The following is a 144,179-nucleotide window of genomic DNA, read 5'->3' as shown; positions in this document are numbered from 1 at the left end:
ACAGTTGATTTACAATGTTGTGTTAATTTCTGCTTTACAGCAAAGTGACTAACTTATACACATATATACATTATTTTTTATATTCTTTTCCATTGTTTTGTCCCAGGATATCGAATATAGTTCCCTGTGCTATACAGTAGGACCTTGTTGTTTATCCATTCTCTATATAATAGTTTGCATCTACTAACCCCAAACTCCCAATCCATCCCTCCCCTATTCCCCTCCCCCTTGGTAACCACAAGTCTGTTCTCTATGTCTGTAAGTCTGTTTCTGTTTTGTAGATAAGTTCATTTGTGCCATATTTAAATTCCACATGTAAGTGATGTCATATGGTATTTGGCTTTCTTTTTCTGACTTACTTCACTTAGTATGATAATCTCTAGTTGCATCCATGTTGCTGCAAATGGCATTAGTTCATTCATTTTTGTGGCTGAGTAGTATTCCACTGTATATATGTACCACATCTTCTCTATCCATTCATCTGTCGATAGACATTTAGGCTGTTTCCGTGTCTTGGCTGTTGTGAGTAGTGCTGCTATGAACAGTGGGATGCAGGTATCTTTTCGAATTACAGTTTTGTCTGGATATATGCCCAGGAATTGGGATTGGTGGATGATATGGTAATTCTATTTTTAGCTTTCTGAAGAACCTCCATACTGTTTTCCACAGTGGCTGCACCAACTTACATTCCCACCAACAGTGTAGGAGGGTTTGCTTTTCTCCACACCCTCTCCAGCATTTGTTACTTGTAGACTTTTTAATGATGCCCATTCTGACCAGTGTGAAGTGGTGCCTCATTGTATAAATTTTCCTTCCTTTTTTTCTTTTTTTAAATTTTTTTCTGGCCATGCTGTGCAACATGTGGGATTATAGTTCCCTGACCAGGGATTGAACCCACGCCACCTGCAGTGGAAGCTCGGCGTCTTAACCACTGGGCCGCCAGGGAAGTCCCAAACTTTCTTTTCTTTTAAAGGTCCTTCTTTTCATAAGTAGAATTTCTCCAGGGTTTTGCGTTCCAGGTGTGATCTAGACTGGATTTTTTTTCTCCCAAGTCCCTAAAGATCGTATAATCATATTCACTCATATCTATCTCACTAATAGACATAAAAACAAAATCAGGCACAGGTCTGCATAGTTGCTTGTCCTCCCTGCAAATCTTGAAATCTAGAGTATTTGAGGAAGTGAGAGCTCTGTGTAAGTCATGTCTAATATCTCATCCAAAGGGAGCTTTGGGGGGTGGTTGGTTCCACAAACTCTTTTAGTCACAATGTATACCCTTCTCAGTATGTCCTGTCCACCCCCTCCTCCATCTTTAATATACACTGGGAGCCAGTTTTTCAAACACATGCTTTCTTCAGATGTGGTACTATTACTGTCCACATCAAAAACCTCTATTCCTACATAAAAGGAGGTCAGATGGGGGCTTCCCTGGTGGCGCAGTGGTTGAGAGTCCGCCTGCCGATGCAGGGGACACGGGTTCATGCCCCGGTCCGGGAGGATGCCGCGGAGCGGCTGGGCCTGTGAGCCATGGCCGCTGAGCCTGCGCGTCCGGAGCCTGTGCTCCACAACGGTGAGAGGCCCGCATACCGCAAAAAAAAAAAAAAAAAAAAAAAGAGAAAACCCTTGAGTTGCACAAAAGAGGAGAGAGCGGGCAGCTCATGGTGGCTCCTCGGGCCTCTTCCTTATGAAGAGAGATCTCTGGGCTACAGATGAAACCCTGCCTTCTTCTGATGGCCCTATTTCTCTGAAAACCCTCTGTAATAGGATTGAAACACAGAAAGGATAGTTTCTCCCCTTCGTGGGGAAAGAAGGAACATTGTTGTCGTTCCCCCCATATATTTCTCCATTCTTTTATGCACGCAACAGACATTTGTGTGTATCAATTAAGTACGAGGCACTGTGCTAGATGCTAGGGATACAGAGAGACAAGAAACTTAGTCTAGTGAGAGAGACAAATGAGAGAATCAAAATGGCAGTCCGTCTATAAGAGCTCTAACAGGAAGTTTACTCAGGGGGACGAGGGGAGCAGTGATAGGGTGACCAACTATCCCAGTGTACCTGCTACTGTCCCCATATTGGCAATGAAAGGCCTACATCCTAAGAAACCACTCAGTCCTGCATGAACTGGGACAACTGGTCAAGCTCCTGGCCATGGAATAGGCCCCCTAATGCAGCCTGAGGTAGGGCTGGGATCATAGTCATGTTAGAATTGATGTCCGGCATAAACTTAATGAAATACTTGATGGATGAAGACATCGGGAACATTTGTGAAGTGAATGAATTTAGCACGTGGGAACTAGATGACATTGAATGCTTAGGAAAATCCCAGCAATGTGCCCACAGTTCATGTGGAACTATCCCCAGCCTGTTCATTAACCACAGAGATTATTTTTTAAGCTGAATCTGAGTAATTGATAGCAAAATCCAAGTTTCCTAATTTCTTTTTCCCAGTTGCTGGTGCTCTGAACTCCTTAAATTCAAACCCACTGTTTGTTTATCCTTGTTCCTCTCTCTGCGCCCCTCCTCCAGTTTTTGCTCCCATAAAAAGCAGTGTTCACATCTCATTTCTCAGCAAAATTATGAGATGTGTTGAGTGAATTCACATTAATAATATTTTAGCTAGCAACACTTCGAAGAGTCTACAGACCATTTACCAAGGAAACTAAATTATTTTGAATACTTGTGTCACAATAAATGAACCAAGGCTTTTCTGATGTAGTAGCCTAATGTTTTATTGTGGGTATAAACACAACTCCCCAGTCTCCAAAATTCAGCAATCCTTATTAGGTTCTTTCTTCATTAGTGAGAGTAAAGAATGTCTTCTTATTGATTTTTCCATAACTTTTTAGTGGTGGAATAGGACATCTCTTTCCTAAAATAATTTAAACTAATATGAAACTCTTTTCTAATATAAAAGTGTTTTTAGAATACCTTAGAATTATTGCAAACGATAAGCAGAATTTATTAAGGTTATGAATCAAAGAGAAATTTTGTGTGTTCTCGTTGTCATAAAACTTTTTTTTTAGAGATTAATCTTTTCCCCGTATCTTGGCTTAGCGATGAGTTTGGGGTTTTTTCTCTCCTAATAGGTTCTCTTTGGTTCCAAGGTTTTCCCAGCTGCTGAGAGTCACAAATTCTGCCTGAATAGCAGGGTGACCTTTTCAGAGAGGAGCCAGTGTTTGTAAGCTGAAGTATACAAAGGAAGAAAACCAAGTTTACGGGCTCTGTGCTAGAGGAAGAAAACTCATCAAAGCAGCCCTCCACCACCCTCACTCCCATCCCCACCCGAGTCTTCCAGCTCCTTCATCTCCATCCTCCCCGACCTTACTGGACCAGTAGAACTGACAGCTACAGGGATGTGTTTGTCCATTCAGGCTCTTTGATGTCTTTAAAATTCTCCCTCAGCGTCCACTTGACTTTTTCAGGGAAGGAAGCAGCATCTGGCACCTCCGCTCTGTGGAACGTGGCTGACTGCTCCTGGGAAGGAGAATCAAGAAGCAGCCAACCTGGGTTAGGAGGGCAGGTGACCTGGGTTATGCCCACCCACTGCCAGTCACGTAGATTACATTTGGTCTGGATATGACCAGATGTCCTCGATTCCCCAGGCCTGAATACATTTAACCTTGCTTCTCCAAACTGCTTTGCATTCCTTACCCACCCCTGCATCCCCTCCATTCTCGGTTCTTAAAAAAAAAAAAAAAAAAAAAAGAAATCACAGACACTGCAGTTATCACACATCTTCTGACTGTTCATCACAGCTTTGCATACTCCTTTCAAATCGTCTCTTCCTTTCGTCCCCTTTTTACCTCCCAATTTTGCTTTTTGGCAACCAACCAAAGATTTCTCTGTGTGACTTAAAAGAAATATTACAAGACAAACCCTCTCCTGGTAAAAGAGCTGCGGGATGATTTGCATATATAATCTCCTCCTGTGCCTCCTGCTAGCACGGGCCTTTTCGTCTCCAATCCCCATGGTGTAACAAAAGAATAAATTATGGTACTACTGATAGAACATTACACTGACAATCTTCTGAGGCACTGGAAGTTTTAATGGAAACCAAAGAAAATTCAACATCAGACATTTTCTTATAAATGCATTTCTTTTTCCTGTCTGCCCTCTCGCATATTATCAATTTTCTTGCCTTCTTATTCACTTTCCTGTCTGCCAAATAACAAATCTAAAGTGGCCTTTGAGCCAGTCTCTCATCAATGGAACTGTACCTGCTGATAGAGAATTAAGGTATTGGCAAGTCGGTTACAAGGTGTTTAGGCTTGTAATTTAAAGATTTAGTTAAATTAATAAACGATAGCAATTTCAAGGACTGAATGGATTCCCTTACCTAATGTTTTGCCGCCTTCCTATTTCTTTGGGAAGATGGGAAAAGTGAAAATAAAAGTGCTTATATAGTGCCATCTAGTGGCACAGATGTTTAAAAGCTCTGTTTCAATCTAGGGATTGTTTAAATGAACCTGGAAAACAACTGCTACTCTTAGGGTCTGGTTTGGAATCTCCAGGCTTAATTCTATTTTTGTTGTACCTCCTATGAGGATATCCAATCCTGGGGGCCCTTTTTGGTGTCACTGAGAATTTTAAGTTTTAATCTGCTTTGTGGAGAGCCAAAAGACATAACTGAAAATCCAGAGTAATTGATGCTGCAATTTTGCTATTTTAACTTCCGGCTTTCTTGCCACTCCTCTTCTGTCTCCCTAAAATAAAACACTGATTCTGCTCAGAAGAGAAAGATGTTAATCATCTGAGAAAACTGCAGTAATCATGCCACTTAAAGTACAAAGGCGCTCTCCTCTTCCAACTCTTCTCACTGAAATCTACTGTTTTAAATGTTAATATATGAATATGTACAAAGTTCCATCCGTTATATTTATTAAAGAGATATACTTCTATGTGGACAACACCAGAGTTTTAGAAGTTGGCCCCATGCTAGCAAAGTTCAAAATCAGTAAACAGCTGCCCCCCACACACATATAGAAAGAAAGCAACAATGAGAAAAATGATAGTCAAATCAGAAACTGTGGTCTAATCTATTTATTTCCCAGGATCAGCGCGCCCTTTCAAAGACTGATCTCTCACTTGGAACTGAGGCTGGCTTGGCTTTGTGAGATACTTCCAGGACCAGGAATCCATCTCGATCTGTAGGTATAAGCTGCTGTTTCGCAAGTACTTCTGCCTTTCATAGCCGGGTTCTTCTCTGGTAGCAGCACTGAGAAGCTGATCAAATCTGCATGTGTCAGTCATTACCTGCTTCCTGACTGGTGACAGAGGTGAGTCCTTAACTATGCTTATTACCTCAGAGACCTCGAATGCATTTCTCAGGACCTCTTCCAGTTGTGCGTTCTTTCATTCTGTCATGATCTTGTGGATAAACTGATAGACACGAAAGTGAATTGAAATATAAAACATGCTGGGCAAGTTTAAAATGCTTCAAATAATAGGAGCTGCTTGAATAGATGACTCTCAGACCTCATAGAGTGTCTGCTGAGATACGTATCTGTGGAGTCAGAGGGTGAAATCCCAAATTTCCCAATACAACCCCATCATCTGGAAATGTGTCCGTAAATAAATTTGGTCTTCCTCTCATGGTTCCCTGGTGCTTACAAAAGGATTTCTTTGGTCTTAATCTTTTCTTCTTAAGATATTCATAACTGTGAAAATGAATATGATGAAAATGAACGTTTCAGGAGAGCGGATTTTGGGGCCCAGTACTATCCTTTTACTGTGTTAATTACAATGAGTAACTGAATGAGGTACACCTGTCTAAAGCAGTTTCAATTAAAAAGGGCTCAAAACCTCTGTTCTTAATTTCGGCTAAACTATAGAATTTTCCTTTTCAGAAACAGGATAGTGGTCTCTTGATCTCTGTGGTTTTCGAATCCCCCTACTCCCCCAATTCAAAGCCTCCCAGTTGGCTGATGGCATTAGCAGCAATGTCATAATTGGTAGTTAGAATTGACATGCGGTGAAACAGGCCGGTGAATGATATTGATGATTGTTGTATTATTCTCTATCCTTTCTTAATGCTTGAAAATGGTTACAACTTTGGCTTAAATTCTTCATTATGAAAATAAAAATAATGTCAACAATCTTCATGAAAAATATAAAAGAATTGACATGCGGTGAAGTTGAAGTAGTTGTTTTTAAGATCTTTAAATTCAATACCAGTTTGGTCTTTTTCTTTTTGCGGTACGCGGGCCTCTCACTGCCGCGGCCTCTCCCGCTGCGGAGCACAGGCTCCGGACGCGCAGGCGCAGCAGCCATGGCTCACGGGCCCAGCCGCTCCGCGGCATGTGGGATCTTCCCGGACCGGGGCACGAACCCGTGTCCCCTGCATCAGCAGGTGGACTCTCAACCACTGCGCCACCAGGGAAGCCCTCTGGTGTTCTTTGAAAGGGCCACCCTTCCACAGCAGGAATTTTAGTGGAAGGATGCCAAGCCATGCTCACTTTTTGTCTCACTTCCAACCCTCTCCAGTGGTGCCAAGTTTATTATGGGTTAGGAACTGAGCAGGGTCAAGCGGTTCATTTCTCAAATGTAATCATTTAATATTTATATAATTTTATGAGGGCAGTTCAATTATTTCATAATTACATAACCGGAACATGGCACGATGCAAGGTTGTGATGAATGCACTGTATTGCAACCCTAAATATGCCTCGCCATCCCCCAGCCCCCCACCCCTGCTTCAAAATTCTTAATCAAGTCACATACAGAGATTCAATTAAAGTAATACATAGCCTGTCCTGGCATCTCTTTCTCTTCTCTCTGGGTGGGCATTAACTCAGAGTTTTCCTGGGCATACGGTACGAAAAGCCTGCCTTCTATGTCATTCTGGTTTCTCTTAGTGCTTGAACTTTCTGGTAACCTATTAGACACTATTTTATGCTGCTCTTAAGAGTAGAATCATGAGACTCAATAGTTAAGACCCTCCTCTCACAATCTCTCTCTTTCTGCTCCACCCTTGTCAATGACGTGTGAATAGAGGAGGCATAGATGCTGGGCCGTGGGCTTTGTGCCCTCACTACGAAATAACTTTTTCAGATCCCACTCCTGATGGAAAGCTGTTTGCAACACAGTACTGGGACACTGGTCAGTTTCTGGTATATGATTTTATTAATGAACAAAATAGCACCTAAAACAAATTCTTGCCTGCAGCAGTAGAAGACATCTACTGAAGAGAGTGGACTGACAGGTTGCTGACTTTAACCGGGAACTAGGGCCATTTTTATCACAATGAACTCAGGACTGGCAGCAACTATAAGGCTGTTTCATTTTCATAAAACTGGAAACAGTGTAATAATGGTTAATTATTTTTTAAAGCATGTCTGTGATTCCAAAAAATATTTCTAAATTATCTAGGTTTCTTATTAAAATTTCCTGGATTTTATGGACATAATTAGGAAGCAAAAGAACATTTCATCTTATGAGACAATTTCCTACTCCGAGAACTTGAAGGTACCAATGACCCCTGTGTAAGAGTTCTCATCCTCAGAGGGAATTTTATGCTTCAGGTACTAAAAGAAGGTGATGGATAGGGATGAACATAAGGAGATATTTGTATCTTCGTGGTCTAGAATCCAGTGTCTGTGGTTATATCTTCTTAAAGAGACAGTTTAACTTGTATATTCAAAAAAGGGACAGGGTGATTCCTGTGTGTTAGGGACACAGGAGTGAGAGGTTGGTGTGTGGGCAGGAACTTGGAAGGACAGATATTATGTGTTCCACAGGAAAAGCCATCCAAGCCTGCTTGGACATCAAGTTCTGCAACAAGAGACCTCAGTGAGAGGCAGTAGAAGTGCTTCTGACAACCTGGGCACTAGGACTCGGGCACCAGGAGTCTACTTGAGGTGCGTGCACCGAATGTATGTAGTAGAGAGGCACTAGGCTGCCCGCAGACAGATTGTCTTTCTATGAACAGGAGTTATCTGCATTGCTATCACCTATGTACAAATAATAGAGTTGTAAAATAGCTCACAGACAATGAAAGGCCCAGTAACCCAATATTATGAGCCAGTTCACCTAGTTTTTCCATTGAAGTCAGCCAGGTCTTTTGGGTACATTTCAAAGTCTTTCACAATTTTCCACAATGTTGGCAATCATGGAAATAAGAGATTGCTTTCAGATGCTCCCCCAAATCCTATTCATCCCTACATTCCTGTACAAATCACTCAGTTTAGAAGTTTACTCTGATCCTCTCAACTGATTGTGATCTCTTGCTTATAGCCCCACAATTCCCTTGTCTCTCTTCTATGGCAGTATTTCATTTTACCACCAATAAATGAAGAAATTGAACATTTAAAGTGCGGGGTCTACAATTATTTAAATGAACAGAAGTCCTTCCTGGTCATGCTTATGAGAAGACTTGGCTGTGATTTTCTCCAGTGAAATAAGAAGTTTAGAAAAGTATTCCCATGAAAAGTGTGAATAGAAAATTTTTTTTAAGATTTAAAACAAAAAAAGATTTTTAAGGATGCCTTTTATTTTTTGAGGTACAGGTTAGATCATGAACATCAGCTCATATTTTATGGATTGGTATTACAATGAAATCTTTTTTGTCATTGAGTATGTGAGTAAATCGAGGGACTTTAAAATACTGCTTTCAAAACTAGAAATAATTGCACTGGGACCCAGAAACAGTTGGCATCCTTGCATAAAAGACTCTTGGTACCCATTATTTATGCACTAAATGGGTCTAGAATCCCAGATTAAACTATACACAGTTTTGATTCAGTTAGCTTTTGATTCAGTGCCTATGTCTTTAATGACAAAGTTTTTCCAGAAAAAGTTTTACCTAGCTGAGATTCCCCTCAAGGGAGGATGTGAGTCACACAGTACTTACATTGGTAATAAAACCATAACGGCGTGTCTGCTCCCTGGGGATTTTAGTTTGTAGCAACAATAAGCTGCAAGTAATGGGTCTTAGGTTAAATGGTTGGATATAAAGTTTAAATCAGAATTAAGATGTCTTGTCTTGAAAAAGGTGAGGTAAATGTCAGAGGCGAAATAAATGATCCCTCCCCCACCAAGATAGCCTGGTTTTATCTCCCCCAACAGATATCTTCATATGAATCTATTCACTTTAATTAGTTCTTTCAATTAATTTTGCATCTTGCCCTCACAATCCCAGGGGGAAAGAGAAAGCAAATATGACCAGGGGAAATTTTTAAGTTGTCAAAGCATGAATTTGCCAATCGATACCTCCCCTTGGGGTACACTTGCATCTCCAAATACAGTGCCCCCTACTTTTCTCCCTCTTCATTTATTCATTAATTTATTCTTTCATTTTTACGTTACTTTACTTATTCATTCGTGTTTATTTATCATTCCTTCAACAAACAAATACCTATTGAGAACCTAGGGTGTTGCTTCCTTTTTTAAAAAACATTTTATTGGAGTATAGTTGCCTTACAATGTTGTATTAGTTTCTGCTGTACAGCAGAGTGAATCAGCTATATGTATACATATATCCCCTCGTTTTTGGATTTCCTTCCCATTTAGGTCACCGCAGAGCATTGAGTAGAGTTCCCTGTGCTATAATGGAGATGCTATTGGCATTTTGGGGGAGATAATTCTTTGTGCCAGATTGTCCCGTAAACTGCAAAACGTTTATCATCTCTGAGCCCCATCCACAAAGCTGTTCTCAATCCCTGAGCACCCTACCCCCATTCCCCACTTTCATTTTCAAACATTGCGGAAGAACCCTGGGTATGATCCCCTGTGGGAGGGTATCAGGAGGAATAAGACAAGGAATGGGCCTTGGGAAGTTGGCAGCCTCATAGAGAAAAGAGATGAGTAATTACAGTACATTCTATGAGAGAAATACACACAAACCAATGACTCCCAGAGGTATCCAAGAAGGCTTCTCAGGACAAAATGCTTGAGCCACGTCCTTTTTTTTTAAATAAATTTACTATATTATTTATTTATGGCTGAGTTGGGTCTTCGTTGCTGTGCATGGGCTTTCTCTAGTTGTGGTGAGCAGGGGCTGCTCTTCGTTGCGGTGCGCGGGCTTCATATTGTGGTGACTTCACTTGTTACAGACCATGGGCTCTAGGCGTGTGGGCTTCAGTAGTTGTGGCGCACGGGCTTAGTTACGCCGCAGCATGTGGCATCTTCCCAGACCAGGGCTCAAACCCGTGTCCCATGCATCGGCAGGCGGATTCTTAACCACTGCGCCACCAGGGAAGTCCTTGAGCCACGTCTTTAAGAAGTAAAAATTAAGTGAAAACTAGCTAGATTCTCTAGGCGTCAGAGAGGTCCAAAGGCCATGCCAGAGTTCAGAAAAATGCTTTGGAAGAGCTGTGAGCAAATTCGTCATGGCTGGTGCGTGGAATTGGAGTTGGAGAGATGGTGACTAATACGACAGGAGCTGTGATTGTAAGGAGGGTGTCACAGGCTAAGCTAAAATATTTAGACTTCATCCTTCATGGAGGTGACATGATTAGATCTGAGTTTCCGAATAGATTAGAGAAAATACGACTGAGAACAGGGAAAACCATTTTTTGAGGATGTTGGAGTAATTCAGAAGAGAACTGAAGGGTACTTAATGGATTTCAGTGACTACATCAATGGATACAGTAAGGGCTGCCAACACCCTCCAGCCAAAGACCACCAGGTACATACGTTTATTTAAACAAGTTGGGTTTATTACTCACTGCAAGAGGAATGAACACTCCCCATGAGGAACCAAGGGGTGTTTCTCTAAGGGGGCCTTAGAAAGAATCGATTTGTTGGATTTGAGCTGGATTTAATCCAGCTTTACTGGATTAGTTGGGTAACTTGGGAGAGAGTATAAGGAAATAGGGGTTTACTGACTACCAAAAAGGGAGAGCAATTCTATGATTGGATACCTCAATAAATCTTATCTGCAGGGAGGGCAGACTAGACGGAAGGTTGGTAAAGAAGTAGTAATCACTCGTGGTAGCTGGGAAAGTGGGATGATTGATATCTTATGGGTAGCAGGGATCTTGCTTTTGTCTCACTTTATTATGATTTACACTGTGTGAAGACTTCAAGTGCTTGGCTGCAGGGGAGATAAACAAGGTCATAGTTAAGTGGCACTGGTTCCAGTTAAGCTTTGTTTGTTTTTGTGAAGAGAGATACTTGATCACTAAGCCCAGGAAGAGCACTTAGTAGAGAGCCAACTATGAAGGAGGGGGAACGATTAATGTCACGAGAATCCTGCAGCCATTAGAGATCACAAATTTTCATTTGTGAATTACACAGTTGTTGGATTTCTTCTAGTAACACCCATCAGTTAAGATAAAGGAAAGTGGAGAACGCGTTAGTTATTTCTTTAGTATCTATTTCTCCCTTTCCAGTAGCTACTGATTTCTTTTTGGGATCCATGGGATTCCAGGGAAATTGATTCCGTTTCTAGCTCCAATATGGAAACACAGAAGAGAGCTTAAAATGATCAGTTTATCTGAATTACCTGCCCAGAGTGACTGGTTCAGTGGTGGGCACTCGACCTAGGACTTTTGCTGTGAATACTGGGACACATATTTGTTTTTCCCTGCTGGATATGAGGAAGAAAGATTATTTTGAAATTTTAGAACCCTAAGGCTTCCAATGGGGAGAAATAGGTCACATACCAAGGACCAGGAACAAGAATGGCCTCAGAATTCTCAGTAGCACTGCTGTACACTAGAAGGCAATGGAGCAATGCTTGGCCCGAGAATAGAGCCAGCCCTGAGGAGAGCAGAGTGAAAAGACAAAGAGAAGCTTGGTGTTGCTCCCATCATTTGAGCTGTAAGATCAAGCCGCATTTGAAGGCAGTTTTACCTTCGAGCTTTTCAGTCCAAATACCTTTCATTCTTTAAGCAAGTGTGTGTTCCTCTTTCTGTTGCTTGTTATCTTGTTTCTAGGCTAGCCAAGGTAAGGGGTGAAGAAGACTGATGGGTACGTGTAGGATGATCCAGTGTTATGATTGAATTGAGGTGGGCGTGTGCACTAAGAAGGTCAGGGAATTAAGTATCTTAGCAAAAGGATGATTTAAATGGTGGTAATAGACTCCATAGGCACAAAAGTACCTGGTATACCTTTATTAAAATTTTCCTTTTCTCTATTTTATCTTCTCAGGGCTAAAGTCTGTATTTTCCATGCTATTATCTAATTTAGTTAAATTCAAATAAAAATTATTTATAAGCATTGCACTGTGCTAAATTTTGTGAGAATACAGAAGTCTAGGTTCCTGTTTCTAATACTTGTACTATATAACGAGGGGGTTAAAGCATACGCGTACCCCATTCACCCATTCACCGATTCAACTCGTAAAAGAAAGACAAGGCAAAGTATGAGGAAGAGCTCAGGTGAATTTTACAGATGGTAAATGCGGTGGGATTTGAGAAGAAGTAGAAGGTAATCTGTGCTATTCAGCTAATGTGGGGTGATTAGAGGAAATTCCCCAGGGCTCTTTTCTCTCATTTAATCTGTTAGCATGAGAGAGGGCAGCAGGCTTACTCTGCTTCTGATCTGAGTGATGAGGGATCGTTTTACTAGCTCTGTGACCTTGAAAAATCTACTTAGCCCCTTTGGGCATCACCTTTTTAAAATGTTAAACCTTTTGATTATCATGTAAGCCCCTACTTCTTTCTCAAGATTGTTGCTAAGAAGCAAAATCATAATCGGAAACAAAGGGTGTTAAAGTAACTTCCAAACTGGAAAGCACCGACGAAAAGTAGGCAATGATACTGATAATTAATGGTGGACCTTGGCTGACCCAAAGCTACCCCCAACTTCCCTGTTTTTTGTTTTGTTTTGGTTTTGGTTTTTGTCAAAAATCTAAATATCTAATGGTGGAAGTTTTAGAAGATATAGAAGGAACAAAGCTGTGAAGAAGAAACTGCTATACACATCACAACGCGTACCTCTGTTGATCCTCTCTTGTCACCACCATTTGGGGGCAGGTCTATTGGGCAATTAAGTAAATTTTTAGAAAGTGCTTATTCAGCTACATTTTACCTCCAAACCTAAAACTGGGATCAAGAAACAAATGTATAATAAAAATGGCCTTTTCTGTTTTGGGACCAAAGAAAACTTTCATTCAAATGCAGTTGTCCATTGGTTCTGCTCTTGTAAACTTTGTAAATGAATTTCTTCACATTAAAAGCTGTACCTGGGCTTCCCTGGTGGCGCAGTGGTTGAGAGTCCACCTGCCGATGCAGGGGACGTGGGTTCGTGCCCCAGTCCGGGAAGATCCCACATGCCGTGGAGCGGCTGGGCCCATGAGCCATGGCCGCTGAGCCTGCGCGTCCGGAGCCTGTGCTCTGCAACGGGAGAGGCCACAACAGTGAGAGGCCCGCATACAGCAAAAAAAAAAAAAAAAAAAAAAAAAAGCTGTACCTAATTTGTAAATTAAGTGAAATGACCAACACCAGCAAGGATCCAAAACCACATACACATCAAATGCAAAGCAGTCATAAAGGTAACAGGGGAAATAATGAGGTCCTTAAAGATGCTGGCTCTCTTCTTCCTTCTTTGACGTAGGCCAAGATAAGTTCTCTAAGTCTTATTCCTTTTTTCTGAACTACATGTTTCAGTCTGTTCTCTTGCTTCTGTGGGCCTTTGCCCGTCCTCTTTTCCACTCCCGATCTGCTTACTGTATAGGGCAATGGTACAGCTCTGTTCAGCATCCCCCTTTCAGAGCCCTCACTTAAGCTCTGCTTAAAAGCAGGAAGGTTTCCCAGGCATAGTCTTCCTTTCATCTGGAAACCAGGATGAGCCACTCAGGGGGTTTAGGGAGGGCGGTGCTGCGTATCATGAGTAAGCTACAGAAGAAAAATCTATTTTCTGGACACAGAAGTACAGGCAAGAATTCTGGCTTCTTAGGGATTTCAGAATAACAAAAAACCTCAGAAAGGGAGGGCCACCAATCGTTGCAGGGCAGCCTAAGCTCCATCCAGTTCTCTCTGCTTCTAGAGGTAACCAAGCAGCTCTAATCAGGGTCAAAACAAAGAAATTCTTGAGGAATATTGCATATCCTTATTACTTTCTAGCATGATATCAATTTCTCAGTGGCTTCAGTGTGTAGAGATACACTTTAGCTTTGTTTATCACCCCTTCAAATCCCTCAGAAAATTAAGATATGCAGTTGAAACCATCAGAATAAAAACCAGCCAGCATTCAAAGCTGCAAAAAACAGAGCCTGCATTGTCTAGTTAAGCAGAAAAGGAATGTATTAAGATGTTGGGCACCTTACAGTTTCTGAGAGGGCCTTATAATCAGGTTTACACGCTACGGGGCCTGTACTAACTAGGCTACTGGGTTTTCCAGTGAAGACTGTATCCCTTCTGCTTCTGGATAGAGGAATGGAAGCTTGTTCTTTTGCACTGTCAACACTGGATATGGAACTTAAGTCCTAGGGCCTTCACCCTAACTACCTTTGAAATCTGGATGCCCTTTTTTTAAAACTTTATTTCCATTTCTTTACTTTTTAGAAAACCTTTTTTATCTTGCAATAATTATAGATTCCCAGGAAGCTGCAAAAGTAGTTCAGAGAGGTCCCTTATACACTTCACCCAGTTTCCCCCAATAGTTACATTTTATATAACTACAACACAAGCAAAACAAGGAGATTGACGTTGGTACCATCCATAGACCTTATTCGGATTTTGTCCCTTTTACATTAATTCATTTATGTGTATGTGTGTGAGTGAGTTTGAGTGTACAAATCTACGCAGATATATAGTTTCCCACTACCAAAAACAAGATACAAAACTGGTCCATCACTGTATAAAAATCTCGTTTGTGCTACCCTACCTACTGCGTATTGTCCTTAACCCCTGCAACCATTCATCTGTCTCTGTCTCTATGCTTTTATCATTTCAAGAATGTCATGTAAATGCGGTCATAAATGATCTTTTAAGATTGGCTTTTTTTCACTCAGCATATTACCCTTCAGATCCTAACTCTTCAGATCTAACTATTCAGATCTTCAGATGTAACTATTGTGTTAGTTAACAATAAAAAGTTAGTTACTTTTCATTGTCAACTAGTGTTCCAAGGTACAGATATCCCATAGCTTGTTTAAGTGTTCACCCACTGAAAGGCATTCTGGTTGTTTCTAGTTTGGAAGTATTACAAATAAATTTGCTCTGAATATTCATGTGCAGGTTCTCTGATCAACTTTTAAACCAATGTCTTTCTCAGGTGGGTCTGCTTGATAGAGCCCAGGCCAGAGTTTGTGCCCAAGGTTCTTAACAGACCTCCCTTTATCATCATTAGCCCCTACTGGTCATTTAGTACAATTTCTAACATATACAAGGTAGACAGAAATGTATAATGAACACCCATGTCCATCACTGAGCTTCAACAGTATCATGATTCTGCCATTTCTTTCATCCATAACTCCACCTGCTCTCCCTACAAACACTTGATTTTGAAACAGATCCCCAAAATATAATTTTATCTGTGAATATTTCAATATATATCTCCAAAAATGAAGAATTAAAAAAAATATAACTAAAATGCCATTATCCCAATGTCATACTTTGGGTGCCTCCAGAAACTAATAACAAAACAAAGACTTGAATGCAAATAGTCTATTTGAGAGGGGGACCCAAGAGGGAAGAGGGGGAAGTGAGACAAAGGGAAGGTTGTAAGTTAGACATTGGCAGAAAGCTGCTCTGGCAAGCATTAACTCCTCAGCATTTGCAGACACCCAAGGGCAGGCAAAAGTTCCAGCAGGCAGAGAAAGCCCTCAGCAAAGAGATGCAGATGCTGACAGCTGAATTCTGGGTAGCATGCCCTTAAGTAGTAAGGGTGTGTGACCATGGGACCTGGGAACTGACAGCATCTCCTACACAGGCATAAGAACAATTAACAAGTAACCAGCCAGCATTCACATTTCCCCTAGTGTCTCATCATTCTTTTTAACAGCTTATGTGTCCAAATTATGATCCAAATAAAGTCCATACATTGTAATTGATTTATATAATTTTTAAGTCTGTTTTCCTCCAACTTTTTATTTTGAAAATTTTAAACATACCACAAATTTGGAAGAATTTCATTGTGAACAACTATATATCCACCAAGATTATACAGTAAACATTTTTAATATACTTGTTTTATCACATATCTACCATCTATTCATCTTTTTATACAAATTGTATTTCTTGATGCATTACATAGTAAATTGCAGGTGTCAATTTACACCTAAATGTTTCAGCATAAAAATCATTGCTAAAGTTCACATTGTTTACTGTGTTTTTTTCTTCTGAAGTAAAATTTAAACAATGAAATTCACAAATTTTAAGTGTATATTTGTTGAGTTTTGACAATGCATGCACCTTTGTAACCCACACCCCTGTCAAGATACAAAGTGTTTCTACCACCTCAGAAAGTTTTCTCATACCCTATCCCCAACTCCTCAAAGGCAAACCACTCTTCTGATTTTTTAACGTAATGTTGTTTCTGATGTCTCTTATTTTTTCCTTCTAACATCTGTAGGATCTGTAGTGATGACTGCTCTTTCATTCCTGAACTGGTAATTGGGATTCTTATTGAGAGACTATTACCCATGGGTTTCTGGTACCTGAAAACTAGGTTTGCCTCTTGGTGGCTATTGAGTCAAAAGACACAACCAAGCCAAAGAACGGGAGAAAGAAGGATTTATTGCTTGCAGCAAGTAAGGAGAATACCAGGGATCTTTCCCAAAGCACTGTCTCCCTAAACAGCAAAATTGCTAAGGGTACATGCATATTCAATGAAGGGGTGGGGCAGTGTATTCATATTCATGAAGGGGCTTGAGCAGAGGAGAATTCAACATAGAATTGGGGCAAATATTAACAGAGTCCAAGCTTTAGTTGATTGAAGTCACAAGGATGAGAAAATGTCAACATCAACGTCTTCATTCCTTTAGTTCCAGTTGACCTGGTGGTTGAGCATGGGGGTGGGGGTGGGGGTGGGGGGAGTTTGAATTCTGCAAAAGAGCTCAAGAATGTGCCTCAGGCTAACCTTTATCACTGTAACAGAACTGGGAGTCTTTACAGCTGATTTATTATCTTTGTTATTTTCACTTGTCTTGCCTGATAACAGTTGTTTGTTCCTGCATTCTTTTGTTCCCTTAAAATCTCAATTACTGAGATCTGTTAGGGATAAGCATTGTGCAGGCTTAGATCACAAAATGGCTTAGGTCCAGAATGGCTTCTCTGTGTCAAGAAAGCCATGCCCGGTTCTCTTTCTCCAGGGAACCCCCCCACCCCCAACCCTATCTGCTTACATGTCTTCATGTTTCTGCACATCTTGTGAGGAGAGCACTTACCTTCTCAAGGATATTGTTGGTATAGCAAATAGCCTTGGTAAATAGTGATAGTGGCTTCCTCCAGACTAGAGGACAGGTTTATTTACTGTCCAGTATAATAAAGATAATTTCTACTTCAGGGGCAAAAAAACAGGCAGGTTTACTTGCAGTATATTTTAAAATATTAAGTTTCCCTAAGCTTGGAATTCCTTAGCTGGGATGCCAACTCACTACGTTTGCAACGTCTACTTGGGCAACATCTATATTATTCTTGAGGGATTTGGGGGCCTAAAGGAAGTGATGCAAACATAAAGCTCATTCTGCTTGCTGTGCCATGAGCAATAAAGTCCTATCTCTGGCCCAGGAATCTCATTTAGTCCGCCAGCAGCCATGAAACTGTGGCAGGCTAACCTGGTTAGCTTTCCAAGTAGGGTACGATCTCAAACCCTTGAAATTCTTGACAGTTCTCAATTTTTATTTCTTCTTAACAACTGACAAGGAGCTTATCAATTTTGTTGATCTTTTCAAAGAACAACTTCCAGTTTTGCTAATTTTCTCTATTTTTTTCTCTTCGATTTAATTGAATTCTGCTCTTATCATTATTTTCTTCCTTCTGCGCACTTTGAATTCACTTTTCTTTTTCTAGCTTCTTAATGTGGAACCTTAGGTGACTGATTTTTGATCGCTCTTCTTTACTAACATAATATTGAAAGCTATAAATTTCTGTATGTGCGCACTACTTTAGCTGCATCATACAAATGTTATGTTGTATTTTTTTTTTATTCAGTATGAAATACTATTCAACTTTCTTTAGATTCCAAGTGTTTTAACTCTATTAAGGCTTCTTTTAAGATCTAGTATATGGTCTATTTTGCTGAATGGACCATGTTCACTTGAAAAGAATATGTATTCTGCAGTCATTGAATGTGAGAACAGCTAAACATCAAGGAAGCTGTATTAGTCAGTGTTCTCTAGAGAAACAGAACCAACAGAACAGATTATGTATATGGAATTGGGTCAAGTGATCATTGAGGCTGACAAGTCACAACATCTGCAATTGGCAGGCAAGCTGGAGACCGAGGAGAGCCAATGGTGTAGTTCCAGTCCCAGTCTGAAGGCCAGAGATACAGGAAGAGCTGATGTTTCAGTTCAAATCCGAAGGAAGGGAAAAATGGATATCCCGGCTCTAAGGCAGCCAGGAAGGAGGAGCTCCATCTTTCTTCACCCTTTTTCTTCTATTCAGGCCTTGAAAGGTTTGGACGAGGCCCACCCACATTAGGGAGGGCAACCGGCTTTACTCAGTTTACCACTTCAGATGTTATTCTCATCCAGAAACACTTTCACAGACACAGCTACAATAATACTTGACCAAATATCTTGGCACCTCATGGCCCAGTCAAGCTGACACATAAAGTTAACCATCGTAGCGGTCACAACCATTACAGAGGTTGACAATCTTGTTCAAATTATCTATGGATCTCCTGATTTTTTTGTTCAATTGTTGTCTTTATCGCTGAGATTATAATTATGGAGCTATTCTTTTAGTTCTGTCAGTTTTTGCTTCATATATTTTGAAGTTCTGTTATCAGGCACATCCACATTCATGGTTAGGTACACACACATTATTTCTTCCAGAGAAATTGATCCTCTGATCATTATTAAATATCCCTCTTTAGCTCTGGTAATACTTTTTGTCTCAAAGTCTATTTTTCTGCTATTATAATAGCCATCCATAAGATATGCTTATGGTATCTTTTTTTTTTTAACATCTTTATTGGGGTATAATTGCTTTACAATGGTGTGTTAGTTTCTGCTTTATAACAAAGTGAATCAGTTATACATATACATATATTCCCATATCTCTTCCCGCTTGCGTCTCCCTCCCTCCCACCCTCCCTATCCCACCCCTCCAGGCGGTCACAAAGCACCAAGCCGATCTCCCTGTGCCATGCGGCTGCTTCCCACTAGCTATCTACCTTATGTTTGTTAGTGTATATATGTCCATGACTCTCTCTGGCCCTGTCACAGCTCACCCTTCCCCCTCCCCATATCCTCAAGTCCGTTCTCCAGTAGGTCTGTGTCTTTATTCTTGTCTTACCCCTAGGTTCTTCATGAAATTTTTTTTTCTTAAATTCCATATATATGTGTTAGCATACGGTATTTGTCTTTTTCTTTCTGACTTACTTCACTCTGTATGACAGACTCTAGGTCTATCCACCTCATTACAAATAGCTCAATTTCGTTTCTTTTTATGGCTGAGTAATATTCCATTGTATATATGTGCCACATCTTCTTTATCCATTCGTCCGATGATGGGCACTTAGGTTGTTTCCATCTCCGGGCTATTGTAAATAGAGCTGCAATGAACATTTTGGTACATGACTCTTTTTGAATTTTGGTTTTCTCAGGGTATATGCCCAGTAGTGGGATTGCTGGGTCATATGGTAGTTCTATTTGTAGTTTTTTAAAGAACCTCCATACTGTTCTCCATAGTGGCTGAACCAATTCACATTCCCACCACGGTGCAAGAGTGTTCCCTTTTCTCCACACCCTCTCCAGCATTTATTGCTTCTAGATATTTTGATGACGGCCATTCGGACTGGTGTGAGATGATATCTCATTGTAGTTTTGATTTGCATTTCTCTAATGATTAATGATGTTGAGCATTCTTTCATGTGTTTGTTGGCAGTCTGTATATCTTCTTTGGAGAAATGTCTATTTAGGTCTTCTGCCCATTTTTGGATTGGGTTGTTTGTTTTTTTGTTATTGAGCTGCATGAGCTGCTTGTAAATTTTGGAGATTAATCCTTTGTCAGTTGCTTCATTTGCAAATATTCTCTACCATTCTGAGGGTTGTCTTTTGGTCTTGTTTATGGTTTCCTTTGCTGTGCAAAAGCTTTGAGGTTTCATTAGGTCCCATTTGTTTATTTTTGTTTTTATTTCCATTTCTCTAGGAGGTGGGTCAGAAAGGATCTTGCTGTGATTTATGTCATAGAGTGTTCTGCCTATGTTTTCCTCTAAAAGTTTGATAGTTTCTGTCCTTACATTTAGGTTTTTAATCCATTTTGAGCTTATTTTTGTGTATGGTGTTAGGGAGTGATCTAATCTCATACTTTTACATGTACCTGTCCAGTTTTCCCAGCACCACTTATTGAAGAGGCTGTGCTTTCTCCACTGTACATTCCTGCCACCTTTATCAAAGATAAGGTGTCCATATGTGTGTGGATTTATCTCTGGGCTTTCTATCCTGTTCCATTGATCTATATTTCTGTTTTTGTGCCAGTACCATATTTTCTTGATTACTGTAGCTTTGTAGTATAGTCTGAAGTCAGGGAGCCTGATTCCTCCAGCTCCGTTTTTCGTTCTCAAGCTTGCTTTGGCTATTCGGGGTCTTTTGTGTTTCCATACAAATTGCAAAATTTTTTGTTCTAGTTCTGTGAAAAATGCCATTGGTAGTTTGATAGGGATTGCATTGAATCTGTAGATTGCTTTGGGTAGTAGAGTCATTTTCACAATGTTGATTCTTCCAATCCAAAAACATGGTATATCTCTCCATCTATTTGTATCATCTTTAATTTCTTTCATCAGTGTCTTATAATTTTCTGCATACAGGTCTTTTGTCTCCTTAGGTAGGTTTATTCCTAGATATTTTATTCTTTTTGTTGCAATGGTAAATGGGAGTGTTTTCTTGATTTCACTTTCAGATTTTTCATCATTAGTATATAGGAATGCCAGAGATTTCTGTGCATTAATTTTGTATCCTGCTCCTTTACCAAATTCATTGATTAGCTCTAGTAGTTTTCTGGTAGCATCTTTAGGATTCTCTATGTATAGTATCATGTTATCTGCAAACAGTGACAGCTTTACTTCTTCTTTTCCGATTTGGATTCCTTTTATTTCCTTTTCTGCTCTGATTGCTGTGGCTAAAACTTCCAAAACTATGTTGAATAAGAGTGGTGAGAGTGGGCAACCTTGTCTTGTTCCTGATCTTAGTGGAAATGCTTTCAGTTTTTCACCATTGAGGATGATGTTGGCTGTGGGCTTGTCATATATGGCCTTTATTATGTTGAGGAAAGTTCCCTCTATGCCTATTTTCTGGAGGGTTTTTATCATAAATGGGTGTTGAATTTTGTCAAAAGCTTTCTCTGCATCTATTGAGATGATCATATGGTTTTTCTCCTTCAATTTGTTAATGTGGTTTATCACATTGATTGATTTGCATATATTAAAGAATCCTTGCATTACTGGAATAAACCCCACTTGATTATGGTGTATGATCCTTTTAATGTGCTGCTGGATTCTGTTTGCTAGTATTTTGTTGAGGATTTTTGCATCTATGTTCGTCAGTGATATTGGCCTGTAGTTTTCTTTCTTTGTGACATCCTTGTCTGCTTTTGGTATCAAGGTGGTGGTGGCCTCGTAGAAGGAATTTGGGAGTGTTCCTCCCTCTGCTATATTTTGGAAGAGTTTGAGAAGGATAGGTGTTAGCTCTTCTCTAAATGTTTGATAGAATTCGCCTGTGAAGCCATCTGGTCCTGGGCTTTTGTTTGTTGGAAGATTTTTAATCACAGTTTCAATTTCAGTGCTTGTGATTGGTCTGTTCATACTTTCTATTTCTTCCTGATTCAGTCTTGGCAGGTTGTGCGCTTATGGTATCTTATGGGTTACTACTTTCTACTGTCCAATCCAGCCTCCTATCCATCTTTCAGGGAATCTTCCTAAGTTCTGGACCATCAATAGCTAAACTTTTGTTTTCCAGTGCTCTTATTTATGAATTTTAAAATTCAGTTGTAGGGCTTCCCTGGTGGCGCAGTGGTTGAGAGTCCGCCTGCTGATGCAGGGGACATGGGTTCGTGCCCCGGTCCTGGGGGATTCCATGTGCCGCAGAGCGGCTGGGCCCATGAGCCATGGCCGCTGGGCCTGCGCGTCTGGAGCCTGTGCTCCGTGATGGGAGAGGCCACAGCAGTGAGATGCCCGCATAACACACACACACACACACACACACACACACACACACACACAAATTCAGTTGTAAAGATGTCTTTCCCGCCAGGTCTAGGGATTTGTGGTATGTAGTATGTGGCATGTAGTATGTCGTTGTAGTATGTGTCCAGTCTGCCATTTTAAATCAAACTTGCTTTTCTCCTTAAATCTTTAAATCAAACTCCCTCTTCTTCTTCTTAAGGAAGCAGTGGTGACAACGACCTGATTTAATCATGTAGTTAGATAAAGAAGGAACACGATCAATTCTAAGTAAGATGGGCTGGGAAAAGAGCCCTACGAATTCTCATAGTAAAGGGGAGATAGAGTTTGTTTTGATTATAAAAAGAGTGCTAAGCTTGCCAGATTTATTGGTTTGATTTCTCACAATTTTTGCTTGTCTCATGTAGACTTTGAACTTGTCTTGAATTTCTCCAGTATTTGCCTAGAATTTTTAGATTTATTGGTGGATTCTGCTTTCAAGCTTATATAGTTCTAAAGTTATATTCAAACACTGCCATCTTGTGGGTCATTCCTTGGGTCTCCCAATCCCACCCCTCAAAACTCTCTCATGCAAATATATTCATCCAGAAGAGTTCAGGGATGTAAACTTTTATTAGGTGCTAACAGCTGCACTAAGAGCTCTACATATATCAAATCATTAAACTTCATAAGGCCTTTGTGAAGGAAGTACCGTTAATCCCATGTTAGAGGTGAGGCCTAGATGGGTTATATAACGTGCCTTAGGTCTCACAGCTAGTAAGAATGGGAGTAAACTTTTATACTCAGGCAGTTTGCCTTCAGAACCTTTGCTTTTACTGCACCCACATGTGAAATGAATAAATCTAAAAACAACACAGTGAGACACAGTAATATGAATAAGCTATAGAACTAGTAGAGAAGACGGGATAACTGTTGGGAAAGGGCATTCGGGAAGGCGTCACAGATTTGTGAGGAGGTGGCCTCCTCTAAGTGAGAATTGGAAGGATAATCATTACATAGGAAGAACGCAGCTGGGATCATAGCCCCTGGAGCTAATAGCATGGAAACACCCTTTAGCTGTCTACTTTTCATCTGCTGTGTACCCTGTCTTCTTTTGGGAAACTACTTGTCACTGTGCTTCAACCACAGGACTCTAATGAGGGTTGTCAATCATGATACCCTTGAGTCCTCACCTAATCTGAGCCAATATCAGGGTACATCGGGGCACCTGGGAATTTTGCGCTTGAGGCAGAGGGCTCAGTGCTATCTTCCCTAATGGTCACACTGAGGTGTGTGTCAGAAAGCTGCTTCCAGCCAAGTGTTCGCACGTGGAAGACAGTTTGAAGTAAAAGATAATTAGGCCAAACCACAAGGTTCTAGTCATCTGTAGGCCAGCTGCACTGCTGACCTTCCTGTATTGGTGACCATTCCTGCAGAACCTGAACAGGTCTGGGCTTTGGCCCATTGCAAACATACAAGTTCTGATATTCTTTCTTCTGTCACCAGCTGAAGCAGGCACAGCACTGGCATTCCTTATCTCTAAACAACTTCAGTGGTAGCACAATGCATTTTCATTATGAAGGACAGAACGATTAATTTATTTGGAAAAAATGGCATTTGGGGAGTGTGTTGGAAGTGGTGTGGCTTAAACACTTCTGCAGTGCTCTATCTTGGCCTCATCTCAAACTCCATTCCTGATGCCTGGCCTATTCCCCTACTTCTTCTCCTCTAAATCACTGCAGTCTTCTAAAACCGTCCTTAGATTTATTTCTTGCTTTAAGCCTACTTTAGAAACTCCAGTCAGTTATTTTTTCTTAACTTTGATTTTTTTAATTAATCAAGTAAGAAAAGTGCAAATAAGAATGACAAATTCAAAATGATAGAAATTAAGAATCACCCATAACCCACCACACAGATAATCATTGTTATTGGTATATTTCTATCTCTTCTTTCTTCTATGTGTAAACACAAACAGAATTATTTTTTAAATGGCTAATTTGGGGGCTTCCCTGGTGGTGCAGTGGTTGAGAGTCTGCCTGCCGATGCAGGGGGACACGGGTTTGTGCCCCGGTCCGGGAGGATCCCACATGCTGCGGAGCGGCTGGGCCCGTGAGCCATGGCCACTGAGCCTGCGCGTCCGGAGCCTGTGCTCTGCAACGGGAGAGGCTACAACAGTGAGAGGCCCGCGTACCACACAAAAAAATAAAAATAAAAAAAAAATGGCTAATTTTGATCTCTTCCTTCACCAAACACATCTACAATACGTCAAATGAAATGGAATTATACTTCATTTGTACTATTTCCTAATCATTTCAATATTCTGTCCTGCAAATTACCAGTGTCTTTGAAGGCACCTGATTTTCCAGGAAAATGGGGAGCAATTCCACATCCCTTGGCTTACAACGTTCTTTCTTTCCCACTTCATCTGGTTATCTCCTACTCATTCTTCCAGTCTTAGTTCAACTTCTTTGGGAAGTTAGATTAAATTTATCATAGTATTATTTGCAGTTCTTGTAAAAGTTGCAAATTCTTTTCTTTTTTATAGATTTATTTATTTTTATTTATCTTTGGCTGCGTTGGGTCTTCGTTGCTGCATGCAGGCTTTCTCTAGTTGCGGCAAGCAGGGGCTACTCTTCGTTGTGGTGCGGGGGCTTTTCATTGCGGTGGCTTCTCTTGTTGCGGAGCACGGGCTCTAGGTGCGCGGGCTTCAGTAGTTGTGGTACGCGGGCTCAGTAGTTATGGCTCGCGGTCTCTAGGCGCGTGGGCTTTAGTAGTTGTGGCGCCTGGACTTAGTTGCTCCGCGGCATGCGGGATCCTCCCAGACTAGGGCTCGAACCCTTGTTCCCTGCATTGGCAGGCGGATTCTTAACCACTGCGCCACCAGGGAAGTCCCGAAAATTATTATGTGGGGGATTATCTGGGTGTATAAGTGTTTTGTTCACTATTGGATCCCTATGGCTTACCACAAGTGCCTGACACTGGCTATTGTTAAAATGAATGGAATAATTGGAATGGAATTGGAATAATTCTGCTGCTAAGGAAATACTTATTTATAAAAAGTAACATCTACCATTTAGGAAGTGTTACTATGTGCTAGGCACTCTAAGTGTGATATATCTCTATATAATTACATTTTCACAACCATAAAATGCATTATTGCTCCTGTTTTACAAATGAGGAAACTGAGGCTTCAAAAAAGCAAATTAACTTGTCCAGACACTGATAAAAAGATTTGACCTTAGGTCAATGCATTCATTTACATTATTGACTTTGCCATTGCTAGCTTCTTTGTGCACGAATATAAAAGTCATCGTACACAGCTTATTTTCAAAATCACTCAATTTTAACATTACAAAATAGTTTTTGTTACACGTCAAAGAAGGAAGTAGGGCACTTAGAATAAGGGCCAAAGAGACAGAACACTGTACTGGGAGGGGCAGCAGCAGAGCTATTCTCCTTTCCCCTTCACTAACGAGCTGTGTGGCTTTGGGCTTCCGCAAGGCAGGCTCCAGAAAGAGTGAAGCTGAATGGGCAGCCCTTAAGACGACGTCTTATTGCTAACTCCGTCGCTCTATAGGTGGAGACTAAGTGACTTGCATAATTGACCACGTGGCAGAGCTGCACAGACACCTCCTGACTCCTAGTGTTGTTTGTTCTGAGTTACAGTAACCCTCCCTGAACAAACATTTACTGGGAGCCTACTGTTTCAGGCCTTACCAGGCAGGATGTTTCCCTTTCGCTATCCTAGTATCGATTATTGGCTACTTGCTGTCCTCCCTAATTTTTTTCACTCGACCATTTTTAAAACGGTCCTTGGAGGCAGAGTTAAGGGGTAAAAAGCGTAGTACGAGCCTGGCATCAGGCACTGAGTAGCGTGACCTGGTGAGTGGCTTGGCCCGGCTCGGCGGCTGGCCCCAAACAGTGATCTAAGAAGGTAGTGACGCCTTCTGACCCAGGGAATGACCCCGGAAAAACCGGGGGTGGGAGCGGCCGGGGAGAGGCGAGGCTGAGACTCTTTGAGACGACGCCCTGGGCTTTCCTTTGACCCCACTGGTAGGGCGACGGGAGGAAACTCTCTTAGGTGCAAGATGCCTACGCCTGTGGTTTCTGCTGCGTGGTGACCAAGGCATCCGTCCAGGTCCCCAGAACTCAGTCTCTCCACCCGGGTTTATCCAGGATTCCAAGTCTCTAGTTGCGGGGAGAGGGAGGTTTCTCCTTGGGCGACTGCTGACCCCGTGGTGGAGGGACATTTCCACCACCCCCCGTTGGCCTAGAGTCCTCGGCCGCGGCCTTTCCCTGCCCCCGGCTACTGCTGGCTGCCCTAAGGCCGGAGGAGTCAAGTTCCTTTAGGGTGCCAAGGAAAGACCATAATTTAGGCGCTGCCACGCGAGGCCTTTTGGGCAGACACCAGCCAATCCTCCACAGGCATACACGAGCCGCAGCCAATCAGCGCCCGCCTTATTCCTGGGTCCCGCCTGTGCCGGCCCTTCCTCCCTGCCCCTTCTCTAGACGTCTGTAGACGCGGCGGCTGTTGCTGCAGCCGCTTCCGGAGCTGACCCGGGCCTGGGGACCGGCCTCCACTGGCGCCCTTCGTTTTCTTCTGCTACCTTCACTGAGGATGAGTCCCTGCGCGACCGTGTGCCCACCCCGCGGAGACCACCGGAGCATTTTCATCTAGCGACTGGTGAGGGAGGGCTCGGCGCGGCCCGACCGTGCGGAACGGGCAGAGGCAACGGCGTCCCTTGAGTCGTGGGGCGACGGGACAGTGTTATCTTTCCGGAGGGTGCGGGTGACCGCGGGCCCCGGTGTCCCGGGTGGGCCGCGGGGAGGGGACGCAGCGGCGCCGAGGCTGTCGGGCTCAGCGAGAGGCGGCGCGGGGCCGGCCGCGGGGCCCGGGTTCCGGCGGCCGCCTCCCCGCTGCCGCCCGGAGCTAATGAATGGTCTGTGCGGGCGGCGCGCTACCTTGCGGTCCAGCCTGCCAAGCCCTCCAGCGACGTTGCGCTGCTAGTTTTTGATAGTTGTCTCGTGTCACTTCCCCTGGAGCCTTGAATTTGAAGCCATTCCTCGAGGCGCCCACGTCTCTTACCCCATTCGTGGCGTCACAGAAGTTTTAGTTAAGTCTGGGGAGGCTAACGATGAAGTACAGTGTGAATCTACCTGTTATGTGAAAAGGGACCTGTTCTTTCTTGGGGGGATGGGGGGACACAGGATAGAGGCCTTTTGTTCTTGTATCATGTTGCCGATTTCTAAAAAGTTTTAGTTCATCAGCGAAACAAGTAACCCAGGGTATCCGTGACTCTGGATTTCCAACGTAGGTGGTAAAACTTAAAGGGTGTTAGCCGGACAGGATATTTTTCAGGAAGCAGAGATTGATGTAGCATCTTTTTTTTTTTTTTTCTCATGCCTGGAAGTAGGGCGTTTGAAAGTCGAGATTTATCAAAAGTACTAAAAGAATGTGACTTTTATGAGTGGTAGTGTTTCTATGCCCATGTTGTGCGAATTCACGTCCTTCCATAGCTCCTTGATCTTTTCACTGCCCTTTTTATTTTAAATTCCTTGAATTTTTTTTATAGGTTTTAGAAACTAATATAGGGCAGATAAGGGCAGAAAGAGATGTTTTCTAAAAAGAATTAGAGTATAGATATTTGCTGAAAGTACAGATATTTAGTCAAAGCGGTTTACTTCAAGGAATTTAAAAAATGGTTTTCCATTTAAAAATTTTTAAAAAACTTGTGTCCAGGCAGACGTAGAGAATGGACTTGAGGACACGGGGAGGGGGAAAGGTAAGCTGGGACGAAGTGAGAGAGTGACATGGACATATATACACTACCAAATGTAAAATAGATAGCTAGTGGGAAGGAGTCACATAGCACAGTACTTTGCGACCACCTAGAGGGATGGGATAAGGAGGGTGGGAGGGAGATGCAAGAGGGAGGGCATATGGGGATATACGTATGCACATACGTGTGCATATAGCTGATTCACTTTGTTATACAGCAGAAACTAACACAACATTGTAACGCAATTATAGTCCAATAAAGATGTTAAAAAAAACAACTTTTGTCCAGGGCTTTCAGTATGCTAAATTCTACATTATGCTTCAGAACCATAAAGTTCAATAGACCATATTGCATAGGAGCTCAGTGTTACTTGGTTAATTATTATAAATGATGTCAAAGTTAGTTTATTATCTTCTTTCTTTCTTTTTTTTTTATCGTCTTTTGGCCGTGCCATGTGGCATGCGGTATCTTAGTTCCCCTACCAGGGATCGAACCCGCACCCCCTGCCGTGGAAGTGCAGAGTCTTAACCACTGGACTGCCAGGGAAGTCCCTTTATTATCATTAATAGGGCAGTAATTCTTTGCCACCTCCAGAGATGTGCTTGCCCCCTAGAATTTGGGGAATTGTTCAATTGTGAAGCTGGGTTTTGCACTAATAAAATATTGAAGTTTCTATCCTTTGTACCCAGAGAATAATTGAGAAAACAGAATAAAATAAAATACAGTATTGATAAAGCTAAATTATTAATTTCCTAAAGTAGTAAGTCTTGATGTTTTAAAATTATGTGAACTCTTTTCAGGGCTTACAGAAGGAATTAAAAATTTTTTTAATTCATCAATTATGAGTCGCTATAATTTGTAGCTTTGTGACAGTTAATATAGATACAAGTTTTTAAGGAAGGTATTTTGATTTTAGAGAGCTCTTTAAAAATTTAAGCCTACTTGTTGAATACATATTATATTTAGTGACAAATGTGAGTAAGTATGGCATTCTCTTCCCTGCCTTAAGGAGCTTTATGTGTAGTCAAGGTCCACACTTTTACAAGGCATGTTGTCATCACTTTGCAGATGAAGAAATTGAGGATTAGGAAGATTAAGCTACTTGACCAAGGTTTTAGATAATAGGAACCCAATTCCTAGTTAATACATACAGGGCAATACAGGGTGGAAAGAGGATTAAATTAGTTCATTTATGTACAGCACTACGCTTGTCCATGTGAAAGTTCAAAAGATGGTAGATGTAATGTTTGTAAGCCATGGATAAGTTGGCAGCCCTGTAAAGGTTTGGGTAAAAACATTCCAAGCAGAAAGGGCTTTGATATAGTTATTCTGTTTTTTTGATCAATATATTATATCACTATGTTCCTTTCCTTCGTAACATTTCTTGGGTGCTTACATGTGCATGAATTGTCTCATTTATTTTTCAGAACAACTCAGGAGATAAATAGTTTTTATTCCCTTTTTACAAGTGAGAGAATTGAAGCTTAGGCAGCTGTTATGTGCCCAGGGTCATTTAGTTAGTGGTTACTAGCTCAGTGTTCTGAATTCACAGTCTGAACTTTGTGTGCTACGTGGTTGCCAAGTCTAACTGGCATCCTCTTCCTGAGATCACAAGGCTATTAACACATGAAATATAGATATTGGTCCATTTTGGTCTTGGATATGTGAGAGAATAGCATGATCAGATTTGTGTTTTTGGAAGATAACTGAACTCTTCACCAAGGTTAAATAGGATTGTGAGCCATTGTTGAGGGCTCAACCTCTACTGGCTGGCACCTTTGTGGTGGACCGGCCTGCAAGGTTAACAATCACCTGTGTAGCTAGCTACACTCTTCCACCTCAATTTCTCATCAACACTTTGTATTCATCACATATAAAGCAAAAATTTTCTCCTTTAATTTCTATTTGTTCCTTTTGTTTTCAGTTTGTTTTATTTTTCTAATTTACGAAGTATTTACCCTTTACTCTTCTTCTTGGCTGCTCTATCTGTAGTCAAGCCAGAAACCTAGGAGTTGACCACATCTTGTCAACTCAAGGCCCTAAATATGTTTCTGAATTGCTCACTTTCATTATCCCTGAAGAAAGGCACATAAGGCTGTCTATAATCTAGTTCATCCCTGTGTATATATTAGGTCATATGCATTTCTGTCTTCTGAATTACTTAGAATTTTCAGAATGGATCAAGGTGATTTTAGTGCTTTTATATTTACTGTTACTTCTGCCTCAAATGCCCACTGGCCCTGAATTTATCAGGCAAACACATACTCATCTCCTTTGAGGAATCTTCCCTTTATCCCTCTTGTTGACTCCCCATTCCTATGAGTCACTTGTTATATCTTTATCATAGGTTTTAATCATGATATATTTTTAGTACTTGCTTAAATAAAAATCATTCTCCTCTACCAAACTGTGCCCCACTGATGGTGGAGACTGCGTAATAGATAATAAATCTCGTTCAGTCAATACAGTTGTCAAATGAGCTATATTTTCACTTAAATATTGTCCATGAGTCTGTACTAGAATATCTAGAATGTTTAAGTCCTACGTATTTTTGTTTTCGCAGTACCTTGTGACCTGCAGATGCACTGAAGAGGCAGCATAGTGTTGTAGAAATAGCTTGGACTTTACTGTGAGATAGATCTGTGTTTGAATTATAACTCCTCTTTTACTGATAATGTGATTTGGGTGGCTTACTTAACCTCTTTGATGTAAAATATCACATCATGTAAAATATCCCATGCTTAATAAGTATTTGCTTTCTTTGCCTTCAATAAGCATTTGTTGAAAGCATGAATAAGATTAACGCTAGGCATTGGGCCAGGAATTTAGGAAAGATGTGAGGGCAGGAGACAGATTTGAGGATTATGAGCACAGGTTAAAGTTAACATGAAGAGATTGAAATTACGCAGGGTGCGTATGAATTAGAGAGGAAAAGAAGACTGAAGGTGGAACATTGAGAGAAGCCTAATATTTGAAGGTCAGGGGAAGGGAAAATGCCCTTGGAAGAAGTGGTAGGAGAGAGATCCCATGCATAAATGCTTCAGTGGTTCCCTATGCTTTCAGTACTCCTTTCTAGATTCCTTACGAGAATGTCGTGGTCATGACTCGAAAGCAGAGAAGTCAAGTAACATTACCAAAAGTACTTGGCAGTTTGGAGGTCATTGGTAACCTTAGTATGTGTGGTTTCATAGGAGAAGAATGCTTGGAAACTAGTAGCAGAGACATTGAAGCCCAAACATGAACTTCGGAATAAAAATTTCTTATCTTTTTGTTACTGAAGAAATGATAGTAATAAAAGCTGCTATTTGTTTTTTTTTTTTGCGGTACGCGGGCCTCTCACTGTTGTGGCCTTTCCCGTTGCGGAGCATAGGCTCCGGACACACAGTCTCAGCGGCCGTGGCTCACGGGCCCAGCTGCTCCGCGGCATGTGGGATCTTCCTGGACCGGGGCACAAACCCGTGTCCCCTGCATCGGCAGGTGGACTCTCAACAGCTGCACCACCAGGGAAGCCCCAGAACTGCTATTTGTTGAATGTACATTTGGTAGCAGGTACCATGATAAGCAGCTTTATTTATCATTACGGTAACCCTTTGAGGTTGGTGGCATTGTCTCCATTTTCAGAAGAAGAAATGAAGCCTTGGAGACATTATGTAATTTGTAGAGTTATGTAATTGGTAACAGCTGGCATTGCTATATTTGAATCCAAGTATGTAGGATTCTAAGAAATGTTAGCTCTTAGTCACTTAGTCCCTTCATAATTTATGTTCATAGTACTCTGTGCCTCTCTCATTATATATTATAGTATAGTATCACTTTTGTTTATATTTAATATTCTTTTTTCCCTTTTAAGTGTTTAAATTATGTATAGTAACAAATTGGGGAATTCTTTTCTCTTGTATCTTAATTATATCCTGTAGGGTTTGAGTTATTCACATAAGTAGTTCCTTTCAGGTATTAGGAAGACACTGAAAACACAAAGATGGCAAAAGTTTAGAGCCTCAAAGGGATGAAATTAACTACACGTGACTATTTTGCCATCTGTCATGTTTTCCAGTTTAAACATTTTAAACTACTTGAGGCTTTGGTACTTTTTTCTTCGTGTCAACTAACTACCAAACACTTTGCTTATTTATGTATAGTCTAGTAGAAACAGAACTGGAGCTAGAAAGGACTAGGAGTTATCTGCGTCTGTGCTATCATTTCCAGATGGGGAAATCAGAATAGTTAAGAACTAGTTAGGTTTAGGATTTCTGACTTAGTGTGGTTTGAAATGGGAGTAGAAAATACAGATTTGGAATGTTTATGGCTGGTGCACAGAAATTTTTCCTATACATATATGTAAACTTACTTGTGTCGCTCTAAATAGTTTTATAACCGTTTTTCCTCTGTCATTCAGATAAATACAGTAGTCTCTTGGTATCACCAGGGCATTGGCTCTAGGACCCCAACGGATACCAAAATCTACAGATACTCAAGTCCCTTATATAAAATGGCATAGTATTTGTATATAACCTACATATATCCTCCAGTATACTTTAAATCATCTCTAGATTACTTAGACTATCTAAATACAATGTCAGTGCTATGTAAATATGGTTGAACCTTGAACAGCATGGGTCCACTTATACTCGGATTTTCATCAGTAAATGTGTACTGCAGTACTACATGATCTGCCTTTGGTTGAAGTTGCCCACGTTGAACCGCGAATACCAGGAACCTAGTATAGGGAAAGCCAGCTGTAAGAGGGTCATTGTGTTGTTCAAGGGTCAGCTATAGTTGAAAATGCTGTGTAAATAGTTGGCCAGCATGAGGCAAATTCAAGCTTTTCTTTTTGGAACTTTCTGGAATTTTAAAATGTTTTCAGTTGAAGCTTGGTTCAGTTCATGGTTGTGGAACGTGCAGATATGGAGGACCGACTGTGTTTTTTTAATAAATTAAAATGAAAAGAAGTATTTTGTGGAACTTAATTTGATACCTTGGAGAAGAGAATTTATGTAGAATTTCTACTATAAAAGCTTTAAAATCTAGGCATTATAGATGGGTTGACTACTAATTTAAAATCCAGAGCACAAAAATATTGAAAGAAGAAGATAATTAGGAGATTATAAATAAAAAGATGATGGAGAAATGCTTAGAGTAAAGTAGTCCACTCTAGATATAAAATTTCTAATATTTTATATTGGTGGTTAGTTTTCTAACAGGAAGTGAAGAAACTGAAGGCTAGTAGCTTTTCAGGTAGTTGACAATGATATTTCATTTCTCCAGATCTGAATGGGCAAAGCAGACACATTAGCATATTGGAAGAAAGCTAGAGGCTCATGTATGATGGTTGAGTTTTCTAGACTTTCCTGTGGCCTCCCTAATCAATATATTAGCATTTATTTATATTTTTAAGATGTTTATTTTAAAATAGGTATACATATACATGGTAAAGCATTCAGAAGAGGTTAGTAGTAGTAAAAAATAAGTCTGCCTTCCATATCTGTCTCCAACCATTGGTGGTCTTCCCTAGAGCAACCACTGTTAACCATTTTCTTGTGTATTCTTCTAAACATCTTTCATGCATATTCAAGCATAAACATATATTTATATGCACATTTTCTCATACGTGGCATTACAGATACATCTAGTTTTAAGAGACATTTCACAATATATCTTGCAGATTATTTCATGTTAGAAAATATATAGCTACTTTATTCTTTTTGATACATGAATAATCTTCTGTTGAATGGACCTGCCACAACTATCTTTTAACTATTTAGGTTTTTTCCATGCAGTGATGCAATGAATGTTCTTGTACTTATGCCACTTCACACATGGATATAGTTTTACAGGATAGATTCTTGGGAGTAAAACTGAGTCAGAAGGAATGTGCATTTTACATTTTAGTAAATATTACTGAATTGCTGTCCATTAACACTGTACTGATTTATACTCACCAACAATGGAGTAGAGTTTCTATTTCTTCACAACCTTGTCAATACATAGTAATATCAACCTTTTTGATCTTTGTCATTCTGATAGATAAAAATGGTGTCTCATTATAGTTTTAATTTACATTTCTTTTGAATGATGTGAGTCTCTTTTTAAAAATCCATTTAAATCCACCACCACCCCTTTTTTTTTTGAGAAATGTCATATTCTTTGACTTTTATTCTGTTGGTCTCTTAATGATTTGTAGAGGTGATATATTAAGGAAAAATTTTCTCCTTTTTTGTCTTTAAAATTTTTTATGTATGTTTTAAATACTTGTAGTGTTTGAATACATGTAGTCAAGCATACATCTTGGTAAAAGATTACTGCTAATCACAAAGAACAGATATCTCATGTTAATGATTTTAGTGTTTTCCTGTGTATGGGAAGGTGCAAGAATCTGGTCTTCTTACCTACCTAGGAGCCGGTAGATCCAAAGCATAGAATGCTTCATCCTGTTTTTCCCATCCTGAATTTCCCTCAGGATGTACTGTCAGTGGGCGTCTGCAGTGGGTTGCAACTTAGCCTTTTGTGTTACTGGATGATGAGCTACACTCTTCTTTAATGGTTAAAGCAGATGTACAATGTGTGTTTGACAGGCCATAAGACAGGCTGTTTTAGTTAGCATAAAGTTCAAGCCAAATCATGTATAAGCCAGAATGACTTCCCCATATCTCAGTATGTGAAAATTTTTTCTATCGGTGGAAAGTTTGTTTGTTTTTAACATGGTTAGTTAAATTTATTGATATTAGCAACAATAACAGAGCAGATAATGCAAAACTGCGGCCATCTGAAAAACAATATCAAGGTGGCTTTGAAGTGCATTTCTTTTAAAAGTTACCTTTGAAATGGACAGGCGACTACAATTCCAGGGCTTGAAAAGCACTTCAAACACAGGAACAAAGTAATCTCTCTCTCCTTTCCTCCCTTCCCCCACTCCTCCCTCTCTCTCTCCTGTCAAATGACAAAATTAAAACAATTTAGTAACGACTTGGATGTCCTTTGTTCAAGGGAAAACAACGCCTGGATTGTGGGGGGGGGGGGAGTCAGTGCTCACTGGCGGTGAAGCAATCTTCCAAGGAATTTTGGGCAAGAGAGACTTACAGAATGTTAGAAGAGGTAGCTCTGAAGCAGGGTGCGCTTGGCTAGGAGGTTGGGGATTTCCTAATAAGGCGTGCAGGTCCTGTTTTCTAGAGTGAGGTGAACTCGCTAAAGCGGAGTTGGAGGATTAATTGTTGTTAGGTTTCCTTGACAGGTGTGTCCTATAGGTGCAGACTGACAGGTTTAGATTTGTGCTGTGGGTGAGGCCACTGGGGTGGCCTCCATTTTGGGGGTCCTGATTAAATGCATTAACTTAATCACTCCACATGAACATGTCTACTTGTAATGTCTGGATTCTGAAATAAAGTGTGAGTGAAGTCAAATAACTTAGACATACCACGGATGTGAGAGTCCTTTGACCCTTCCAGTTACCTGTATGGTAACATTTGTAGAATCCGGGCAGACAGGCCGAGGGTTGCTGCCAAGTGGATCCACTTCCCTTTCTTCCTCAACTTACTCGTGTGGAGGTGGATGGAGCCACCTTTCAGTCAGGCTGTGGCCGAGCAGAACTAACCTCCCTTATCAGAACTGGGAGAGGAGGTCGAGCTTTTGTCAGTGAAGCTCTAACCTTGCCACACATTCCATAGGGAGAAAATATCACAGGAAGGAGGAGTGACTGTCCTATCCGTGAGAAGTTGGTAGGCTCATTTGTTTGCTTGTTTGTTTTTGAAATAGGAATTAGGGGCACTTAAATATGGAGGTAATTGTACTGTAAAATACTTGAGCAAGAGATAGATTGTGTAGTTTTTACTCTGTCTTTCTCCTTCTCTTCTAGGTCCCACTTGCAATCATGGATATTTGAAAGGAGTGGACAGTGTGGAGGGGGAGCTCCCCTCCTCCTCCCCGTGGTGCTTGACCCCAGGAATAATTTATAAACTGTGGAAAGCTTTTTTTTAAATAAAGAACTTGTGTTTGATATAAACTTGATAGGGCTATTTATAATTTTTGGATTTAAGTGCCAAAATACATTGTACAGATCTATATAGTTTTATACTGTTGCCATGAGGATTTAAATTATAATCCTAAACAGGCCATTTATTCTCTATAAATCTTTCTGAATAGCACCTTTGTGTCCTGGCTTTTTCATTTTTTAAAATCATCTGACTGTTCAGAAGAAGTAAGCTGCATTAAAACAATTAGGATGAATTCTTCCATCCCTGACTGCACATCAAAATGTCGATCCCTGAAGCATGCTTTGGATGTCCTTTCTGTGGTAACAAAGGGGAGTGAAAACCAGATTAAGGCCTTTCTCTCCAGTCATTGTTACAATGCTGCAACTATCAAGGATGCCTTTGGCAGAAATGCCCTCCACCTTGTTTCCTCCTGTGGAAAGAAAGGAGTGTTAGATTGGCTTATTGAGAAAGGAGTGGATCCATTGGTGAAAGACAAGGAGTCAGGATGGACAGCTTTGCATAGAAGCGTTTTTTATGGACATATTGATTGTGTTTGGTCTCTATTGAAGGTAAGTGTCATTTGTTTATTTAAAACTATTTGGTCTGGCATGTATTTTTCTTAATCTTTTTCATATATTCCATTTACTTTCCAAAAGAGATTTGAGTTCTTATCAGTTGTTTGATATCTTTTACTATTATAACTCATCTTTAGAATTCAAATCTCATATATCCTTTTAATTTAAACCTTTTATGATGTAAAATTTTAAACATATACCAAAGTTTACAATGTATCATGAACTGTTGGCCAATTTTGTGTTATGTATGTCTCCACTGACTTTCTCCACCCCATGTTATTTTGAAGTGAATCCCACTTTGTCATTTACTCAGTACTATGTATCTTTTAGTATTTTTAAGAAATACAGTTTCCTTTTGTATAACTATGTTATTATCTACTTTAAAAGGGCACTGGTTATTTAAATCACTTAGGGACTATGTTTTGAGTCGTGTGTTTATTTCTTGTTTGGCTAGGATAAAGTTTTTATAGTTCTTTAAAAAAATAATTAGAATCAGGGCTTCCCTGGTGGCACAGTGGTTAAGAATCTGCCTGCCAATGCAGGGGACACAAGTTCAATCCCTGGTCTGGGAAGATCCCACATGCCGCGGAGCATCTAGGCCCATGCGCCACAACTACTGAAGCCCGCGCGCCTAGAGCCCACATGCCACAACTACTGAAGCCCACACACCTAGAGCCAGCGCACCGCAACGAAGAGTAGCCCCCGCTCGCCGCAACTAGAGAATGCCCGCGCGCAGCAACGAAGACCCAGCACAGCCAAAAATAAAATAAATAAAATAAATTTATTAAAAAAAAACTACCTCTAAAAAAAATAATTCGAATCAGTTTATTTTAAATTTCCCATCAAGTAGATTAAGATTAAATCTAGGTTTGTTGTACTGTTTAGCCAAATAATATGAAGTGTTTTGGTATATACCCTGATGGATGTCATTTCACTAATGAATGCAAATTAAAAACTGTTAGAAGTCATGAGTTTTATATTGAACAATTAGCTTGTGTATAGGCATTTAGTCATGTTTGTGGAGGACCAGAGAAGAACAAAGCAGTTCCTGTCCTCAAGGCACTTGTGGTCACATTAGGGCATTAGGGTGCTTATCTTCAGTGTCTTTATCTCTGGTGTCTGTTTTTTGTTTTAAATTTTATTTATTGGTTGATTGATTGATTGGCTGCATTGGGTGCACGGGCTTTCTCTAGTTGCGGTGAGCGGGGACTACTCTTCATTGCGGTGCACGGGCTTCTCATTGCAGTGGCTTCTCGTTGTGGATCACAGGCTCTAGGTGTGTGGGCTTCAGTAGTTGTGGCTCACAGGCTCTAGAGTGCAGGCTCAGTAGCTGTGGCGCACGGGCCTAGTTCCTCCGTGGCGTGTGGGATCTTCCCAGACCAGGAGCGCAGGCTCAGTAACTGTGGCGCACGGGCCTAGTTACTCCCGTGGCATGTGGGATCTTCCTGGGCCAGGGCTCGAACCCGTGCCCCGTGCATTGGCAGGCAGATTCTTAACCACTGTGCCACCAGGGAAGTCCTGGTGTCTGTTTTTGACTTCAGAAAAATTGTTTACATAGTGGTCTTTAGGTGGTAACATTTACTGATCAAAATAATTTTCAGTATGTGTTAATAGCAAAATATCCTTTTTTGGAGCTAAACTATCTAGGTTTACTACTTACTGAGTCCTCTTGGATGAGTTACTAAATCTTGAACCTCAGTTTCATCTATAAAAAGAGGATAATAGTGGTACCTTCCTTATTTTTTTCCCCCCCAGGGAGTTTCAGTGAAGAAAATCTTTTCTTAAGTTTATTAATAGTACTGTTAATTCCTCTTATATGTAAAACCTTTGGGTATCAGTTTAATTTGCCTATTGTAATCTCTTTTACAGGAAGAGCTAGGTTAGTAAGAGTTAAAGCATCTATCAGCTCTACTTCTACCCTTTCCCACCAGTTTCTGCTGGAAAATTGGATGACTGCCAATCCTTTCAAGCCTGAGAGTGTCCTTGGATTTTCTGCCATCCTAGGGGTTGCCATTCTGGTGTTAGGATTGGGGGCTTCCGTTTGAAATAGGTTCTGGTCTGAATTTTGGACCTTCCCTCCCTTTGGGTTTCATTTCCCTTTAGAAATCCTCAATCATCCTCGCCACCTTGGCTAGAAGAAGCCAGGAAATGGTGCCTTGGGCCACCTTGCTCTTGGCTTGACTGTCATCATCATCAGAGTCCTTCTGATCCGTGATAGACACTTAACGGGGATGCTTCCCGCTGAAAAAAATATTCCCACAGAAACCTCTTTCATCCATTTAGTATTCGCATGTTGCTGTAAGCCATCTGCATTTTTTTAGCACAGACTTCTTTCCCCTTTTAACACTCCTTTAATTGGAAGGGCTGCAATGATGGGGTGTTCATGTCAGTTCCACTTCTGGTGATAGCTCTATAGCATTTAAGGTGTTACAGACTAGCAAGAAGAGACTATACAGAAAAACACATTTTAAATGAATTACATTTGATAAAAACTTTATAGGTATGAAATTTTAAAATTAAGTGCTAAAATTGTACAATAAATAAACACCCATGCTATCAGTTCCTGATTGCCAAAGATGAAAAACCTCAGCAGAAACTTCTTGTCTGCCAAAAGCCAGAGTAGAAACAGCATATCTTATGCAGCTTTTCATTACCTTCTTGATTCCGTGACAGGAGGCATGTTTATGTTTGTAGGGTCCTGCTGTGTCTGTTACCTCTATACCGGTTTTCTTTAATTTTGGTGGTTTATTTATATTACTAACCTGGAAGAACTTGCTTTAATTTTTTCCATTTGTAAATGGAAAAACTCACTGAATCATGAGATTGTGTGGATTAAGTGATAATACTGTTTGTAAAGTATTTGGAATACATTTTTTTCTTTTTTTTAGTGCCTAATGTGTATTAGGCAACGATCTAAGTGCTAGGAATATTGTAATGGGAAAAAAAAAGAATCCTTTGCTTGTTTGTTGATTTGTTTTTTGGTTATACTTAGGTGCTATTTAATAAGGTAGTGAATTTACCTACTATTTTGGGGATATGTAAAGAGTTGATCTTTTAATAAATGGGATAGACTAGACTACACACGGATGCTCCTACCTTTAGAGTTTAAGGTGAGCATATTAGAAAGTGTCAGAGACCACCATATGTAGGGAGCTGTAAAGGCAAAAAAGTGTGGCTAGTCCTTTATGCAGTTGGGGCTGCTTAGGATGATGCAACTGTATGTAGTCTTATTAGGGTCCAGTTGGTATATATATAATAAAGTTTAGGACAGATTTATAAAACTGATAAAGTAAACTGTCCAGGGATGCTATTTGTCAGATTCGTAGCTTGGAGCACTCTGCCCTGGAATGTACCCTTCTTACCCTTACGAAGGCGAAGCTCAGGTCTTCCCACATGGATTTATTATATCTAACTTTGAAAGTAGCAGGCAACATACACTTTTAAATTTGTTAAGATCTTAGATCACTTCTGGATTTTGTTTTATTTGTTAGCTCACTAACGAGTATTTTTGTTCATTGACAACCCTTGTGAAATCAAGTGTTATAACCATCTGGAACCATCTTGATTTTAATTTATTAAAATCCATTGTTACAAGGTAAGAGGAGATGCTCTTTCTTAAGTAACCCAAAAAGAGTATTCCAGCATGTTGTGGTTAGAGTTTAAAAACTTCATGGTTCATCTCAACCTGTAACTGCCCAGGTAAACTCTGGGTGTAGATGGATAGGCAGTGATCACTCACACGAGTTAAAATTATTGTTGAATGCCATATTAAATATCAGCAAATATTAAAAGTTATTTATGAGAAGGAGTACATTTTGTGTTTAAAAAACTGTATGTAGTAATAATATGAATTGAACATTGCTCTATTTCTCCCCTCCTCCAGTTATATTTTAAAAACAGTAAATAATGGTGCTAGGGATAGGGTGTGCTAACTGCCTTAAATAAATGGGACAGAGAATGTTCTGTTTCATGTTTGAATTCTGGAGATATAAAACTACAGATTACTTTAAATTCATTCTTAAAACACACACACACGTGCATTCTCAGGGTTTTTTTTCCGATACAATCTAACTATAAGTGGTAAGAGACAATGCTCTGAAAATTTAAGTAGAAAATTTTAAGTGGAAAAATATATATCACACAAGTAGAAATAAAAGAATATAATTGTCTTCATGTCAGTAATAGACGTAAATGGAATTCAAGGCAAAAAGGTGGAGCATAGGTGATCACATTATATACAGTAAATCCTAAAAAACATATATATAAAAAGTAAGAAGTATTCTTTGCCATTGTGTAGAAATCTTTACAGCCCTTAGCTGGATGTGGAGTTTGGCTCTTTAAATACGGGAAAAAAAGCACGTGTGTGTACATACACACATAGACCCAGACCAAAAGTTAGGGCCTTCTCAGTAACTGACCTGACTTACCACGGAAAACTTTCATATCTATTTCATTTTGATTTGTTTTTCATTTTGATTTTAAATGTTATTTTATTTGTTCACATTTTCTGGTTCTTCTTTATTTACCCAAGAATTGGATATTCGATTTCTCTTAGTTTTCTTTTATGTGAGAAATAAATGTGTATGAGCATAGGAGATAATTGTTATTAAATGTTTATTTTTAATGTATTTATGGGTTTGATCATCTGACTTTTTGATAAATAAATTACTGATTATAGGTAAATGATTAAAAATACATACATATATATCTGTATATACACACACATATTTTTTCCTTTTTTTTTAGCATGGTGTTAGTCTGTATATTCAAGATAAAGAAGGCTTGTCAGCTTTGGATCTTGTAATGAAGGATAGACCAGCTCACGTAGTATTCAGAAATACCGGTAAGAAAATTCCACAAATATATTCCATTAAGGTACAGCTTAGAAAATTTTATTGAAATTTTATTGTTATAGAAATACCTGAGGAAATTTGTGTGGATATCTGCAAAGAACTTTTACTCTGGTATATGTTGGTTGATAACCTTGGTTTTCGTTCAGAGCACTTTGGTTTATTTTACATTTTTCAGATTCAATGTTCATTTCTGTGTATAAGAGTAAAAATACAGCCTCAAAAGGGAAGGCAGCTAGAATTGTAACTACTGTAAAGCCATTGATGTGCATTCAGAAGGTAACAGCATTTGAGCTAGAGGGGGAAAGGAAGTGATTCTTCTACCCACATGTTCCTTCTTCTCATGGCACTTATCTCCAATTTTTTTGCCCTGTGAGCTTTGGTAATGGAAATTGACTGAAAAGGAGGAGAGGTTTAAATGGGGGCACTAGTTAATTTGCATTTTAACTAGTGAGCAAGCTACGTAAGGACATGTTCTTCATTTTTATTTCTGTCTTGGACACTATATTGCAAGTTACAGTTATAATTCCATTCAAGAACTTTATAAGCCTTCCAAAATAAAAATGAAGATTTATATCATAATTAGCTGTGATTAGGTTTTATCCCAGTTTAATGGATATTGGCCCAACCTCTAGTGTGATTTTGCATCTGTCAAGAGCAAACTATTGGAAGATGATGTTTCTCTAGAAATAGGAACTAATATCATGTTTGCTTCATTTAGAACCTTTATATATTAAATGTTTTAATAACATTTTACATTTAAATAATTACATGTATTATTTTCATGGAAACTAGGTGGATATGGCGGGTGGTATTTTAATCATTTGGCAGTTAAACTTCTAAAGAAACAAGGGTAAAGTGTTAGATTGCTTACATTGGGACAGGCCTGTGCTGAATTGGATTTTCTGATTTCTATTCTTAGAGTTATATAGTAAATTATTAGATTCATAATTTAAAAGAGAGGGTTGGTAGTATCTTTCTAAATATGGTAATAAAATTAGTTTTTGTGAAGAATCATGTTTGAGGTAAACTGATTAGTGGAGTATATCTATAATTAAACTACACTGATACTTGTTTAAAATGTAAAAGAGTATAAAAACTAATTTTCATTTTAGATCCTACAGATGTCTACACTTGGGGAGATAATACAAATTTCACCCTGGGTCATGGAAGCCAGAATAGCAAACATCATCCCGAGTTGGTGGATCTGTTCTCTAGGAGTGGGGTTTATATCAAGCAGGTATGTTGAAATACAATCTGAGCACTTTTAGAGATTAAAAAGAACTTTTGTATTTGATAGCTTATCTTTTCATTTGGATTATGTTAACTTTGGTGAAGGTGCAGTAACATATTTGAATGAAGAAATTGATCAACAGAACTTTACTAATTCTTTTTAGATTTTGTTAGTCTTAATCATATTTAGACTATGTAAAATATCATAAAACTATGAGATGTTTGTGTAAGGCATGTTTAAAGTTAGAAGGCATTATACAGATATTAATTTTTAAAAGGTAGAGCTTGTGTTGATTTTCTAGTTTTTCTTTCTACTTAATTAATTAGAGTTCTTCAGATTGTTTCTCAAGTGAATTTGTTGTTGATACTCAAATGAAGTTTGTTATTAGTTTTAGGTAAGTGAACCTGAGTTCTTAAATATAAGTAATTGTAAAATTTTAATTGATAATTCTAAAGGTTTGGTCTTTGGCCTTATATCATTATTCTGGATGATTCCACTTCAGTGGATTTTGCTACTGTTGGCATACTCATCTTTCTCTGTAACTCTGTGTGTGTGTGTGTGTGTGTGTGTGTGTGTGTGTGTGTATGTGTATGTGTGTAATTTATCTGTAGCCTCAGCTTTTCTTCCTCTTGAGTTTCATTTCAGTTGTACTCCAGACATTCTTTCAAAGTTTTTAAATTTAACTGTCTGAAGTGCTAATTTTGCCATTCCTAAACTTTCTCTACTTAATTTTTAAAGCTATAAATCTCAGTTTCTGAATCCTGAAAATTACACCTCAGAATATGTCTTTTGAGTTCATCTCTGCGTGATTTTTTTTCCTGATGTAATAGTTAATGTCATTCCCCTTTTATTCCCCCAAATATTTGGATTATATATTATATGGCCACCATATTTAGGGTTCTGTAGAACACTGATTTTCACACCAAAAGTCATTAATTAATGTATCACAATTAGCAGTTTAAAAAAAATGAAATAGAAGAGTTAAACTCGAGAGAATATTAAAATTTGAGAGGCCAAGAACAGGAGCCCACATGGGAATGAGGAGTGACTAGAGAAGTAGAGAGTAGAGTGGTGTCCTGAAAGCTAGGATTCTGACTGGCCATCTACATAGACCTCGAGGGAACTTAGGATATTGAAAGGACTTGGGATGGACCAGAGTCATAAGCCTGGGGTCAGAGTTTCTAGTGAGGGTGAGGAAAGCTGTTAGAGCAGGGCTGGTTGCTCTTCCTCACCTAGTTCAGAGCCTTAGGTAGACGTCGCTAATCAGTCACAGCATACTCTTGTTCTCCCTTCGTCCCTCCCTCCCTCCCTCCGTCTTCTCTCCCCTCTCTGTTTTAAACTGAACTTGAACAGGTCCTCAGAATTCACCCATCAACAGCCACTAATGATTGATCAGAGTTGAGGCACTTAGAAAGATACCTGTTTTCCTTTTCTGACTTAGTACATGATATAGTCAGATTTCATGAGGTGAGATTTTTCAGGAGCAGAGATTTTTACACAAAAGTGAAGGAATAATAAAGATGTTAAAAAAAAAAGTGAAGGAATAATGGTGACATTAGGAAACGGGCTGATTGTACCTTCTGATCCTAAGATATATGTGCTGTAGAAGAACTGAGCATATTCCACTTGGTAGGGTTAAGGATGAAACAGTATACCCAAAGAGAAAACTACATTTCAGTTAAGGCAAGGACATGAGAGTATTTTGTGAAGGAATTAAGGATGTAAGGGATTTTTTTTTTTTTTTTTAACTACGAAAAGGAGGATTGAAACACAAGCACAGTGGATAGGTTTGAGAGGAAGGAAAGCAGTGTAAATTTCAGTAAGAAAAATGGAAGCAAGTTAATGGGAATATTTACTGAGCACCATTGAGAGCCCTGTTACTCACTGAAAAAGGGCTGATTCTGTAGTGTAGTACCAGATGAATTAACTGCCATGGAACAGAGATGATTATTATTAGCATAATATATTCCTCAGAATTAAGATGAAAATGCATGTCAGTTACCTCCTTAAAAAATTCAGAGGTTTTAAAGTTGGAGGTCTTACACTCTGGTATTGGTTGTTTTGTAGAAGTCAGAGATTATAGAATGGCATCCTAATATTGAATATAGAATTGAACAAAATGTATTACTTGTGGTTTCATGAAATAATTTTTCCCTTACAGATTGTAACTTTGTATTACACATTTGAATACAATTTTGGGTTTTATTTTTAGACTTTTTAGGCATTTGTGGTACAGCTAATAAATAAGATAGTGATTTTTGCATTATCATAGGCACATGTATTTACAGAACTCGCCAAGTGGTTTAGGGATATGTGTAAACAGAGCTTGCAATTCAGCTTGTAACTTTTTTTTTTGGCTGCTTTGGGTCTTCGTTGCTGCGCACGGGCTTTCTCTAGTTACTGTGAACAGGGGCTACTCTTCACTGCGGTGCTCGGGCTTCTCATTGCGGTGGCTTCTCTTGTTGCGGAGCACAGGCTCTAGGCGTGCGGGCTTCAGTAGTTGTGGTGTGCAGGCTCAGTAGTTGTGGTACACGGGCTTAGTTGCTCTGTGGCATGTGGGATCTTCCTGGACCAGAGCTTGAACCCGTGTCCCTTGCATTGGCAGGCAGATTCTTAACCTGCGCCACCAGGGAAGTCCATGATTTTCTTATTTTTCCAAAGGGCCCTGACTTTCTGGAAAATAATTCTAGGATTTTTTATTTCTTAATCCTTTTTTTAATATCCTAAGTTAGAAATATTTATGGGTGGCATAAGAGATGTAAATGCAGATTATTTTTAAAAGTAAAAAAGGATTTTTAGATAGTATTAAGGTAAAATAAGTATACTGATGCATTGAAAAGTAGCAAAGTGTGGCCTGCAGGTTACGTATGTAAGTGCATGCATATTTAAAACTGCTCTTGGTTTCCTATTATTGCCTTCTGCTGATGCAGTTCAACCCTTTTATAGTAACCTTGTTTTCTGGTAAGAATGTATGAAAATGGAACTGTTTGTCAGAGGGCAAGGAGGGTTCTGGGAAGGAAGTGGGGAAAAGAGAAGAGCTTGAAAATTAGTGTAAAATTATTGAAAGCCATGTAATTATATTAAAGGTATATTAGACAAAATCAGAGGTATAAAAAGCATGTACTGTTTACCCCCCCCACTCCCTGTTTATAAGGTGATGTTGGAAAAAATACTCTTAAGGCACTTTTATTATTTTCTTTAGTAATAGTCACTATTTGGTAATCTTTATGCTTCATATTTTACTCTGTTCAATTCTTGCTGTTTGAGATTTTATGAAATTAGAAAACAACTGACTACTACTTTTTGTAGTTGAATACTTAAGATTTGCATTTTCCTTTGTTTAGTCTCTTGTGGGTAACACTTGCTTAATTCCTTCTAAATTTTTCTTCCCCCAGTGTCAGTGTTTTTAGACGTAGTTTTAAAATAGACCACCATATATTATAAATTTTTATTACAGAAAACTTTAAACATGTACAAAGTGGAGAGAACAGTAGAATGAATCCTAATGTACCCATTATCTAGCTTAAACAATTAGTAATATTCTGTTATTTCTTTTTTATAAAATAAAGGATGTTTTATTCACAGAAGTTTAATAATATTCTCTTGTTTTCCTGTAGGTGGTGCTTTGTAAATTTCACTCAGTGTTTCTGTCTCAGAAAGGGCAAGTTTATACCTGTGGTCATGGTCCTGGAGGACGATTAGGCCATGGAGATGAACAGACATGCTTGGTAATTGAAATGTCATTATACAGTTTAGGTAACTTTGGTAAAATTGTATAAACTGGAAACCTCAGTTAACTAAAAAATTTTTTTAACCAACTATAAGGAGAAAATAATATACCGACTGATAACAGAGTTTACAAGATCAGTTACTTTCCTGGTGTATTGTGTTCAAAATAAGGATTTAGATATGATGCAAAATTCTAAAGCATCAAAGAAAAATTATATTGTATAGCAAACATCGAGTCAGGAGAGTACATAAATAAGCTTTAAAATATTTCCATAGTTGAAATTTAAAAAATCAGACTAATTGTAAAACTCTTCCTGTAGTCCAGGATCTAAGTTTTTATTCATTTTTAACTTCTCATTAAGGTATTTGTGGTCTGAAAATTGGGCCAATATTTTCATTGTATAATCACAAAATTGACTCTTATGCTACTGAAACTTAGTGCTAATTGGAAGAAACCTAATAATCATTACATTCAGGAAAGTTATTTCCTCACTAGGTTACTTTTAAGGTAAGTTTTTTTTGAGGGGACTGCTGGCATGTTCATCAGTTAAGAGGTCTTTAAAAATGAGAGAGAGCTATGGTAGTCTCTTCCATTTTTTTCAAGGGTATATTATGTTCTAGGCATTGTTCATGCTTTCCATGCAATATCATTGCCTTGATTTAAGCCTGACAACAGCACTGTGAGGTTATAGGCCTTATTATCCTCATTTTATACACAATGACAATAATAATAGCACTCATTTATCAATTGTTTACTCTGAGCCAGAGAGTGTTGTGTTTTGTACTTACTAACTCATTTACTCCTTATGCTGATTTTTTATCATCCAAAATACTATTATTATTTTGTGTTCAGATGAAGAAAATGAGAAAAGATGAGGTTTGTTTGAGATCAAATAGCTGGTAAATGACAGAATTAAGATTTGAACCCAGAACAAATGACTTTAAAGGAATATGGTATCGTATGTTTGGTTATGCATTGAAGGGCTGCATTGATTCCTGTATTCTTATTTATTTCTTCACTACACCAATGAATACTTTGGCTGAAGAGCTCCCTTTATTCAAACCAGACACATTTGCACTTGGTGTATGATAAATGATAAGGGCTCAAAAATCATTTATTGAATCAAATTGTTTTATTGAAATGTCTCACTGGGATTTTGTATTTTACTTATAAAGCAATGTCCATTAAACTTATCTCCCCCTTGCTGAATTGTACAGTTTGCCTATGATAGGTACAGCCGTATAGCAGTCGTATCATTTGGGATGTGGTATCATAAGATTCTATTTGTATTTTGTACTTTATATAAACGGTTAATGTGATATACTGAAGTTAATTTTATTTTGTAGGTCCCTAGGCTTGTGGAAGGACTGAGTGGTCATAATTGTTCTCAAGTGGCAGCTGCTAAGGATCATACTGTTGTATTAACTGAAGATGGATGTGTTTATACGTTTGGTCTAAATATTTTTCATCAATTAGGAATCATTCCTCCACCTTCCAGTTGTAATGTACCTAGACAGGTAAACTTCTCTTTTTTATTTTTATTTTATTTATTTTATTTTTTATTTTTTTGCGGTACGCAGGCTTCTCACTGTTGTGGCCTCTCCCATTGCGGAGCACAGGCTCCGGATGTGCAGGCTCAGCAGCCATGGCTCACGGGCCCAGCCGCTCCGCGGCATGTGGGGTCTTCCTGGACCGGGGCACAAACCCGTGTCCCCTGCATCAGCAGGCGGACTCTCAACCACTGCGCCACCAGGGAAGCCCAAACTTAAATAATAAGGTGACCATTGGTGTAAAACCTATATGGACAAAAAAATGGAAGGCATTGACAGAGCAACTTATTTTACTTGTATTCAACAGTGTGTTTCTTCAGTGGTATATATTTTATTTTTCACAGGAGAAATTAAGCGTAGTAATGTACAGATTAACATTTGTTTGGAGTGAGAAAGAGCACTTGGGACATTAGGCAGCAAACTGCCTTAGATTCAACTTGTAAGTGTTCATAAGCATCAGGGAATCCAGATATTTTGGGTTTGAAATTTAAATAATTTTGAGGCCCTTCTTAAGAAAAAAAATAGAAATTTTATAAGTAAAAAGTGGGCCATGTAAATGAGGCATCCAGAAACTTAAGCTTATTGGCTTCATGGTAGATCTGTCTCTGCGCAGAAATCATACCTGGCAAGTTTACGTGAGGGAACATAGGTCTAAAAGCAACTGTTTTTGTTGTTTTCCCTTTCGCATTTGTACAACCACCACCAGAGGGTGGCCTTTCCTCAACTTCAGGGACCTGGTACGCAGGACAGGACTGGTGCTTTAAATTAATATGTTACTAGAATCATCACATATAGCAAATGTGTTTTCAACTCATAAGATTTTGCATTTTGGGTGTTAGACTTCTTCACTGGTTTAATCCTCTGGATTTAAAATGATTATTAGATATACATTTTTAGTAATAAGCTTTAAAATCCAGTGCTTTTCCATCCTGGATGGCTAATGAATCAACAGGAATTACTCCAAGATAATTAGAGGTAGTTTGCAATCTGTGGTACTTCTTAGGCCCATTTTCCCCAACCAACTGTGGAATTTGTAGATATTTAATCATTTTGCAGACTTTAGAAATGGTAGATTTTACTCCCATTTTTATTCTCATTGTGTGGCTACCGTGGAACTCTGGGTTGATACGGACATAGCCAGTATTAAGTGCGGACAGTTTTGTACCCCAGGAGCCATTCGGCAATGTCTAGAAACATTTTTAGTTGTCACAGCTGGGTGTAGGGGTGGGAGTAGTGCTACCGACATCTAGTGGGCAGAGTCCAGGGATGCTGCTAAACCTCCTACGATGCACAACACAATCCCCACAACGAAGAATGATCTGGTTCAAACTGTCAGTAGTGTCACTGTTGAGATACTCTGGATATGTCAAATTTAAAAGTATCATAGTTTTCAATAAGAATGAAAATGCCTGTTTTGCATATTGCTTGTTAACAAAAGTTTAATGATTTGGTTTTTATACTGTGTCAGTTTTTTTTTTTACATGTTTAAACTCCTCACTTAAGGTGGCTGCATCAAGATGTCTTGTATTCTGAGAAGAGTTGGGGTGTCAGTATTAGTGCTGAGATCTATTAGTGATGAATGCCATTAGCACTTGAGGGGGGTACTGGCAGCAAATATGCCATATATTTGCTACCCTGGTCTACTGGATCTTGTGCAAAATTCTGTTAGTTCATAGGTACATAATAAACTGAAGTCTTGTTTGTCTTTTGAATAGATGCAAGCAAAATATCTTAAAGGGAGGACAGTCACCGGAGTAGCAGCAGGCAGGTTTCATACAGTGCTATGGACTAGAGAAGCTGTTTACACCATGGGACTAAATGGTGGACAGCTGGGTAAGAAATCCATGATGACAATATCTGAAAAACAAATTGTATTCTTAAAACGGATATTTTGTGATTTGTTTATTTGTGTAATTTTTTAGGTTATTTACTAGATCCCAATGGAGAAAAGTGTGTAACTGCCCCTCGTCAAGTCTCTGCCCTTCACCATAAGGACATCACTGTGTCTTTGGTTGCTGCTAGTGATGGGGCAACTGTCTGTGTTACCACAAAGGGAGATATTTACTTACTTGCAGACTATCAGTGCAAGAAGATGGCTTCTAAGTATGTGTATTTTTGTGAAAGAAACATACTTTAATAATAATTCAGCTCTTCCAGCAAATATCTGAGTATCAGCTTTATGCATTCTCTGAAATGTCAAATGGAGAAAATTGAACGGTGGGAAAGTCAGGAGTTTTTGCCTTTGATAATCTTAGTCTTTTGGCAAACATCCAGTAAATATATATAAAAGTTCTTTGTAGGTTGTAAAATAGTATTTCTGAATTACGATAACATATGGTTAAATATGACCTATAAGTTTCCCTTTTTTTATGCTTCAGGTGCACAGAACTAGATGAATCATAATTCTTGGTTTGTGACACTATCATTGGTTCACGTGTAGCCTTTTATATATTATACACTTATTTATTTAAAAAAAATCATATTCTGTGGACCCTCTACTCAGTCCTTGTATTTATACCTAAGTGGTATATTTTCTTATCTTTGTATCTGTATAGGCAGTTGTTACCTGTTTTAGTAACATGCAGTAAACAAGCAGTTGGCTGTCTAACCAAAAAGTCAGTTTAAGCAGGGAATTATAAAACGTAGATGGGTCTACCAACTGGAGTTCTCTGTCTTTTGTGCATAAACCATACTTATAATACTTATAATGTGTTACCTGTTACTTCATTTTGAATGATTTAAGGAGCAAGTGCTTAAAAACAAGTGTGAAGTAAGTTAAAGGCAAAATCCTATATTTTTTATACATTTTCAGTATTTTATATAGTTGGTTAATCCATATCTAATTTGACAGCCGTTATTTTTTGTTGTTTTTTTTTCTTGCGGTACGCGGGCCTCTCACTGTTGTGGCTTCTCCCGTTGCGGAGCACAGGCTCCGGACACGCAGGCTCAGCGGCCATGGCTCACGGGCCCAGTCGCTCCACGGCATGTGGGATCTTCCCGGACTGGGGCACGAACCCGTGTCCCCTGCATCGGCAGGCGGACTCTCAACCACTGCGCCACCAGGGAAGCCCGACAGCCGTTTTTTGCTTGTCATATTTATTGTGTCTTTTTAAAGTATTCAGCTTTTATAGAAAGTGTTCTTTTCAGACTAATATTTCATTGGTTTACATGATGTTTCATTATATTATAACTGTAGTAATAAATACAAGTAGAGAAATAGATCTTTGAGCAGGTACAATAGCTCAGTTAGTAGAAGCAGGAATGTGTAGGAATTCTAGAGAGTAGCTATCCAACTTTTAAAGTAATCAGGGATTTGAATTGAAATTCAACAGAATGTGCTTTTGCTAATGTCAATGAGATGGTAACTTCATGAACAGACACCAACTATGAGGTTAGCTCATGAGCAGATGTCAACCATCAATACATACAACTTATCTTTTGTGTGTAACAACTGGAAGGTTATCAATTGTAGGTCATATTTCAGTTATAAAAACATGAAAATGTGAACATACATGTTTCTTAGAACTGACTGTGTAGGTTTCTTTCTGAGCATGAGATGATTTGTGAAATGTTAGGTTTTGTTTTTACTTTACATTTATAAAATCTGCCCTGATAACATTAAATTACATAAATATAAGTTACATCCAAGTTTTCACTAAGAAAATTCTTCTGTTACAGCTGGTTACAATGTAGTAATTTTGAGAAGAAAAACATTAAACAAAAAAAGAAAAACATTTTAAAACGTGGGTAAAATATCTGAAAGGGAGGATAATCATTGGAGTAATAGCAGGCAGGTTTCACACAATGCTATAGGCACATCACGTGTGTAGATGTAATGAAATGTATAATGAATTGGCTAGTGGATGAGTTATTAAATTAGCAATACTAATGATTTTTTTGGTAGGTATATCTAAAGTTGTCCATATTTGAAATTAAGGATTTTTGTTTTGATGTGAGGTTTAAATTTTTTCTGTTAAAATGCAGATATATTTAGGAGCTTTTAGCCTTATCAGTTATTTAATCTAGAGAGAATGTGTGTACATGAGCAAGTGAGGTTTTAGATATTTAATGTGTGTATCTGGGTAGGTAGAGACCTTTGGGGAGGGAAGGACTTGCCATAGAAAGAAATGGTCATTGTGTAGGGGAAACTCATAAAAGGAGGAACTAAGGATAACAAAGGTCAAATCATCTTACTCCACCTTTCACAATAATCACCCTAAATTAGTGTTTGAACAGTAATTTCTTTAAAATTGATTGTATGTTTTAGAGAACATGTTAATCTAGAATTTTTTTTTTCACCCAGACAACTAAATGTGAAAAAGGTTCTTGTATCTGGGGGGCATATGGAATACAAAGTTGATCCTGAACATTTGAAAGAAAATGGGGGTGAAAAAATTTGCATTCTTGCAATGGATGGAGCTGGAAGGGTGAGTATATATTTATAAAAAAGCATAGTAATCTTGTTCTTAGTTGATAGCTGTAGGAGACCTGATAATGTAAAACTGTATTGCTATGATAGTGATGATTCCTGTTGACTTTTGTTTCCCTACTTGTTTTTTTTTTGTTTGTTTGTTTGTTTTTTTTGCGGTATGCGGGCCTCTCACCTTTGTGGCTTCTCCCTTTGCAGAGCACAGGCTCCAGACGCGCAGGCCTAGCGGCCATGGCTCACGGGCCTAGCCGCTCTGCAGCATGTGGGATCTTCCCGGACCGGGGCACGAACCCATGTCCCCTGCATCGGCAGGCGGACTCTCAACCACTGCACCACCAGGGAAGCCTTCCCTACTTGTTTTTGATGTCCAGTACTAATTATTGAGAGTTGGGAGCTGGTATTTCAAAGAAAGTATGATGACATTTAACTGATGTTGCATAGTACTGCCTTGTTAAACTGTAGTTTAAATTTTCATTTATTGTGCTTAAAATGGAAGTAAGAGGTTTTGATAGCTTATTTGATATATACACTGAGTACTGAAAAATGGTTTTGAATTGCATACATATGAGATATGTAACTATTCTTAAAAAATAAAAAGCTAAGCTGGCAATATTAAAAATACATAATTGGAAATTTTCTCTCAAATTTGGTTTTAAACAAATGTACACATAATATATATGCAGAGATCATAACTATCATATAGAAAATGTAATGTATTTCTAGATCACTATATAAAGAATCTCTGGGACTTCCCTGGCGGTCCAGGGGTTAAGACTCCACACTCCCAGTGCAGGGGGCACTGGTTCAATCCCTGGTCAGGAAACTAAGATTCCGCATGCTGCATGGTGCAGCCAAAAAAAAAAAAAAAAAAAAAAAAGACTCTCTTACCTCTTTTCCTTTAAGTAAATAGAGTTCTAATTTTTATTCCTCTGATAAAATTGTCAATTAAAAATATGTATTATACATTAGAAACACTGAAAAAATTTTACACTGTGACTGGAAAAACACAGATTGCTTTCTGCTTTTTGTTTATAAAATAATAACATGCAAGTGTTTTCTGAGGTTTTATAAAGTGCTATACAAATTGGCATTTTAGAAATTGAAGAATTAATCATTAAGCTCCACCTGCTGGTACATTACAGGCATAAATCTACTGTGGTTGATGATTTTATTTGAGGGAACTATATTTAAGAATTAGAGATCTAATTTGTACTAAAAGCAGGAAGCAGAGGCATGGAATTGCATTTAAAAGGTTGAATATGTAAACACTTGACTTTGAGGGCTTCCCTGGTGGCGCAGTGGTTGAGAGTCCGCCTGCCAATGCAGGGGACACAGGTTCGTGCCCTGGTCCGGGAAGATCCCACATGCCGCGGAGCGGCTGGGCCCGTGAGCCATGGCCGCTGAGCCTGCGCGTCGGAGCCCGCAACGGGAGGGGCCACAACAGTGAGAGGCCCGTGTACTGCAAAAAAAACAAACAAACAAAATTTGACTTTGGGATTTATTTCATTTACATTAATAAGGATCTAGCTTGTTTATACACGTGGATATTTACTTCCTGTAAAATTAATTACTTTGCTGTAAAAATGACAACCAAGCTCTGACGGAATCAGGTAATCAATACAGTCTACTTTTTGTGTACGTAACTTTTGAGTGACCTTGGCAGATACCATTCTGTGCTTCAGGTTTCTTAATTATGAGGGGATTGAGCTTTTAAAGATCAGCAGTATTAATTGCTCAAATGAAATCATACTTGGAATACCAATCTGTGAAGCAGATAAAAGGGTTGCTGCTCTGGATAGAGCTGGATTGGGAAGCCCTCATCGCTCTCCATCCCTGAGCTATTTCTCAGGAACACTAAGGTTTGCAGAACCTGAGCTATTTCTCAGGAACACTAAGGTTTGCAGAACCACGTGGAAGCCATTGAATTCTATGATTTATTTCGTCTCTAAGACTTTGTTTTACCTGAGTTATGCAGACATCTCCTTTTTCTCCCCCTTGAGAGTAAAGTTTGGATTTTCATAGGGTGGCTTACATTCTTGTAAATACTACACCAAGTCTAATATTCCGAGTTTTAGCATTAAGATTTTTGTTTTTCTTTCCATTGTATCTGTTTGCCCCAAACAAGTAACAGTGAAAATTACTTCATAAGAGGAGTGTCTTTAAAGCATTTTTAATGCTTCATGTTAGCTTGATGTATTTTCTGAAAGACACACCATCTTGACTTTTGTAGTGTTTATCTTTTACTTTGAAAGAATGAACACTGAAAATACTAATCAGAGCTTTTATTTTTAGAGATAATATCTCTTGATTTCATTTTTTGGTTGTTCAGATGCTATATTGCTTTCTATTCCACTGAAATTTGGTTTTATCTTAGGTATTTTGCTGGAGATCAGTCAACAGTTCTCTGAAGCAGTGTCGATGGGCCTACCCACGCCAAGTCTTCATTTCTGATATTGCTTTAAGTAGAAATGAAATTCTTTTTGTCACAAGAGATGGAGAGGGATTTAGAGGGAGATGGTTTGAAGAAAAAAGAAAGAGTTCTGAAAAGAAAGGTTTGTTCATATATGTGAATGGCATACCTTTAGCTAACGTTTAATTTTGTAAGTATTTATCATTAGGTTTAACTGACAAGTGTTATTAGGTTTTATCCCTATATCGCTTCTTTTGATTTTGGTTGTGTGTTTGCAGGTAAACAAAGGGAATTCAATTCACTTAAATCCAGAGTTTTCAACCTTTTAGTATGCCCTGAGGTCATGGTACATTCCCATCAGTAACAGGGGCACATTAGTCTCTAGCCTTGGCTCTCGGGGCGGGGATGTATAAAGTTTAAAAAAAAAAAACTTCCCAGATGGATTTGAACCATCTTCCAAGCTCCTTTTTTTTTCTCTCCCCAAACTGAGAATTGAGTGGCTTATGCTATGGGTTTTTTTGTTTTTGTTTTTTTACATGTTTGAATATATAAAATTAAACTTTTATAAAGTATCTTAGGACTTAGAGGAAAATTACAGGAAGAATAAGGTTTTTATGTTCATTGAGAATTTTAAAAAGTACAGGTGGTTTTATTAAACAGTTGCTGAATAATTGGAGATAAGTTTTATTCATTCCTTGATGAATATAAAGGAGAGCTTTAATTAAATGCTACCATTGAAAATAGAAGTCATTCATTACATTATATAGTTCATTCTTAATTATCTGATTATAAATTTACAAACTTGTGGGTTATTTAACATTGGTTTTTAACTTAGGTTAGCAGCTTTTTTCTTTCATCCGTAACTAGTAATCTGTTTTTTTTTTCCTTCCAGAAAAATTTGAATTCATTTATCTCTTTACATCTCATTGCTCCCACCCTAGCCCAAGTCATCACATGACTGACTGCAAAAAATAAGTTTTCTTATTTCCACTCTTGCTTCTTTTTATTCTCTTACCAGAGTGAGCTTTTAAGCTCTGATCCTAATATTCCTGTGTTTAAAAACTCTGATGGTTTCCTCACTTCCTGTACATGGCCTACAAGGCTCCTGCTCTGACTCTTGTCTGCATCTCTGAACTCCTCTTGAATTCTCTCCCTCTCACTTACCACTCTTCAGACACACTGACCTTCAGGTATTCAGTCTTGTCCAGCTATGATTAGTCCCAGGGCCTTTCCTAATTTTTCACATCTCAGCTTAATTTTTACTTCATCAGAGATGTTTTCACTGATTCCTTAATCTAAACTTAGTAACCCTGTTTTACTTTTAATACTCTCTTTGTATTTTCATCATGCAGCTTATTTTACTTGTTTTTATGTATTTATCTTTGTGATTAATTTTTTTAATGCTGGTCTCCTATCAGATTATAAGATGGCAAGGACCATGATATAAGGTCTGTATATCCTTATAGAGGAATCAAAGGTTCCTCTATATTACTTAGCATTCAGCATATTTCCTGACACATAATAGTCCCTCATTAAGTCATCTGTTGAATAAATAAATCAAATTATTATATGCTAAAAGATATATAAAGAACATTTATAATTACTCAGGAAGTTATAAACATATTCTTCAAAACTATAAAGCTACAAAGGAATGATTTTTGGATAGTTTATTGAGTTGTCATATTTTATTTCTTTATAGATTACACAAGTCTGTAAACATTTAAGATATATTTACTATGTGCCGGATATAGGGCTAGGTTTTAATAATACAAAAATATATGACAGGTCCCTGTTCTCAGACACTTACGAGTTTGTAGGGGCAATAGACATGTATATAAATATTTGCAGTTCATGGAGACAAATACTAATGTGCACATAATAAGTTTTTTGAGAGCATAGAAATTAGAGTAACTGAGTGTCAGGGGAAGATTAGGAAAGCCCTGTGAGGCTGAAAAAGAGTGAATTTTTGAGAGAGTAACTAGAATGCACATTTGACTTGTAAGTGTTGGAAGTCCTCAGAATTGTGTCTTAGTCATATTTAGTGGTCTAAAACTGAATTCTGATCTCATGCTCATGCATCTGCTTTTCAGTGTTTCTAAGTAAATGGGTATCTTTCACACCCCATGTTCACTCACCCTCTACATCCCATTGGTCACCAAGTTTTGTCACTTCCATTTTAAATATTTTTGAAATCTTCACTTTCTCTAGTTTCATTGCTACAACTTCAGTCTATAGTGTTCATTCTTTTTCTGGACTCTCAGTTTCCTAAATGATCTCTCTTTCTTTATTTTTGTTTACTTTAAACATTTTTCATACTACAGTCAGAATCATTTCTTTGCATGCACATTTCATATTTTTTTTAAATAGGCTCGATCTGACTTTTAATGAAAAAATCATTTGTTTAATGTCTGCCTTCTCTGCTACATTGTGTACGTCAAGATGGTAGGGACATGCCTATCTTATAGGTTCACTACTGTATTACTAGGGATACACTGAAAAGCACTTTATCACAGTAGCACAGTGTGGTCACTCAGATATTTGCTGAATAAATGGAAGGAAGGGGGAGAAGAAGGGAGGGAGCAAATAAAATTTTTAATGGAAGCTAAGGAATTTTAAAAGGTAGTATAACATTGTATTTGCCTTTTAGATAGCTTTGGTTGCAATGTGGAGGATAATATCATGAATAATTGAGAATTGACCCACTAAAATTTCCTTTATATAAGCCAACCAATATATAGGGTGTAAATTATGTTGAAGAGAGAGAAGATGTAGTTCTTCAGAAGGACTTAACACAGACAAAAGATATTTCCATATTCTCCTAATTGTTTTTCTATTATTTACTCCTAAATCATTTTAAGTTTCAACAGAGCCTTGATTAATGGAAGTTTATTTTTTTCTTTTTAGCAGAGATTTTATCAAACCTTCATAATTCCTCACCAGATGTGTCTTGTGTCTCTGATATAAATAGTGCATATGAAAGAATTCGACTTGAGAAACTTACTTTTGCCCATAGAGCTGTTAGTGTCAGCACAGATCCAAGTGGATGCAACTTTGCAATCTTGCAATCAGATCCTAAAACAAGGTAGGTACTCTTGTATGTACTAACTTTCTTTTTTAGAAGGAACAATCACTGGGCTTTCTGTTTTCAATAGCTCTTGGAACAAATTTAATTGAAGAGCTGTTGTCAAGTCTTGTAGAGACTTCAGACATATTGATACAGTCATGTTACCAGGTTAACTCAGGGGTGGAATTTGTTACGTTGGAAATGTTGAATGTTCCTTTTAGTTTGTAAACTGATATTTATTGAAAATATTGAAGATAATATGTACATATACACACAAAATTTATTCATATCTTTAGTACTTTGTGATGTACTGTAGGTTCTCAGATTCTGAGAAACAGATCATAAATATTTGTTATGTAGTTCATAAAAATTTCTGACCCTTGAATACAATGAGAAATGACAAAGGAAGAGGTAGTATAGAGTCATCTGGAGGGCATTGTGAATCTCAGTGCAAATCTTCTGTCACATTAGTACAGAGATGACAGGTTAAGATAAATATCAAGGGTCTTATTGAAGAGGGAAAAAGTCCTAGAGACAGGGTTAACATTCCTCTTGCTTTGCCCAGGTCAGTCCCATATTTAGCACTGAAAGTCTGTTCTCCTGGGAAACACCCTCAGTCCCAGGCTGACCAGGGGGGTTGGTCACCCTACCTAGAAGGGCAAAATGTAGATTGGGAAGGTATGATTGCATGTTTACAGTACTAAAGAACCAGGGTTGTGGACTGATGTATGTCTGTGTGTGTATTTATCTTTACTTCCTTAAGTTTCTAACCTATTCTGGGATCTGGGACCTGAAGTATTTACTCGTTTCTGTATATGTTTTCTCCACTTGTGAAATAAAAGGATATAAAAGAGGAAAAAGTTGAAAACTGTACTCTTTTTGAATGTTTTTAGTGATACTTTTAATCATTTAAAAAATTTCTGTGAAACAGTCGTTCAAATTTATATTCTAGTGTTTCCTTGTAGAAAGAAAACAATGCTTTCAAAGGAACACTTAATTCTTGTCATTTTAGTTTAGGGGAAAAAATACGTAAAGGAATAGAAAATACTTAAAGGGTGATACAGTATCAAAGACTGTGAGCAATATTCTTATGTTATTGGAAGTGCTAAATTTAAAATTTTCTAAGTTTAATAAATAAAAAATTACACTTTAAAAGGAGAGTTGGCTAGGGATGCTTTCTTTTTTTCATTTTCTGGAAAGTAAAAATAATTTTTGTTTCATTTCTAGCCTTTATGAAATTCCAGCTGTGTCCTCATCATCCTTTTTCGAAGAGTTTGGCAAACTGTTGAGGGAAACGGATGAAATGGACAACATCCATGATGTGACATTTCAAGTTGGCAATAGAATCTTCCCTGCACATAAATATATTTTGGCAGTGCGTTCTGACTTTTTCCAGAAATTGTTTCTTTCAGACGGTACTACTTTAGACTTTATAGATGTTTACCGGAAAGATGAAGATTCTGCAGGGTGCCATCTCTTTGTGGTAGAGAAGGTTCATCCTGACTTGTTTGAATACCTTTTACAATTTATATACACAGATACTTGTGACTTTTTAACTCATGGCTTCAAACCAAGAATAAATTCAAACAAAAAACCAGAAGAATATCAGAGCACTCCGAATTGTCATTTGAATAAAATGAATTCCCATGAAGATAATCAGAAGTCAGCATTTGAAGTTTACAAAAGTAATCAAGCTCATACAATTAGTGAAAAGCAGAAAAGCAAAAACAAATCTTTCAAAAAAGTAAAAAGTGTTGGGGAAGATGATCCTGTAAAAATGTTGCAAAATGTTGCAAAGAAACTTGGTTTCAATAGTTTGAGTAGTAGGTATGACTCCTCCTTAATATCTGTTCATGTACCTCATATGTTCTTCTTTTAGAAATTCTTTGTTGTTTTTTTTGTTTTTGTTTTTGTTTTTTTTGCTTTGATTTACTGCTGCTACTGCTCTTGCTTCTGTTCTTGGACCTGCTTCTCCTCCTCCCCTCCCTTCCCCCCATTCCCTCCTCATCTTCCTTCTCTTATTTCTCTTTCCCTCAGTCTCTGTCTCCATCTCCTTTTCTCTCCACCTCCCCTTTATTTTTTGGATTTGTATCTTTCTTTTCATGGACTCCTTTCTCCATTTTCTGTGAAAGCTATCTCTGGGATTCCCTGGATTAAAACATTAAAGGATAGGAAGGCTGTTAGTCGGTTTGAACTCTCAATGGTGTTTGTATAACAGGGATCTGGAGTGGCAGACAGAGTGGTATTCTGGAAAGAGTACTGTCTTTGGAGTTATAAGGAACTATACATGCCTCTTAGCTCTACTGTGACTAGGTAGGGCAAATTTCTTATTTCCTTGAACCTCAGTTTCTCAGTATATAAAAGGGGACGGATAATATTGACCTAATATTGTTGGTGTAGTTTGGTCATATAGCATGTATGAAGTGCCTAATACAGTATTTGTCGTCTTATATTATATACCAGATTTTTTGGAATTCTCTGTTTTTAAGGTATTTATATTGCCGGTGGCAGTATAACCTTAGTTGTGGGGCAGGAGCAAGGGAGGGTAGTATATCATGTTTTCTAATTGCAAACAATGAAGGGCTTTATGCATACTGATGTTTAATATATTTTTAATATTAAGTATGATATTTCTTTATCACAGAATGGGGGTTAGTTGAGATACTCTTCCAGGTGATACAGATTATATAATTATGTTCAGGTGTGGGCCAATTTGTTGGATTTTTGTTGTTCGTTTTGGTAGGGGAATATATTCACCAGTTGTTAATTTTTATCCTTGATAGGTTAGATGGAGTCCGATTTGAGAATGAAGAAATTAATGTCATTGCCAAGAAAACTGGTAATAAACCAAAGCTAAGTCAGAGAAAATGGTAAGTTAGGAAATGAAGATAAACTTTTCATCCCTAGATTTTGAGACCTAAGTGTGGAAATAGAGCTCTTTTTACTCATATGTGAAGCAAAATGTGTATGTGAATACCCTCTTACCTTTATTAGTCTTCTTTATTTCTGGAAATGTTAGAGAGCTGTTGAGGCAAATGGATGAAAGTATTAACTGCTCAATAAGACACTGATACAGTTCATTTTTTTCTGATTACTTTCTAATAAAGAAAGGAATTAAAAAAATTTTTTGGCCTGAATTTTGTATTTTTTTATAAGTAGGTAATGATGTTAACCCAAAAACCAGTATAATTATGACTCGTCAGCATTATGAAGATTATTTCCTTTAGTATAATCTTTTTCCGTAATAGATATGCTATTCTAAATATGTTTATTATTAAAAGTTTTTGTTTTTAGGTATGTGTACTTGGTAGGTGAAAAGTCTTGGAGAAAAAAAAACTGTGGCGGTATCTAGACTGTGCTTAGCACAGAATAGGTTGTACAAATAAGTGAATTAAAGACCTTTGACTATGATGTTACTTATTACACCAGGCCTGTATTGAAAAAGGAAAATAAAAAGCAAGACTTTGAATATTTATCTGTATTCAGTTCCCTTTACAAATATTATCTTTATTGTAAGGCCTTATTATCTTCCCTAAAGTGGAAGGAGATAAAGTACTTTATATGTATACCCTCAAGTTGTATATTCTCTGCCACCTTTAATTAGGAGAAAATCAAATGTTAAATCCTATAATGGATTTTCTTATTTGCTGAATATGTAAAGAAATTGCTCTTCAATTAAACTTTTTTTTTTTTTTCCAGTTCTTATTTATGTGATGTGACCATGAAATCAGTGGATGGAAAGGAATTTCCTTGTCATAAATGCGTTCTTTGTGCTAGACTTGGTAGGTACACTTTTGTTAGTTGCTAATTTATTTGTTTTGGTATTGTTTCACTATTCTTACTCAATTGTTTTTCTTTCAGAATATTTTCATAGTATGCTGAGTAGCTCATGGATTGAGGTAAGATTTAAATAGAACACATAGACTGGTAGTTATACTTTTGGGAAATTATATGCTAAAGAAAGTAAAAAATATTTTAACTCAGTTTTTGCTTTGTATTCGACTTTATTTATGCATAAGTCTGCTGGAAAATAGCAACATTCCAAAATGAAAATTGTTGCAAAAAAGTTACTTAAGTTAAATTCTCCACTATTATTTGGACTTGTATTTGGAATACCAGTTTGTTTCTTTTTTTCTCAATTTTTCTTGATTCTTTTTCATGTTACAAGGCATTTAAAAATTAAATGTATCTCATTTTAGCTTTGCGTTTTATAAATGTTATGTTGTTTTGCATTTGATGTGATTCCTGTTAAAAGTTTTTCATACCAGTAACCTCAGTCAGATTGTAGTAGTATTTTGTAGTTTAATTATTTTATTTTATTTTATTTAGGCTTCCAGTTGTGCAGCTCTGGAAATGCCAATACATTCTGACATACTGAAAGTTATTTTGGACTACCTCTATACTGATGAAGCTGTGGTGATAAAAGGTATTAATAAGAGTTAAGACATTTCAGATATTTAAGATATAGTTAAAAATGATAAAGTCATGTGAATCTTAATTTCTACTCTAATTGAAATAAGCCATCAACAGAGGCTTAAATTTAAAATAAGCAAATAGGGATGATTACTAATAGTAAAGGAATGGAAAAGAAAATTTTCATTACCTATGTGAATATATAAGACTTATTAATATTGGTTGAGATTAGATTTAACATTTCCATACCCAGCTACTTATATGATTAAGATGAGGACTTGACAGCAGGGAGTAGAGTTTTGACAGTCTACAAAAGTTCTTTCTTGCCTGTTTTTCCCCTGTGTGAACATACCTGAAGTAAAATAAATAGACTAATAATTGAACCGAAATTTATAAAGACAGTTCATTTGTATACTTTGTCAGGCAACACACCCATGTTTTATTTACCAGGTGTCTTTAGTCATAGAGTGGTATGCTTTTGTGTTCTGTGTATGTCGATACCACATTTTCTTTATCCATTTGTCGATGGACATTTAGGCTGTTTCTATATTTTAACTATTGTGAATAATGCTGCAGTGAACTTGGAAATGCATGTATATCTTCAAAATCCTGATTTCAGTTCCTTTGGCTAAATACTCAGAAGTGGGATTGCTGTATCATATGGTAGTCCTATTTTTAATTTTTTGAGGAGCCTCCATACTGTTCTCCATAGTGGCTACACCAATTTACACTCCCACCAACACTGCACAAGGGTTCCCTTTTCTCCCCATCTTCATCAACACCTGTTATCTTGGGTTTTTTTGATAATAGCCTTCCTAACAGGTATAAGGTGACATCTCACTGTGGTTTTGATTTTCATTTCCTTGATAAATAATGACATTGAGCACCTTCTCATTTACCTGTTGGCCATTTGTATGTTTTATTTGGACAAATGTCTATTAAGGTCTTTTGCCCATTAAAAAAATTTTTTTTATGTTTTTAAAAAATTTTTGTTTTGTATTGGACTATAGTTTCAGGTGTACAGCAAAGTGAATCAGTTATACATATACATGTATCTATTCTTTTTCAAATTCTTTTCCCATTTAGGTTATTACAGAATATTGAGCAGAGTTCCCTGTGCTATATGTAGGTCCTTGTTTGTTATCTATGTTAAACATAGTAGTGTGTATATGTTAATCCTAAACTCCCAATTTATCCCTCCACACACCTTTCCCCTTTGGTAACCCTAAGTTTGTTTTCTAAGTCTGTAATTTTTTTTTTTTTTTTTTTGCTATTGTATTTTTAGGAGTTCCTTATATATTCTGGATGTTAATCTCTTATCAGTTATGGTTTGCAAATATTTTCTCCCATTCCAAAGTTGCCTTTTTATTTTGTTGACTGCTTTGCTGTGCTTTTGGTTTCATGTAATACCACTTGTTTATTTTGCTTTTTGTTTCATGTGGTTTGGTGTCACATCTAAAAAATCATTGCCAAGACCAATGTTTGGGAGCTTTTCCCCTTTTTTCTTCTAGGAGTTTTATAGTTTCAGGTCTTAGATTCAAGTCTTTAATCCACTTTGAGTTGATTTTTATGTTATGGTGTAAGATGTGGGTCCAGTTTCATTGTTTTGCATGTGGATATTAAGTTTTTCTAATACCCTTTAGTGAAGTGACTGTCCTTTCCCCATTTTATATTCTTGACACCCTTGTCAAAGATTAATTGGCTGTATATATGAGGGTTTATTTCTGGGCTCTGTATTATGTCTCATTGGTCTACATGTCTGTTTTAATGGCAGTACGTTATAGTGTTGATTACTGTAGCTTTGTAATAGAATTTGGAAATCAGGAAATGTGATGCCTCCAGCTTTGTTGTACTTTTTCAGTAGTGCTTTGGCTATTTACGGTCTTTATGGTTCCGTATGAATTTTAGGATTACTTTTTCTACTTCTGTGAAAGATGCCATTGGAATTTTTATGGGATTTCATTGAATATGTAGATTGCTTTGGGTAGAATGGGCATTTTAACAATATCAATTATTCCAGTCCATGAACATGGGATATCTTTCCATTTATTTGTACCTTCTTTAATTTCTTGTCTCAGTGTTTCATAGCTTTTGGTGTGCAGATCTTTCACCTCCTTGGTTCAGTTTATTCCTGAGTCTTTTATTCTTTGTGATGCGATTGTGCATGGCATTGTTTCCTTAATTTCTCTTTCTGTTAGCTCATTGTTAGCATATAGAAATGCAACAGGTTTTTGTGTATTGGTTTTGTACCCTGCAACTTTATTCTTTCTTTATTTTTAAGAGTATTTTGGTGGCGTCTTCAGGGTTTTCTATGTATACTGTCATGTCATCTGCAAACAATGGCAGTTTACTTCTTCTTATTCAATTTGGATTCCTTCTGTTTCTTGTCTCATTGCTGTGGCTAGGACTTCCAGTACTGTGTTGAATAAACATGGCGAGGGTGTGCATCCTTGTCTTGTTCCTGATCTTAGGTGAAAGCTTTCAGGTTTTTACTGTTGAATATGATGTTAGCTTTAGGCTTGTCATATATGGCCTTTATTGTGTTGAGGTACATTCCTTATATACCTAATTTCTTAAGAGTTTTTATTATGAATGCATGTTGAATTTTGTCATATTCGTTTTTTGCAGCTATTGAGATGATCGTATGATTTTTAGCCTATGTTCTGTTAACGTCGTGTATCGTGTTTATTGATTTGCACATGTTGAACTATCCTTGCATCACAGGTGTAAATCCCACTCGATCATGGTGTATGATTCTTTTAATATGTTGTTTAATTTGGTTTACTGGTATTTTATTGAGGATATTTATATGTATGTTAATCAGGGATATTCTGTAATTTTTATTGTAGTGAACTTGTCTGCCTTTGGTATCAGGATAATGCTGGCCTCATAAAATGAGTTTGGAAGTTTTCCCTCCTATTCAGTTTTTGGTATGAGTTTAAGAAGGATTGACGTGAATGTTTCTTTAAATATTTGGTAGAATTCACCTGTGAAGCTTTCTAGTTTTGGGCTTTACTTATTTTGGAGACTTCTAATTATTGATTCAATCTCCTTACTGTGTTATTGGTCTGTTCACATTTTCTATCTCTTCATGATTCAGTTTTGGTATGTTTCTAGGAACTGACCCATTTCTTCTAGATTATCCAGTTCATTAGCATATAGTTCATAGTAGTATCTTATGATTGTTTGTATTTCTGCGATATCACTGGTAATGTTTCCTCTTTCATTTACAATTATTTATTTGAGTCTTCTTTTTTCTTAGTCTACTTAAGGGTGTGTTAATTTTGTTTATCTTTTCAAATAACCAACTCTTAGTTTAATTGGTCCTTTCTATTGTTTTAGTAGTGTCTGGTTCATTGATTCCTGCTCTATCTATATTATTTCTTTTCTTCTCCTAACTTTGGGCTCTGTTTTTCTTTTTATAGTTCTTTGTTGTGTAAAAACCTTAAGGTTGTTCTTTTGCAATCTTTCTTTTTAAGGCATTTATCAGTATAAACGTGTTTCTTAGAACTTCTTTTGTTTAATCCTATAAATTTTGATACGTTGTGTTTCCCATTTTCCTTTGTCTCAAGATATTTTTTTGCTTTCTCTTTGATTTCTTCTTTGACATATTGGTTGTTCAGGACTGTATTGTTTAATTTCTACATATTTGTGAATTTTCCAGTTTTCCTCCTGTTTTTCTGATTTTATACCATTGTGGTTGGTAGAGAAGATACTTGGTGTGATTTCAGTCTTCTTAAATTGTTAAGACTTGTTCTGTGGCCTCACATATCGTCTGTTTTGTAGAATGTTTTGCGTACACTTGAGAAGAATGTGTATTTTGCTGTTGTTGGATGGAATGTTCTCTATATGTCTGTTAGGGCCATTTGGCGTATATTGTTGGGCAGGTCTGCTATTTCCTTATTGATTTTCTGTGTGGATTATCTATTCCTATTGAATATGGAGTATTGAAGTCCTCTATTGTTTTACTGATGTCTATTTCTGCCTTCAGCTCTTTTACTGTTTCCTTTGTATATTTAGGTGCTTCAACTGTATGCCTGTAACAATTGTTATATCTTATTGATGTATTGACCCCTTTGTCATTATATACTGACCTCTTTGTCTCATGTGACTGTTTTTGACTTGAAGCCTATTTTGTGTGATACAAGTATGCCTATCCCCCCCATTACCATTTGCATTGAGTATATGTTTTCATCCTGTCACTTTCAGCCTATGTGTGTCCTTAAAGGTAAAGTAATTTTTTTGTAGGCAGCATATAGTTGTACCTTGTTTTTTAATCTATTCAACTACTTTGCTTTTGACTGGAGAATTTAATCCATTTACATTTAAAGTAATTATTGGTAGGTAAGGATGTACTTCTGGAATTTTGTCAGTTGTCTTCTGACTGTTTTGCAGTTTCTTTGTTCCCTTCTTCCTCTTGTGTGTGCTGTCTTCCTTTGTAATTTAATGATTTTTTGGTAGCGGTATGCTTGTGTTTCTACTGTAGGTTTTCTACTGTAGGTTTGTGTTTCTACTGTAGGTTTTTGCTTTCTGGTTACCATGAGGCTTACATGTAATAATATTTTATAATTACAACAGTCTGTTTTAAACTAACCACAACTTTTTTTCTTTTTCTTTTTTTTTAAATTGATGTTTGGTTGATTTACAATATTAGTTTCAGGTGTATAGCATAGTGGCTGAATATTTTTATTGATTATACTCCACTTAAAGTTGTTACAAAATAATGTCGGTATTTCTGTGTGCTGTACACTACATATATCCTTGTTGCTTATTTATTTTATACATAGTAGTTTCTAACTCTTAATCCCATAAACCTATCTTGCCCCCTCCCCCTCCCCTCTCCCCACTGGTAACAACTGCTTTTGTTCTCTATATCTGTGCATCTGTTTTTGTTATATACATCTGTGTTATTTTTTTTTTAGATTCCAGGATTCCACATATAATAACATGAAGTATTTATCTCTCTCTGACTTATTTCATTAAGCACAATACTCTCTAGGTCCATTGATGCAAATGGCAGAATTTCATTCATTTTTTGTGGCTGAGTAATATTCCACTGTATGTGAGATATACACACACACACACACCCCACATCTTTATCCATTTGTCTATTGATGGGTACTGGGGTTGCTCCCTATCTTGGTTGTTATTCACAGCTGAACTTTGATTCCATACAAATCCTCTTCACTTTTACTTTTCTCCCCCTCTGCATTATTTCTTCAGATATTCTTTATGTCTGTTCTTTTTTCCTTCTGGGACTCCCATAAATATCTATCTAGGCTGGATAGTGTTCCATAGGTCTCTTATACTCAGTATATTTTTTATTCATTCTTGTTTTTCTTTCTGTTCCTCTGATTGGATAATCTCAATTGATGTACAGTTTCTGTCCTCATTGATAGTCTTAATTTCATGAGATATTATTCTTATACTTTCTTTTAGATTTTTAAGCATGATTTTTTTAGTTCTTTGAACATATTCAAAATAATTGATTTAAAGTCTGTAATATGTAATGGCTCAGCACCTTAGCATTCTCAGGGACAGATTCTCTTGGCCACTTTTTTTCTGTATATAGACCATATATTTACATCCCTCTTTTCATTTTTTCTTATTTTTTGTTGAGAACTGGACATATCTAAATAATATCATGTAGCAACTCTTGAAATCAGATTTTCCTCCTTCCCCAGGGATTGTTGTGTTTGCTGTTTGTTTAGTGACTTATTGGAACTAATTCTGTAAAATTGGTATTCTTCGTCATATATGACCACTGAGGTCTCTGCTTGGTCAGCTTAGTGGTCAGCTACTAATTAGACAGAATTTTCCTTAATTGCCTAAGCCAGTAAATCTCCCAGCCTGTGCCTAGGGGCTCTTTGTGTGTATGGCGGCCTGGCTTCAGTTCTTAGCTGGGCAGTTTACAACTGTGCCTTAGATTCATTTCCTGCCTTTGTGGTCTCAAGGTCATCCAGAAGTAAGAGTTTTGGGCCTTCTTAAATTTTTTCTGGGCATGTGCACAGCCCTTCACAGATGTATGACCTTCTAGGTTCATAGGAATATGTTAAAACTTTTCAAAACCCCTTATGGACACAGCTCATACTGCCATAACAGAATAACAGAGACTGAAATTTATTATTCACAGTTCTGGAGGCTAACGTCTCAGGTCAGGGTCCAGCAGGGTTGGTTTCTGGTGAGGATTCTCTTCCTGGCTTGTACATGGCTGCCTTCTTGTTATGTCCTTACTTGACCTTTCCTCAGTGCTTGTGTGTGAGTGTGAGTGTGAGTGGAGAAAGAGAGAGTGAGAGAGTACACACACGCGCACGTGGGCGCGCGAAGGGGATTAGTGGGGGGAGATGATGGATCTGTGATGTCTCTTCTTAGAAAGACACTAATCCTGTCAGATCAGGGCCCTACCTTATGACTGCATTTAACCTTAATTAGTTCCTTAGAGGCCCTGTCTCCAGATAAAACCACACTGGAAATTATACCTTCAACATATGAATTTTCAGGGGACATAAACATTCAGTCACAACAATATCTCTTTCCCTAGCTCTTCTTTTTAAGTTTTTTTAACCTGCTTCTTGTTTGCGCTATCCCTTATTTATTGTCTTGGGCAGCTTCAGTGTTAAGTAGTTGCTAATTGTTTTGAATAAATGCCCTCTTCTGAGGCTGTTCACACTGGGCAAGCTTTAAGGTCAAATAAACCCCTGCTAGCTGGGTTTCCAGGAAACTGCCAGACAGGTCAAATAATGACAGTTTCTTGATAATGTTGCTCCACAACTGTTCTGTCTCCTCCAGTGGATGTAGCTTCTCGTACCTGCCTGTGATTGCAGGATTGATGGTTTTCAAGACTACTGAGGAGGAGAGGCGAGGAGGAGAGGCGAGGAGAGGAGAGGAGGATCTAAGCAGGAGCAGCTAGTGTCCCAAAGCTTACTGTTCTTAAGATTCCGCAAAGTTCTTTGAGTCAGTGCTCCCTAGATTATTGCAAGCCTTTGGCTAATTTCTAGAACTCTAAAAAAGTTGATTTTTGATAATTTTTTGTAATATTCTCATTGCTTTTGTGGAGAAGAATTTTTGAAGTAGTTCTTAGCCTGCCATTTGCAATGACTTTACCTCTCCCTCATCTTTTAGAATGTTTTTTCTACTTTCATTTTTTCTTTTTTTTTTAAATGCATATATTTCATCTCTATTTTGAGGGCTTTTTGCTTTTTATTTATTTATTTATTTATTTTTGGCTGTGCCAGGTCTTAGCTGCAGCACGCAGGATCTTTTAGTTGTTGGCATGTGGACTTCTTAGTTGCGGCATGCAGACTTCTCAGTTGCGGTGTGTGGACTTTTAGTTGTGGCGTGTGAACTCTTAGTTGTGGCACGCATGTGGGATCTAGTTCCCCCACTGGGGATTGAACCTGGGCCCCCTGCATTGGGAGCACAGCGTCTTACCCACTGGACCACCAGGAAAGTCCCTCATTTTTTTCTTTTTAAACATTTTTTTTCTTCATATGGTGGTGGGATTGTTTTTTTTTTTTTTTCCTATTTATACTACTATTCTGGCAGTGATTCTAGCGTTGCTTAAGGTCATTAATAGTACACTGGATCAAGTTTATGTTAAATTAAGGAACTTCTATAATTTTTTTTAAAAGTACTCTTAGGTGACCAATTTTGTTTTAAATAAGGAAGCCTAAGAGCATTATTCACCTCTCCCTTCGTCCTTCCCTGCCCCCTCTACCCCCTGTATGTATATATATGTTTTAACATATGTGTATCTATTTAACATATACCTGTATATTACCTTTAAGGATGAGATTTGACTTTCCCCTCTATTAGTTTGAGAAATGTTTGTCCAACAGCAATGGGAGATTTTAAACAAGTCAGGCATTCTAGTGGTTCTTTAGACTAAAAAAGATCTACTCAAGTTGCCCATTTTATGGTCCTAGTGTGAACCAGGGCATTTTGGGTGTGTTTTATTTTACAGCTTTCTACTGAAAAGACAGAAATATTTTGATGTTACTACTGTTTATCATACTTACCATTTCAACATTTAGAAAATAATCATCATAATTCTCTTGTTTGTAGTGTCTTAATTACTTGAACTTTTTCCCCTTAGGTATAATGTTTACAAAATAATAATAAAGAGTGACGCTTCTTTTTCTTTTCTTTTTTTTTAGAATCTCAAAATTTGGATTTTGTTTGTAGTGTTCTTGTGGTGGCTGATCAGCTTCTCATATCTCGATTGAAAGAGATTTGTGAAGTGGCATTAAGTGAAAAACGTGAGTTTTTGAATTGGAATCTTAGTGTGTTTTCAGGTTGATCCAGGATTTACTGTATTTTATTGACTTTCTGATGTAGTTTATGATAAAATACATGTTTTTGTATCATTAAAAATTCAAGACATTTAAACTATTTAAATATTTGAACTATTTAAACTATTAAAAATTCAAGACATTTAAACATTTAAACTATTAAACACATCCTTATTTTAGAGATGTTAATATGTGAAAACATGAACATCTTAGAATTGAAATACGTTAATTTTTTGGAAATGCCATAAAAGCTTGAATAATAAGGATGGCATGAAACTTATTTTGGAATCTGAAAGATGAGAGTTTGAAAGCAGAAATTTTTTACCCTTGCCCTGGTCTGTAAGTCTACACTTAGCTACCCTGCTATTTGCTGGAATTTTTATGTAACCATCCCATTAATATATTTATCAAAAACTTCTTTTCTCTCAAACTCTTATTTTTCTCTTTCTGTTCATTATTTCTGTTAATTGCATGGCTGTCATCCTAACACTCAACTTTGGAACCCAAAGTTAGTTTTTGTTATTTTGTTTTTATACCCAAATTGCAGCTGTCAAAATTGATTAATCTTAACTGTGTTGATCACATTTCCCCTACTTTTTTTTTTTTTTTTTTTTTTTTTTTTGCGGTATGCGGGCCTCTCACTGTTGTGGCCTCTCCCGTTGCGGAGCACAGGCTCCGGACATGCATGCTCAGCGGCCATGGCTCACGGGCCCCGCTGCTCCACAGCATGTGGGATCTTCCCAGACTGGGGCATGAACCCGTGTCCCCTGCATCGGCAGGCGGACTCTCAACCACTGCGCCACCAGGGAAGCCCTCCACTACCTTTTTATTCTCACTGTCACTATACTAGTTGAGATCACTGTTATCCATCCCTTCTGTGTAGTGTCATAGTAGTCTTTTAAGTCCTGTTTCTCTTTTCTAACTTCTTCTTTAATCTTTCTGTAGGAAGGAGTTAATGTCTTCCCTCGTTCATATATTTTTAATCGCTTACTCTGGGATAAAGGTTAAATTTCCTCACCCTGATATAAAAGTTTCTTGGCTTTCTAATCTTATCTTTGTTCTTTTTCTTTGCCTCTTCAGGAAGTGTGAAGGGATTTCCTGTCAAATTTTTCTAATTTGTACTTCTAATAGTTTGTCTTAGCTCTAGAGTCTTATTTACTCACTTTTCTTGAGCTCTGTGGATTATCTTCTCCTTGAACAACTCTAAAGTTTTTGTATGATCCAGTTTTATTTCTGTGAAATGGGAGAATTTGGGTTCATCATTAGTTGAAACATTAGGTTAGTCAAGAGTGAGGCAGCGATCATTATTGTCTGCATATTGTCTGCATATAACTTTTGACTGAGTTATAAGGGAGAAAGAACAAAGAAGTGGAGGAAGCCAGGTGTAGAAAATAGTTGTGTTCCTCTGTTGGCTGGGACTCAGAGTAAGTAAGAAAAAGAATGGAGGGGTTTGGGAAGCCAAAGTTACATGCTAGGTAAATAGAATATTCTGGGACAGTCTCTAGCAAAACACACTTCATATATAAAGTTAACAAGGATTGTAACAAAATCTAGCATGTTTTGTACAGTATGCCAGATGCTGCACTGGCATGAACTATAATATGGTAAGATTTAAATGTACTTACTTTCTAAATATATAGTATTTGTGTGTGTTTATATATGTAAATATACCCAGGTAAAGTCTGATAGACGACTCAACATAAATATATTTTGTAGAATGATTTCATCAATTTCTCCTACTCCTAAGTATACTTTGTTAGTTTTATAGGAGAATGACTATTCTGTGCTATATAAATGAAAAGGAATGTTGTTTATCAGTGAAAGTTAAAAATATTCTGAAAAGGTTAGGTAGAAGATTGTCAATTCTTATATGTTTGCTTTTTAGATGACACTATAATGCACCTTCTGTATTTTCTTTTGCTTAAAATTTTACGTGTGCTTATAGTTCCTCTGAACAAGTCATTTAAAATTACTTTGGCATATTGGGATGGAAAATGAGTTGTATATTTGCCCTAGTATAACTTATTTTTGGCAAGACACTACTTTCAATTTTCCTTCTTCTAAATGTTCAAACCTGACAACTTGAGAAATAAGTATATTTCATTTGCTGTAGTAACATGCCTTTCATCTCATTTCGCATATCTTTTCCTTTGTAGTTACCCTTAAGAATGCTGCTATGCTACTGGAATTCGCAGCAATGTATAATGCTGAACAGTTGAAACTATCTTGTTTACAATTTATAGGACTGAATATGGCAGCTTTACTTGAAGCAAGGTAGGTTAGATATATACAGACTGTTGCAAAAGCGCTTATTTATATATAATAACAAATATATTAGTAATTTAAAAGTGAATAACGATAAATCCCAGCTTTGTAGAAAAAGTGAAAATGTAAGGGGATTTAATCATTCCATCAGTATTTGGATGCTTAATATATGCCAGCCATTGCTAAGATACTACCGGGAACAAATAAAGACAATATCCTTGCCCTCAGTGGTGCTTACATGCTGGTTGGAAGGTTGTGGGACAATATTATCACAAGTATATTTGTATATGTTTTCATATCTCTTTGCTTGTTTAGGCTAATTTGTAACTATGTAGTTTTTACCTTGGCTTTTAGAAAGTATCTGTAATACTAATTAAGCCAGCACTTAATTACTTCACATATCATGCAAACAGTTTGTTATTGGTTGATTTCTGTTTTTGTATTTATTCCCTTTTAAGATATTTCCTATACTACATATTGATTCTTTGGTCAAACTTAGGCTGCAGCAGATGGCCTGAAAAAATTTAGTTGGTCTAGTTTATGGCAAGCTGATTTGTGTGTTGAAGCTTTCATGGTAATGAAATTTTTCTTACGAAAAATGACACACTTTACATGAAAAAAATCAGCTAAGTATATGTATCCTGTTTTATAAGCTAATATTTCATGCTATATTGATGTTTACCTGGATGGAAAGAATTTGATAAATGCTAATGATTTAGGAGTCATAGACATTTTAGAATTAGAGGAATCTTGGGAAATTTAATCCCATTGTTTTCAACTATTTTAGCAGTGGAATTTTTTTTTTTTTTTTTTTTTTTTTGGTGGTATGCGGGCCTCTCACTGTTGTGGCCTCTCCTGTTGCGGAGCACCGGCTCCAGACGCGCAGGCTCAGCAGCCGTGGCTCACGGGCCTAGCCGCTTCGCGGCATGTGGGATCTTCCCGGACCGGGGCACGAACCCGTGTCCCCTGCATCGGCAGGCAGACTCTCAACCGCAGTGGAATTTTTTTAATGAAATAAATGTTACAGATTTATTTTTTAGCATAAAGTCACAATTTTACTATATTTACTCACTATAAAGTCAGTGATGAGAAAAGTAAGTCTTTTTGATCAGCACGGGAATTTCAGATTAGATTTCTTGGTGTCAGTTGCATTTTTAAAGTCGATGTCTAGTGTAATGCTGTATTTTGTTTTAACTGTAATAATAGCTAACACTGCCATAATAATAGTAATTAATAGTAATAACTAAAAATAGTACTACAATAATAGTTACATAGTAATAATGATAATTAATGGTATGTGCCAGGTGGCATTCTAAAAGTGTTGTATAGATTCACTTAATTTTCATGAAAACCTTACGAGGTAGATTCTGTTTATATCCTCAAATGAGGATGAGAAAACCCGTGAAACTTTTTTTGGCAAATAATCAAGAAAACCTTGATCCATATAATTAATTATAAATGGTAACAGTTTTTTGATAACTCACCTTTCAAAGTCAGGATGATGCTTAATGAAACTAATTCCAAAACATGTTTGAAATAAAAGTTTTCTACCATTTTTAAAAGGTGAATCACTAACAGATTCCTTAGTTGCCATTTAGGGTTCAATTTAGAGAAAATTCTTTTGGCTATTTAATGCTTTGTTATTTTGTGGAAAATGCTTTCCAAATGCAAATTAATATTATGGGATATTAGACAGTGTCATTTCAAAATGCCTCTGGTATTTCATTGTCAGAACCTGGCAGAGGTTTCAGAATACATTTATTTTTTTTGCTGACATTACATTAGTCATTCAAATCATAGTAATTTTTTCCCCTTGCATTGCCAAATTAACTCGTTTAATTTGTCAGAAAAGAATCAACCACAGTGTGAAACAAGCCAAATCTATCTAAAATACGATATTGGAGGATGATGTGTCACATTACTATTGTTCCATTATTATGTTGTGACAAGTTTGTCAGCTGAACTGTTAAGGGAGGCACATGTGCTGTGGTGAATCATTTTACATGAGTAGACATTATAACTTGCATTAAAGCAAAGATTTGTTTAAATGTAACCATTCCTAGTCAAATATGTGTTTGCCAGAAGTGTAAATAAATATGCACAGAGATGTTAAGAGAACAGCTGCATCAAAATTGACGTAGCATCACAAGTTAATTGTCTTCAAAATGTTAGAAAACCAGTATGGTACAGATTTGAATATGGTTGCTTTGTATTAGTTTTAAAAATAGTTTGAAGTACATTTTAGAATGTAAACTTTGATTTAAATTTTACTGATGCCTCAAAGTACCTCTCTGGAACCTGAGAGTTCCTTAAAATCTCCTTTGACTGCAATTGAACTAGTCCAAATGTCGTTTTATTTTTTTAATTTTTAAATTTATTTTTATTTTGGGCTGCGTTGGGTCTTTGTTGCTGTGTGCAGGCTTTCTCTAGTTGCGGCGAGCAGGGGCTACTCCTCGTTGCAGTGTGCGGGCTTCTCATTGCAGAGCATGGGCTCTAGGCTTGTGGGCTTCAGTAGTTGTGGCGTGTGGGCTCAGAAGTTGCAGCACGTGGGCCCTAGACTGTGCGGGCTTCAGTAGTTTTGGCTCGCAGGCTCTAGAGCGCAGGCTCAGTAGTTGTGGCGCACAGGCTTAGTTGCTCCGTGGCATGTGGGGTCTTCCCAGATCAGGGATCGAACCTGTGTCCCCTGCATTGGCAGGCGGATTCTTTACCACTGCGCCACCAGGGAAGTCCCCAAATGTCATTTTACACATGAAGATATTAAGGACTAGAGAGGGAAAGTGAGTTGCTCAAGGTCATGTAGGTAATTGGGAGCAGTGATAATCCTAGATAGAATTCAGGTACCTGATAGGCCATTGTTCTGTCAATATAGTACTCCTTCTGTAGTAAAGATTATATTTGTGGAAAATGAAAGTTGAATACTTGCTATTATGATAGAAAATATTTTTCTATCACCTATTTGTAAGGGTTACTTGAGTTTTATTCAGTATGTTTGTCTAATATGTTTGCTATTTATGTGAAATATATAACTATACGTACTTCCAAAAAGAATTTGTTGCAGCTGGCATATTAATTCTTTAAAAAAATATTCCTTACTAAACAATATAAAATGTCTCTGCATATTTGAAAGTCTTAATAGGTATTAAACTTGAGTGTTAAGATAGAATTTTATATCTTATTATTTAGGTCTCTTGATGTTTTAAGTGACGGTGTTTTGAAGGATCTTTCTGTGTTTTACCGAAAAATGGTAAGGTTTATGTTTTTGTCAATTACAATATCAACTAAAGCAGTATATTTGGTCAGACTTCTCAATGGAACAATTTCCTAATGAATTCTGATTCATCAGGATCTTTTAAAAATGAGGACATAAGATTTCTTTACAAGCTCTACAGGGAAACACGATAATAAAAATTGAAGATATTTAATGATAAAATTAATATCTATTTAAATTTCTTTATAAATGAAAGTTATTGAATGCTTTGTGGTCTTTCGTTATTTATTTACTAAAGATCAGGACAGTGTAAAAATATGGATTTTAATGATTTTATTATTTTTATTGAGGTAACATTGATTTATAACACTACGTAAGTTTCATGTGTACATTGTTATGTTTCTACTTCTGTATACCCTACAGCTTCCTCCCTACCAAAAATTTAACTTCCATCTGTCAGCATATAGTTGATCCCCTTTATCTATTTCACTCCCCCACTCCTCTTCTCCCTCTGGTAACTACTACTCTATTCTCTGTATCCATGTGTTTGGGTTTTTTTTTGTTTGTTCAGTAAATTTATTTTGTTTTTGTTTGTTTATTAGTGTTTTATGTTCCATCTATGAGTGAAATCATACAGTATTTGTCTTTCTCCATCTGACTTACTTCACTTAGCATAATATCCTCATGGTCCATCTGTGTTGTTGAAAATGGCAAAAAAGATTTCATCTTTTTTCATGGCTGAGTAGTATTCCATTTGTGTGTGTGTGTGTGTGTGTGTGTGTGTGTGTGTGTGTGCATTTATATACATACACATATACTACATTTTCTTTATCCATTCATCCCTTGATGGGCACTTAGGTGGTTTCCATATATTGGCATTGCAAATAATGCTGCAGTGAACATAGGGGAGCATATATCTTTTCAAATAAGTGTTTTTGTATTCTTTGGATGAGTACCCAGAAATGGGATAGCTGGTTATCTTATGGTAGTCTATTCTTAATTTTTTTAGGAATCTCCATACTGTCATTGGTGTACTGACTGCACCAATTCACAGTCTCACCAACAGTGTATGAGGGTTCTCTTTTCTCCACATCCTTGCCAACACATGGTATTTCTTGTCATTTTGACCCTAGCCATTCTGACAGGTGTACAGTGATATCTCAGTGTGGTTTTGATTTGCATTTCCCTGATAATTAGTGATGCTGAACATCTTTTCATCTGTCTGTTTGCCATCTATATGTCTTCTTTGAAAAAATATGTATTCAACTCCTCTGTCCGTTTTTTAATCAGGTAATTTTGTTGTTGTTGTTGAGTTGTATGAGTTATTTTAGGGCATATGATTTACAAATATCTCCTCCCATTTGGTAGGTTGTCTTTTTGTTTTATTGATGGTTTCCTGTGCTGTGCAGAAGCTTTTTAGTTTGGTGTAATCCCATTTATTTTTGCTTTTGTTTTCATTGACTGAGGAGGCATATTTTAAAAGATACTGCTATTATGACTGATATCAAAGAGTATACCACCTGTGTTTTCTTTCAGGAGTTTTATGGTTTCAGGTCTTACACTCAAGCCTTTAATCTACTTTGACTTAATTTTTGTGTATATTGTGAAATAATGGTCTAATTTAATTATTTGGCATGTGGCTGTCCAGTTTTCCCAGCACTATTTATTGAAGAGACTGTCCCTTCTCCATTGTGTATTCTTTGCTCCTTTGTTGTAAATTAATTGTCCGTGTGTGCAAGTGTTTATTCCTGGGCTTTCAATTCTGTTTAGAAATCTTTGCATCTGTTTTTCTGCCAATATCATGCCGTTTTGACTACAGTGGCTTTGTAATATAGTTTGAAATCAGGAAATATGATACCTCCAGCTTTGTTCTTTTTTCTCAGCATCGCTTTGACTATTCAGGGTCATTTGTGGTTCCATATAAATTTTAGAATTTTTTGTTCTATTTCTGTGAAAAATGTTTTTGGGATTTTGATAGGGATTGTATTGAATTAGATTGCTTTAGGTAATATGGACATTTTGATAATGTTAATTCTTCTAATCCTTGACCCTGGCACATCTTTCCATTTATTTGTGTCAGATTTCTGGTAGAATCTTTAGGGTTTTCTATGTATATAAAAATCATGCCATCTGCAGATAGTGACAGTTTTATGTCTTCTTTTCCAATTTGGATGTCTTTTATTTATTTTTTCTTGACTAATTGCTCTGGCTAACACTTCCAGTACTATGTTGAATAAGAGTGGTGAGATTGAGCATCCTTGTCTTATTCCTGATCTTAGAGGGATAGCTTTTACTACTTAACCATTGAGTATGTTAGCTGTGGGTTTGTCACATATCATCCCTTCTACACCATTCTCTTGAGAGTTTTTATCATAAATGGGTGTTGAATGTTGTCAAATGTTTTTTCTGCATCTTTTGAGATGATCGCATGATTTTTGTTCATTTTGTGGATGTGTTGTATCATGTTGATCAATTTGAGGATGTTGAACCATCCTTACATCCCTGGTATAAATCCCACTTGATCATGTTGTATGATCCTTTTGATGTATTTTTAAATTTGTTTTGCTAATATGTTGTTGAGGATTTTTGCAACTGGCAGCCATCAGAGATATTGGCCTGTGATTTTCTTTCTTTGTGTTGTCTTTGTCTGGTTTTGGTATCAGGGTGATATTGGCCTTGTAAAATGAGTTAGGAAGCATTCCCTCCTTTTCAGTTTTTTGGAATAGTTTTAGTATAGTTATTAAATCTTCTTTGAATATTGGTAGAATTCACCTGTGAAGCAATCTGGTCCTGGACCTATGTTTTTTGGGAGCTTTTTGATTACTGTTTCAATCTCTGTACTAGTGATTGGTCTATTCAGATTTTCTATTCATGATTCAGCCCTGGAAGGTTGTATGATTCTAAAAATTTGTCCATTTCTTCTAGATTGTCCAGTTTTTGTATTCTCTTATACTCCTTTATATTTCTGTATCTATTTTTTTTTCTCTTTCATTTTTTATTTTATTTATCAGGGCTTCTCTTTTTTTTCTTAGTGAATCTAGCTAATGGTTTGTCAGTTTTGTTTATCTTTTCAAAGAACTGACTCTTAGTTTAGTTTGTCTTTTCAAAAAACCAATTCTTAGTTTCATTCATCTTTTCTTCTGTCTTCTCTGATCTTTATATTTCCTTCTTTCTACTGACTTCGGGCTTTGTTCTTCTTTTTCTAGTACCTTTAGGTGTAAGTTTTTCTTGTTTCTTGAGGTAAGCCTTTATTGCTACAAACTCTTAATACTGCTTTTGCTGTTTCCCATAGATTTTGGTATATTGTATTTTCATTTCCATTTGTCTTCAGGTAATTTTTTGTTTCTCCTTTGATTTCTTCAGTGACCCAATTGTTGTTCTGTAGCATATTGTTCATCTTTACATATCTGTCATTTTTCTAGTGTTCTTGTTCTTGATTTCTAGTTTCTCATACCATTGTGATCGGAAAAGATGTTTGATAGAATTTCAGTCTTCTTAAATCTATATTGAGACTTCTTTTGTGTTCCGATTTATGGCCTATCCTTGAGAATGTTCCATGAGCATTTGAGAAGAATGTGTGTTTTGCTGCATTGTGCTGTTTAAATCTGTTAAATATATCTGATCTAACGTTTCAGTTAAGGCCACTGTTTCCTTGTTGACTTTCTGTCTGGGTAATCTATCTGTTGATGTAAGTGGGGTGTTAAATGTCCCCTACAATTATTTTGTTGCTGTCAGTTCTCTCGCTTTGGGAATGTTAGTAATTGTTGTATATATTTTGGTGCTCTTATGTTAGGTACATATACATTAGTCACTTTTATGTGTTCTTGCTGAGTTGTCCTCTTTATAATTATATGCTGACCATTTTTTGTCTCTTGTTATCTTTTGGCTTGAAGTCTAATTTGTCTGGTATAAGGATGGCTACACTTGCTTTCTTTTGGCAGCCATTTGCTTAGAGTATCATCTTCCATCTCTTCACATTTAGCCTGTGTTTGTCTTCAGAGCTGAGGTGTGTCTCCTGGAGCAGTATTTGGTTGAGTCTTATGTTTTAATGCATCCAGCCACTCTGTCTTTTGATTGATGAATTCAGTCCATTTACATTCAGGGGGATTAGTGACAGATGAGGATGTAGTCCTGAAATTTTGTGTTTTGTTTTTTGGTTGCTTGATACCTCTGTGGTTTCTTTTTCCTGTGTTTCTGTCTGTTATTTTGGTTTGGAGGTTTTCTGTGGTATTTTTCTTAGTTTCTTCTTTTATTATGTTTCATGTCTCTGCTCTGTAACAAAGTTTTGTGGTTGCCCTGAGCTTTGTATAAAACGTCTCACAGATAAAATAGTCTTTTTTCTGCTGATAGTATGTTATCTTCATTTACCTGTATGAATTTTTTCATCCCCTTTTATGTTTTTGTTTTTTCACATTATTCCTTTTTTGTTCCACTTTTTTTTTTAAACATCTTTATTGGGGTATAATTGCTTTACAATGGTGTGTTAGTTTCTGCTTTATAACAAAGTGAATCAGTTATACATGTACATACGTTCCCATATCTCTTCCCTCTTGCATCTCCCTCCCTCCCACCCTCCCTATCCCACCCCTCCAGGCGGTCACAAAGCACCAAGCTGATCTCCCTGTGCTATGCGGCTGCTTCCCACTAGCTATCTACCTTACGTTTGGTAGTGTATATATGTCCATGCCTCTCTCTCGCTTTGTCACAGCTCACCCTTCCCCCTCCCCATATCCTCAAGTCCGTTCTCTAGTAGGTCTGTGTGTTTATTCCTGTCTTACCCCTAGGTTCTTCATGACATTTTTTTTTCTTAAATTCCATATATAAAATGAATCTTTTTTGGGTTTTTTTTGCGGTACGCGGGCCTCTCACTGCTGTGGCCTCTCCCGCTGCGGAGCACAGGCTCCGGACGCGCAGGCTCAGCAGCCATGGCTCACGGGCCCAGCCGCTCCGCAGCATGTGGGATCTTCCCGGACCGGGGTACGAACCCGTGTCCCCTGCATCGGCAGGCAGACTCTCAACCACTGCACCACCAGGGAAGCCCTCACATTATCCCTTTTGATGTGAGTTTGCTACCAAACAGAAATAGCTTATAGTTATTTTCCTGCTTTCTTTTTTTCTCCTTTTAACCTTTATGCTCTCATAGAGTTGCAATTTTCTGGTTCTGTTTTATCATCTTGCTCAAAGTTTTGTATCCGTTTGTCTTTTTTGTTTCTGTTAGAAGTGCTGCTTTCAGCATGTCTTGTTAGGCAGGTCTTGTGTTGATGAACTCTCTCAGCTTCTGTTTGAGAAAGTCTTTATCTCTCCTTCATATTTGAACGATGTCTTTGCTGGATAGAGTAGTCTGACGGTTTTTATCTTTTAGTATTCTGAGATTGTCATTTCACTCTCTCCTGGCCTGTTGGGTTTCTGCTGAGACATCTGCTGCTAGCCTAGTGGAGGTTCCTTTGTAGGCCACCAGCCTTTTTTTTTTTTTAACTTTTTGGCCATGCCACGTGGCTTGCAGGATCTTAGTTCCCCGACCAGGAATCAAACCTGGGCCCTGGCAGTGAAAGCACTGAGTCCTAACCGCTGAACTACCAGGGAATTCCCAGCTACCATCCTTTTTCTTGGCTGCCTTTAAAAATCTTTGTCATTGACTTTTGACAATTTTAATATTTATTACACATCTTGGAGAAGGTTGTTCTGCATTGAGGTAATTAGGTATTCTTTTAATTTCATGGACTTGTGTATCCAGTTCCTTTTCCAGCTTTGGGATGTTCTCAGATATTATTTCTTTAAATAAACTCTCTTTTGCCTTCTCCCTCTCTTCTCCTTCTGGGTTACTCATTACCCTAATATTTTTCTTCCTAAATGAGTTGGATAGGTCTTGTGAAATTTCCTCACTTTTTTAATATTCTGTTTCTCTTCTTCTACTTGTATCATTTCAAGATTTCTACCTTTGAGCTTGCTAATTCTCTCTTTCATATGATCTGCTCTATTTCCATTTCTTTCTAATTCATTCTTCATCTCATTTATTGAGTTCTTCAACTCCAGCGTTTGTTTGGTTCTTTTTTAGAGTTTCAGTCTCTTTGGTAAAGTATTTCGTCTGTTCATTAATTTTATTCCTGAGCTCATTAAACCGCCTTTCTGACTTCTTACAGCTTATTGAGTTCCTTCATGACAGCTATTTTGAATTCTCTATCAGTTAGATTGAAATATTCCGTGACTTAGTTTGGTTTCTGGAGAACTGTTATTTTCTTTTTGTGGTCGAGTGTTATTGTGGTTGTATATGGTACTTGAATTAAATTGTTCCTCTGCAGGTGCATTTGAAGTTAATGACAGGTTAGAAGTTAGAGTCCTTTCTTTTGCTTTCCAGTAGGTGGCACTATAACACAGGTTTGTTTTCTCTTACCTGAGCTGGCTCTGATTATATTTGCTAGTTGACACTTTCCAGCCTCCACCGGCTCTGTAAGAGGTGTGCTTCTGTGCCTTCATTATTGCTTCTTGTGCCTCCCAGGTCCTTACTGCCTTTCTTCTGTCAGAGCTACTGTCATCATCGGAATGTTGGGCTCTTCCCCAGTTTGTGAGGTTCCTTGAGTAACAGTCTTTGCATGGGGGGAGGAGGATCATGGGGGTATTGGGAGCCAGGGTTGCACAGGTGCCTGTACTGTATCTGATACTGTATAAGGTTCGTGGGCTTCCGCCACTGTTGATGGTGGGCGATGGCGGCTGGGTTCCAGGGCCCACTTCCGTTGCTACCAAGCTACCTGTGGTTGTGAGCACCCCTCCATTCAGGATGCCATAGTTGTAAGTGCACCACCTCACATGCTGGTACTGGGTTCCCTGAAGCTGTGGGCTCAGCTTCCATGGTTAGAGGCCCAGGATTGCAGGCACAGACTCCACTCTTTCATCTGTTCTTCCTCTCTCCTGTATGTGTTCCAGCCTCCCCACCTTTAGATGTACAAATGTGTGGAATTCTCTGGTGACCTAGTGTGTTGGGCAGAGGCAACTTTGTTGAGCTCTGGATGTTTTACTGGTTGTAGACTGAAGGGGAGACAGAAAGGTAGCTGATGTCTTTCCTCTACAAATTTTGTATTTAAAAAGTGACATCTTTTTTTCTATAGATTCCAGCAATGGATAGAAGAGTCATTACACCATATCAAGATGGACCAGATATTAGCTATTTGGATGTAGAAGATGGAGATATCTTTTTGAAAGAAGAAATAAATATGGAACAAAATTATTCGTAAGCTCTGTTTTTTTTTTCCCCCTTCCTTTTCTCCTTCCCTCATCCCCAATCTTGGACACTGTTGACACCTTTATATTAATATGGAAAGAAAAATTGAGAAACCTAACATAAAAAATAGGTATTTATGTTCATTTTTAGCCTGATACAATACAAAGTAAATGCATAATTAATATTTGCAGATATAACAAAGTTAAGTATAAACACAAAAGGAATGTAGCCTTCTGGTTAAATATGTTGGGTTGAATAAGTGCAATTATCTTAACTACCTTTCCAAACCCTGCTGAGATTATAGTAAAGAAATAAAAAAGGCATATTGCACTAGATCAGAGAGAACAGGAAAGGAGTAAATGGCAGTCAGGAGATGTTAACAGTTTTGGAAGTTGGAAAGTGGTTGCCAAGCAGTAATGACTTAGAAAAAACTAAAACAGAATTCTGGAAAGGCTTAAGAATTACAGGTACTAGGTTTATGAAGACCAGTGTAAGTGGTTGGATTTGGAAAAGAGCTTTTTTTTTTTTGAAAATTTTTCAAAGAGCATTGATGTATTCCTGAACCAAGTGATTGATTGCCCCTCCTCCATCTTAGCAGAAGACGAGAGATTTGCCTTCTGGAGAGGGTGAACCAAGGGGAGTTCATCAGCCATTCTTCTAGATCCCTCTCTGTAGAGAACCCTACTCATTCAAGAGATATGACCCACAGTGACTGGCATTTGGGAGTCCTTCAATAAAATATCCCAGGTTCTACACAATCTCCCTGTTGACCATTTAATAAGTCCTGCTTAGAATTTCCAGTCGGCATTTTAGGCTAATTTATCAGCTGGTTATAGAATTACTTTTCCTTCTGCTTGGTAAATGACCTGTTAAAATAAAATCTTCGGACGTTCAAGTCATTTACTACATACATGTGTGAGTGTATATATATGTATGAGTATAATTGTAGCTCACTGAAAAGCTGCTCTTGGTTCCAGAAATCTTTTTTAACCTCTTTTCTAGAGTTTGGTGGTAGCCACTGGAATACTTGAGGTTTATAAATATCTGACTTGGATGTATGACATGTTATTACATTAAAAATTATAATAAAATGATTAACACTGACATAAATACATTATCCTTCACAAAATAATAGTATTCACAGCTGACCTGTGTTACTGTGGATGAATTATGTAATGAGATCTGTAATTTTTAGGTGAAATAAGACTGTTGTAGTCCTTATAGATAATGTTATTTTCTCTTTCCTGATTAATAATAATTCAAGGAATTAAGCAGCCCCTGAAATACTTTAAAAATTATCACCAAATATTTCTAGTTCCAGATCATAGATTATAATAGCTTGTGTGTGAACATGTACAGTATTTTACTTTTCAAAGTATTTTCTTATATACCATCTTGTTTCTAATTTTCACAGAAGTGCTAGGGTTAGAACAAGTGATAGTATCACACTGAAGTTTGGTGGAATTAACTAATGTGCTCTGGGCCACTTAGATAAATGGGACTAGAACATATATATTCTTTTGTGTTTTCTGTTTGACCAAAATGCTGTATTCCGTTGCTCAAAATGCATAGTTCTTCTCCTGTTTCATCTGTAATTTAAAAAAAATATATTTTAATTTATTTATTTTTGGCTGCGTTGGGTCTTTGTTGCTGCATGTGGGCTTTCTCTAGTTGCAGTGAGTGGGGGCTACTCTTCGTTGCAGTGCTCGGGCTTCTCATTGCAGTGGCTTCTCTTGTTGCGGAGCATGGGCTCTAGGCGCACAGGCTCAGTAGTTGTGGCTCGCGGGCTCTAGAGCGCAGGCTCAGTAGTTGTGGCGCACGCGCTTAGTTGCTCTGCGGCATGTGGGATCTTCCTGGACCAGGGATCGAACCCGTGTCCCATGCATTGGCAGGCGGATTCTTAACCACTGTGCCACAAGGGAAGCCCTGTAACTTTAATTTTTTTAAATGACTTTTATGTTTGCTTTTTTCCTAGGGAAAGTGTGTTCAAGAAGACAAAAACAAAAGCAAAAAAGAAGCCACGTAAGCGGTCTGATAGTTCTGGAGGGTATAACCTTTCAGATATTATTCAGAGTCCACCATCTACAGGTTAGTGGAAAATATTTTAGGGTATATTTTCTGATCTAATCTTTCTTGTCTCTGTTCCTTATCTAATTCATTTAACATGTATTAAATACTATTATATGCCATCTGCTGGGGTTACAGAAATAGAAAATAGAAAATAGTCCTTGTCTTAGGGAGGCCACAGAAAGTGGTAATGTATTGTGATAAGTACTCTGATTGACATTTGCTCTGTGATCACAGAAGGGGCACCCAAACTAGTCTGAGAAGATCGGGGCACATCTGTTAGAGGAAAGTGATACCTGAGCTGGATCTCGAAGAGTGAAGAGAATTTAGCCAAGAAAAGGAGGCAGATTGACGTGCTAAGAGAATGGGGCAGTGTGTTTCAAGCCTAGAGGCAGTAGAAAGACTGCACGTTTGTTGTGCATAGCTCGGCCATATCCGGTAGGTGCAGATAGGAGATAGGTTGGAGAGCGTCAGATTTTGGAGGGTGTTATATGCCAAACTAAGGAATTTGGACTTTAATCTGAAGGCTGCAGGTAGCTGTTGATGGATTTTTTAAGGCAGGGTGTGACTGGATAAGGTTTATGTTTTTAGAAAGACCACTCTGTCTAGTGGCATAGAGGGTTAGAGGTGGGCAAAACATGACAGAGATACTATTAACACGTGCATTCAGTTCATATATATCAGTGCTTCAAGTGAGATGCCACGTGGGATTCCATTCATGCGTGTTAAGGAGGTTATAATCCAGTAGTAAAATACAACACGTTTTATACCTAGGCATTATGTGAGCCTGTTTGAAAGTAAGGTTATATAGTTTTTCTAAAATTTTTTTTCCCAGTTTTTAATTTTGAAAATCTTTAAGTTACTAAAAAGGCGAAAGAAAAATACCATGAACATCTGTATACCCATTATCCAGATCTATTGTTCACCTCTTACCACATTTGCTTTTTCTTGCAGGCTTTGTCTTGCATGCTCTGTTCCCTCATCCTCCAAACATTCTACACACACACTTTTTTTTTTAACCTGATCCACTTGGAACTAAGCTGTAGACATGACATTTTCCCCCCAAGGTTAATATGAATCTCCTAAGCATAAGGGAGATACAACCCTTATCCTATACAACCACAATACCATTATCACATTGAAAGACAGTTAACATTAATTCATATTATGTAGTGCTGTAGTCTATGCCCATATTTCCCTAATTGTCCAAACATGTTTTTATAGCCTTTTCTGTTTTAACATTAAGGAAAAAAAAAAAAAATCTAATGTCGTATCAGGGTTGACATTGTCTTTGCTTATTAATGTCTTTTTAGTCTCTTAAGTAGAACAGCACCGCCACACCTTTCTGTTTTGTTTTGTTTTGTTTTGTTTTCAGAAGTTGAGGCCAGTGGTATTGTAGACTACCCCACATTCTGGATTCATCTGATTAGATCCAGATTAAATGACCTAAATTTTAACAGTTTCTTTAGATAAAAATTTGAAGTGTAACCAAAAAAGAATGGCAGCACAGCATGGCTTTCAGAAATAGTTGGTGTGTCTATAGCCATAAGACAAACTGGTGCAGTTTCTATCAGTGTTTTCACAGTCAATCAGCCTTATACAGGCAACTTTGAAAAGTACAAATGAGGTATTTGACATGTTTGATAAATAACGTGAAGAATAGTCGTTTTAGATAACACACAAGATATTAAAAAAGAAAGCTAATATACCTAAATTGATTGATGAAGTGTAGGTCTATAGGTCTTTCTCATTTGCTGCATCTCCTGATTCCTATTTTAGGACCTTTCTAAAGTTTAAATTCTGTGATTTTGCATCCTCTGTGTTATATGAATTACCCGTAGTACTTAGAAGGAGGCATAGGTGGATTGATGGCAGGATGAATAAATGGATAGACAGTCGTGGAGCTAGTGATTTTCCAAATACCTAAAAGATTTATGGAAAAAGCAGATATTTGGTTTGTTTTAAAGGATGTTATTGATAGCACATGTGTTAAGAGTCTTAGCATTTCAGAGCTGGAAGAGACCTTAATAATGAATTAATTTATACCCCTTCCTTTAAACTTGAGGAAACAAGCTCAGAAAACTTTGAAGTGATTTCAGGTCGTAGCAGCCAGAGGTAGAATTTATTTTCTTGATTCCTGTTCGGTGTTCTTCCTGCTATACTACTCCCTTCTGTGGCCAAAGCCAAAAATGATTGAAAGGTTAAATTTAACTGGGGGCCAAAGTAACCTATTCTGGGAGAAATTCTGAGTATGAAGCTAATTTCATCAAGGACAGTTATATGAAGGCTTAACGTTTGTTTGTGTTGGTCCTTAAAGTTAGAAGTCATTCTGTGAAAATATTTTTTTATCAAAGATAATTGTTGGCCACTTTAATCGTCTTCTTTATTAGATTTGTTTCCAATTGACTTTTGGGAGCATCCCAGTATTAAATATACTCTCTTATATAAAAATTTGCTACTCTTAAAAATATTTAAAACATTGTGGGGGAGAAAAGTTTGAATGTTCTTCCAAATTGTATTTTAGCAATAACAACAAAAAAGGCACGTATCTTGTCAGAGTGATTTACTTTTTTTTTTTTTAATTAATTAATATAATTTATTTATTTTTGGCTGCGTTGGGTCTTCATTGCTGCATGCAGGCTTTCTCTAGTTGCGGTGAGCGGGGGCTACTCTTCCTTGAAGTGCGCTGGCTTCTCACTGCGATGGCTTCTCGTTGCGGAGCACGGGTTCTAGGCGCCTGGGCTTCAGTAGTTGTGGCTCGCGGGCTCTAGAGCGCAGGCTCAGTAGTTGTGGCGCACGGGCTTAGTTGCTCCGCGGCATGTGGGATCTTCCCAGACCAGGGATTGAACTCGTGTCCCCTGCATTGGCAGGCGGATTCTTAACCAGCGCGCCACCAGGGAAGCCCAGGGTGATTTACTTTTAAAGAAAACAACACTTACTGAATTTATGAGATATGTTTTATAATGTATTTATTTTGCCACTTCATTTAGATTGTACTGCATTTTAAATATGTGGAAATAAACACATGAACCTAAGCAAAAGTTTTTTTTTTTTTTTACTCTGTACTTGAAATGACTGATTTGCTAATGAGCCAGGATACCAGATGTAGCAGGGACACAGGTATTGAGGTATTGAGCTTGCCTAAGAGAACAAATGGTATATGCATTTCATAACAACTTATGCTTTAGGTGATAAGCTAATTGAAAATAGCTCTCAATTCACAGATATTTTGCAGAAGGGAAAAACCCTCAAAACAGGCCACAGTAGGCTTCAGCAAAGCCTCTGCTACCTGGCCAGTCTGCTGGCTTAGATGAGTGGCAGAAAGGTTATAATGCTTCTACCACACAGACTAGGACTAATCCCCCTTTGCATAGGTGCAGAGACAGATGAGAAAGGGAAAGGGGAGGGGTCTAGAGTTTATTAATTTTGTCTTGCTCTCTTACCTTTATGGGGAAAAAAATGTTCTGAGTCACTTTTTAAATCAGATACCAAATAACTATCTTCCTCAGGTTTATTGCTTAATTGGTGTGTAATTAAAATGAATAAAACTGTTGTTTTAAAATTTTCCATTTCAGTTTTTCACTTCAACTGATTTCTTTCTTCAGTTAGCTTGAATTATTAAGACTTTAGTACAGTGACTATAATTTAAATGTTACTAAATCTGGATAAATGGACGCTTTTAGCTCTATTTGGTTCATCAAATGTAATACATATATGTTTATGTATATGTGTTTAAATATGAAAAAATTTTTACCTTTTAGGATTACTAAAGTCTGGTAAGACCAATTCTGTGGAATCTCTTCCAGAACTGTTGACATCAGACTCTGAAGGAAGCTATGCAGGAGTGGGTAGTCCTAGAGATTTACAGTCTCCTGATTTCACAACAGGATTTCATTCAGATAAGATTGAGGTTTGTCTTCGTTTATTAATGCACTATTTTCTTCACATTTTAATCTATAGACAGTTTAGTTTTTCATTATTTTTACTCTAACTTTAAAACATTCTTCTGGCTGGTTTATAAGAAAATACAATTAATGACATAATATATGTAGTGTTAGTTTTCTCAAATTTGCCTAATATTTCTAGTTTTAAAGATTTTAATTGCAGTTTTGAGCCCTTTATGATGTTGTATTTCTGCAATAAAAGTAATGTTGATGTAAAGTATAGCAATACTGTATAGGCATATTGAAATATATATTCATAGCTAAATTACTTAAAATATATTTTGTGAAATGTCAGTTAACACCAGCTAAAAATTGTCAAAGGAAAGTGATTTTGAAAGTAAGCCTAATACCAAAATCTGTTTAGTGTCTTTCTGCCACGGTGTGAACTGGAGCAATGCAATCTGGAATGGAGTTCTTCTCCTAGTCTAGCATAATTGACACTAAGCTGCTGAATTCCTAGGCTGGTCAGCTCTGGGGGAGGCCATGTTTCAGACATCTGTTAACATTTAATTCCATAGTTGTTAATCTACAGGGAAGGAGAATGTCAAACTTACCAGATAGAGTAATTTTTTTCTAACCTCTATACATCCACAAAATATATTAGAACATCTAGAAATTTGTGAGACAATAGAAAATTTACCCTTTATTAAGAGTCTTCTAGGCCTCAAGGATTGATATAAAACAAATTTTTATCATAAAAATTTTTTATGTAAGGTAGAAGTTTGGGGGAAATTCATATTACACTTAGGCTGGCCTGGAAGACAGTTGAGGTTTAAAAGAAGGTTGAAGGCATACTGAATTTTTGGCAATAGTAGAGAATCTATCCTGGCAGTGGAAATACCATTTCAATAACTTCCTTGACCTATTGTAATAGCAATAGTTTTAGGGTCCCTTTTGAAGTGTCAGTATTATTTGGCTTTAATTTTATTCAGAGTCCTTTAATTATATTCAGAGTAAATTGTATGAAATTTATACCAGACTTTCATTTTGTTTCATTTTAAAGTCATGGATGTTAATTTTAAAGTTACTGCTTCATATCTTATTTGAACAACTTATATTTATTAACATTTGTTTAATACTCAGGTAAATAAGAACTTGATATGCAAACTTATGTCCCTAAAAATTATTCCCAAAGCTTTTAATAATTGGGTTATAGCCACTGATATGGTTTGAGAATTGATCAAGATACTAAACTGTAGAAGCACTGAATTGAAAATACTAGATAATTATTCTTGTAAGGTTTTACTCTTTAATATAGTTTAACCAGTATTTACCGAGTACCAACTATGTGTTAGCTACTGTGCTAGGGGTACCTGCTATTGCTCACTCTTTAATTTTTTTTTTTTTTAACCTCCAGGGGAAAATTAAATCCTATGTTAATGGTACACCTCCTACACATTTTAGGGAAGATTTAAAACCATGGGAAAAATCACCAGTACTTAAAATATCTGCTCCACAGCCCATTCCCAGTAACAGAATTGATATTACAAGCTCTTCCAGTTGGGTTTCTGGCTCTTTCAGGTAGGATTTTTATTTTGTTCTGTACTTGTTAGTCTGAGAAATATCATTTATTTTTGGTCAAGTGAAACTTTTTAATGAAGCACATTTTAAAAAATTTCTAATATACAGAAAATTACCTAAATGCATACAAATTAGCAGCTAAAGTGCATACAAATTACTAACCGGCTAAAATAGGCTTTTTTTTCCAGACAGAATTTAGTTGCCTTTGCAGTGTCATCAGGGAATACTTAGTAAAATACTCTATAACACACACACACACACACAGTGACTTGATATCAGCTTCTTTTTCTTTTTTAATGGATAGTGTATATTAGTAAAAACTCCCACTCAGGACGACCATTTTGCCATTTGTAGGCTTACTTTATCTTTTTTTTTTGCACATTAAAGTGTATTTAAGATCTCACAAAATGTGTTACAGTTAATTTTCAGAGGCTATTCATTTAATGTTATGCTGTAGTTTTAACTTAACCTATATTCTATCCATATTTTTTTTTACTTATAAAAGTCAGTTTTTAAAACTGAAGGAATAAGTATAATTAACATGCAGTATTCTTTCGAAGAGCTAATTGAGCTTATGCTTCATCTTTATTACCTAGTATGGTTTATAATAGGCTAAGACTGTTAATTGACTTACCAATTATATTGCCATCTGGGCCATTTGTGTAATTATTTTGAAATGTGCTGTATTTTGCACAGTTGGAATAAAGATGATGTCCCGGTTTATGCTGCTTCATGGTCTAAAGATAGTTCAGAAAGTAGACACCTTTTTTCCTAAGTAAACATATTTGTGGGAACACCTGGAAGCATCTTCTAATCACTAATGTTAGACTATTTTATTAAACATGTATCTCTTAACATTATGACTTCTGATGCATTTTATTATTATGTATGTATATATAAAAGTAGCTTTCATTCAAAATATCCTTTTTGAAGTTGGCCGCAGCTGACAAAATAGACCTAAATTATCCTCTCATTAATGATGTTATATATAATTTACAGTTTCAGTAATGTTTGGGTGTTGGACTTCATGGATAAATGAATGGGTTGTAAAGTAACTTTTATATGTCTTTTAGTCCTGTAAGCCCTCCTGTCGTGGATCTCAGAACCATCATGCAAATAGAAGAAAGCAGACAAAGATGTGGAGCTACACCAAAGACAAATTTGGGGTTGGTTACAAAATCATAAGAAAAGGAAAGACCATGTTGTGTTATAGTTCTGCCCTAAACAACTGGAAAGACCTACTGGACCTTTCCTATTATTTTTCTGCATTTGATGTTAAAGTTAGTTGTAAGCTCTTTTCTAGGTAATTTAGCCTCCATAACATTATTTCTTAAATATATGCTGAAGACTGAGTTGGGTTGATAGGTCTAGCTCTTGTGGAATACAGTATTACATGCCGGAAATTTGCCTCTAAAATGATCTATTTCTGTTACAAGTGTGATGCAAGTGTATTAGGAGGGCTCCCATGTAGCTATTACTTGATCTTTGATAGTATAAACTAATTATATATATTGCCACTGTTGAAACTTGTGGTCATTTTGATCTAGTAATAGTAAAGTCCCATCAAATAAACACAGAGCAATATAATTACCAGTAACCTTTGTTGAGCAGAAATTAATGTTAATTGGTTTAATTTATAGCAAAATTATTTCTTATGGAATTAAACTTTCTCAGAAGCGGTGAAACTGATTGGTTTAATTTAACAATTTCTAGAAAAATGATTTCTCATGGAGTTAAACTGTCTCAGAAGCAACGAAAAATGATTGCAATGACTACCAAAGATAATAATTCAGGAATGAATAGCATGGAAACAGCATTAAGTGCTCCTTCAAAAACCCCCAAACCAGCGAATGCATGGTACGCTCTAATTTTTATTAAAATAAGCTTTGTACATTAGCTTTTAAGGTACTTCTTGGCTTTGGGTGGGTTTTTTTTTTTCCTTCCTGTCTTTTCAAATATTTCATTCCCCTCTTTGCTTTCAAGTTAAAAATTGGACCTTGGGAAATACTTTATTTTCTTGTTTGTTTTGAGAAGTACATCATGATTTTTGAATTTTTTTCATATGTGTAGATAAAATTTCTTCTTGGTATTTTAATTAATGTTTATTGCTAAGGCAGTTTAAGGGAATATTCTTATTTTTTCATTTTTTATAAAAAATAATGTATATCATAGAGAAGTTTGATAAAAGCAAACAGTTTTAGCACCCTAATTTCTTTGTATATTCCCTGTATGCATCATGAATATCTTAAAATTTTTATAATCATAGCTTGTCATTGTCACTTTTAAGCAGGGCTGTTTACTTAACATTGTGTTATATAACTTTTCTCAATTAGAATTTACCCATAATGCAACATTAATAGGAATAGTCTCCAAAGAGGTCAGATAGCAATTTTGACATATGAAAAATAGGTTGTACTTCTGCTCCCCTCCCATCCTCCCTTTTTTTGGTAACTAATATCATAATAATTGGAAACCAATTTTAGAAGAAAAACACATGGATAGTATGATGGGCAGGAAAGATCAGTAGAACCCTGTTGTTCTCACAAGCATTGAAGAGGGTATTAGAGACTACTCTTGGTTTGGGGGAATCCCTTCATTACTCTAATGCCACTTTTTTCTATTTGTCAGAGGGAATATTTTTCCCATTAAAATGTAAATTGTTTTGAAGAGAGTGGCAACTCATTTTATTTTGATTGCCACCAATAGGACTAAATATCAGACCTACTAGTAAATCTAAAACATGATCACAGAAAAAGAAAACAAGAGGTGAGAACACCCAAGTGAAAAAGAAAAGAGAGTAAAACTTGAGGGATTGGGTTTAGTAGAATTTTTTTTAATTAATTAATTTATTTATCTTTGGCTGTTTTGGGTCTTCGTTTCTGTGCGAGGGCTTCCTCCAGTTGCAGCGAGCAGGGGCCACTCTTCATCGCGGTGCGCGGGCCTCTCACTGTCGCGGCCTCTCCCGTTGCGGAACACAGGCTCCAGACGCGCAGGCTCAGTAGTTGTGGCTCACGGGCTTAGTTGCTCAGCAGCATGTGGGATCTTCCTGGACCAGGGCTCTAACCCGTGTCCCCTGCATTGGCAGGCAGATTCTTAACCACCGCGCCACCAGGGAAGCCCAAGTAGAATGTTTTAATTCATTGGTATTTGTTGTGTGCCTTCTACATGCAAGGCACTGTTCTAGTTTCTGATGATAAGGCAATATATACAAAACTGATTTAATCACTGCCTCTGTAGGGTTTATGGAGTAGCTGTTATAATATATATTTTTTTAATATAAATCTATTTTATTTATTTACTTTAAAAAATTTTTTGGCTGTGTTGGGTCCTCATCGCTGCGCCCGGGCTTACTCTAGTTGTGGTGAGCAGGGGCTACTCTTTGTTGCGGTGTGTGGGCTTCTCATTGCAGTGGCTTCTCTTGTTGCGGAGCTCAGGCTCTAGGTGCATGGGCTTCAGTAGTTGTGGCGTGCGGGCTCAGTAGTTGTGCCTCTTGGGCTCTAGAGCGCAGGCTCAGTAGTTGTGGTGCACGGGCTTAGTTGTTCTGTGGCATGTGGGATCCTCCCGGACCAGGGCTCGAACCCGTGTCCCCTGCCTTGGCAGGCAGATTCTTAACCACTGCGCCACCAGGGAAGTCCCCTGTTACAATACTGAGTTATGTTTTCCCTAAACAAAAGTATGGAAAAGACAAAAAAAAAAGTTCTTTGACTAGCTCTCAAGATACTAAATATATCTCAATTTGAGAGAATTAGCTAAGCACATGAGGAAGCTTTGGGCTTATTAGTAAATACAGTTTTAGCCCTGCCATCAACCAGTTTCCTTATTTAAAAACAAAAAGTAAATGAACAAAAGAAGGAACAAAACAATGATCACTCAAGTTAGGAAATCCAACTACTGGACAAATACTCTTGGTTTAGCATCTATTTCAAACATAGGAGTTCTTTCCAGCCCCAATAAAATAATTTTTTAAATCAAAACACATAGTTTAAAAAATTTAATAGTATGGTAATACTTCAAGGCTTCTTATCATGAAAGATAGCAGTTGCCTGCCCTGCCCCAAACTTTCTTTTTTATGACTGGTTAATTAAGATTCACAACAGAGTCATATTGTGAAGATGATTTTATTTCCTTTTTTTACACTATTCTATTTTTTCCCTAGAATAACTAATTCAGTCAGTTTTCCTGTACTGCCTATGTACTCATCACTAATTTTCCCCCCAAAACTCTCTAAAACATACCTCTCTCTCTCCATTATGATGAAACATACCAGGTAATTTATTACTTTTGTTTTTTATTGAAGGCATCTCTCTTTTTTTTTTTTTTTGCGGTATGTGGGCCTCTCACTGTTGTGGCCTCTCCTGTTGCGGAGCACAGGCTCCGGACGCGCAGGCTCAGCGGCCATGGCTCACGGGCCCAGCCTCTCCGCGGCATGTGGGATCCTCCCGGACCGGGGCACGAACCTGTGTCCCTTGCATCGGCAGGCGGACTCTCAACCACTGCGCCACCAGGGAAGCCCTGGAGGCATCTTCATTAGAACTCTTGACTTCTCTGGTCTGAACTAGGCCTTTTCCAGGCCTGCTTAGTATCTGTGATCTTGAGACTTCTCTTAACTGTCATCCTGGGAATTTCTTTTTCTTCCCTCTGGTGTTTGATCCCCAGTTTCCTAAATCCTGTTTTTCTATTTCTTGGTTTACTCTTTGTTTTGATGTAGCACAATCTACATCAAAACCAGTGGTTTTCTGAGAAAAGATGTATAGGACATACATTTTTGGAGCTCTTATATCTTTGAAAATGTTTCTATTCTCACCATTCTTGACTGATAGATTGGAACAGAATTCTGAGTTGGAAATCATTTGTAGAGTTCCTTTTTCTTATTGCTGTTGTGAAGTCTAATGCCATTCCAATTCCTTACTCTTGCTATGTTTACCAGTTTCCTCCCTCTCCCCCTCCTCCCTTTTTCTTTTCTTTTTTTTTTTTAAATTAATTTGGCTGCATTGTGTCTTAGTTGCAGCATGCAGGCTCCTCCTTGAGGCGCGTGGGCTCTCTAGCTGTGGCACAGGCTCCAGAGCACATGGGCTCAGTTGCCCCGGGGCATGTGGAAATCTTAGTTACCCAACCAGGGATCCAACCTGCGTCCCCTGCATTGGAAGGAGGACTCTTAAACCATTGGACCACCAAGGAAGTCCCCCCCGCTTCCCTTTTTCTTTATCTCTAGCATTCTAAAATTTCAGAGTGATGTGTCTTGACGTGGGTTCCCTTTTTATAGATTATGCTGGGTACTTGATGGGCTCTTTTAATTGGGAAAAGCATGTCTTTAAGTTCTAGGAACATCTTGTACTCTATTTGATACTTTCTTCTGTACTGTTTTCTCTAGAAATCACATTAGTTGGATATGGCTCTTCCTGGATTTCCCTAATTTTCTTACTTTTGCTCTTCTAATGTTCATATAATTATTTTCCTATTCTAAATACTTTCTGGAACATTTCCCAGACTTTATCTTACAACCCTTCTACTGAATGTTTTAATTTAACTATTAAAATCTTTAATTGCCAAGAGCTTTCTTATTTGCCGATAGTGCCCTTTTATTAGTATCCTGTTCAATATTCAACTGTTAAAGATACCTGTACTCTATAAACTTTTTCACTCTTTTATATCCAACAGAAATATATGTACGTGTGCACCAGGCAACACGTATCAGAATGTTTGTATCATCCTTATTTGTAAAAGCCAAAAACTGTAAACAACCTAAACGTCTATAGCAGTAAATGGATAAATTATAGTTTATTAGTATAGTAGAGTACTACACAATGATGAAAATGAATTATGACTAAATATAACTGTGTGAATGAATTTCATCAATGTAATATTGAGCAAAAGAAGCCAATCAGAAAAAAAGACCCTATATGATTCCATTTATAAAAGTTAAAAAATAGTCATTGATTTACATTGATGTGTATTCACTCTTTTTTCATGTATGTTTTAGTTACGTTTTGTTTTATTTGGTGGATTGTTTTAAGTTCTGGTTGGAATCTGTGTGCCTGTGTGGGACAGGTTGACTGATGGGTGCGACTGTAGGGTGACTCAGCGGTACCCTTAGAGGACCCCCGCACCATTGTCTCCTTGTTTTTTCTCCTTGGTCTGTCATTTTCTCTAAGGAGAAGCCTTTTAATTTTTGTATTTGGTTGCCAGCCTTCTGGAAGCTGATCAGGGTGAGGCAGTTAGGCCTGGGACTGAGGTTCTCACAATTTGGTCTAGATTCTCAAGTATCTCATCATTTAGTATATAGATTTTAAACACAGCAGTTTAGTCCTACCTGCCTCTGTATACTGGTGATTTTCAATCAAATCCTCCTGCTACCAAGGTGAAGGAAGTACAGTCATCTGATCACGTGGCGATAGGGAGGGCATCTGGCATTCTCTGCCACTCCGCAAGTAAACCTTGAGCCAGTATTCCTGTTTTCATCTGCATGACTACTTCAGGATTTGATACTTAAGATGTCTCCAACGTAGGAGACTTTTCAGGGTTCCGAGCTTCACACTCTACCCCCACTCCACTTGATGACAGGTTTTCTTTATTTCTACTATATCAAGGTTCATTCTGGCCCTGTTCTGTCCTCCAATAGAGTATTATTACTTTTAGTCTGCCATTGTCTTAATGCCTTATTCTTTTGCCTGTGTGGGTTTATGCCTTTCTGATTATTCTCTAGTTCACTTAACATGGGATTTTAGAGGAAAGGATTAGAGTAATCATTTATCTGAAACTTCAGACTTTGATTTTCGGGTTTAGGAAAAAATTTTCCCTAGTCATTATTAGCAATATGAACTCAGACTCCTACGTTGAAGAGACTGTCTAAATTTCAAAAGAAATATATTATGGCATATTAAGGAGAATTCTAGGAATGTGGGAGGAAGAATGCCATAAAATTTGGCCAAAAATATAATCAGGGTATTTTTCTTTGAAAAGTAATTTGGTGACTGAATTATAAGTGATGTTTATTATATATTTAGTTGATGAAAATGCGACTGGAAAATCTAAATACAAACAAATGAATAATGGATCTTATGTATTTTACGGAACCAAAGAAATTTATCTAACTGACCAATTATAGGTAATTTATTCTGAATTTTTATGAAAGTGAGAGATATCTGAATTGTCATAAAATCAATCATTTATACCCTTTTTATGACTTTATGAGACCAAATTTTTGGTATCTGAAGGATCTTTTAAAGTTCATTTCTGCTAAATTCTTCTGAATTTACGTACTGCTTAAGTTATTAAATAAATAGTGGGCTGAGTTAGTAGAATATGTAAGATATATATGTCAATAAATGTACATAATTATACATATATAAGTATATATGTATATAATATATGCATATAAATTAATGACAGGGATCAGAAAACATGTGTTAGAAGTTTTTTTAAAAAAATATTTCTATTTATTTATTTATTTGGCTGTGCCAGGTCTTAGTTGTGGCTCGCGGGCTGCTTAGTTGTGGCATGCGAACTCTTAGTTGTGGGCATGCATGCATGTGGGATCTAGTTCCCTGACCAGGGATTGAACCCGGGCTCCCTGCATTGGGAGCATGGAGTCTTAACCACTGCACCACCAGGGAAGTCCCTTGTTATAACTTTTAAGAACATATTTATGTAAAATGGTTGATGTTTGGTATTCTTGAATTATGATGTATATTTAGTATAAATGGAAATAGTCATTTTTAGGTTGTTGAATTTTCTTTCTTGAATTCTTAGAAGGCTGCAGGTTTAGTATATCACTTCATTTTTAATCCGTTACACATAGGTTGTAAATACATGTGGTATATGCTTAAAGAAATAAAATAGTAATAGATTTGTTTTCCTGAGAATATCTCTTGTAAATATTGGTTTATAGAAAATTGGTAGAATTTAAACTTTGCCCAGCTTTGAAAAAAGTAGAAAATTAATCTGAAATTAGCATTTTAATCTGACTTACAGATTGTATTTATGGAATATATTCATTACTGTAGTGATTTATCTTTTTTTAAATACTTCTCAAAGGGACATCTTCATCATCCTGATGAATCATCTAATGCGATTTTATTTATTTACTAGAAGGTGTTTTTATACTGTGTTTATCTTAATAATGAGGTTAATGTGCCGCAGTTCATTAGCAAATCACACATTAGCCCTCTAAGTCTGCTCCTGGTCGTGGTAAGGAATTTTACTTAATTTGTTCACACAATAACTGGTTTTTGCATTACAATGAAGTTCTAACCAGTTGACTTTTAAATCTAATGTGAAAACGCCAAGTGTACATGGGAGTTGGTCACTTTTCATTATCCTTTATTTTACTTGGAGAAATAATACATTTCTCACCAGTCATCTTGAGTGGAAGAATGCACAATCTTTGTGGCCTGGCTTGATGTATGAATGTAAATTCTCCAAATTCCATTTAGAGCTAACCTATAAATTATAAACTAATTTCAATTATTTAACTTTTTAGAGCTAGAAATTTTATTCATTAAAGCAAAAATTTCATGGCTGCTTTAGTTGAGGAACAAAATCTTGATTAATTTTTTATGTGGCTACAGATGCTTCTTCATTAAGTTTCTCTGGCTGCTAAAATGGAAAAGAGCCAGAACCTTTGAGTTAGGAAAGTAAAATCGTTGGAAATCAGACACTGTTTCAAAGTATGGCATGATCAGTGGAAAGAATAACAGAACTCATTTAAAGAAGTCTGCATAAGACATTTTATAGGTAACCACTATGCATGGTTAATGAACATGTGAGTTTAAGATATCTTGTAAGCATTGTTACCTATATTTATTCTTAAGGAGATGTTATCCTAAGTAGCCATTAAAGAAATAAAAATTTTTAGTGTGTATATTATTTACCACATCTAGAAGTTCCCAAATTACCACGAAGATGAATCTGACACCGTGTGGTTCTTACACAGGTCATTGTGAAGCTTCTGTATTTAGAGACATGAATTACTTACAAAAGACATTCAGCAGATTTTTTTGGCAGAGTATTCGCCAGCAGTGTTCCCTAATGACTGATGAGACACTGTACTTTCCACCATAGATACGTTGTTTGCCAGTAGAAACCTTCAGGTATGTGTGTTTTCGGCAGGAGCAGAAAGGAGTTGGTAAGGAAACGGAGAGTGGTTCTTTGTATTTAATTTTTCAGTGTTCTGCATATGTATGTGCTTTGGAGAAAATTTTGTGGTAAAGTCAGGTAAGCTCCTTTTGAAGAAATATCTTTTATGTGAATACTTTAGTAGGTCATGTTTCTGATAAATCTGTAAAGAAAATTTCCTTTCTATGATTTAAGATTTTACATAGGGGAAATGATTTTTAAATGTGGACACAGTAGTCGAGTATAGTGATCTTAATATAGTGATCTCCTGGGTTCTGGAGTGAGCCTTGCCTGAGCTTGACATTGTGAATCTGTTAACCTGGTAGCAGTGTGAATTCAGATAAGTTATTAGAAGGCCTTGCTAATTTTTTATGGGGAACCCCAAATAGTTTATGAATTTAACCTGGGTTTGGATTTTATGGTTTCTTCAAAGTATGAATTTAACTTTTTGGGGAATTAACTGGTTAGCATTGTGTTCACTTTGTTTTCTGAGTAAATAAAATAGAAGAAATATTAGAATAGGAAATTGCTTATGTTGTTACTCATAATTTTGACTTATTAAGGATTTCTGAAAATGATGCTAAGGTTACAGTGTAGTTCTAGTATACAAAATCATAGCTAAAGGTTACACTTCTGAATCAGTTTTTCTAAGTTAGACTTTAGGAAGGAAAGACATGCCTATGAACTGACTATATTTCTTCATGTCAGAATTTCTGTGTTCTCATTGTCTTCTTTTTCTCTTAAAATAAGTTAGTTTTGTTAAATGCTGTGAAAATTGTGGACAGTAACAGACTTGACATAGCATTTCTATGTATCAGGTACTGTTTAAGTATTTTACCATAGGTTAACATTTGATCCTCACAACAACCATTATAAGGAAGGAGATGGTATCAGTATCTCCATGTTACTGATGAGGAAACTGAAGCTCAGAGGTTAGTATCTCCCCAAGGTCAAAGCTGGTATGTGACAGAGCCAAGATTTGAACCTACAACAGTAGCAGCCGCAGAGCCTGTGTGCCTGACCCTGACTACTACTCTGCAAATCCTTTTTACATTTTGGATTGCAGTAAAACATTGTTGAATAAAAAGATTCTAATACCATAGCAATCTGAGCATGAAATCTTTGGAAGCTAAATTAATCTGTAAAGGTGATTTTTAATTTGTATACTGTTTTCTGGTAGATATTCTAAAGTGCATTCCACTCAACTAATTCTCAAAGTACTACACCTATACTGGGTGTGATTAGTTTTGTGTATTTTTGATTATTTAGATCAACTTAATTTTTATTTCCTCTATGTTCTCCATGTAAAATTAGATTTAAATTTTAAATTACTTTTTATTGAAACATAATGTATACACTTCGGAGTGCAGTTATCATAAGTGTGTAGGTTGTTGTATTTTCACAAACTGAACACGTCTTGTGCAACCAGCACTCAAATCAAGAAGTAACACTAACAGCAAGTCCCCTCCCCCAGTCCACTATCCTGACTTCTACTTCCATAGAGTAATCTCCCCTTTTTAATACACACACACACACACACACACACACACAGAATCATCATTGTTTCTAGCTTCTTTTGCTCAGCATTATATTTATGAAATTCATATTTTGATGAGTACTAATATTCCATTGTGTAAATATACTTATTTTACTCATTCAGTTCTTGCTGGCATTTTAGTAGCTTTGTTGTTTTACTGTTGTTAGGGTTAGTGCTGCTGTAGATATCCTAGTTCACGTCTTTGTTGAACATATTTGCATTTTTGTTGCATATATAACTAGGAATAAAATTACCGGGTTGTAGGATATGCATATATTCATTTCTAGTAGATACCACTAAACACTCTCACTAGTGGTATGTGAGTTGACCTTTTTCCACTTCCTTTCCATAAAAAATTGTTTTATTCAGAAGGAGTGCAGATTTCATTGTGTATTCTGTTTTTTTGAAATAACTTTACCGAGGTATAATTTACATAAAGTAAAATGCAGTAATTTCAAGTGTATAGTGGGAGTTTTGACAAATGTACCACCTGTGTAATCACCACTCCAATTAAGAAAAATATTTCCACCATCCCACTATCTTTTCTCAACCAAACCTCACCCTCTACCCATGCCCCCGGCTACCACTGATGAAATTTCTATCACTGTAGCTTAGTTTTTGCCTGTTCTGGAACTTCTTATAAATGGCATCTAAGTACAGTATGCTCTCTTTTGTGTCTGGCTTCCTTCATTCAACATAAAGGAGCTTCATCCATGTTGTTCCATGTATCAGTAAATTTCTTCCTTTCTTATTGTTGAGAAATACTGAGTTTATTTTTATGAAAAAAGTTATTTATGTACAAATCTTATATTATTTCTCTTGAGTAAATGCTTAGGATTGGAATTGCTGGTTTGTATGTTAAGTGAATGTTTGACTTCCTAGGAAAAGTACCAAACAGTTTTCCAAAATGGTCATGCCATTGGACATTCCTACTAGTAGCATGTAAGAGTTCCCATTATTCCACATCCTTTCCAACACTTTGTATATTTAATCTTTTTAATTTTAGGTCTTCTAGTAGGTGTGGTTTATTTTGTATTTCTCAGGGGCTTATTGGCTATTTTCATATCTCTGAAATGTCTTTTCAGATCTTTTGCCTTTTATTGGGGCTATTTTGTTAATCTAGAATTCTGAGAGTCTGTATTCTGAAAATAAGGATGTTTTTGGATAAGTTTTGTGGATATTATCTCCCAGTCTGTATTTTGGTTTTTCATTTCTTAATAACATTGTCTTTGTAGGAGCAGAAGTTTTTAATTTTGGTAAAACCCATTGCATCCATTTTTTTGTTTGTTTTCATTGAAAGTTAGGGCTTTTTATGTCTTTGACTAAGGTTACAAAATTTTTTTGTTTTGATTTAGATGTTTCCTAAGTTTAGCTTTTGTGATTTTTCTTTTTATACGTGGGTAAGGTAGAGATCAAGGTTTTTGTCTCATACAGATATCTAGTTGTTCCAGCACAATTTGTTGAAAAGATTGTTCTTGCTCCATTTTATTACTTCGCACTTTTGCTGAAAGTCAGTTGACCATGATGTGTGTGGGGGTCTAATTCTGGACTCTACTCAGTTCCGTTTGACCTATATGTATGTGCTTTTGATGATAGCTTTTATAAGTGTTGAAATCAGATAGTATAATTTCTCTGATTTTGTTTTTTTCAAAATTATTTTTTCTATTTTTAGTTTTGACCATGTTTAAATAAATCTTAGATTTGGCTTGTCAAAAAAAAAATGCCTAGTGGGATTTTGTTGGGTGTTGCTTTGACTCTGTAGATAAATTGAAGAGTATTGACAGGTTACCAATATTGGGTCATTGAGTCCCCTAAGAATGAACATGGTATCCTTTAGATTCTCTTTAAAATCTCTCAGCAGTCTTTTATAGTTTTATGTCCATCCATGTTTTGTTAATTGTATCCCTAAGTATTTAATTTTTTTGATGTGTCCATTGACTGGATCATAGAACTTTTTCGTAGAATTTTTCTCCTTTATCCTGTTAATGTGATGAATTATGTTAATTTTTTTTTTGAGTGTTAGAACACTGTTAGAACACCTTGCATTAAATAAAGCCCACTTGGTCATTGTTTATATTACATTTTTAGTAAATTGATGAGCATTACCATTATCCCAGAAAATTTCCTTCAAAAAATTCTTTTTTTATCTTTGCCCCCCTCTCACCCCAGTGTCAACCATTGTTGTGGTTTTTCTTTTTTGACTATAGTTGAGTTTTGCCTGTTCTAGAAGTTTATGTAATTAGAGTGAAACATAATATACTTTTGTGTCTGGCTTCTTTCACTCAGCATGTTTTTCAGATTTATTTGGATTGTGTATACCAATAGTTTATTCCTTTTTATTACTCAGTAGTATTCCAAGGTATGAATATACTTGTGTTTACTCCTGTTGATTGATGGACACCTGGACTCTTTCCAGTTTTTGGCTCTTAAGAATAAAGGTGCTCTGACCATTCTTGTTTAGTCCTTTTTGTAGACATGTATTTTAACTTCTCTTGGGTAAACACTAGGGAGTAGAATTGCTGGATTTTACAGAAAATGCATGTTTACTTTTTTATAAAAACTGCCAGATCTTTTCCACAGCATTTGTATCATTTTACCCTCCCAGCAAAATTTATGAGACTGTTGGCTGTTTCACATCCTTGTCAACATTTGGTATTGTCAGTTAATTTTACCTGTTTGGGTGGGCGTGTAGTGGTTTCTCCTTGCGGGTTTTGTGTTTCCCTCATGAGTAATGAGCACACTTTTTCACGTGCTTATTGACCAATTAACATCTCTTCCTCTGTGAAGTGTCTATTCAGATCCTTTCTGCATGCCTTTTGAAATTGCCTTGTCTTCTGTATTTGTCTTTTTTTTAGTTCTAGGATTTCCTGTTTTTTTTTTTTGGCTGCGTTCGGTCTTCATCTAGTTGTGGCGAGCAGGGCCTACTCTTCGTTGTGGTGCGTGGGCTTCGCATTGCGGTGGCTTCTGTTGTTGTGGAGCACGGCCTCTAGGTGCGTGGGCTTCAGTAGTTGTTGTGGTGTGTGGGCTCAGTAGTTGCAGCATGCGGGCTCTAGTGTGCACGGGCTTCAGTGTTGTGGTGAGCAGGCTCAGAGTTGTGGCTCACGGGCTCCAGAGCACAGTCTCAGTAGTTGTGGTGCACGGGCTTAGTTGCTCCGAGGCACGTGGGATCTGCCCAGACCAGGGCTTGAACCCATGTCCCCTGTGTTGGTAGGTGGATTCCTAACCACTGCACCACCAGGGAAGTCCTTAGGATTTCTTTTTAGAGTCTGGGTAGAAGTCCTTTGCCAGATGTATGTTTTACAAATATTTTCTGTTTTCTTAACGATATCTTCTGATGAACAGAAGTTTTTAATTAAGTCTAATTTATCATTTCTTGATTTGACGGTTATTGCTGTTTATGTCCTAAGAAACCTTTGCTTACCACTGAGTTATGAAGATAGTCTTCTGTTTTCTTCCAGGATATTTAGCTTTTATGTTTGTTAGTTCTATAATTCATCTTGAAATAATTTTGGGGTATGGTATGAAGTAAAGGTCAAGGTTTTTTTTCCTTCTGTAAACCATTTGTATATTATAGAAAACATTCTTCCCACCGGGTTGCTTTGGCAGTTCTGTTATTGAAAGTAAAATGACTGTCTACATGAGGGTCTAGTACTGGGTTCTCTAATCTGTTCCATTGATCAGTTAATCCTTAATACCCCACTGTCTTGATTACTGTACCTTGTTTTATCTTCTTCCAGTTTTGTATCTCTTTTTTACAACAATGTTGGCTAATCTAGGTTTTTGTTTTGTTAATTTCTACAATAAAAAGCTGGTGGGATTAATAAAATTTTTTAAAGAGGTATAGGTCTATACAGATTTTCTTATTATTCTGACCATATTTTTTGTTGTTACCTGAGGCATAGTTATAATAGCTGTTTTACTTCACCATCTGGGTTATCACCAGTGTTGGTCTCCATTGTTTTTTCTTATCACACAGTTTTGATTAGTCTACAATTGACAGCAAGAATCCAACATCACATTGAAAACTGTAATTATATCATTGTAAAATTTTTGGTATATATTCTCTCCATATCCCCTTCTCACTTCCAGCAAAAATGAGTGTTTTTTACATGATCTCTATTGTTTTTTCACAGGGCATCTTCTCTACATTCAGTTTCATCCAAGTCATTCCGGGATTTCTTACTAGAAGAAAAAAAATCTATTACTGGCCAAAGCTCAGGAGACAATGTCAAAAAAGTTTGTTTTAAAGGAATTGAAAGTTCCCAGGCTGCAAAAGTTGTAAGGTAATAATCATTTTCCTACCTTAAAATGTGCTGTGGTGGTTCTATATCCTTAAATAATCTTTAAAGGTAGATTTTTTATACATTCTTTTACATTCAAAATTAACGTTTTTTTTTAAGATAGATAATTTTGGTATAATTGGCTTGCAGTAAATTGTATATATTTAAAGTATACAGTTTGACGAAGTCTGTCATACGCATACCCTCGTGCAACCATCATCACCAGCTATTGAAGTCAGTGCATAGATCCATCATTCTCAGAAGTTTCTTCATGCCCCTCTGTAGTCCTTCCTTCTCTGTCCTGTCTCCTTGCAGCTACTAACCTGTTTCTGTTATTATAGACTAGCACTGATATTCTGTAGTTTTATATCAATAGAATCATTTAGCATGTGCTTTTATAAAAATCTTTTACTTAGCATACATTTTGAGATTCATCCAAGTTGTTATGTGTATCAGTAGTTCATTCCATTTTATTGCTGAATAGTATATTTCTTTGTTTGGCTATGAACCCACCTGTTTATTTGCATCTGTTGAGTGACTTGGGCATTTCCAGCTTTTTCTCTCGCTATTTTTGATACTAATTTTAAAATACATTGGACTTCAACAAAGATGTTTCATATTATAAATGCCTACATGAACCATGAAAATCTAAACACAGTTTCACCATGATCCGTAAATTCTCTTAATTATTATTCAAAAAGGAACCAAACATTCTTGGGGCATAGATAGTTTTTTCTTCCAACATTGGCGTATGTTTCAAGTTGGTTAACTAAATGGAGGGTTTTTTTTCCTACTTCTGCTAATATGACATCTCCCAAATAATATACTCCCTAGAGTGTTTCAGGGAGTGTTTGTTTAATTACAAAATGATTAAAAATGTTAGTTGTGACCAGATTAATAATTGTTTTTCATAATAATTTTTCACTGTCAAACCTCTTTTTTTCCTCCCTAAACGCTTTTTAAAAATCAAATCTCATGTTCAATTATTTTATCAAACAGGTAATATAAACTTCTCTGATTGAAGTGAGGAGAGGGGTCTGGGAATCAAACTAATTTAACCTCACCTTACCTACCTGTCCTGTAAGCAGCTCCTGAGGAACTGTCAGAATCTTCCAAGAACCTTGGACTGCTGGTTTAGATGAACTGTTTAAACATAGTTCTATTTTTGATTTTGTGACTGGCTTTCCTATGTACATTTACAGACAAAGTTCTTGAGCCACATACTTACAGTACAGAAAATCAGAGAGAGATTACAAAGGACCTGAAGAAGTCATCTGGTCTATCTTCCTAACTTTTCAAATACTTTTGAGCAGTGTAATGCTTTTTAGCAGTGTAATGCTATTTTAAAATAAAAATCTTAAATGGAACCCTAACACACAAAACAGATAGATAAACCTTTTTACATAATGTTTACTTAGGATATTAAGGCTCTTTTGATAGGCTCATAAATACAAATTGGATGCAATGTAAGACGCTGTCTTAATGTTGACAAATATTTATTAGCTGCTCTGTATCAGACATTACACTAGGTACTAGAGTTACAGTGGTGAACTGTAACATAGCCCCTGCTCATGTAGAACTTAGTCCAAAAGAGAAGAGCAACCAACCTTATTACAGAAATGATTAATTAAAAGAGTACAAGGCATTATGAAGAGCAAGTTTATCAGCCTCAATGTTCAATCTGTTTCTAATTTTGTCTAGTATTTATTTCAATTAGGATTTTCTTAATAAGTCGTCATAAATGAGAACAAATCAGCTCCTTGGCATTCCATGTCCAAACTACATTCGAGTGCTCCTTGTATACATACACACACTTATCCATATATATTTTATATATATTTACTTCATTAAATGTAGCATTACATATGTATACACATCTCATGAGGTTTTTCTATTCAAAATTTTAATTAGAAAAACATTTTAATTGGTTATTTATCATCCTCTGTAATGACCCTACATCTATTATATTAAAAAAAAATGAATAGTCTTCTGATAGAAGAAAAAATGTTAAGTTATATGATAAGTTATATGACGAGTGTTGTCCTGTAGACCATGCTTTTAAATAGAAAGACATAACTTCTTTATTTTTCCTACTTCAAGACACACAAATCTGCCTCTATTTGTATTCATCTTATCTTCCTTTCTTGTTTTACAGTAGAAGAGTTATCCTTCCCATCTAAGGCTAGGATTTATACCTGTACCTTGTATCTTAACCCCTTTCCACTTCTGAAGGCTTCAACTGTTTAAGTAGATTTTTTCCCGTCTGGTTTTGAACATGCACAGGTCTCTCACACGTGGAATGGGTGGGGTAATCGATCCCCCACTTATCCCCCACACGTTTTCTAGCAATTGTCCTATTGTTACCAATTTCCTGTTTCCTTCACAGCCAGATTTCTCAAAAGAGCTGTCAGCACCCGCTCACTTCTCAATCACCCACTCACTTCTCAATCCATTCTGGCTTCCAATCCCATTACTAAACTGAAACAGTTCAGGCTAATAAGTTCAGCAGTGACCTCCATATTGCCAACACCATGGACTTTTTACATGACTCGTAGTACTTGAAGTTCACTTATAGGTCGTCTTGTCATTTCACTTATATTCTTTCTATGCTAATATTCCTGAGCTTCTATGTTATCAGCTATACTCTAAAGACTCAAAGTTAAACTGCCTGTCCACCTCTGTTATCCGAGCTTCACACTTAATTCTCCATCTGCCTTCTTGATGTCGCCATCCTATTTGGATGTTCAGAAATACCTTCAACTTTATGTCCGAAACCAAACTTAATGTTTTCCTCATAGCCTTATCATAAAACCAAAATCAAACAAAAACACAGACAAAACATAAAACCAGCCTATTCTTGATTTCTCTTCCTCAGTAAATGTCATTTGCAAGTCTTTGACATGTCCATCTTCTTCAGCAATTTCCATTCTTTCAGCAGGACATGACAGTTTTATCTCTTAAGTATTTCTCAGATCGATGTATTAACCTCATCTCCACTGCCATCACCCTCATTCAGACTACTGTGATCACCTGGGCCATCTGAGTAAGCCTCCTAACTGGTCTTGCCATAGCCTTTCTTCCTTCTCTACAATATATTGAGCTAGTGTGTGTGGTGGTGGTTTTTTTTTAAATGCAAATCTTAACCTCGTAGGATAAAAGCTAGCGTCTTATATGGCCTTCAAGGCCCACATAGTCTAGCCCCTGCCAGCCTCTTTAGCTTTATCTTTTAAATAAGATCTCTGTATTTTAGCCACCTTGGCCTTCTCTTAGTTTCTCAAATACCAGTTACTTCTTCCCACTTACTTACCCTTTGAATAGTCGACTCTCCTCCAATCTCTGTTCAGTCATATTTGAAGAAGTCTGACTTCTCTTATTCTCTTACTGGGTCAGTTTCCTGTTATATGTCTTTGTAGCGCTTCTCACTCATCACACTTAGCACAGTTAGAGTAGTCCCTCCTTATCTGCGGTTTTCCTTTCCGTGGTTCTGGTTACCCGTTGTCAACTGTAGTCTGAAAATATTAAATGGAAAATTCCAGAAATAAACAATTTTTAAGTTTTAAATTGTACGCTGTCTTGAGTAGTGTGATGAAATCTCTCGCCGTCCTGCTCCATCTTACCTGGGACGTGAATCATGCCTTTGTGCGGCATATCCTGCCCGTTAGTCACTTAGTAGCCATCTGCGTTATCAGATCGATTGTCAGGGTATCACAGTGCTTGTTCAGGTAACCTGTACTTTACTTAATAATGGCCCCAAAGCACAAGAGTAGTGATGTTGACAATTCGGATACGCCAAAGAGAAGCCATAAAGTGCTTCCTTTAAGTGAAAAAATTGAAAGTTCTCCACCTAATAAGGAGAGGAAAAAAACTGTATCCTTAGGTTGCTAAGATCTATGATACAAGTGAATCTTCTATCCATGACATTATGAAGAAGGAAAAAGAAATTCATGCCAGTTTTACTATCATACCTCAGAATGCAGAAGTTACGGCCACAGTGCGTAAGTTCCTAGTTAAGATGGAAAAGGCATATTTGTACAAGATATTTTGAAAGAGCGAGAGACCACATTCATATAACTTTTATTACAATATGTTATATTTGTTCTATTATTGTTGTAACTTTCTTACTGTGCCTAATTTATAAATGAAACTTTATCATAGGTATGTATGTATAGGAAAAACATGGTACATATAGGGTTCAGTACTATCCGCAGTTTCAGGCATCCACTAGACTTGGAATGTATTCCTGTGGATAAGGGCGGAATTACTGTAAACTTACTATTGGTGTGATTCTTTGTTTAATGTTTTCAAATACAAGTATTTTAATGTCTCTATTTTTAGCTGTATGTTCAGTGAGAGCGAGGAAGATTGATCTTTGCTCATCACTGATTAGAATGTTTCCTAGCATGTGCTCAGTGAGCATCTGGTGAATGAGAAGAATAAATGAAACAAAATTTTAGCTGTTTCAAGTACCGTTTACTTCTAATGTAATGAGTTATGTTGTATGCCTTAGATGTATAAATGTTAAGGTATGAATGTTACGATTGTTTTTGTAATATTTTTACATTTTAAATATTGAATGTATTTTTTAAAATTTATTTTCTTTGGATATTTTTATTTGTCGTGGAACTTTAAAAATTTTAAGGATATGTGGTTTCATAGTTGATCGCTAGGGTGTGCTATAACATCAGGCTCTTAATTGTGAAAACTGGTATGTGCTGTTAGACTGCTTTGCAAATTTTAGTTAAAGGAGTGTGTGATAGTATCATGCTCTCTGATATATCATGCTCTCCATAGCTTGGGTGTTTGGCAAGTGGAAGTTAATGTTTTAAATAGCTGTTTGTTATCATCTGATCACTGAGAAAGAAAACAGCTTGGGTTTCATTTTTAATTTTATCATAGAAAATATGTTATCATAGGAGAGCTTTTTTTAAAGGAAATAATAAAACGTAACAGATAAAGTAAAATATTAACTCAGCAAATTATGGGACACTAGATATACGTACAGTATTCTACTGGCCTCTTGGGTATATATAAAAGTATAATACACAGGCGCATCCTTAAATGTGTTTGAAATCAAGTTGGTAAGTCTATGCACACACGGAATTTAACTGACAGAGCAAGAATAAAATTGCAGTATAATGTAACAGTGTTAGAGAAGTCCCAAAGCAATATATGACTAAGTGCTGCTGTATGAGTGGTTCAGAGAAGGAAAAATGACAGTGGGCTAGAGTTGTCTGGAAAAACTTCATTGAGGAGGAAAGGCTTGAGTATTACGTTCATAAACACTTTTCCTATTCAGTCGCAAATATTTGATTGTTATATTTATGGCCATATGAATAGTGTTAGAAAAATATCGAACTATTTCATTGCTACTAGCTTTTGAACATAGGATGGGATTTTTAAAAGAAGAGAGGAGAAAGGGCAGTATAAACAGGAAATGGTGGGAATTAAAGCAAGAAGACAAGAATGCTTATGATTCTTTAGGGAATCAGGGTGGCAGGGATGGAGGGCTCATCCTAGGAAATTCCACAAATAATAAATTCTTGTTTTAATTGTAGGAAATGTGATATTTTTTCCCCCCAAGGCTAGGGAACTAGAAGAATGGCAGTGTTGTTACTTATTGATGTGAAAAGAAGGATAATGCAGTTTCTGTTTATCGTTACTTCTGTATTCTTTTTCATTTTAATGTGTTTTCTTTCATTTTCCTTTCACTTAAATACCTCCTTATGTAATTCTAGGCAGAAAATGTGATCTTGTGTTTCTAATTAGTAAGAAAAACTATATGTGAGACAAAATCATTATATCACTCTAATTTTAATATAAAATCTTTGTAAGTGGGATAATACAAAATTCTTTTTAAAAATAGTCAACTATGGGAGCAAAAAGTAATTTAGTTTTTCTCTTGAAGTCTAAATTTGGCAAGATTAATATTCTTCAGTTTGAACAAAAATCTTTGAAAGATTTTAGCCAGCCCTTTTATGATGGTTTTATTTTCAGAAGGCTAAATTTTATATGGATTATCTATTGGGATGTCTGTTTGTGTTGCAAATACCTAAGGCTTAATAATGCTGTTATTTATTGTTGGAAAGCTTATACTGTTTTTATATTTGTTTAGTCATAGCTCTGTTTTATTTAGCAATTTTGCTTCATTGTAAGATGAAATTTTGACACTTATAGCTGTTTAAGTAAATTTATAATTAATGAGATTATCCATAGGAAAATCATTAATGGAAAGAATTCTAACATCTTATGAAAACAGATTTAAGTCTAATGCTTACAGCAACCCTCTGTGAACCTTTCTGAAACGAGAACAGTAATGCCTATCGTATGTGAAAGTACTTTATGAATTATAGAATGTTACACAGATAAAGCTGTTATGCTTAAGCTCTGATTGTGTGGCTTTGATTTAACAAGGCCTATACAAGATACTTTAGTCCTTATATTCAGTTCTGTTTGCCAGTGACATCATTTTCAAAGATAGGGCTTATAGTTGCTGCTTCTTACTTAACAATTAAAAAATAACTGGTTCTACATGATTTTTGCATTTCTTTGAACGTGTCAAAACACTTTAGCTGATCCCTAGACACCAGGATGATTTTTGAGCACCAGTTTATCATTATCTGTTATGCTATAATTTATTGTCCTAGAAGGCCTCTAATCTCCAGCCCTGACTGACTGAAGGACCTTTCAAGGAATTTAACCAAGGGGATTTGCATAGAACATAGACTTTTCCCATTTATTTTACAGTCATTTTAGTTTAGATTCTCATCATCTCCTAACAGGTTTATCCCAACAGCTTTCTAGTTATCTCCTTGGCTTCATTTTTCTTCTGGCTGGAGTCCTTTACTTCATCCTGGAGATTCTCTTATTGTTTTTGGATGTCATAGGTCAGGTATCCGGCAGGATTCAAGTCATAGAACTTCATTAAAACTAAGAACCTAATAAGTACCCATTTTCATTTCATTTTGTATTTCAGTACCCACATCTGGAAGGAAGAAGTTATTAGTAATTCGAAAGAATAAAGAATTTTTTTAAGAGAAACTCTGCTTTTATTCTGTCCCATATTTAAAATCCTTTGGCTTTCTGCTTCAGTTATTTATTCTCTAATTACTTTTTTTTTTTTTTTTACAAACAACTATGTTCCAGGTGTTTTGCTGGACACTGCGATACAAAGATGAAAGAAACAGAGTCCTGTACCTTGAGAGACTAGTCTAGCAGTTAAGACAGACGTGTGTGTGTGAAGTTTTAGAACAGTAACTGAAGTGCTTTGAAAAGAGGAAAGGTGATATTTGAACCAGTCCTTAAAGAATGAGAAGACATTTTTAATGGACTGTATTCTACACTACAGTGTATAGAAAATACACTGTATTCTGAGTGAAAAAGGCCTGGATTTGAGTTCTGTCCTTACCATTTCCCCAATTTGCGAGTCAGGCAAATTGTCGAATATTCTTTGAGTATTAGTTTCCTAATCAGTATAACGGAAATAATGCATGCTTTCTTCATGGAGTATTAGAAAGATTAAATGAGATAATGTATATGAAAATACTCTCAGTGAATTTGCCCACTCACATCATTTCATTTTAACTTATTTCCCTCCTAATCTCTTAATCCAATCATTCAGTTTATTGAAGAGAACAACCTACCTTTACTTAAGCCAACAAAATCTTTTACTGTTCCATGTATTTGTATGACCAAAACCGTATCTCAATGCCACTCCTCTCAGCTTTAATGTCATTTCCTCAGTGAAGCCAACAGTTTATACCCTCCTCCATATTGTTAATTTCTCCTGTGAATCCATAGTACTTGGTACATATTGGTATAAATATTAATTATATACTCTCACATTGCTTTGTCATTCTTAAATACCTTTTAAAATCGCTTTTACTGGAGTTTTTTTAGTGGAGGGGACTGAGTTTCAATCAGCCTGATTTTCAGTACCATAGTGCTGAAACAAACCCAATAAATGTGCATAAATGAATCAGGAAGTCAGTATTTTAGGCCCTGCTTGTTCACTTGCCCTTTGACTTTCTGTTGTTAAAACCCAGCTAGACCTAAATTTGCTTATTGCTGAAAAGAGGGCACTGGATTAATCTAGGTAATTTCTAGGTATCTTTCTAAGCATAGAATTCCACATTTAGGTCATGCTCTGTAGCTCCTTTGTTAATTTTTCTCCTTACAGGAATGCTTCTTACCCCCCCCCTCATTCTATAGCCCTTTTATTGTCTTCTCCATGGTTTTTATAGTCCTTATAGTCAGTCAGAAGACCTTTAAGTTTGTTTTCTTAAATTCTTTTCTGTTGTGTTATGTCATTTTATTGTTTCCTGATCTAGTTTGTGAGTTCTTAGAAGGCAGATTGTGTCTTAAGTTTCTGTCCTATCAGCCACATGTAACTCATGAAGTTAGAACACACCCTCTCACCATATACAAAAATAAACTCAAAATGGTTTAAAGACTTAAATATAAGACATGACAATAAAACCTCCTAGAAGAGAACATAGGCAAAACATTCTCTGACATAAATTGTACCAGTGTTTCCTTAGGTCAGTCTCCCAAGGCAATAGAAATAAAAACAAAAATAAACAAATGGGACCTAATCAAACTTACAAGCTTTTGCATAGCACAGGAAACCATTAAAAAAAAAAAAAAGACAGCCCACAGAGTGGGAAAAAATATTTGCAAACTATGAGACTGACAGGGCTTAATTTCCAAAATATACAAACAGCTCATACAACTCAACAACAAAACGACCTATCCAAAAATGGGCAGAAGACCTAAATAGACATTTCTCCAAAAAAGACATACAGATGGCCAATCGGTGCATGAAAAGATGCTCAACATCACTAATTATTAGGGAAATGCAAATCAAAACTACAATGAGGTACCACCCTACACCAGTCAGAATGGCCATCATTAAAAGGTCTACAGATAAATGCTGGAGAGGATGTGGGGAAAAAAAGGGACCCTACTACACTATGGGTAGGAATGTAAACTGGTGCAGCCACTGTGGAAAACAGTATGGACATTCCTCAGAAAACTAAAAATAGAATTACATATGATCCAGCAATCCCACTCCTGGGCATATATCCAGACAAAACTATAATTCAGAAAGATACATGCACCCCCTAGTTTCATAGCAGTACTACTGTTCACAATGGCCAGCAACCTAAATGTCCATTGACAGATGAATGGATAAAGATGTGGAATATATAAACAATGGACAATTAGCCATAAAAAAGAATGAAATAATGCCATTTACAACAACATGGATGGACCTAGAGATTATCATACCAAGTGAAGTAAGCCCGAAAGACAAATACCATATGATATCACTTATATGTGGACTCTAAATTATGACACAAATCTATGACACTGACATAGAGAACAGACTGGTGGTTGCCAAGGGGGAGGGGGTTGGGGAAAGGATGGAGTGGGAGGTTGGGTTTAGCAGATGTAAGCTATTGTAATATGGAATGGATAAACAACAAGCTCCTACAGTATAGCCCAGGGAACTATATTCAATGTCCTATGATAAACCATAATGGAAAAGAATATTTTAAAAAAAGGAAAATCAACTATACTTCAATAAAATAATTTTCTGTCCTATCTATAATCCTTAGAGTGTCAGAGTATTTACTGTATTTTTCTTTTTTCTTTTTTTTTTTTTTGCGGTACGCGGGTCTCTCACTGCCGTGGCCTCTCCCGTTGCGGAGCACAGGCTCCGGACGCGCAGGCTCAGTGGCCATGGCTCACGGGCCCAGCCGCTCCGCAGCATGTGGGATCTTCCCGGACCGGGGCACGAACCCGTGTCCCCTGCATCGGCAGGCGGACTCTCAACCACTGCGCCACCAGGGAAGCCCTGTATTTTTCTTGCTTACAAAATTTAGACTATATATTATAGTCACAAAATTTGGCTGCTAATTATCTTGTTTCTGTATATTTTGAAGCTCAGTGCTAATTTGTCACTCTTATTCATAAATGTTACCAATATAAAACATTCTTCACAAAGTTGTCTGTATTTCCTAACATATGTTTGATTACAGTAAATTGGCTATGTGAATATTATTAGAAAAAATAGACCATATTTTTTTTGGGGGGAATATAGTTGATTTACAGTGTTGTGTTAGTTTCAGGTGTACAGCAAAGTGAATCAGTTATACATATATCTACTCTTTCTTAGATTCTTTTCCCATATAGGCCATTACAGAGTACTGAGTAGAGTTCCCTGTGCTATACAGTAGGTCCTTATTAATTATCTATTTTCTATATAGTAGTGTGTACATGTCAATCCCAGTCTCCCAATTTATTCCTCTGCCACCCCGTTTCCCCCTTGGTAACCGTAAGTCTGTTTTCTACATCTGTGTCTCTATTTCTGAAAAACAGACCATTTCTTGCAAGATCTTTCCCCATGGTATTTTATACACAATATTTTATAACTACCTACAGATTTTTTTGTTGTTCTTTACTTACAATTTCACAGCTAAGTCTGATTGCATATATTAATTTGTCTTCTGAGTCAGGGCCTTGCAATTCCTCCTCTGTATTTCTATTAATAAGCAATTTTACTAATGGTACTAGAAGCTTTAATCTTCAGTTTTTGTTTTGCAGATGTTCTACTCATGGTTCCCCAGGACCAGAAGGCAACCATAGGTGTACCACTTCTAGATAGGTAACCATAGGGGTACCACTTCTAGATAGTCCCAAGTAAGGTTAATTGATTAGCTTTGGGACCTCAAAGCTAGACTGCTTTTTAGCACTGAGAGAGAATATTAAGAAATTGGGAATAGTAGAATGTCTTATCTGAATACTTTCTGCTCCCCAGTTTGAGTTACCTTTCTGTTTACTTATATAGCTTAGCTCCATTCCAGTTTTTGGTGTTTCCAAAGTTTTCTCTACAGCACCAATCCAAAGAAAATATTAGTTCTCCTTGTTTCTGTTTGTCACTTTGTCATTCTGTAAGTTGAATGCAAAAGCTTCCAGGTCCCCTTATATTATAGGTCACAAGGAAAAAACGTAACACTGTTAAAGAGTATTTCAGAGGAGATTTTGTGTGCAAAATTTGGCAAGATGAATGAAAACTCATAATTCCTGTTCTTTCAGTCCCTGGCTGTGTTCTTCATTGCCTGCTCCTTCCGTGCTAGCGCCAGTCACTTTTGCATCTATTGTAGAAGAAGAGCTACAGCAGGAAGCAGCTCTTATCAGAAGTCGAGAAAAACCCTTGGCTTTGATTCAGGTAAATAACATGCTTATTTGGGTTTAATTTAGGGTAAGAACTATACTACATTTCATTCTTAGGTCTTAAGAAAATTCTCTTCGTTTGCTTTGCAGAGGTGCATGTATTTATCACATTAAAATGTGAGTGCAATGTAAAACAAAACTGAAGCATTCAGCAAGTATTAATTGAAGGTATTCAGGATAATTAATTTACAACTAATAAATTGTGCTAAAGCTAATATTTTTAGCACTGGTGATGCTTTGGACTGTTTTTGAAAGTGACCAGTAGAGAACTTGGCATTATCTAGCTCTACACCTGGATTCTGTATCAGTAAGAGTTCTTAGGTTGTAAGCCACAGACACCAAGTCAGGCTAACTTAAGGAGAAGAGAACTTTCTTGAGAGACACTGAGATTCCACAGACTTAGCTGAAAACCAGATAGCCAGGCTTAGGAAACAGACAAGACTCACAGTTGTCCTAAAGAGCTTAAAGAACTAGACTTATACAACAACAGAAAGTATCTCACAGTATGAGCAATTGGAATGAATGGATTCCAACAGCCATCTTCAGTTTCTTTTTCCTTGCTCTAGATTAAAATCAAGGGAAGGTGGGTATCTGATTATTCTAACTCAGGCCTCAACCCTTCTCCTTTCGAAGGGGATAACAGGATACCTATTCCACTGTTTTGTATGCACAGAAAGTGGTAGTTCCACAAAAGGAAATTGGAAAGCTAATAGGATCCTGCTCGGTTTATAATTGAAGGAGTAAAGCAACTTCTCTTTTTTCCTTCCTCCTTTCAGATTGAGGAGCGTGCGATACAAGATTTATTGGTTTTCTATGAAGCATTTGGCAACCCTGATGAGTTTGTCATTGTTGAAAGGACACCGCAGGGACCACTGGCAGTACCTATGTGGAATAAGCATGGATGCTAGTTCACCATGGAGTTGAGATACGATTTTCATAAGTTGTGACTGTTATAAATAAATGCTATGGGAAAAGAGTTCTTACAAGTTTGGTAACAGATCATTCTAGATAGAATAAGAAAGGATTTAATTTCTTTACTGAACTTTAAGCATATACTGTTTGTATGATTAAAATGAAATCCCTCAGAATTGTGATTTTAGTAACCTTTTGTGTAAAAATGTGTGAGAGGAAAAACTTATTTAAATAGAACTATTTTTCTGAATAGTCTTAAAAGGAAAACATGAGTGATTGAAGTGTAAAATTTAAGAGTGATGCATTAAAAATAACTTTCCATTTGAGAATTTGGGATAAATAATTTAGAAGATTTTTGCCAAATATCATGTTTTTTTTTAGTGTGACACTGATGAGCTTTAAGTAGGAGTGTCAGCCATTACTTTTGATCCATTAATGGCCAAAATTTTGCGTTTGCTATAGTAGTTATGCCTCCATTCTTGTGTCTTTTTCATCAGGCTTTGAACGTTCTGGCCTGATTTTTAAAGCCTGAGCTGCTTGAATGCCATTTTATTTCGGTTTCAACAGCACATTCTCCATTTTGCATTGAACTGTGGAGTATGGTGGAAAGGAAATAAGAATACTATTCTGAGCAGCTTAGTCTAAAATAATAGTTTCTTACAAGATTTGGAGTCATTGTGGGGATTGTTTTTGGATGGGGAGAGGAGGCCTTATTGTGACAGAATCCATTTCTGAAAGTGTTACAGTTTTCTAAAATAAATGCTTAATTATACATATAAGAATTGAATAGTTTGGAAGAAGGTTGGTTTACAGTTACCTTTACAATGTTACATAATCAGAAATTCTCTGAGCCTGGATTATATGAATAGACATAAACATTGTTTTCTTTACAGTATGCTGTTTGGGTTGTTTTTGAGTGGTTAAATTAAAAAAAAAAAGTTAAATCTGTGCTTCAGCACCTAGACAAATTGGGAAAGTTAATGTTTCTGAGAAATAATAAGCCAAGGGGAACATACAGGCAAATCACTGCTATAATTAGGTTGACGAAAATATGGCTGAAATTAACTCAACACTTGAGCTTTAGCTCCACCCAGAGCAGCAAACTTGTAAGCAAATGTGCAATAAAAAATAATCTTGATCCATGTCACTGTTACTGTGTGTTTGATATCTTATACTATATTGACATCTATTATAGGAGGAATTAATAATGATTCCTAATATCATATATTGTAGCCAGTATTTGTTGAAGTTGATGCTGTATCCATTCCTTAACTACTTAAAAAAGGGCAGTTTTCCTAAAGTGCACCTGTATGTTTGAGTAAATTGAGAAGCAATGTATTTTATAATGTTTTATGGATGTTGCTGTAAAGAGATTTTCTGAAGTAACTGATTTATTTCATTTGAACCTTTGATTCTTCCATACTTCTTGGCATCTTTAAAGATGCCATGAAGTGATGATTTTCGTGTACTCCATGCTGCCTGGGAAGCACCCTAAGGGCCTTTGGTGAGTGGGATGTGAAGGAGGGGCCAGGGTTGACCAGTCTCTGGGGTTTTAGGTCTTCACAAACCTCATTCAGAGCAATTGCACTTTACGACCTGTTTTATATAGTGGGGTATTCGTTTGGGAGAAAAAAGTTCTTTTGCTAGTAAAATGAAAGGTGGTAAGCACTGCTATAAACTACATGAAGATAGCAACCTGATACACTGTGACCAAAAAGCCCAGGAAAGTGATGGGTTTTTTCCTTAACATTATTCTGCCTACAATAATTAACTCATCTTTAATCCCATGACTTTAAGAAAGTCTTAAGACTCTAGAAATGGGCAATTTAAGGGATCAGTGGGATGAAGAGGTTTTTAAGATTGCATAGAACTTCTTAGCCTAGAAAGGTGTTGATTGGATGGGGAATTGGGATTGGGGGTAGAGGTGTCAGAGCAGAATATGCGTAACATTTGCAAAATCAAGACCAGTCAGGTAAAGTCGTATTTGTTGACAAAATACTAGGATTCAGGACTTCTCGTAAAGTCTAAACAGGTGGCTTTTAAAATAAATTGTAGACAGTCTTTATAGAGGAACAACAACAGATAGTCAGTTGAAAAAGGTATTGCTAGTTAATATCTTGGTTGGTTCTATACTCTTTTGGAGGCTGGGTTGTATTTTTTAGTTCATGATAAGGGGGTTGATAGCTGATTCATAAAACTTTATTTTTTTGGCTGCGTTGGGTCTTCGTTGCTGTGCGCCGGCTTTCTCTAGTTGTGGCAAGCAGGGGCTACTGTTCATTGTAGTGCACGGGCTTCTTATTGAGGTGGCTTCTCTTGTTATGGAGCACAGGCTTCAGTAGTTGTGGCACGTGGGCTCAGTAGTCGTGGCTTGTGGGCTCTAGAGTGCAGGCTCAGTAGTTGTGGCGCACAGGCTTAGTTGCTCTGCTGAGTGTGGGATTTTCCCAGACCAGGGATTGAACCCATGTCCCCTGCATTGGCTGGCAGATTCTTATGAATCAGGACTGCACCACCAGGGAAGTCCTGATTCATAAAATTTTAGATCTGAAGAAACCTTGTAGATTAACCCTGTATATTCACTTTATTATATAAATTGAAGAGCATGAACTCCAGAGAAAGTGACTAATGAGATTGAAATCTTCTGTCTTTTCAGTCTGGTCCACCTACAACTACACCAGACTGCCTCTTAGAAATTACTAATTGTCTGTAGCATTTAGCCAAGACTAAGAAAATATTAAAAAGCACTTAGTAAAAATACATATAACCCAGAAGCTTCCAGAATTATCAATTTAAGAACTATTTTCAGAAGAAACTGCAGCAACCTCCCACCAGGGAACTGGGGACAAGTGATCCAAGATATTCATGGTAATGTTGATGTATATCTTTTTTGCTTGAGGTGATGTTCAATCGTGTAAGATGCCAAAACAACCTGGTCTTTCCTATACACATGACCATCAAACTATATTTCAGACCCTATATATATTTCATTTTCTTGTATGTCTCTACTTGGCTGCTTGGCTATTTGTGTCAAAACTGAATTCTTGCCTTTTCCAAACTCTCTGATCTTTTTATTTCCTTATCTCTTAGTCTGTCACTCTCCTAAATCATTAAGGTTAAACTTTTGGTTTCTTTGTCTCTTTCCCCATTTTGTCCCCACATTTATTGTCCAACTCCTGTCAGTTCTGTCTCTGCAATATCTTTTATCTAATTTTTTTCATTTCATTCACATTACTACTACTGTTTTAGGTCCTGAAGTTTTTCTGAAAGTTCTCAAACTTTTTGGTGTCAGGATCCCTTTATACTGATTAAAATTATTGAGGACCCCAAAGAGCTTTTGTTTATATTCATTACATATCTATCATATATAATGTACTGCAGATTAGAATAAACTTTAAAATTTAGTTCATTTAAAAATAAGCCAACACATACTAACAAAATTTTTAATGAAAATGTAACTGTTTTACAAAACAAAATTAGAAGAGTGAGCTTGTTTTATATTTTTATATATATGAAAATATGTAACTCAGTATTTCAGGTTTAGGCCTTTACTGTCTGGTTTAATAGAGGACTCCTACATTCTCATATCTGTTTCCACATTTAGTCTGTTGTGAAAACAAATGTCATAGTGTCTGGAAACTTGAAAGACTGAGATTGCAAAAGGCAGGTAACATGTTATGAAAATAGTTTTGACCTCACCAACTCCTGAAAGGTCGAGAAAGTGGTCCACTTAACTGCTTAAGTCCCTTAATTGCTGAGTCCCTTAACTGCCACCCCATTCTCTGTTTCCTGGTCCAAGACATTAAATTCTTCAACTCTCAAACTAATACCCCCAAAGCATATCTTCCTGCTCTGAAAACTTAAGTTACTCCCTCTACACTTTAAGTTCATATTTCCTCATCTTGGGCTTCCAGTGATTTCTTTTTTCTTTTTCTTTTTTTTTAATCTATACACATAGTGGTGGAGCCAAACCTGACCTGATGTGTCTCCCAAATAGGCTTCAAGCTTTGCTCATGTAGATCTCTACCTAAATCTTTCTTTCTCTTCACCTATTGAAATTCTACCCATCCATGATAAAGGCAGCCCCAATTTTATTTTCCTTATAAACTTTGTTTTTTCCTTCTCATACCTCCTCAGAAGTAAACCAAAATAAAGTATTAGTATACATGGATCAATTATGTTCCCATTTCCTCTCAACACTTTATATCTTTTAGGGAACTTGTCAAATTCTGCCATTATTTTTGTTTTTCTGTTTGTCTTTTACTTTTACTTATAGTTTGAAGGCATAGGCTAGGCACTTTTTTCTTTCTTGTGTTTAAATCTTCAAAATCTTGAACCGTAACACAAGACAAAAAGGTTTACTTCAGTGATTTACCAGTAAGTCAAGCTATGGACCATTAACAGCCTCTTGGAAAGAGGTGCTGGATTTGATTCGCTGGTATTTCATGGAGGATTTCTGTTTCTCTAATTCATGATATTGGTCTGTGGTTTTTCTTTTGCTCTCTTTTTCTAGCTTTAGAATTAGTTTAATAATGGCCTTATGGAGTGATTTAAGAAGTAGTCCCTTTTCCTCTGTGTTCTGGATGTTGATAAATGATTGGTATTATTTAAATATTTGATAGAATGAACCAGTGAAGCCATCTGGTTATGGACTTTTCTTTGTGGAACGGTTTTAAATTATTAATTCAGTTTCTTTCTCTTTACATGTTATATGTAAGTCTATTGAGATTTTCTGTCTTCTTGAGTCAGTTTCAGTAATTTGTGTGTCTAGGAATTTTTCCAGTTCTTCTAAATTGTCTAGTTTGTTGGCATAAAGTTGTTCATAGCATTTACTTCTAATCCTTTTAATTCGTGCAGAGTTGGTGGTGAGGTCCCCCCTTTCATTCTTGATTTTGGTAGTCCATTTCTCTTTTTTTCTTTGATCATATCAATTTTATTCTGTTCAAAGAACCAACGTTGTGGATCCTTCTGATCTTTCCCTAGTTTGCCTGCATCTCCCTTGTTTCAACCCTGATCTTTATTATTTCCTTTTTTTTTTTTTTTTTTTTTTTTGCGGTACGAGGGCCTCTCACTGTTGTGGCCTCTCCTGTTGTGGAGCACAGGCTCCGGACACGCAGGCTCAGCGGCCATGGCTCACGGGCCCAGCCACTCCGCGGCATGTGGGATCCTCCCGGATTGAGGCACGAACCCATGTCCCCTGCATCGGCAGGCGGACTCTCAACCACTGCGCCATCAGGGAAGCCCTATTATTTCCTTTTTTCCTGCTTGCTTTAGCTTTAATTTGCTGTTCTTTTTCTAGCTGTTTAAGCTTAGATTATTGATTTAAGGTCTTTCTTCTTTCCAAAACATAGGCATTTAAAGCTGTACATTTGCTGGTAAGCACTGCTTTAGCTGCATTACATAAATTTGTATATGTTGTGTTTTCATTTTCATTCAGTTCAAAATACTTTCTAATTTCCTCTTGATTTCTTCTTTGAACCATGGATTATCTAAAAAGTATATTGTTTAATTTCAAAATATTTGTGAATTTCCCCCAATATCCTTTTGTTGTTGATTTCTAATTTAATTTTGTTAAATTTGGAATACTTATTTTTTACTGTTTCAGTCCTTTAAATTTGAGACATGTCTTATCATCTAACATATGAAAGTTCCATTGTATTCATGAGAAGAGTATGACTGAATTGACATCAACCTCTTATGAAACGGTAGCTTACAGGACTCTGTTTACTATGTTGCAGACATAAATTTGTTGCCTAAATAAAGGACAAGAATAGATGCTGAAGAAGCAAAGGAGTGGACTGTGCTGGATATATTCTGTTTGCACCTCAGATCCATTCTCTGTTCTTCTCCCCTCTACTATGTCTTGTGGAGTTGAACTCTAGGACTTTACCAGTCAGCTTATTTACCAGCCAGGGTCAGGCAACCTCTGGCTTCTGGTTACATTAGCCAGTTTGGAACACTAGCAGAATACTGGCATATTGACGGGAGGAAAGATAAAGCTTTTTTTTTTTTTCTGCCCTTTACCTCCATGGTGTTGCTATGGGCCACACATCTCACAGGCTCCTATCAGGTAGCTCACTCTCCACACAGCACTTTTCTCTCCAGATTCTGTTTCCCTTCACCCATTCAGTTCTAGGAATGGCAAAAGATCTCCCATTATTTCTAGCTCAGGTTACTGCAGTATTCATTGTAGTTTCCCTATATCCTGCCCACATTATAAAGCGTCCTTCAGTAATTTACCCAAGTTGAGAGTGCTGTTTCCTGCTAGGACTCTAACTGATTAGAGATCATCCGAGTAATGGAGAAAAGTAAGAGAATGCAGAGGTTTTGATTCAAAGATATTCCATTTAGAAACTTGGCAGTGAACAGGTAGATGCACGAGACACAGAAATGATAGATGGGTCACTTGTTTTGTGTTTTAAAAATGGAAGTCTATGCATCAAGAAAGCAGAAGGTGAGAAGTCGATGCATAGAGAAAGAGATTTGAGGTGCTGGGAATAGAGTAAATAATTGCAGAATGGGGATGAAGATGGAATCAAGAGTGCAAAGTGAAACTTGTGGGAAAGGAGAGAAGTACTACATGTTTCTCCTAAACTGCAGGGAAGAAACTGAGGATAATCATTGATCAGTGGTTCTCAGTTTGGTCTCCACATTAGCAACCAACATCACTGGGAACTTGAGAGAAATACAAATTATAGGGCTCCACTCCAGTTCTATGGAATCCAAAATGTGTAGAGTGGATCCCCACAATCAGAGTTTTAGCAAGGCCTCCAGGTGATTCTGACGCATGCCACGTTACTCTGATACTAAAACCAGGCAAAGATGCCAGAGAAAAAGAGAAACTACAGGCCAATATCCCTGATGAACAGAAACACAAAAAATCCTCAACAAAATATTATCAAAGTGAATTCAACAATACATTAAAAGGCTAATACACCATGATGAAGTGGAATTTAACTTCAAGAATGCAAGGGTGATTCAATATCTGCAAATGAAAATGAAGGATAGAAATCATATCATCTCAATAGATGGAGAAAAAGCATTTGACAAAATCCAACATTCATTTGTGATGACTCTTAACAAAGTGGGTTTAGAGGGAATAAAGGCCACATGTGACAAGCTCAGAGCCAGCATCATACTCAGTGGTTGAAAGCTAAAAGCTTTTCCTCCAAGATCAGGAACAAAACAAGGATGCCAACTCTCACCACTTTTATTCAGCATAGTATTGGAAGCCCTAGAGCAATTAGCCTAAATAAATAAATAAAAGGCATCCAAATTGTAAAGGAAAAAAGCAAAACTTCACTATTTGCAGATAACACATTATTTACAGAAAACCCTAAAGACTCCACCAAAAAACTTAGAATAAATGAATTCAGTAAAGTTACAGTATACAAATCAACATGTAAAAATCTGTTGTGAATCTATACCTTAATAAAGAACTATGAGAAAGAGGAATTAAGGAAATCCCTTTTATAATTGCATCAAAAGGAATAAAATACTTTGGGATAAATATAACCAAGGAGGTGAAAGACCTATTAAAACTATAAAATACTGATGAAAGAAACTGAAGAAGACACAAATAAATGGGAAGATATTCTGTGCACATGGATAGGAAGAATATTGTTAAAATGTTCACATTACTCGAAGCAATCTATGGATTCAATGCAATTCCTATCAAAATTCCCATGGCATTTTTCACAAAAATAGAACAGACCTAAAATTTGTATGGAACCACAAAGAACTCAAATAGCCAAAGAAATACTGAGAAAGAACAAAGCTGGAGGCATCACACTTCCTGATTTTAAGCCTACAGTAACTAAAACAGAATGGTATTGGCATAAAAATAGACACGTAGATCAATGGAACAGAACAGAAACCCACAAATATATGGCCAATTTATGACAAAGGAGCCAAGATTATACAATGGGGAAGGGATAGTGTCTTCAATAAACAGTGTTGGGAAAACTGGACAGCTGCAGGGAAAAGAATGAAACGACTACTATCTTACATCATATAAAAAATTAAAATGGATTAGATTTGAGTGAAATACCTGAAACCATAAAACTAGGGGGGAAAAAAGGGGGTAAGCTCCTTGACATCGGTTTTGGCGATGGCTTTTTGGATTTGTCACCAAGAGCAAAGGCAACAAAAGCAAAAACAAAGTGGGACTACATCAAACTAAAAAGCTGCACAGCAAAGTAAACCATCAACAAAATGGAAAGGCAACCTACTAGATTGGAGAAAATATTTCCAACTTATATTTCTGATAAGGGAATAATCCAAAACGTAAAAAGAACTCATACAACTCAGTAGCAAAAAACAAACAAAAAAACAACAAAAATTGATTAAAAAATGGGCAGAGGACCTGAAGAGACATTTTTCCAAAGACTACATAGAGATGGCCATGAAAAGATGCTCAACATCACTAATCATCAGGGAAATGCAAATCAAGACCATAATGAGATATCACACACCTGTTAGAATGGCTATTATCAAATAAACAAGAAATAACATGTTTTGGTGAGAATGTGGAGACAGGAACCCTTTTGCACTGTTGGTGTAAGTGAAATTGGTGCAGCCACTATGGAAAACAGTATGGACGTTCCTCAAAAAATTAAAAATAGAACTACTGTATGATCCAGCAACTCCACTTCTGGGTATTTATCTGAAGAAAATGAAAATACTAACTCTTTTAAAAAGATATATGCAGGCCCATGCTCATTGCAGCATTATTTACAATAGTGAAGATATGGAAACAACCTAAGTGTCCACTGATGGCTTAATGGATAAAGAAGATGTGATACACACACACACATACACACACAGTGGAATATTATTCCATAAAAAGAAGGAAATCTTGCTATTTGCAACAACATGGATGGACCTTGAGGGCATTATACTAAGTGAAGTAAGTCAGACAGGAAAGACAAGTACTGTATGATCTTACTATGTGTAATCTAGGAAAAACAGAAAACAGCAAGAAAAAAACCAAGCTCATAGAGACAGAGAGCAGATTGGTGGTTGCCAGAGGTGGGAGGTGAGGGGTGAGCAAAATGGGTGAAGGGATTCAAAAGGTACTAGCTTCCTGTTATAAAATAAGTATAACTTCCTGTTATAAGTGTTATAAGTCATGGGGTGTTATGTACAGCACTGTTAAAATTTTTGTGACTCTGTATAGTGACAGATGTTAACTAGGTTTATGGTGATCATTTCACAGTTTATGTGAATACTGAACCATTCTGTGGTACACCTGAAACTAATGTTTATGTCAGTTATACCTCAATAAAAAAATTTCTAGCACCATTCTTTGTTTGAAAATAAAAATTAAATGGCCCAAGTTAAGACTGTGTGGGAAAAATTATAGGGCCAAACTCAATTTCAAATATTGAAGACAGACTGTGACTTCTCAAGTAATCAGGTATTCTGTTTTATAGTCTCCCTTCACCTATCTTTTATACACTTAATTATGTGCATATAGTCTTTTTAGATTCCACACCTGGTATAACTAAGTTTGGAATTAATTTGCATAGAAAACGAACTAGATACATTGTTAGGTGGTTGTGAATATGAATTTATAATGCACATAATTTTCCAAATGCTTAAAATCTTTGTTTAGCTATGGAGCTTAATTTAGTGTGTATTTGGAGCTCCTAAAAAATAAAATCCTACAAATATGCTCCTTTTAAAATAGATGGCATTTGAAATAGATGGCAAATATTTTGTACCTTTTAAGATTCGGCTAAAAATATTAAGGGAATCTTCAATCCCTTCATCTGCACGTGAGATGATGAAAAAAAGGTGATGTAACTTTGGTTTTTTTTTTACTTACATAGACTTTGGGAGCACAATTTAGCGTGCACTAGGATTTCTACTTTTAAGATAGAGAAAAGACATCTTCAACTTTCTCTTGAAAAATCACCTCTAAATAACAAGAAAAGCAAGAAGCAAACACACAGTTCACTTTTGATCAAATCAGGACATATCTCTAAGACTGCACCACAGTGTAGGAAGACAGAATGAGTGTGGGTCCTATGTAACTTCTAGTAGAATGGCCTCCACTTTTATTAGTTTATTATAACTACATAAAGCCCTTGTTCTTTAACTATTTTCCTTTTTCAGCTGGTTCTGATTTGAGCTCTTCTGGGTCCAATACATCTATCCTGAGCTGCTCAAAATTTCCCCAGAACTCAGAGTAGATTTGGTCATCCACTTTGGGGAGTTTCAGGTATTGTAGGTCAACTGATGAAACTGGCTTGTGATAAACTTAAGCATGCTGCTTGCTCATGGCCCAAGCCATCTCAATATCAGGCTGACCCCAGGCCAGCATCTCACTGGCTCATCACCTGTTCTACTGATCACTGCCATGTTGCAGCCCACAAAGCACGGTCTCACTTTCCCTACAGTGATTGTGTGTGTGTGTGTGTGTGTGCGCGCGCGCGCGCTCCTTCCCCAGTTGACTGGAAGGGGCCAGAACTAACTTACCTTGCAAAAATAAGTACTGGAGATCTATTCAGCACAGTGCCTGTAGCTAACAGTATGACTGTATACTTAAAACATGCAGATCATGTGTTGTTACCACACACATGCAAAATACTACTGTTAAAGGGGGTGGGAGGAAACTGGGAGGTGATGGATTTGTCAACAGCCTTGACGGTGGTGATGCTTTCATGGCGTGTTCTTATTCCCAAACTCATCGAGTTGTATACATTAAAAACGTACCGCTTTTTACATATCAATCATACCTCAGTAAAGTGGTTTTAAAAGTAAACAGAATTTAAAAAAGAACAGAAGAGCTGAAAGTGATGCCTCTGAGCTGGGGTTAGGGACCACTTTTGGCACAAGTCTTTTTAGCAGGGTTTGACTTCTAAGCTCTGCAAGTGTATGTTACTTATATAATAATGTAAAGACTGTAAAGTTAACTATAAGCTCAGAAGTGTAGTAAGTAGATTGATGGTTTTATAGAACAGAGAACCAGACATAATTTTTGCTCAGTATAAATATTGATTGAAATTGTGTTTAATCTTAAAATTTGAGACTGTATAAAATAAGTGCCCCAAACTTGGTTAACATGAAAGTTCTAATTATTAAGCCAAGTTTCCTTCATAAAGTAAGCCCCAGTTTCAGAAAACGTACAAGTATAAAGCATCTGTCTTCACTCTGATGTACTGTAACTGCATTAGGTATTTTAAGGTAAAATCTATGGTGGAATGTAACAAACATGTAGATTATTTACATATATAAAATCTTGTTCCCATTCCTGAGTACATTTCACATTTGTTAAAGTAATACTAAACTTCTGAATCTGATTATGATGTATTAATGATATGAAAAGAGGTAAACTGTGGATTCTGATAAGTTACCAATATGTGCCATATAGTTATAGCAGCAGACAGCAGATCTGAATAAACCCTCTTCTAATAATCATATTAATTGCTGGGTCTTCCTATATGGACTATCAGTAAAGAAAATAAATACAAAGCAGGAAGTTAAAGTCAGTTAAAATTTCTGAAGGCTTCACATTGATTTCTACTAAAGTTAAGCACGTTTAAAGCTGGTTTTAATTTTTTTTTTTTGCAGTACACGGGCCTCTCACTACTGTGGCCTCTCCCACTGTGGAGCACAGGCTCCGGACGCGCAGGCCCAGTGGCCATGGCTCACAGGCCCAGCCGCTCCACAGCACGCGGGATCCTCCCGGACTGGGGCACGAACCCGTGTCCCCTGCATTGGCAGGTGGACTCCCAACCACTGTGCCACCAGGGAAGCCCAAAGCTGGTTTTAATTTTGTGTTTGATTTGAGCCTAAGAGTCTTCTTTGGAATTGCTCTTTTAAGAAAGCATGTGGGGAGGAGTCAAGATGGCGGTGTGGGAAGACGTGGAGTTAGCGTCTCCCCACAACTAGGGTGCCTCCCTGGTCGCTAGTGGGGGGCTCTGACCCTCAAGGAGATGGGAGGAACCCCAAAGTGAACTGGTAGGATGTAGGGGGACCGAGGGGAGAGGAAAAGTGGAGGCCAGACAAGATTGGTGCCCCTGAGGCCTGGGAAATCAGGAGAAGCAGGCGGGAGGGGCCCTCCAGGAGGAGCAGGAGAGGAGAGGAGGGCGTTTGCCCCATCCACTCGAGCACAGGAAGCCTGCTGGGCTCCCAGGTGAGGTCCCCTGCCCTCTGAGACTGGGGTGGGGGGCATGCCTGGGCCCCTTCTGTTCCTTGAGCTTAAGCCCTACCCCCCCCACAGCTTCCAGGGCCTTTTCCAGCCCTGTGGGTCCTGAGCATTGTCCCCACCCACCACCCAGACCTCGCCCTTGCTTAGGCCCCGCCCCCCACAGCCAAGGCCTTCCCCCCCCTTTTTTCCTTTCCCTCCTCTTTTTTACTATTGTGGTACTGATGTACCTTCCAGTTTTTGATTCATCTCTATTTTTATTTTTACATTCTTTATAACATGTCTGTTAGGCTCCTAGTCTAATTTTATTTTTTTACTTTGTTTTTTGTTGTTTTTTTTTGCCTTCCCACATGGCTTGCGGGATCTTGATTTGCAAGCCTGGGGTTGGGGGGAAGCTCCTACAGTGGGAGCTCCGAGTCCAAACCACTGGACTAACAGAGAACCTCAGACCCCAAGGAATATTCATCGGAGTGAGGTGTCATGGAGGTCCCCATAGCAGCACCAGCACCCAGCTCTACCCAATAGCCTACAAACTCCAGGGTTGGACGCCTCACGCCAAACAACCAGTAAAACAGGAACACAATCCCACTCATAAAAAAAAAAAAAAAAAATGAGACGGCAAAAAAATATGTCACAGGTGAAGGAGTGAGGTTAAAACCTACAAGACCAAATAAATGAAGAGGAAATAAGCAATCTACCTGAAAAAAAATTCAGAGTCATGATAGTAAAGATGATCCAGAATCATGGAAATAGAATGGAAGCATGGATTGAGAAAATACAAGAAATGCTTAACAAAGATCTAGAAGAACTAAAGAACAAACAGATGAACAACACAATAACTGAAATGAAAAATACACTAGAAGGAATCAATAACAGAGGCAGAAGAACGAATAAGTGAGCTGGAAGACAAAATGGTGGAAATAACTGCCAAGGAGAAGAATAAAGAAAACAGAATGAAAAGAATTGAAGACAATCTCAGAGACCTCTCTAACAACACTAAACACACCAACATTCGAATTATAGGGGTCCCAGAACAAGAAGAGCAAAAGAAAGGGCCTGAGAAAATACTTGAAGAGATTATAGTGGAAAACTTCTCTAATATAGGAAAGGAAATAGACACCCAAGTCCAGGAAGCACAGAGAGTCCCATACAGGATAAACCCTAGGAAAAACACACCAAGACACATATTAATCAAACTAATAAAACTTAAATTCAAAGAAAAAATATTAAAAGCAGCAAGGGAAAAACAAAAAATAACATACAAAGGAATCCCCATAATTTTATCAGCTGATTTTTCAGTGGAAATTCTGCAGGCCAGAAGGGAGTGGCAGGATATACTTAAAGTGATGAAAGAGAAAAACCTACAACCAAGATTACTCTACCCAGCAAGGATCTCATTCAGAGTCAATGGAGAAGTCAAAAGCTTTTCAGACAAACAAAGCTAAGAGAATTCAGCACCACCAAACCAGCGTTACAACAAATGCTAAAGAAACTTCTCTAAGTGGGAAACACAAGAGAAGAAAAACACCCACAAAAACAAGCCCCAAACAATTAAGAAAATGGTAATAGGAACATACATATCAATAATAACCTTGAATGTAAATGGATTAAATGCCCCAACCAAAAGACACAGACTGGCTGAATGGATACAAAAACAAGACCCATATATATGCTGTCTACAAGAGACCCACTTCAGATGTAGGGATACATACAGACTGAAAGGGAAGGGATGGAAAAAGATATTCCATGCAAATGGAAATCAAAAGAAAGCTGGAGTAGCAATACTCATATCAGATAAAATAGACTTTAAAATAAAGACTGTTACAAGAGATAAGGAGGGACACTACATAATGATCAAAGGATCAATCCAAGAAGAATATAATAACAATAACAAGTGTTTATGCACCCAACATAGGAACACCCCAATACATAAGGCAAATACTAACAACCATGAAAGGAGAAATCGACAGTAACACAGTAATAGTAGGGGACTTTAACACCCCACTTATACCAATGAACAGATAAAACAGAAAATAAATAAGGAAACACAAGCTTTAAATGACACAATAGACCAGATAGATCTAATTGATATTTATAGAACATTCCACCCAAAAGTGGCAGAATACACTTTCTTCTCAAGTGCACATGAAACGTTCTCCAGGATAGATCACATCTTGGGTCACAAATCAAGCCTTGGAAAATTTAAGAAAATTGAAGTCGTATCAAGCATCTTTTCTGACCACATTGCTATGAGATTGGAAATCAATTACAGAAAGAAAACTGTAAGAAACACAAACACATGGAGGCTAAACAGTGCACTACTAAATAACCAAGAGATCACTGAAGAAATCAAAGAAAAAATACATAGAAACAAATGACAATGAAAAACAACGACCCAAAACCTATGGGATGCAGCAAAAGCAATTCTCAGAGGGAAGTTTACAACAATTCAATCTCATCTCAAGAAACAAGAAAAATCTCAAATAAACAATCTAACCCTACACTTAAAGCAACTAGAGAAAGAACAACAAAGAAAACCCAAAGTTAGTAGAAGGAAAGAAATAATAAAGATCACTGTAGAAGTAAATGAAATAGAAATGAATAAAACAATAGCAAAGATCAATAAAACTAAAAGCTGGTTCTTTGAGAAGATAAAATTGATAAACCCTTAGCCAGACTCATAAGAAAAAAAGGGAGGATGCAAATCAATAAAATCAGAAATGAAAAAGGAGAAATCACTACTGACACTGTAGAAATGCAAAGGATTATAAGAGACTACTACAAACAGCTATATGCCAATAAAATGGACAACCACGAAGAAATGGACAAACTCTTGGAAAGGTACAATTTTCCAAGACTGAACCAGGAAGAATTAGACAATAACAGACCTATCACAAGTATTTAAATTGAAACTGTAATTAAAAATCTTCCAACAAAAGTCCAGGACCAGATGGCTTCACAGGCAAATTCTATCAAACATTTAGAGAAGAGCTAACACTGATCCTTCTCAAACTCTTCCAAAAAATTGCAGAGGGAGAAACATTCCCAAATTCATTCTACAAAGGCACCATCACCCTGATACCAAAACCAGAAAAAGATATCACAAAAAAAGAAAATTATAGACCAATATCACTGATGAACATAGATGCAAAAATCCTGAACAAAATACTAGCAAACAGAATCCAACAGCACATTAAAAGGGTCATACACCAGGATCAAGTGGGATTTATCCCAGGGATGCAAGGATTCTTCAATATATGCAAATCAATCAATGTGATACACCATATTAACAAATTAAGGAAGAAAAACCACATGATCATCTCAATAGATGAAAAAAAAGCTTTTGACAAAATTCAACACCCATTTATGATAAAAACTCTCCAGAAATGGGCATAGAGGGAACTTGCCTCAACATATATGGCCATATATGACAAAGGCCATATATGACAAACCCACAGTGAGCATCATACTCAATGGTGAAAAACTGAAAGAGTTTCCACTAGGATCAGGAACAAGACAAGATGTCTACTCTTGCCACTCTTATTCAACATAGTTTTGGAAGTCCTAGCCACAGCAATCAGAGAAGAAAAAGAACTAAAAGGAATACAAATTGGAAAAGAAGAAGTAAAACTGTCACTTTTTGCCAATGACAATGATACTATACATAGAAAATCCTAAAGATGCTACCAGAAAACTACTAGAACTGATGAATTTGGTAGGGTTGCAGGATACAAAATTAATGCACAGAAATTTCTGGCATTCCTATATACCAACAATGAAAAATCAAACACCCCCATTTACCATTGCAACAAAAAGAATAAAATACCTAGGAATAAACCTGCCTAAGGAGATGAAAGACTTGTACTCAGAAAACTACAGGACACTGATGAAAGAAATCAAAGATGACATAAACAGATGGAGAAATGTACCATGTTCTTGGATTGGAAGAATCAATATTTTGAAAATAACTATACTACCCAAAGCAATCTACAGATTCAATGCAACCCCTATCAAACTACCAATGGCATTCTTCACAGAATTAGAATAAAAAAATCTTACAATTCGTATGGAAACACAAAATACCCCGAATAGCCAAAGCAATCTTGAGAAAGGAAAACGGAGTTGGAGGAATCAGGCTCCCCGGTTTCAATCTATACCACAAAGCTACAGTAATCAAGACAGTATGGTACTGGCACAAAAACAGAAATATAGATCAATGGTACAGGACAGAATGCCCAGAGATAAACCCACGCACATATGGGCACCTAATTTACAACAAAGGAGGCAAGAACATACAATGGAGAAAAGACAGCCTCTTCAATAAGTGATGCTGGGAAATCTGGACAATCTGGACAGCTATAAAAGAATGAAATTAGAACACTACCTAACACTATATGCAAAAATAAACTCCAAATGGATTAAAGACTTAAATGTAAGACCAGACACTATAAAACTTTTAGAGGAAAACATAGGAAAAACACTCTTTGACATAAACCACAGGACGATCTTTTTTGACCCACCTCCTAGAGTAACAGAAATAAAACCAAAAATAAACAAATGGGACTTAATTAAAAGCTTTTGCACAGCAAAGAAAACCATAAATGAGACAAAAAGACAACCCTCAGAATGGGAGAAATATTTACAAATGAAACAACAGACAAAGGATTAATTTCCAAAATATACAAACAGCTCATGGAGCTCAGTATCAAAAAAACAAACAATCCATTTAAAAAATGGGCAGAAGACCTACAGAGACATTTCACCAAGGAAGACATACAGATAGCATGGCCAACAGGCACATGAAAAGATGCTCAACATCACTAATTATTAGAGAAATGCAAATCAAAGCTACAATGAGGTATCACCTCACACCGGTCAGAATCGCCATCATCAAAAAAGCTAGAAAAAGTAAATGCTGGAAAGGGTGTGGTGAAAAGGAACCCTCCTATACTGTTGGTGGGAATGTAAATTGATACAGCCACTATGGCAAACAGTATGGAGGTTCCTTAAAAAACTAAAAATAGAACTACCATATGACCCAGCAATCCCACTACTGGGCATACACCCTGAGAAAACCATAATTCAAAGAGACATGCACCACAATGTTCACTGCAGCACTATTTACAATAGATAGGACATGAAACCAACGTAGATGTCTATCAAAAGATGAATGGATGAAGAAGATGTGGCACATATATACAATGGAATATTACTCAGCCATAAAAAGAAACGAAATTGAGTTATCTGTGGGAGGTAGATGGACCTAGAATCTGTCACACAGAGTGAAGTAAGTCAGAAAGAGGAAAACAAATTCTGTATGCTAACGCATATATATGGAATCTAAAAAAAAAAAAAAAATGGTACTGATGAACCTAGTTGCAGGGCAGGAATAAAGATGTAGACATAAGAATGGACTTGAGGACACAGGGTGGGAGGGGGAAGCTGGGGCGAAGTGACAGTAGCATCGACATGTATACACTACCGAATGTAAAATAGTTGGCTGGTGGGAAGCAGCCTCATAGCACAGGGAGATTGGCTCGGTGCTTTGCGGTGACCTAGGGGGTGGGATAGGGAGGACGGGAGGGAGGCTCAAGAGGGAGGGGACATGGGGACATGTGTATGCATATGGCTGATTTGCTTTGTTGTGCAACAGAAACACGGTATTGTGAAGCAATTATACTCCAATAAAGATCTATTAAAAAAAAAAAGGAGCATGTGAATCCTAAAGGTGTTCCAAAATTAGAGATTTTTACAGGTTACTGGGAGTTCGCGAGTCCACATTTCATGCTTTAATGTAGTAAAAGTCTCCAAATGAGGCACTAATCTTTCATATTCATAGCAACAGATGGCATACTAGTTTAGAATTTTTAAGTTGTGAATTGTATCACACTTATTAGTAAAAATAGAAAAATGGATGTTACAGGAAGAGTGGATGGTGTGAAAGGGTGGTATGATGAGGCATGAACCACAGTGATTGTGAGGGGAGACGGGACTGCTGGGCAGTTTGCATCTTTCTTTGTGAATATCAGTGTGACCTCTGAACCCCACGAGGTGTCTGCCCTGTGGTTCTCGTGGTATGTGAAGCAGTGTGGAGGCACCACTCGGATATCCTCCATTACCAACGGGGACAGGAACGGAAGTCTGCAGGTGGATCTGGTCAGCCAAGCAAGCGGATAATGCACCTCCTCGGGGACAGAGTGAAGCTGGGGTGTCCTGTCACCTATGTGGACCAGTCAGGTGACAACATCATGATGGAGATGCTGGATCATCAACTTTATGAGTGCCGATACGTAATTAGTGCCATCCCTCCAACTTTCACTGCCAAGATACACGTCAGAGCAGAGCTTCCTTCAGAGAGAAACCAGTTAATCCAGCGTCTTCCAGTGGGGGCTATCATTAAGTGCATGACGTATTACAAGGAGGCCTTTTGGAAGAAAAAGGATTACTGCGGCTATATGATCATGGAAGATGAGGAAGCTCCGATTTCAATAACGCTGGATGACACCAAGCCAGATGGATCGCTGCCCACCCTCATGGGCTTCATCCTTGCTCGAAAAGCTGACCGCCTTCCTGAGGTCCATAAAGAACTAAGGAAGAGGAGAATCTGTGAGCTGTATGCCAAAGCGCTAGGATCCCAAGAAGCTTTACAACGGTGCGCTATGAAGAGAAGAACTGGTGTGAGGAGGGGTACTCCGGGGGCTGCTACACTGCCCACCTCCCCCCTGGGATATGACTCAGTACGGAAGGGTGATTCGCCAGCCCGTAGGCAGGATTTACGTTGCTGGCACGAAGACTGCCACATAGTGGAGCGGTCACATGCAAGGAGCAGTAGAGGCTGGAGAACGGGCAGCTGGAGAGGTCTTGAATGCTTTGGGGAAGGCGGCAAAGAGAGACATATGGGTCCAAGAACCTGAATCAGAGGATGTTCCAGCTGTAGAAATCACGCACACCTTCTGGGAGAGGAACCGGCCTTCCGTGACAGGCCTGCTGAAGATCGTCGGATTTTCCACATCGATAACTGCCCTGTGGTTTGTGGTGTACAAATTCAGGCTGCCGACCTGATCCTGAAGTTTCGGCTTCATGCTTTCTGCTTACTCTTTCCCAGCATCATCAGAAGCCAAATGTTGACAAATCGGAAGGCTGTGTCATCGGATCATCTTTAAGTGCACTGATTTAACCCCTCAGTTTAATCTCTGTATCACCTCCTTAATTTCCGTAAGATCAAGCTCCGTCTTGTGACTTGTCTGTAGACCAGCTTGTGTTGATTGCTAGAAAATCACCTTGTGATCAATTTCTTAACTTCAAGAAATTAAAGCTGACGTGCTCATAAAAAAAAATAGAAAAACACTCAAGTTTTGTAATTCTAGTATTCCTTTTATTTTCAATCCCAGTGAAATGGAAATAACATTAAGCTGGAGTGAAAAGATGAATTTTCCTTTACTTTCTAAGAATAACATAGCAGTGACCAGCCTGGGTTTGCTCATTACTCTGATTCTGTTACCATAAAATAGAATAGTGTATTTGACTCATTTTGTGTCATTAGAAATGGAAAACTTTTAGAGGCAAAGAGCCATTTAGTATGGTTTCATATTAGATGTAAGCCCATAACTATGTATCTAAAACCATCAACATCACATCCATTACCAAGCATTTGTTTAAACAGAGAGTAGAATTCAAGGACAGCGAATAGCAGGTAGCCCTCCTGCCTAGGGACTGAGGTTTGAGTGATGAGTGGCAGGACGTAGTATAATGTAGTATGTTCTAAGAACCTATAAGAAGAGATATTGGAAACAAGTACTATAATTAAAGGTAGTGGCTGAGATTTAAAGAAAGTAAATTTGGGACTTCCCTGGTGGTCAAGTGGTTAAGAATCCGCCTTCCAATGCAGGGGACAGGGACGCGGGTTCGATCCCTGGTCAGGGAACTAAGATCCCACAGGCCGTGGGGCAACTAAGCCTGCATGCTCTAGAGCCCACGTGCCACAACTAGAGAGCCCGTGTGCCGCAACTACTGAGCCCGCACGCTCTGGAGTCCGAGTGCCACAACTAGAGAGCCTGTGCGCTCTAGAGCCCATGTGCCACAACGAAGATCCTGCGTGCCACAACTAAGACCCAACGCAGCCAAATAAATAGATAATTTAAAGAAAGAAAATAAATTTGCTCTTTGGTTGTATATTATACATTTATGTTGCATTAGTTAAATAGAGCCCTCCAAATGACCTTATCTTAAACTTTTGGGAACTGTACACCATTCAAGGTGAAAAGCAGACTTCTTAGAGAAGAGGTTTATTTTCTCTTTAACATCATTTGCCCTCAGAGTTGTTGGTATAAACTTGCTATTCTTCTAGGGTAGAAACCAAAGACATATATATATTTTATATATATATATATATATATATATAATATATATATAATTTCACTAAGTTTGCCATAGGATTATTACTTTCATCAGTAAGATGCTATAACACTATGTAAATGAACTATTTGTAGAGTTCTTGTGAGGCTGAAGCAGTTTGGTATCACAACAGGATTAGGCAGTTTACAGAAATATCAAACATTTAAAAATAGGGCAGAAATGTGTGCTCAGTGCAGAGTTCCCTAAAATGTTTTCTATGGAATGCTAATTCTGAGGGCTGTTGATAGTTCTATATATTTCTAAAAAGCCCAGTGGCTAATTTAATTTGGGAAATGCTGGGTTAAAGACCACAGGACTTCTCAGAACCTTTAATTTGCTAATATGCATTGAAAACTCTCAAGAAGGAACTTTTATAACATGCTTTATTTTAAAATGTATATTAAATTCATTTAATCAATGAACTCTTTTCTTTTCTTTTAGCAATATCCCTGGAGTTCTATGGAGAATATCTGAATCACACTGGCATCAAAGTTAGATATAGAAGCTCTGGAATTAGACAAACTAGCAAGTCATTTTACCTCTCTGAGCCCTGGGTTCTAACCTATACATTAAGAAGAATAATTCCTACCTAATGGGAATATTAGAGATTGCTAATTCATGTAAAGAACATAGCTTATTATAAGCAGTAAAAATGCTGACTTATCAAAACAGCATTAATTGGAGAAGCAGAGATCACAAATGCAGCCACTGTTCATTCTTTGGCAGAATGTACAATAACAAGCCCAGAAAACTGGGTAGTATGTCACCAAAGACAACTGTGAAGCAATAGGAAAAATCGGAACTGTTTTATATTAAAATGTAAATTTTGCATTGGTTTATGATTCATAATTTGATTCCATAATTGAGTCACTACTTATTAAACTGAGTATTTTCATATACGTTATCTCATTTAATCTTCATAAAAAACTAAGACCCAAATGCAGCCAAAAAGAAACAAATAAATATTTTAAAAAATTCTCAAAGTGATAAAAGTATAGAGATGGAGAACAGATTAGTGGTTGGCAGAGGACAGAGACTTGGCGGGGGGAAGGGGGTGGTTAGGAGAGAGGGCCACAGATACGAAGAGGCAGCGCAAAGGAGTTCTTTTCTGATGATGGAACGGTTCTGTGTCTTGATTGTGGTGATCATGATGTGAATCTATAGGTGGTATGAAATGGTATAGAACTATACATACCCACACACACACATCAATACAGGTTAAAAAATGATGGAAACTGAGTAAGGTCTACAGTCCAATTAACGGTAATATACCAGTGTCGACTTCCTGGTTTTGATATTGCACTGCATCACTATATACTGTCCTATAATTGTGACGTCATACTATAGCTATACTTCTGATATCATAATTTGGGGAAGTTGGTTGAAGGCTACATGGGACTCTGTCATTTTTGCAACTTCTTGTGAATCTATATTTCAAAATACAAAAGTTAAAAGAAAAGTGCATGTGGGATGAGAGCGATTATTGCTACCATCTTGGAGACAAGTTACACAGTCCTACAGCTAAGTGAGTAAATAGTAGCACAGAGACTGAGGACCCGGGCTCTTGGAGCCAACAAACAAGAGCTGTGACCCTGGATGATCTGCCCAAGAGGACAGGGCAGGCCCCAGACATGGTTTGGTGAGACCGTCATGGCGCCAACTCCATTAACTCAGGCTCAGGATGTAGTGTCTGTCTTTGAGGGTGAAGAGTCTACTAGAATGGGTAATTAACTGACAAAAATTAAAGGAAAATGTAGACAGAGATCCCATCCTGAAAATGAGGCCAAATTGGAGAAGGGAATGGGTAGCCTGACATTCGGCAGACCCCAGGAGCTCTGGTGGCAGAGGGAATCTGAGCCAGTGGGTCCTGTGCTGTCTGTGTGACTCATCACCAAGTCCTGCAGCGTGGCGTCCAGAGGCAGGTAAAGTGCACAGACGGTCGAAAGAGCCCTGGATCTCGGACAGACCCCTCGTGGGGAGGCGCCAGACAATAAAGACAGAAATCAAGGGAGGGTCAAAGCACAAAGAGAATTAGGGCACTTTCTCTTCCAAGGAATCCTAGGCTCCACCTCCTTTCCTTTACCACTGCCTTTCTTAAACATGCTTCCAATCTGGAAATGACTGCAAAGCACTGTACTTCTTTTTATAGAACTGAGATACTGCTTTATCAAGATTAAGGTTACACTTAGGCAGAATCAAACCACATATGGTGACCTGAAGTCATTCTGTTTCTTTGGACAGAGGGAGGGTTTTGAGTGTCGATGTGCTTCATGGACACTGTCAATGCTTCTTTGAACAAGAAAGAGCTTTTAAAATAATCACAGCACAATCCCCCCAAAAAGCTAAGTCAGGGCTTCCCTGGTGGTGCAGTGGTTGAGAGTCCACCTGCCAATGCAGGGGACATGGGTTCGTGCCCCGGTCCGGGAAGATCCCACATGCCGCAGAGCAGCTGGGCCCGTGAGCCATGGCCACTGAGCCTGCGCATCCGGAGCCTGTGCTCCGCAACGGGAGAGGCCACAACAGTGAGAGGCCCGCGTACCGCTAGCTAAATAAATAAATAAATAAATAGATAAATAGATAAATAGATAAATAAATAAATAAATAAATAAATAAATAAATAAGCAAGCAAGCTATGTCAATACATTTAAGTATCTGGACTTAAAAATTTCCCTGACCAAGTAGGTCTCTTGTTCACTTTCCAAGATAGTAAACCATAGTGTTACCTGCTCTTTCCTTCCATCCCTGTCCCCCAAGAGATGGGGCTAGGCCAATAGGTTGAGTGTGTGTTCTCATTAATTGTAAATGGTCATGTGGGGCTTCCCTGGTGGCGCACTGGCTGAGAATCCGCCTGCCAATGCAGGGGACATGGGTTCGAGTCCTGGTCCAGGAAGATCCCACATGCCGTGGAACAACTAAGCCCATGCTTTGCAACTACTGAGCCCGCGTGCCGCAACTACTGAAGCCCACGCGCCTAGAGCCCGTGCTCCGCAATGAGAAGCCACCGCAGTGAGAAGCCCACACACTGCAACGCAGAGCAGCCCCTGCTCGCCGCAACTAGAGAGAGCCCGTGCGCAGCAACAAAGACCCAATGCAGCCAAAAATAAATAAATTAAAAAAATAAATTTATTTAAAAAAACAATTGTAAATGGTCACAGGAATGAATGCTGGATGTCTTCTTACTCAGCGTCCCTGCCTTTCCACCACATCCCCGGGAAGAACATCTCGTACAGGCCACCTCCATGGCCCTGCAGTTGCCCCAGCTCCACACTCCTGCCCACACACAGCCGTGACACAGTCCCCTACTTGAATGTTAGAAATGTCAGCTACTGGGTACACAGTCCAAATGCTTTCTTAGGACCTAATGTGCTCTCTAGTGATAGTCTGGCTTTTACATAGAGGACGTTAAAAAAATCAGTTTGATAGTCAGTGTTTCCACACAGATGAGAGGCCTGTTTTCATTGGCTGCTGAATAAGCAGTACTTCCAAATCTTGGGTTTAGTGTAGGACGCTATTGAAACACACGCTCTTAGTTAGACGGAACATTTGTGAACAATCATTCTAGCGATAAATGCACTTGTTCAGCTGCCCTTATGACTTTTAAATTTGGCATGTATTTTATATAGACTTTTCCATTAGAACATAACTCCAAGTGGTACCAAACATCACCCTGGCTGTATTTTAACAATGACAGTAGTGGCTATGAAGGCCAGGATTTCAATGAGCAGAAGTTTTTTACACGCACAGGAAGATGATTCTGAATTTAGTTTTACATATTGGATAAGTGTATTGCATAAAAGCATGAAGTGACGCTTCAGCAGGAAGCCAGGCTGGTGGCACACAGACCAGAAATTAGTGCAAAGAGGTTTAAGCCCAGTTGTTTGATTGTGCTGCAATCTGTTGGCTGGCCTACCATACCCTCCCCTGCCTAGAACTGCAATATTCCAACAAGAATCTGGTTAACACTTGTCCCCTAGCTCAGTGAGTTGCCATCAAAGTTAGTTTTTTAAAATCGCAAAGCTCTTTGAGCTCTCAAAGTGGGAATTCGCTTTTATTTTCTATTCTAAAATAGGCTATTCCTGGCCCAGGCCCTAGGGCATAGCTAATCTTGCACACTGCATGGCATGTGGGATCTTAGTTCCCTGACTAGGGACCGAATCCCTGCCCCCTGCACTGGAAGCTCAGAGTCTTAACCACTGGACCACCAGGGAAGTCCCAGGGCATAGCTCAGAGTCCCCTTCACACACATCTGTTAGGTTACCCTGATTCCTCTGTAGAAAGCACAGCCTTGACCAGGGGTACTGGAAACCCTCAGGAGATAGCCCGTATTGTAAACTAGCTTTATGAAGAACCCAAACTATTTCTTATGGCAAAAGGAGAGCTCGGCAGATATTTTTTATTAGGAAAAATATATGCCAAAGAATTGGGCCTCATTTTCTATCTGACTCTTGAGTCTTGGCTGCACGACTCCTGCCTACGAATCTCTTGTGATACTTCACAAAAACATTTCCGTGACTACGTATTGCCAGGCTCTGCGAATCAATGCATGTCTTAATCGAAGAGAAAATATGGATTTTGTGTATGTTCTGAACATCAGCAGGGAATCAAACTTTGTTCTGAGCATTGAGTAAAGATTTTAGTGACCAAGCAGGGATTGGACTGCCTTCATTCACACAACCTTCGACACAGTAACTTTCGCTTTGGCCTAACTCCACCCAGAAGATATTTATAATCAGCAGTCCAATCTGTAGGCTAGAGCCAATGTTGAACATTTTGGCTGGATAATATAGCGATGTCATCTTTGTCGCTCTCGAGGCGGTGACATTCCCACAGATGACTCTGCAATTGATCTTGTGGTGAATGTGCAGGCCAGTCATCACAAAGTACTGCAGGTATGGTAAGCGATGCAGAACCGTAATCTGCATTCACCAGTGCACGCTCATACACACTGGATCGTCAATGATGGCTTGACTTTTCAGAAAACATCCTCTTGATGGCAAGTCCCTCGCTGAGACACATGTGAGGGGATTAGGTGTTTCAGCAATACTTAATATGGGTGAAAAACATGGCAGAACCCCAGGAAGGCTAAAGCTCTTAGCTGCAGCGTGAGGACTGCAGGTGGTTTCCTTGCCTTAATTAAGGCCGGAAGCATTGATGATGTGGCTTAAGAAGGAGACTGACACCTGAAGATCACTTCAGGTGATGTAGGGATCTAGAACTTCCTACAAAGAACCACTTGCTTCCCTAGTGGCTTTATGTCACATCCCTTAAAATGTCAAGTGGAAGCTTCCAGCCACATTCACTGAACACCGAGATCTCAATGCACAGTGGTAACAGCAGTTTTGCAAAAGGCTTTGATAGAAAACCCTGGAAACTCAAGAGACCCAGCAGCCTAGAGTGTTTGGACTCTCTAAGGAAGTATTCAGAGAGGCTGTTGCCTTGAGCAGAGAACAGCCACTCTGCCCACTTCTCACTGAGCCAGTGTGATAAGGGCTGCTCGAACCCTGCTGGGCTGCTCCTTAGGAGATGGGCGTAGACGCCTGCACTTAGTCACACGCTCTTTCTGAGCCACATGGAGCTGGGGGTGGGGTGGGGGGAGGAGGATACTCAGACAAGATAAAGCTCGCTAAGCCTGTCCTGTGCTTACGGACGTCTACGAGCACTGCTACAAACTGCGCAGAATCCTAGGCATCTTTCCTGGCCCCCTTGCGATAGCATCCGGTTCCTCAGCTAACTCCCCCCAGGCGCAGTGAAGAGCTAGGGTGAACAGTAGCTTCATCACCATGAGAAACCAGGACATGTGGGCAGAGGGGAAGATGTGGTGTTCCCGTGACTG

The 144,179-nt window shown here is 37.5% G+C and overlaps 1 protein-coding gene and 1 pseudogene across 6 annotated transcripts; both read left to right on the top strand.

The window, feature by feature from the left end:
- The first annotated feature begins 26,721 nt into the window (after positions 1 to 26,721).
- IBTK (inhibitor of Bruton tyrosine kinase) lies at positions 26,722 to 120,536 on the top strand. Of its 5 annotated transcripts, none has more exons than XM_082669174.1 (28): positions 26,722 to 26,899; positions 35,845 to 36,531; positions 41,284 to 41,380; positions 42,503 to 42,627; positions 46,239 to 46,349; positions 47,698 to 47,868; positions 49,617 to 49,734; positions 49,824 to 50,004; positions 52,205 to 52,328; positions 54,705 to 54,882; positions 57,648 to 57,822; positions 59,032 to 59,631; positions 60,588 to 60,674; positions 61,504 to 61,586; positions 61,666 to 61,703; positions 62,134 to 62,230; positions 70,374 to 70,475; positions 72,665 to 72,782; positions 75,957 to 76,017; positions 83,085 to 83,206; positions 85,173 to 85,285; positions 89,071 to 89,174; positions 90,566 to 90,729; positions 91,803 to 91,895; positions 92,443 to 92,586; positions 105,514 to 105,663; positions 116,755 to 116,887; positions 117,669 to 120,536. In XM_082669174.1, exons 2-28 carry the CDS (start codon positions 36,211 to 36,213, stop codon positions 117,798 to 117,800), a joined length of 3,942 nt encoding a protein of 1,313 aa, XP_082525300.1. In that variant the 5' UTR covers positions 26,722 to 26,899; positions 35,845 to 36,210; the 3' UTR covers positions 117,801 to 120,536. The 5 variants fall into 5 exon arrangements, with proteins under 5 accessions (XP_082525300.1, XP_082525298.1, XP_082525299.1 ...); XM_082669172.1 differs by having other exon boundaries at positions 89,026 to 89,174; XM_082669173.1 differs by having other exon boundaries at positions 57,645 to 57,822.
- A 3,560-nt stretch (positions 120,537 to 124,096) lies between these two features.
- On the top strand, positions 124,097 to 137,014 carry LOC309831840 (amine oxidase [flavin-containing] A-like; annotated as a pseudogene). The gene is made up of 2 exons: positions 124,097 to 124,106; positions 135,924 to 137,014. The product of its transcript is annotated as an amine oxidase [flavin-containing] A-like (transcript).
- Positions 137,015 to 144,179: the final 7,165 nt, after the last annotated feature.

The sequence above is a fragment of the Grampus griseus genome (assembly GCF_964374135.1).
Source record: "Grampus griseus genome assembly, chromosome: 13".
Lineage (NCBI taxonomy): Eukaryota > Metazoa > Chordata > Mammalia > Artiodactyla > Delphinidae > Grampus > Grampus griseus.
Note: the sequence above shows the minus strand (reverse complement) of the source record. Positions and strands in the feature narration are given on the sequence as shown.

What these genes read in the sequence shown, in the direction of transcription:
- IBTK (XM_082669171.1), top strand. Translation starts at nt 36,211, where the DNA reads ATGAATTCTTCCATCCCTGACTGCACATCAAAATGTCGATCCCTGAAG. An exon ending in AAAGAGTTCTGAAAAGAAAG is followed by an intron (nt 54,883 to 57,644) that starts GTTTGTTCATAT and finishes TTTTCTTTTTAG; the next exon opens with CAGAGATTTTATCAAACCTT. An exon ending in AATATGGAACAAAATTATTC is followed by an intron (nt 83,207 to 85,172) that starts GTAAGCTCTGTT and finishes CTTTTTTCCTAG; the next exon opens with GGAAAGTGTGTTCAAGAAGA.